This window comes from Ursus americanus, chromosome 16 (assembly GCF_024610735.1).
Source record: "Ursus americanus isolate L20-20 chromosome 16, mUrsAme1.1.p, whole genome shotgun sequence".
NCBI lineage: Eukaryota > Metazoa > Chordata > Mammalia > Carnivora > Ursidae > Ursus > Ursus americanus.
Genome location: NC_142142.1, coordinates 18,905,089 through 19,049,267, shown reverse-complemented (window position 1 = coordinate 19,049,267; position 144,179 = coordinate 18,905,089).

Genomic DNA, 144,179 nt, shown 5'->3' with positions numbered 1-144,179 from the left:
AGGACTTTCTATTATGACTCCGATTCTAGAAAGAATAAGAAGATTAATAAATATGGCTATATAAAAACGAAATACATATTACAACAAACAGCATAAGTTAAAAGACATCTGATGTATTGGGATAAAATATTCACAATCTGTACCACAGACAAAGGCTAATGGTCCTAAAATATAAGGAACTCTAATAAATTGAGGGACAAATGACTGAAATTCCAACAGAAAAATGAGGAAAAGACATGAACTGAAAATTCATTTAAAAAGATATAAATGTATCAAATATATGAACAAATGCTCAAATTCACTCATATTTAGAAAAATGCAAATTTATACAGTACTGAGATCCTATTTCTCTCCTAAGACTGGTAAACATTTAAAAAACATGACAACATATTCTGTTGGCAAATCTGTGTGGAAACAGGCACCTTGTTGGTGAGAATACAAATTGATAAAACACTTCTGGAGGGAAATTTGGCAATTCCTAACAAAATTACAGATACATATATCTTTCAATCCAGTAATCTCCTTGTAGGAATCTACCCTGAAGGTATACCTACAACGAAACAAAAATATATATTCAGAAGCTATTTGTCACAGAATAGTTTGTAATTATAAAATATTGGAAATAACTAAAATGTTCATACATAGGAGAGTGATTAAATAAGCTATGGTGCTTATACATGGAATATCATGTATCTATTCAAAAAAAGAACGAGGGAGATACTTATGAATTGATGTGATCTGATTTCTAGGACATGCTGTTTAGTTAAAAAAAAAGCATAGGTCAAAAGAGTATGCCTAATATTCTGTGCTTAATATATGAAAGAAGGGGATCCAAGAAAACACACAGTATGTTCTCATTTGTGCAAAAGAAATATAGGTAGGCTAAATCAGAAACATAAGAGATTGGTTTTTTAGAGGGTGAGTGGAAAAGGGTTCGAAAGATGTAGGGAATGAGATTCAGGTAGCAGGGATATGAAATACTACCTTGAGTACATCTTTTTGTGTAACTCTGACTCTTAGAACCATAGTAATAGTTCAGCTATCACTGACTTACCCCCAAATATACCATTAAAACCAACTAGAATATGATCAACCCCCCAAATGGAATAGAAATATCAACAAATTAACTTAACTGTATTACTAATGAACCTACTCACACTGAAATGAATGGGAAAGGAAACAACTAACTTTAGTAACTATGAAAACTATCTTGATAGGATATTGCAAGGCTGAAGACGAAAAGAATTGTACATAAATTCTGTTCCAAGTATCGAGGTCAAATGGATTCTCTTTTAATTTATGAGCTTCTTTTTCTCTTCTGCTGTTCTGTTGATACTTAGCTGCCACTTTTTCTTGTGTCTGTCATGCCTTTTCACATTCTCTCTCTTTTTTAGAATGAACTCTCAAATATAATTTTCATTTAAGATGCATTTGTGGAAAGCATTCTCTACCATTAACTCTTCAAATTGTGCCTCTTTTATTCTTGTTCTGTCCTTTAGGAGCTCCAATTTGATGTATCATTTTTTGTTTCTTAATCTCTCTTTTGTATATTGTAGTACTTTTTACTCTGTGTTTCATTCTGGGTGATTTTTTCAGCTCAATCTTCCATGTTACTAATTATTTCTGCAGCTATATTTGATTTGATGTTTAATTTGATGAGTTTTTGGTTTTAATGGTTATGTTTAATATTTCTAGATGTTCTACTTGGTTCTCTTGAAAATCTGTCTTGGAGCATTTGCTAGTCCTGTTGTTTTTCATTATACTTTCTACCCATCCTGTATTGTTTTAAGCATTTTATATTGTATATATTATAGTCCTGGTACCTGTATATATTTTAGAAGACTGTTAATGATGTCAGTGATGGTGGGGAGAAGGTATAATGCTAATATTAGGTCAAAGGCCTATAGGCAAAAGAGAGAAATTTTCCTGTAGCTACTGAAGAGCCCAATATGATATAGAATAAAGGGGATAGTGGCAGGTAAGGTAAAAGTAATAGATTACTGGGGGTTTTATAGGCCATAGTACAAATTTTCTACTTTATTTGAAATGCAATGGACAGTAATTAAAAGGTTAAATTAAAGTGGTGTCTGTCTGTGTGCCATGATCAAACTTACAATTTTGCAAGATCATTCTGGCTAGAGTGTAGGAGCAGAAGCCAAGGCTCTGGTAGTCATAGCAGATGCAAGATGTCGGTTTCTTGGATTTGGTTAGTGACAGTGGGAATGGAAAGAAATCTATAAATCAAGAGATATTTATTATATCAAATCTATAGATTTGATAATTGATTGGAATTCAGAAATAACAGAGAGGGAGGTGTCAAAGGATGACTCACCAGCATCTGACTATCCAACTGGGTGTTTGGTGGAGATATTTCCAGACATAGGAAACACTGGTGGAGGAAAAGAGGGCTTTTGTTTTTGTTTTTGGTGGTGGAACCGTTTACTATTTCAAGAGTAAGGAAGGGTAAGGAGTGGGGTTAAGTTGGGGCTTTGTTTTTTTGATTGCTTATTTGTTGTTAACAAATTGGAGAGTGGGCATTTTAAAAAATTTCCTTTGTAAAATGGGAACACAATCTGGATAGAGAAATATTACCAGCTAGTGTTGAGGGCCCACCTGAGCCAATTGCTAATCTATAGTAATGCAAATCTTTCCTGTTGTGTGATTTTACTTAAACTGTTCAGTAGCCAAGATGCTGGTATAGGTTAGGCAAATAATTTTTATCCAGTGTTGGAGATTTTCTGAACTTGATGGAATGATAATGTGGGAAAGATTTTATGATCTCATAGACAAGAGCGTGATTGAAGTGATGAACCAAGAAATAAAAGCTGGATGGAGAGGAAAGTTAATATAAAAAGGGGCTTAAGGGTGGCAGTGAAGTAGAGGAATCAATGCACTGCAGGTGCCCATGGAGTCAAAGTACAGATATATTGTGGCCAGAGGATAGAGTATATCTATTTTTGACACAATAGAGCAGTTTTTGGGGATGACAGGGTTTGGGGAATGAGTACAGAGCTGGAGTGGAGGAAGAATACTGTTGAATATAATGAAGTGCAATATAGTGGAAAATAGAGAACCGCTGCTATACTTGTTTCATTTTTACAATCTTGATATAATCTCTTCTTTTTTTAAAATAATATCTTCTTTAATCCCTTTTCTTCTCTCACTTCTTCAATCCTGGTTTTCTGCTTTCCTTCATTCAAAACTCATGAAAAGAATTATATACACTTACCGTCTACACTTCCTCTCCTACAATCCCTCTCTTGAGCTCAGTCTTCTTGCCTACCACTCCACCACAGCGGTCCTGCAGGATCCCATCTGTGTCACCAATGACCATGCATTGACCTAGTCCTAGACGTCACGGTACTTGACGTTTCAGCAGCCTTTGACATGGTGGATCCCTTCTTCCTCCTTGAAACACTTAACTTCACTTGGCTTCAAGGATGCCACAGCCTTTTGATTTGCCTCTCACCTCACTAGTTGTTCATTTTTAGTCATCTTAGCTAGATCTTTCTTTTTGTTTTCCCTCATATCTAAATATTGGGGTGTGTCAGTACTTAAGTCTCTAGTGTTGCTCATCCCATCCCTTCTGCACCTATTATTCTCGTCTTTTCTGTCTCTATATATTCCTTAGATTATTTTGTTCAGTCCTGTAGCTTAACATATATAATTCCAACTTCCAAATTTATATCTCTAGCCATGACTTTTCCTTTGAAATCTAGACTTACAAAACCGAATATTACCCAATATTTACCATAGGATATCTAAGAAACATCTCAAATTTACCACATTCCATACGGAATTCTTTATGCTGTGCTCCAAGTCTGCTTCTCCTGCAATCCTCTCCATTTTAATAAATAGCAACTCCATTTTTTCAATTGCTTAGGCTAAAAAACATCCCAATTTATTTTCCTCATAGCTTTCATTTAGTACGTCAGCAAAATCTCTTGCTTTCAAAATACATCCAACAATTTCTTATGACCTTGTCTATTATTACCTTAATTTAAGCCACTATCATCTCTTACCTCGACTGTTCAATAGTTTCCTGCTCTCCACACAGTGGCCAGAAGGACACTTTAAAATGGAGCTAAATCATGATATTTATCTACTCAAAACCTTCCAGTGTCTTCCCTCTCTCTAAAAAAAAGCCTAAGTCCTAAATAATTTACCCCACACTATGTTTTCAACATCATCCTCTATCAGAATTCACCTTTGTTCACTCCGCTCTGGCTTTTTTTGCTGATTCTTGAACACGTATAGCACATTCCTTCCTTAAGACGTTTTTTTTACTCTCTGTTCTCTTTTCCTGGAATACTTTATCCATGGATAAGTACGTGGCTTGCTCCATCCCTTTTTTCAGGTGTCTGCTTAAGTTTCGCCTCACTACTGATTACTTGATATGAAATAATGTCTTTCTTTACTCTTTATCCCTTTACCGTACTTAATTTTTCTCCATAGTACACCACCTGACATATATCATATATTTATTTTTTGTGTAATTTTTGTTTTTTCCCCGACACTTGAAGGTAAGGTCCATTAGAATAGAATAATATCTATTATTTTTCATTCACTGCTATAATCCCTGTGCTGCTCGATAAATTTTTGTTGCATGGATAAATGTCTCTTTTTATTGAGAGGCTAGGCTACATCATACCAAAGTAAAAATCCTGAACCCAAAGTAAGATGGGTCTGAATTCTCAGCCCAGCTCTGGTACTTATGGCTCTGGAAATTTAGGTAAGCCATTTAATTTCTCTGAGCTTCAGCTTTGTTATTTTAAAACATGGCAGCTAGACTATATGTGATTTTTAAGGACTTTTCTATGCCCAAACAATAGCCATGATCCTATAAATCTTTTCTTTGTGTTCTTTCTTAGATGTTTTGGTTATAGCATATGGTGAGATGTTTGCAGGATGAGGTTAAGGAGGCACTCTGTAAGGTGGCATGTGCTGGTAATACACAGCTTCTTTGTTCAAGCATCTGTAAAATACATGAGGAGCTCTCAGAACATGGTTTAAAAACATTTTGTACCTACATCAGTGTCATGGGCTTTTCCTGATATGAAGGAATGAAACATGATTGAATGTGCCAAAAACGATGCCTTTTTTTGTTTTACAACTAATATTGCCAAGCTATGCACTTTGACTTAGGAATGATTTAAAACCACAACTACTTATAAATAAACAAAATTGATAGTGTAAACTCTCTAGATTTCAAGTTGAGAAGGTCATCAAAGGCGTAAATTTTAAAACCCTAACACCTGAAGAGCTAGAGAGTGCAAGTAGTGTTAAACTGTGTTGAATATGTTGTTTAATCCACATTGGACTTTCTCCAAAGGTGCTTCAGTGAACTCTCCTGGCAGGCTGGTTGCTTCTTCTTTAACAATTTTCAAGCCACTTGGACACCGTGTTCCATTTCTCTTGTCTACAGCACTTTACAGATGATATCTTCTTATATGAGCTTCATAATTCAATATAAATTGCTGAAACTGCACCTCATTTTTATTATATTATGTTAGTCACCATACAGTACATATGGTACATCCCTAGTTTTTGATGTAAAGTTCCATTGAAACTGCACCTTAAAAGGCTTTTCTTTGAGATTCAGAGGATAGTGTTTAAATAGATTGTATCTTGTAGCCCTAATAAAAACATTTATATAGCAACAGTCCCAGAATTATTGAATAAATATTTGTACTTTTATAAAGCAGTGGAGAAAATCACAATGAAGGAAGCATTTATTAGAACATTTAATAGAATTAATTAATGGCCCATAAGAATATGCTTCAAGTTAACTATTGTTGAAACTTCAATATTAACAGTTTCAGGGTTTGGATGAGAAATTGCTATTTCTAACTTAATTTTGGTAAAAGGAAAGATTTTAAGACATTCTTGATTTTTTAAAATTACTCTTTAAGGTTATAAGCCTTTGTTGTTTGGGACTATTAAGAAATAACATATTATATGGTTTTATTTTGGGCTTAAAGGAATTGCTTAGCTGTGCATTATCCTGAAAGAAACAGATCATTAAGTTACAGATAGAATCATTTAAAAAAATAACATTTTTATTTAAAAATTAAATGTAATTAGTCATTTGAGATGTTCCTTGTTTAAAATAACTTGATACCCTCTACAGAATGGTGGAGATTAGCTTGTATTGCTTTTGTTCATGCTGGCTTTATTTGTGGGTAAAATAAACAGTGGTAAATGATTATGTAATCATTTGCATAATGTGATAAACCTTAATATCTTGAATCTGAAGTTGTCATGGGTTCTTAACCTCAACAATGTATTTAATTGGCAGAAGGATTTAGAGGGTTGCCAGATGAGGTGGTGGGAGGAGGAGAAAAGGGAGAAAGGAAAGAGGTGGAAGGTAAAGACATTGCAACAGTGTTCAACTTTGATGTTTTCTTATGGTCTCCCCTTACCTTCTGAATCCTGAAATTATTTTTCTTAGAAATTTTTCTTCCATTTGCTTTCTGCCAGACTTCCTCCTCTCTAATTTTTTCTAGTCCAGTTGACTTCATATTTATCCCCCTTTTCTTTGTTCTTGTATCTCAACCAAGAATAGGCTACAAAGCCTTTTAGGAAACATTTTATGAGCTCATAGATGATGAAAAGTGAAAACTTGGCCAAGGTAAGGCTGCCTAACTTCTGTGCTGTTATTCCAGTGTATCCAGAATGTACTTCCATTCTTTCCCTAGTTATTGGCATTGTGAGCTATTTATATCACAAGTCTATTGGGTTTCTGGTGCTTGATTATGTGTTGTTTCTTGTGTATGTGTTTGTTTTAAGCACTTGATAAATGTTGATCAGGAGCTTCTGGTTCTCACACTATAATTTTGGGGGATTTATTTGGCTCCCCTGGAAACCTGCATTAGCTTTAAGTCTACTAGGACTCCAGGTAGCATGGGAAGAATTAGTTTTATGATTCAGTGATAATTTAGGGATGCCAACATGCTGGCTTAGTTCATATGATCTTAAAACTATACATTTAAAAAACTGGAAAGTTATTGATAATCCATTTGAATTAAATCATGCTTCCACTATTGTTTATTTACTTGATTCTTTGTTGAGTCTCTAGAAGTACTGGGAAGTGAATGAGAGCTTCCCAAATGTAATCTTCCCCCTGCAAGAAGAAAAAGGAAGAAAAAGAAGAGACTGTATTTTCATAGGATCCACTACATACCACTATTTTTGCAATCCCAATATTTTCTTCAAATAAGAGCCTATCTTTACCACCAGGCCATGAAATCCTTGAGAGCAGATCCTTGAATTCTCCTTCACTCATTTTCTTCTTATCCAGGGCCTGCTACATTCTAAAGAAACAAATATTTTTAAAGCACAAAGCTATATCATCAGTCTTACTTCAATGCTATGATCCTTTCTACCTCCTGACACAGGGCTCCTATGATTTATTTTAGAAGTTTCGTGGATGGTGATCCTTGTCAGTTCTTTGTAGCACCTATAATTCAAAAGTGGAGAAAGTGGGATATTGTTTGCTCAGTGATTTTTAGTTAGAGTAAAGGATTAATACTGAACCCTTTCATTGGCTTTACATAATTTCACAATAAAGGCCAAAATGTGGCTCCTTCTACTTCTGCAGCTTTTATCTCCATGCTCTTCTAACTTGCTGTTAGGTCACTGGCCTTCTTTTTCGTCCTTAAATAAACTGTGTACCTTTTACCTTCACAGTCTTTGTCCTTGCTGTTGCCCCTGCCTGGAATATAATTCTTCTGTATTCACTCTCCCCATCCTGCTATCCTTTACCTTGGTAACTGACATTCATTGTTCAGATCTCATCTGGGAACAGGGAAGCCTTTCCTGATGGCCCAGAAGAGGTCCTGTTCCCTAGTTGTGCTGTTTTATCTTTTCTTCATTGCACTTACTATGGTTGTTATTTATTTACATATGTATTTGATTATTTTTGTTTCTCCCACAAGACTTTAAGTTCCAGGTAGGTGAGGACTATGCTTTATTTTATCACTGTATCCTCTGTGTCTTGCTTAGTCTCTGGCCCAGGAGAAACACTTACCAAAATTTGTTGAAAAAATAAAATCTGTTCTGGCCTACCTGTTTTGTCTTGTTTTTGTTTTTGTTTTGTTTTGTTTTTTTTTCCTGGAAAAGCAGATTTTATATTTTTCATATGAGTGGGGAAGCCCTCTCTAAAGACAGAGCTGATATCCAAGATCTATAAAGAACTTCTCAAACTCAATACCCAAAAAAACAATAATCCAGTCAAAAAATGGGCAGAAGACATGAACAGACATTTCTCCAAAGAAGGCATATGAAACAGACACATGAAAAAATGTTCAACATCATTATCATCAGGGAAATTCAAATCAAAACCACAATGAGATTCAACGTTACACCAGTTAGAATGGCAAAAATTAACAAGGCAGGAAACAACAAATGTTGGCGAGGATGTGGAGAAAGGGGAAATCTCTTACACTGTTGGTGGGAATGCAAGCTGATATAGCCACTCTGGAAAACAGTGTTGAGGTTCCTAAAAAAGTTGAAACAGAGCTACCCTGTGACCCAAAAATTGCATTACTGGGTATTTACCCCAAAGATACAGATGTAGCGAAAAGAAGGGGTACATGTACCCCAATGTTCATAGCAGCAATGTCCACAATAGCCAAACTGTGGAAGAAGCCCTTCAACAGATGAATGGATAAAGAAGATGTGGTCCATATATACAATGGAATATTGCTCAACCATTAGAGAGGATGAATACCCACCATTTGCATCGAAATGAATGGAACTGGAGGGGATTATGCTAAGTGAAATAAGTCAAGCAGAGAAAGACAATTATCATATGGTTTCACTTACATGTGGAACATAAGGAATAGCATGGAGGACATTAAGAGAAGGAAGGGAAAAATGAAGGGGAGGAAATCAAATGGGGAGATGAACCATGAAAGACTATGGACTCTGTGAAACAAACTGAGGGTTTCAGAGGGAAGGGGGTTGAGAGGATGGGTTATCCTGGTGATGAGTATGAAGAAGGGCACGTATTGCAATGAGCACTGGGTGTTACACACAATGAATCATGGAACACTGTATCAAAAACTAATGAACTACTGTATGGTGACTAACATAATATAATTTAAAAAATGTGAAAAAAAATAAAGACAGAGCTGAATTCATTCCAGCCACTCTTTCCAAATCCCTAGCTGTATCTGCTTTAATCTTTGCATGTCAGAGACCTTAGCTTCAAGCAGCAAATAGGCACAGGAAGAAGAAATATTTTTTCTTCCTTATTTATTGCATCATCTATAATTTTCACTTATTCCTCTTCTTTCCTGCTATCTACTGTCTACTATCTACTATCTATTCTGCTCCGTAATTATGCCACTTTGAGGCTTCAAGTTAATGTCCCAACTCCAATATTGCTCCCGCCTGGTGGGAGACATTACCAGATATTTTGATATTGAAGTCTTAACAATTCTGACCACTTCAAGTGCAAATAAATGAACATCAGGATAGCTCAAAATTTTTCTTAAGATTTTTTATTTATTTACTTGATAGAGAGAGCACAGGCAGGGGGAGTGTCAGGCAGAGGAAGAGGGAGAAGCGGGTTCCCTGCTGAGCAAGGAGGCTGACATGGGGCTTGATCCCAGGACCCTGGATCATGACCCGAGCTGAAGGCAGATGCTTAACTGACTGAGCCACCCAGGCATCCCAGGCTTTTCTGGACAAATAGCAGGAGTGAATGGATTGGATCCTGAGAGAAACCATTTACTAAATATCCCTGTGATAGATGAGAAATTGTCCAGTGATCAACATTTGGATTGCCAGCAACACATTATTACAGAATTTATGGGATGCAGCAAAAGCAGATGTTAGAGTGACATTTATGTTATAAATTCTTGTATTAAGAAAAAAAAGTTCAAATAAACAACATCACACCACAAGAAACCAGAAAAAGAAGAAACTCAGCTGAAATGTAGGTGAAATTTAGTAGAGGAAAGGAACAAAGAAAAATCAGAAATAAATAAAATAGAGACTAGAATCAACAGTAACATAACATTGAAAGTAGTGACCACTTTTTCTACAAATAATAAACAAAATTGGTAATGCTTTATCTACATTAACTAAGAAAAAAAAAAGAAGACTCAAAAACCAAAATGAGACATGGAAGAGAAAACAGATTAACAGATAACCATAGAAATACGTAGTGTCATAACAGATAACTATAAACAATTACATACTAACAAATCAGATAACTTAGGAAAAAATCCAGGTAATTCCTAAAAAATGCACAAGTTACCAAGAATGAATCATAAATCTTAAATCCAAGAGGTAGGAAATCTTAGACCAATAACAAGAATGAAAGCTGAATTAAGAATCTCCCAGCACAGAAAAGTCCAAGACCACAGGATTTCATGGCAAACCACACCAAACATTAAAAAAAAAATTATGACAATCTTTATCAAAATCTTACAAATAATGGAACAGAGGGTATGCATTCAAAATCATTCCATGAGACCAATACTACCTTGATATCAAAGCAGGACTAAAACAATATAAGAACAAAAAAGTCTAGCTTGTCCAATGTAAGTATTGCTACTCCTACTTTCTTTTGACATCCATTTTCATGATAAATGTTTCTCCACCCCCTCACTTGCAATCTGCAGGGGTCTTAAGGTCTAAAATGAGTCTTTTGTAGGCAGCATATAGATGGGTCTTCTTTTTTTTTTTTTTTAAATCCATTCTGACATCTGTCTTTTGATTGGAGCATTTAGTCCATTTACATTCAAAGTAATTATTGGTAGATACATATTTATTGCCATTTTATTACTTGTTTTGTCATTGTTTCTGGAGATTTCCTCTGATCCTTTCTTTGTCACTTTTGTTCTCTCCTTTGTACTCAAAGAGTCCCCTTTATTTCTTTCAGGGCTGGTTTAGTGGTCATGAACTCCTTTAGTTTTTGTTTATTTGGGAAACTTTTTATCTCTCCTTCTATTCTGAATGATAGCCTTGCTAGAGTATTCTTCACTGCAGATTTTTCCCATTCAGCATTTTGAATATATCATGCCACTCCCATCTGACTTGCCACGTTTCTGTTTTGAAATCTCCAGCTAGCCTTATGGGTTTTCCCTTGTAAGTTAAAGATTTCTTTTGTCTTGCTTCTTTTAAGACTTTTTCTTTATCACTGTATTTTGGAAATTTAATTATAATATGTCTTGGTGTTGGCCTGCTTTTGGTGATTTTGATGGGAATTCTCTGTGCCTCCTGGATCTGGATATTTGTTTCCTTCACCAGTTCAGGGGGTTTTCTGCTATTACTTTCTTGAAATAAGTTTTCTACCACCTTTTCTCTCTTTTTTTTTCTTCTAGGACTCTATAGTACAGATGTTATTACATTCAATGGAGTCACTGAATTCCCTAAGTCTATTTTAGTGCTGCATAATTCTTCTTCTTTCTTTTGTTGAGCATCATTGTTTTCCATTATTTTGTGTTCTCAATCACTAATTCTTTCCTCTGCTTTTTCCAGCTTGCTATCCATTGCATCAAGCCTGTTTCCAATATCATTTATTGTATTTTTCATCTCTGATTCTTTTTTAACTCCTTTATTGCTGTTTTGGGGTCTCCCTGATGTCTTCCATTCTTTTCTCAAGTGCAATGAGTATCCTTATGATTGTTGCTTTAAATTATCCATCAGGCATATTACTCTCATGTGTTTCACTTAGATCTCTTGTTGTGGCCTTATGTTGTTCCTTCATTTGGGAGAAATTCCACCATTGTAACATTTTTGTCTAATTCTGTGCCTTCTTCTCTGTGTTGGGAAAGCCTGTTATGTCTCCTGCTCCTGGAGGTAATGACCTTATGAAGAAGAGGTCATGTATTGGCCAGAGTCTGGCACTTCAGGAAGTGTCTCTGGTGTGTGCTGCATGTGCTCTGCTGTTGTGTATTGGCTGCTCTATCCCTTGGACCAGTCATCTGCAGAGACCTTTGCCTGCTATGAACAGTGTTTGGTCGCTAGCCTGTATGTCGTGACTTTTAACTAGGTGTGCTCTGGTCTGCTTGTGAAATGAGACCTGATATCCAACTCCACCTGAACTGAGGCCCTACAGAACTCTCTGGTTAGGAGACATGGTGTGGGCAGCAGTTTCTGCTGATCTTCTGGGGGAGGGTCTTGCTGCCTTAGGATTGAGGCAAGCTTGACTGAGAAGGGCAGCCCTGGCAGATCACAGTGGGGTGGGACTTGGTGTAAGCAAGTTAGATAACCAGTGTCTGCACTGAGCTGCTTCTCTCAGGTGGCTCTGTATTTATGCTGAGGGGTAGGGGAGTGTACTTAGATTTTAGAAGTCAACTCTTCTAGTTTATGAAGAACTATTTGTAAATAGTAGTGACATTGAATTAACTGTGCTAGTGAATTGAGAATAGCCATTTTAGAACAAAGATTCAACTAATAAAAAACAATTATCTGATAAATAATAGTTTTTTAAATCTATTTATAGGTGTATCTGACTGGATTCACAGAGTTTTTTTTTTTTATATGCCCTTTCTTATTGGACCTATTCATAGCTCTAGCCAAGCTAATAAGTGATGAATAGTAACTTGATTCTTTATTTAAAAGATTTTTCTTGTATTCATTGGGGCCAAATATTTCTTGGAGAGGGAAGGGACACTGGGAATTGACAGAAAAGTCAAGTGGGGTATAAGCTGAAGAGAAGCAGGAGAGCCTTCCACTCTGTGACTGGGAACATTTTATTAACCCGTATGTTTTTAAAAGTCTGGCACTGCTCTTCTGATTGTGGAAGGAGCAGTTTGCAAATATTCTGTGTAGCCTCCTGGAGGAAATAGGAAACAAAATGGCCTCACCCTTCTGTGGATTGAGGCTTAGAGAATTGGCACCCTAATAAGGTAGCTGTAGAGCAAGAAGCTCAGCTAGGCAATTTTGGCTTTAAAGAAACATGAGAGCTGCCTTAGTGAGGTGTCTGTCCCTATCTTGGGTTAAGATGCTGACATCTCCTTTGTGTGGCCTGATATATGGTGCTCCCTGTTGGTCCCTGTGTTGGAGGCTGAGCCTATATTAGTGTAGTGCACAAGAATATGAAGTGGTGGTGTATTGTAATCTTATCCCAGGTTATTAAGACTCCAGCGTCATGACACTACTGAGTCCTTTTACTGGCCCCATTCCTAATATTCAGCAGAGCAGAGACTTTTATGATGCTATCTCAGAATTGATTGTACCTTGGCAGTCATCACAGCTGTAGTGATTTACCAACCTGACCAAAGATGCTGTGAAACACAGCAGGATGATGTTAAGACAGGGTTGGATGAGGAAAGACTCAAAACATACTAAGACAGGAGAAGCTAGAAATTGGCAGAATCAGTAGTGCTGCTGGGGTTTTTCTGGCCTGTTCTTAGGTCTCAAACGTGTAGACTTTCTACTGGAACTTATGCCACTGACTCCCTTGGTACCCAGGCCTTCAACTCTGACTGAAATTACACCATTAGCTCTTCTTGGTTTCCAGCTTATTGGCCATTGATCTTGGGACTTCTCAGACATCATAATTAATGATTTAAAATGGTATTTGAGTGGGAGCTTGGGAAGATGGTAGAGAAGGAAGACCTGGAACTCACCCCATCCCCATCGTCCACATTTAAGCCAACAAATGGAGCGCAATCTGATGTCTGGCAGAAGAGACTCCACAACTAAATATAAAGAAGCTGCAATGTAAAGGTTAGGAAGGTCAGAAAGGCAGAGGGAGGCTGCCCACAGGAGGGATGGAGCTGTGTGCTCAGAGAAGGCAGAGAAATGGACCCTCACACCAGGGAGTTCACATGGGGAAAACTAATCCTCATAATGTTTGACTTTAAAAACCAGAGGGGCTTAATTCTGTAGTTTATGAAACCAGTGGTACTTAGAACCTGGAGCATTAAAAGTCTACTGAGACTCAGCATTGGGCTAGCCAGGGCGGGTGAGGGATAGCTGGGTCGCTGCCCTTAAAGAGACAGCAGCTGGTGTGGAGAAGCAAATTAACAATGACAGTTTGCACAATATTACTTTAAGAAATCAGTCAAGGAACTCACAAAAAAGGGATAAAAAAATAACATTTAAATAAAATCTAGAGAGGAGAGGAGAGAAGAATGGGTTCAAACTTTAACAACCATCAACTTAATATAGACTGCATTTTGCAGAAGAAGTTATATACAAACTTAATAGTAACCATATATCAAAAAACACCAATAAATATGCAAAGAATACAGAGCAAGAGATCCAAATATATCAGTAAAGAAAATCAGTAAAACATGAAAGAAAGAAAGTTGTGAAAGGATTAAAGAAAATTTTCAGAAACAACTGTAAATAAAATAATTAAATGGCAATAAACACATATCTGTCAATAATTACTCTGAATGTAAACAGACAATTCTTCAATCAAAAGACATGGGGTGTCAGACTGGATGAAAAAAAACCAAAACTGATCTATATGCTATCTACAAGGGACTCTTTTTAGGCCTAGAGATACCTGCTGATTGAAAGTGAAGGGGTGGAGAAACATTTAGTATGCAAATGGATGTCAAAATAAAGCTGAAGTAACAGTACTTATATCAGACAAAATAGACTTTAAAACAAAGACTGTAACAAGAAATGGAGAGGGTCACTATATCATAATAAGGGGGACAATCCAACAAGAAGATGAAACAATTGTAAATATTTATGCATCCAACATGGGAGCACCCAAATATATAAAACAATTAATAATAAACTTAAAGAGACTCGTTGATAATGATACAATAACAGTAGGGGGCTTTAACACTCACTAACATCAATGGACAGATCATCTAAACAGAAAATCAATGAGAAAACAATAGCTTTGAATGACACGCTGGCCCAGATGGACTTAAGAGATATATTCAGAACATTCCATCCTAAAACAGCAGAATACACATTCTTTTAACATGCACATGGAACATTCTCCAGAATAGATCACATATGAGGTCACAAATCAGGCCTCAGCAAATGCAAAAAGATTGAGATCGTACCATACATCTTTTCTGACTGTAATGCTATGAAGCTTGAAGTCAACCACAAGAAAAAAATCTGGAAAGACCACAACTACATGGAGGTTACACAACATGCTGCTAGGGAATGAATGGGTCAACCAGGAAATCAAAGAAGAAATAAAAAACAGTACATGGAAAGAAATGAAAATGAGTATACAATGGTCCCAAATCTTTGGGATGCAGCAAAAGTGATCCTAAGAGGTAGACTTATTGCAATACAGGCCTACCTCAAGAAGCCAGAAAAATCTCAAACAGCCTAATCTTACACCTAAAGGAGCTAGAAAAAGAGCAATGAACAAAGCCTAAAGCCAGCAGAAGGAAGGCCATAATAAAGATTAGAGCAGAAGTAAACTAGAAAACAATAGAACACATCATGAAATGGGGAGATGGTTCTTTGAAAAAATTAATAAAATTGATAAACTTCTAGCTAGAATTATCAAAAAGAAATGAGGACAGACCCAAGTAAATAAATAAAATCAGAAACGAGAGAGGAGAAATAACAACCAACACCACAGAAATACAATTATGAGTACATTATGAAAAACCATGTGCCAACAGGTTGGACAACCTGGAAGAAATGGGTAAATTTCTAGACACATATGAAGTATCAAAACTGAAATAAGAAGAAATAGAAAATTTGAACAGACCAATAACCAGCAAAGAAACTGCCTCAGAAATTTAAAAAAATCCCCACAAACAAAAATCCTGAGCCAAATGGCTTCACAGGAAAATTCTACCAAACATTTAAAGAAGAGTTAATACCTATTCTTCTCAAACTATTCCAAAAAGTAGAAGAGGAAGGAAATTTTCCAAATGTATTTTATGAGGACAGCACTTTCCTGATACCAAAACCAGACAAAGAATCCACTAAAAAAGAGAACTATAAGCCAATATCCCTGATGAACATGTATGCAGAAATTCTCAATAAAGTACTAGCAAATTGAATTCATCAATACATTAAAAGAATCATTCATTATGATGAGGTGGAATTTATTCCTGGGCTCCAAGGTGATTCAGTATTTGCAAATCAATCAACCACATTAATAAAAAAGGATAAGAACCATATGATCATTTCAAGATATTCAGAAAAAACATTTGACAAAATACAACATCCATTCATGATAAAAATCCTCAACAAAGTAGGTTTAGAGGGAACATATCTCAACATAATATAGTCCATATACAAAAACCCCACAGCTAATATCATTCTTAGTGGGGAAAATTGGAGCTTTTCTCCTACGATCAGGAACAAGAAAGGGATGTTCACTCTCACTGCTGTTGCTTGACATAGTAATGGAAATCTTAGCTGCAGCAATCAGACAACACAAAGAAATAAAAGACATCCTTCGTCCAAGGAAGAAGTCAGAACTTTCACTATTTGCAAATGACATGATACTCTATGTAGAAAACCCAAAAGACTCCCCCAAATAATTACTAGAACTGATACATTAATCCAGTAAAGTCATAAGACACAAAGTCAATGTACAGAAATCTGTTGCATTTCTATACACCAATAATGAAGCAGCAGAAAGAGAAAATAAAAAATCAATCCCATTTACAATTGCACCAAATACAATACAATACAATACCTAGGAATAAACTTAACCAAGAAGGCAAAAGACCTGTACTCTGAAAACTATAAAACACTGATGAAAGAAATTGAAGACTACATAAAGAAATGGAAAGACATCCCGTGTTCCTGTATTGGAGAAATAAATATTGTTAAAATGTCTATGCTATCCGAAGCAATATATGCATTTAACACATTCCTTATGAAAATACCAACAGCATTTTTCACAGATTTAGAACAAACAATCCAAAAATTTGTATGGAACCACAAAAGGCCCCAAATAGCCAAAGCAACCCTGAAAAAGAAAAGCACAGCTGGAGGCATCACAATTCTGGACTTCAAGTTTTATTACAAGGCTATTGTGATCAAAACAGTATGGTACCAGCATAAAAATAGACATATAGATCAATGGAACAGAATAGAAACCCAGAAATGGACACACAACTCTACAGCCAATTAATATTCAACAAAGCAAGAAAGAATATCCAATCGGAAAAAGATAGTCTCTTCAACCAATGATGTTGGGAAAACTGGATAGCAACATGCAAAAGAATGAAACCGTACCACTTCTTACACCTTATACAAAAATAAAATCAAAATGGATTAAAGACTTAAATGGGAGACTAGAAAACCTAGAAGAGAACACAGGTGGTAACCTCTTTGACATTGACCGTAGCAGCTTCTTTCTAGATATGTTTTCTGAGGTAAGGAAAACAAAAGCAAAAATAAATTATTGATACTACATCAAAATAAAAAGCTTCTGCACAGTGAAGGAAGCAATCAACAAAACTAAAAGTGGGAGTGGGAGAAGAAATTTGCAAAAGACGTAAACAATAAAGGGTTAGTATCCAAAATATATGAAGAACTTATACAACTCAACACCAAAAAACAAAAAATCCAATTAAAAAATGGGCTGGGGTGCTTTGGTGGCTCAGTCAGTTGAGTGTCTGATTCTTTGTTTCAGCTCAGGTCATGATCTCAGGGTGGTGAGATTGAGCCCTGAGTTGCAGGGTGGGGGTGGGGGGGATTCCACACTCAGCAGGGAGTCTACTTGAGATTCTCTCCCTCTTCCTCTGTCCCTCCCCCTCGTCACAGTCTCTCACTGTCAGATAAATAAATATATCTTTAAAAAAATTTTAAAAAATGAGTAGAAGCCATGAACAGATATTTCTCCAGAAAAGTCATACAGATGGCCAACAGACACATGAAAAGATACTCAGCATCACTCATCATCAGGGAAATGCGAATCAAAACTACAATCGGGGTCACCTGGGTGGCTCAGTCAGTTGATCTCAGTTCAGGTTTCCCTCTCAGGATCATGAGTTCAAGTTCCACAATGTGCTCCAACCTGGGTGTGGAGCCTACTTAAAAAACAAAAAAATACTACAATAAACTACCTTGTACCTGTCAGAATGGTGAAAATCAACGAAAGAAGAAACAACAGGTGTTGGTGAGGATGTAGAGAAAAAGGAACACTTGTGCAGTGTTGGTGGGAATGTAAATTTACATTCACTGTGGAAAACAGTATGGAATTTCCTCAAAAAGTTAAAAGTAGAACTACTTTATGATCTAGCAATCATATTCCTGGCTATTTCCGCAAGGATACAAGAACACTAATTCAAAGGGATACATGCACTTTTACGTATATAGCAACAGTATTTACAATAGCCGAGATATGGAAGCAGTCCAACTGTCCATCATTAGATGAATGGATAAAGATGATGAGATACACACACACACACACACACACACACACACACACACACACACACACTGGAATATTATTCAGCCATAAAGAAAGAATGAAATCTTGGTATGTGCAATGACATGATTGGAGTTAGAAGTATAATGCTCTGTGAAATAAATCAGTCAATGACAAATACCATATGATTTCATTTATATTTGGAAGTTAAGATACTAAACAAACAAGCAAAGGGAAAAAATAAGACAGAGAGACAAATCAAGGGGCAGACTCATAACTATATAGAACAAACTGATGATTACCAGAGGGGAGGTGTGTAGGGGGATGGGTGAAATAGGTGATGAGGATTAAAGAGTACAGTTGTTGTGATGAGCACAGCATGATGTATGGAAGTGTTGAATTACTGTATTGTATGCCTGAAACTAATATAACACTGTATTAAATAAATAATTAAATAAAAACTTAAGAAAAAATAGTGCTGCTGTGGGATATTTTGGAGTAGAAGAAAGCACTTTGAAAGGTGGTAGGTCAGTGATAGTGCTACCAGGGACTTGTTTTGTTGCCAGTGATAAATTACTCTAATTCCCCTGTCTTTTCCAGATTGGAAGTCTTATATTTTGCATGTTTTATCCATACCCTTTATATATGCTTCAAATCCTCACAACAACACTAAAAGAATGTAGCCCCAGACCTACACGTCTGTAAGCCTCATGTGCCAATCCCGAGTACCCTGAGTCATCTCTCACTTCCCAAGCCTAGATGAAATGATACACAGGGAGTGTGGGATATGGCTTCTGAAGTAACCACTAGGGACCAAAATACGGGGGAATTAGTTCCACATGGGAGTGAGATGGGAGATGGGGTTTTCCTTTTTCCCCTCCATGAACTGCTCCAGGTACAGTTTCTCCTTGCAAATCTTCCAAACAGTAGCCTGTGCTGAGAAACCTGCTGGAGCTCTTCATGGCTTTTCATGAAGCTAGTGTAATTATACATTGCACTGCATTGCTTAGCATATTTAATTAATAGACCAGGCAAAAGAACCTAGAATGACAGAGAAAAAAATTTTCTTCCCTATAGCTTCTATTTTCTAAAAAAAAGAAAAAAAAATGAGCACTTTAATTTTTCTCAAGCTTTGTTTTCTAGGGGATCTGAGCTAAGACATACCATTATTTGAAATTTGATAAAATTAAGATCTATATCTACATTATATAAAGAATTTATATATAATACATATTTTTAATGAAATATATAAAACATTTATATGTATAAAATCTAATGCCTTCTGTTGAATCTTTCCCTAGCTGACTTATTCTTTTCTCCTTCATATAACATCTATTCCTATCCACAATTTATATTTCAAAAAGGTGCTTTCTTAACAATGAACTTGGAGTTTGCTTTATTTTTCTATCATGTAATGCACAAATATTTTAGACTTCAGAATACTGAAAGAAAAACAGTTAATTGCTTTGTGTTTTTATTTTTTGTACAATCCTGGGAAAATCAGGATCCAGTTTTATAGCCCTCCTGGTGCTTGTCACACCTAACACATTATATGTTCTCAATAAATGTTTCTTGAATGAAGGGATGACAATAACATCAAACCAGCAAATACCATAAGTAACCTAGTTTTTCTTTATTTTTTTCCTCTTTGGGCCATTTCTTAAGTTTTCCACAAAGCAGCTCCTCATATTACAGCTTTTGCTGTTGAAATTTTTAACCCAGAGGGAGTTGATGGCATTATCTAAGTTTTTCAGGAACTCTATTGACTTCTTGTTATAGATCAGATTGATTTTTAAATTACTTTGGAGACGCGCAATGAGTTTTGCAATTGAGGTCATATATTCTGAGAAAGATATTAGCTCAGTAGGATCATGTTATTGCTCAAGATTTTCAGCTGTTAAACATTTTTTAAAAAGATGTATCAGCACACCTACAACAACCAAGAATTAAATTCTTTTAGCTTCAGTGATGCTATAGTTTGCAATGAGAAGTCAGTAGAGTTATTTACATTTAAATGTTGGCTATTTAATGGCTTTTGTAAAGATTACATTATATTTATCTCAGTGCAGCATCCTTGTTAGGATGCTTGCTTGGAAGACAATGTAAACACCCTGACTATTTGATATAGACTACTTTAGAGTTATTTTAGTCTCTCATTATACTTAAATGTCCATGAAGAAATAGGGAGTTCTTTTCATTTGCTGGGAAATTGTGTAAGTTGATCTGCCCTTATATTAGTTAATACCAGCTGCTATAGCAGACAAATCAAGGGCTTTCCACAATGATTATTTATTTATTATATACATCAAAGTCTAATGTTAATGTACATAGACAGTGGGTTTTCCCTCTAGTGGTGGCATGAGAACTTAGGCTACTTTCCTTTTGTGGTTCTGCTTTTTGCCATCTTCAAAAGGCAGTTGGGGGGAGGCTCTCAAGGTCATCTGTGGCATTGTTTACAGCAAAAAGGGTACATGGAGAAGGGGATCACCTGTGAGAAGTTTTTATTGGCCAGGCCTAGATGTGACATGCATTATTTCTGCCCCCATTCCACAAGCCAAAAATCAGTTATATGACCACATCTAAATGAAAGGGAAGCTGGGAATTACAGCCTGGCTGTGTGTCCAAAAGGTTTTTGGTGATGACTAGCAATCTCTGACATAGTTCCTAAATAGTGTTTTGATCATAAAGGATTTGAGGGTAGCTCAGCTAGCTCAGTTGGTAGAACATGAGATCTTAAAGGATCTGAGGATATTTTTAAAGATGAATCATTTCTCAACATTTTTCTAATGTTATTCTTTCCAAGTCACATCCATCAACTTAATGATAAAAGCTGCCTATTCTATAGAAAACAAAATGAGGTGAGTATCAGGCTGCATAGATAGAAAATAATTTTTAAAGGGTTCATGGGTCTTGAGTGATATTTTTTTCTTTTTGACTCTAAAATATTTGATTTTTCAGGCTCCTAAGTGAGTGAAAACATACTTTTATAAAGTAGGATGGAGGGGATGCCTCGGTGGCTCATTCAGGATAGTGTCCCTCATTGGGCTCCTTGCTCAGCAGGGAGTCTGCTTCTCCCTCTGCCTGCTGCTCCCCTGCTTGTGGGCTTGCTAGCACTCTCTCTCTGACAAATAAGTAAATAAAATCTTTAAAAAAAAGTGGATGGAGGCAAATCTGCCTTAGATTTTTCTTGGTCAGAATTCTGTTTCCAGAGTCAAACTGCAACTTTAGGAACTGGGGTCTTAGGAATTTGGAATTCTTTTCATGCTGTGGGCATGAGAAATTATATCTCAGTAAAAAAACTGAGCCTGGGTAGCTCAGTCTGTTAAGTGTCTGATTCCTGATTTCAACTTAGGTAAAGATCTCAGGGTTGTGAGATCAGGCTCCACACTCAGTGGGGAGTTTGGCTGGGATTCTTTCTCTCCCTCTCCCTCTGCCCCTCCCCTCCCTCATGCACCCTCTGTCTCTCTCATAAATAAATAAATAAATAAATAAATAAATAAATAAATAAATAAATAAATCTTAAGAAAAAACAATGACCAGTATTAAATGTAATATTTATATCACCTCAAAGAATATTACATAAGTTTATAAATTATAATGACAGGCTTTACAAAGCCAAAAAGTCTCATTTTTAAGGTTTCCTTATATAGGTTTAACTGTAGCTGCCTAAATAATATGGACGAACTTTAGATGGTTGTATCACAAGATAATGTATTATCCATTCTCTTGTATTCTTTGTTGAGGTGTAATTGGCAATAAAATTATAAGATATTTTAAAGTGTACAATGTTATGATTTGATATACATATATATTTTGAAAGAATTTCACCTATAAAATTAATGAACACCTTCATCACTAAGTTCTACTCTCTTATCAAATTTCAATTATACAATGCAGTGTTATCAGTCATAGTTAGCATGTTATACATTAGATCCTTAGACCTTTTTCATCTTGTAACTGGAAGTTTGTGATATTATCCATTCTTGATTCATATCCTCATTCATATAAAAATGAATAAGATGCAGTCTTTTCTCTTAAGAAGTCCTAATTTTGTATGTGAGGCAGACCATAAATATAATGTTGTGTGGCACATTTTGTTATAGAGTAATGAGAAGAATGTAGTAAAAATACAGAGACAATTGAGTTTTGAAGGATGCTTAGAAGTTTGGTCATAAGAAAAAGGGAAAGAAAATTTCTCCTAGAAAAATAGCATAAGCAAGGGTCATGAAAGAGAATGTGGTGTTTATTGAGTATCTAGAAGAGAATGGTGTTTAGTGAGTATCTAGAAAACATATATCCATGTATCTAGAAAACAATAGAGACACTTGATATCTTATAGTTCTCGGTATCCCTCATCACACACTATGCTGTAGCAATAACCAAGGAGTATGACTAGGGTGGTGAGAAAGCCTTGAAATTCCATTAAATGAAAAATGATGAAGAGTGCTTGAAGAGTTCTTGAGGGATGTGTAGGACAAAATTAAGCTTTGGAAAAATATAAGCTATCTTGAAATATTTGAAGGGCATGTAATAAAGATTGTAAGTTCTTTTGTGTGGTCCAGAGGAAACAGTTAAGACCAAGGTATGAGAGTTATCTTGTGGTTTCATCTTAAAGTGGGAGATTTCCAAATTTGGAGCTGTCCCATGAGTAAAGACTTCACCTCATGAGGGTAACTGGAGACCAGATAATCCTTTGTCAGATTATTTTGAAGGGTTTGATTGAGATGTTATGATTCTGTTGATTTGGGGAAGTATTGTAACATGGACTTTTTAAGTGGACTGTGGATTTGAATCCAGGCTTCAGAACTTACTAGAGGTGTGGATATTTAAACTTTCCACTTCTATAAAGATATTTAACTTTCCACTTCTATAATGAAGGTTGTAATAGGACTGGCTTCAAAAGGTATTTCAAGGTTAACTGAGATACTCTATGTAAAATGCTTAGCATAGTTCCTGGCACATGGTAAACATACTATAAATATTAATACTCATCCTCATCAGCATTGTCAAATACTAAATAAATTATCCTTCCTTATGATCTGAAATGGGTTACATTGATAGAGAGCAAAGGTCAATCATTTCCTGTAATGGGCCTGATAGTAAATATAGGCTGTGTAGGTGGTTGCATATTCTTCAAAATTTTTTTTGTATTTTTACAATGTTTTAGAAATGTTAAAACCATTCTCAGTTGGTATGCCATACAAAAACAGGATATGGGACAGATTTGGTCTATGGGCTGTAATTCACTGACCTCTGATATACATGAATAGAAAAATTAACCAAATAAATAAGCAGCATAGAATTAAGAGAAAGCAACTGTGTTAAGACAACAAAGCCAATATTTACAGAGCATATATATATGAATGGGACATTTCAGGTCCAGACTTGGAAGAGGAAAGAGCTCTGTGCTTGTATGTTGGAGCTACTTAGATGGAAGAGGAAGAAAGTAGAATCACAAAAATGCCTATTATAGCATCAGATATAAATGTTATGTAAGAGCCCCAGAATAGCACGATGGCTGTAAACATGTCAGATATAAAAGCCAAGAGCCTAATTACAGTTCCCATCTAGTCTAATCCTGTTACCATTAGCAACAGGGAGGACAGCATCTGGGTTTGCTATTCCACCAGTCTGATTTTTCTAGTTCCCTTTTTCGGCCCCTCTCCCCCGCCTTCCCCCCAGCAGTTCCTGCCACTGTAGAGTACTATAGGGAAAGAGGTATCCAAAGACATCTGCTGGTTGGTTTAAGCCAGGTTTCCTGGGTTGAAGGGATAGTCCCTTGGTGGACTTCTTATAGGTCAGGAATGGTCCTTTGCTTTGGAAATCCTGCAATAAATTTTTAGTTCATTCAAAAGATACTAACTTCTGGAAATAGACTCATGCTAACCTATTTCTATAAAGTTTGGTTGGCTCCAAAATAAGACATTGATTGTTTTCACTATTTTTTGTCACTCCAACCCTCATCCTGTTATTACTTCCACTCAAGAAACCAATTAGGCAGCAAAATGTTGTTTGGTTAGCAAAGAATTAGTCAAAAGAGGATTAGATATTTTTGAGGAGTATGTACCTGAAGCTAAGGCAGCCTGATTGCCTTTTTCTACTCTAGGAATATTTGTATCAAGAATCAGGAATCAAAGTATCGTTCCTTCTAGATAGTGCTAAATTAAGACTGACAAACTATTACTCCTCAATCCTTTTTCTTTTTTTTAAGATTTATTTATTTATTTATTTATTTATTTATTTATTTATTTATTTGACAGAGATAGAGACAGCCAGCAAGAGAGGGAACACAAGCAGGGGGAGTGGGAGAGGAAGAAGCAGGCTCATAGCGGAGGAGCCTAATGTGGGGCTCGATCCCATAACGCCGGGATCACCCCTGAGCCGAAGGCAGACGCTTAACCGCTGTGCCACCCAGGCGCCCCTCCTCAATCCTTTTTCTATTAGTCACCAAAGCATTATTTCCTCCAGTGCAACTGGATAGTTTATAGCTTTCTAAAATGATTGAACATTCCAGAGCCTACTATGTACTAGGTAGCATGCTATATCATGGGAATATGGTGATGAACAGAAAGGAAATTATTGGCCTTCAGATAACTCACAGTTAAAATACAGTACTACAATAGCTATGACAGAGGTAAGCATATGTAAGCACAGAACACAAAACAAGGGCACCAGACTTAGCCTGCAAGAATTAAGGTAAAGTGATGCTGGAGGTGTGTTAGGGTGTAAGAAGTGGAAGAACTTTTCAGGGAGAGGGAACAGTATGTGTAAAGGAATAGAAGTGAGAGCCTGTAGAGCATGCCTAGATAGCTGCAAATAATTTTGTGTAGCTCTAGTGATGGGCAACAGCAGGGAGAATGTCATTTGGGAGCATAAACCATAAGCAGGGGTCAGGTTATGAAGAGCCTTGTAGATTATGGTAATGAATTCATATTTCATCTAGATGACAATTGGACATCTTTTGGATTGTTACTACAGATTGACATTCTAATGGTTTATAACTTGGTTTTACTAGTGGTTGACTTTTATTGACCTTGTACTAAATTTCCTGAATAGAAAACCTCATTTTGAGCCAACAGTCATCTATATATGCAATTGGGATTATATCAGTTTGCTATTGCTAGAAAATTGCTGCATAACAAGCTATCCAAAAAAAATCAATGGCTTAAAATAACAATCTTTTGTTCTCATGGATCTCAGGGTCTGTGGGATCCATGGGTTCTCATGGATCTTGTGGATCTTAAGATTGTCTGATGTAGGCTTAGATTGACTAGGAGGTCTTTGCCGGGCTCATTCTATAGCTCTCTGGGGATGGGTTGATCAGTGTTATATTTGACTGAGGTGGCTCTGGCACATGTGTCTCTAAATCTCTTCCTGGGATTAAGGCTGGGCATGCCAGGCTCATGATGATGGTAGAGGTGTAGGTAGTTGGGACTTCTTAAGATTTAGGCTCAGAATTTTCATACCATTACATCCTTCCTATCTAGAGACCAAAGAAAATCACAGGACTAAGCCAAACATCAATGGAGTAAGTATATTTGTCCTGTGGAAGTGAGGAGGATGGAGTAAATACATCTGAACAATAATGTAATCTATCATAGAAGTATTAATAATAATAATAGTAATAATAATAATAACAATAATAGTATTTTTTGTGTGGGGACTAAATGAGAAAATGATCCATGTGGAGTAGGCAGCATAGAGTCCACATATAAAAAGCACTGAATAAATACTAGCTATTATTGTCACTAGTAGTAGTAGCAGCAGCAGCAGCAGTAGTAGTTACATAGCAAAGTTAAGTAATTTTGTATATTAGTCAGAGTCTGGCAGGAAGTAAATGGTGCTCCTAAAAGTTGGATTGAAGATAATTTATTGAAGGATTATTTACAGAGATAGGAATGGAAGCCATTACACCCCTTAGGCCTGAGAGACAAAAGGAGCTTCAGCCACAGGAGAGGTGCTTACTGATAGGAGCTATGGCCATTGAGAAAAGAACATAGCCATTGCCACAACCTTGCCCTGGCAGGGAGTGAGCTGGTGGAATAAATACCCTGAACTTTCTCTCCTCCCATTCTCTGGTCTTCTGCCAGCACCTCACATTAGCTGACTCAACCAAAAGCCAGTAGGCCAGGAGTCTTAATGACAGTCCATGGAAGTCAGCATCCCAGGGTGCAGAGCAAGGGAAAGAAAGATGGGGAATGGATATTAAGAGGTAAACAGGATATCCAGCATACTGTATAAGCCAGTGAGTTTTCAAATAAAATATTCTCTTCTTTCCCTTTAGTTTTTTTTTCTACTAGAATCTAGGTTTCCAAAAAGAGTTGTTGCTTTCTGTTCCTCTTTTCTTTTGATGTGAGCACATGTCACTACCAAAAACATTACAAGCCTAAAATGTCAGTGGTTTTATTATTCAATTAAATACAAATAAAACTGCCTCAATAAAGGGACCAAACTAGCTAGCACATGGATAAAGGATTGAACCAATGTCTTTAGTAGAGAATCTATTTTCACAGTTTTGAGATTGGACAGTGCTGTCACAGATTCAGAAAACACCTCTTTCCCCATTGCCTTTAGAAATTATTTTATGCTGTGGAGTGATTCAACTTTTCTGTGAAATTGAGTAGAGAGATCATCATAGTTTAGAGAAAAATGACCTCATCATGAATTTGGCCCATCTCTGCTGTCAGCTAGCCAAAGTCTGCTAAAAAATGCTAGAAAAAGTATTTCCATATAAAGTAGTTCTCTTCATAATTAAATTCTGTACTAACTAAAAGAGGATTTTTTTTTTCACATACTTAGAATCTGGGCAGAAAATTTGATTCTTTCTCTTTTTTTTTACCCCCTTCTACAGCCTGTCAAACCTTGTTACTTTTTTTTCTATAGCTCTAAGAATCTTTCTTTTATTACTTGTCTCAAGTCTTTTTTCAGTTTCTTAGATTTCTATTTTATGTACTTTTTGTTTCTCCTTTGGCTTTATTCTGTTCCTTTTGGGAGGGGCATGGTTATTATGACAGATCACGGTCATAGGCATTTATTCATTTGTTTAATAAATGTTTGTGGAGCGTATGATTTGTGCCCCAGAGGCCAGCATCTCCTTTCACTGTATTGTACGGATAGTCAACTTGTCTTAACCTACAATGGTTTATTCAGTTCCATTTTTGCTAATTTCTTATAGTATTTTTTTTTCACTCCCCGCTGTCCCCTGAAGTCTTTGTATTTCTTCTTGAGATTATTTTCATGAATTGCTAAATTAATGACTCTTAAGAGTATAACAGGGCTCATTTCTTTACTAATCAGATTTAGGGCTAGGGAACCTTTAGCTCTTCAGGTTGAAGGTAATGCTACATTAAAAAAAGGATCAGCTACTGGCCTGCATGTGGTCAAGTTTCCACTTACAGTTCCTAAAGGGTTGGAAGTCTTGTTCAGGCTCATTGACCTGGCAGCAAACAAGTAAATCCAGAAATTTTGTATTTAATCTCAAAGCCCAGAGCCTGAGACTAGCTGTATTTCATTAATACCAATCTCAGATGTTTATTTCATCTCTCATTTGGGCCAGGCATTTCATAGAATGTAAGCTCCATGAAAGCAGGGGCCTTGTTCTTTGCCATGTCCATAGTACATAGAGCACTGACAGGTACGCAGGAAGTGTTCAATAAATATTTGTGGAATAAATTTACTATGAATGGTGATGACATAGGAGAGATCTATGGAAGAGGATGGAATCAGGAGATGAGGAAGTAAACCTGTATTTAATGTGCCCAGCACTATACTATATATAATTTAATTTATTCTTACAAAAATCCTATGAAACCGGTATTATTTCCCTATTTTATGTGAGGAAATTGAAGCTCATAGGAGGTAAGTAACTTGTTCAAAGTCACACAACTAATTTGAGCTAGAACTCAAATTCAAGTCTGTCTGATTGAAATGGGTATGTTCTTCTGCCTTTATATTCTTTACTTGTGATTTAGCAACATATGAAAATAGAGGAACTAGGACCATGGGTGGTGGGGGACTTATATTTATACTAAGTGCTGTAAATTTTCTATAACATTTAAAACATTTTTGAGTTTCTCTTTCAATAATAGTATAAAATAAATCAGAGAGGGAGATGAATCATGAGAGACTATGGACCCCGGGAGGAAAACTGAGGGTTTCAGAGGGGAGGGGGGTGAAGGGAGGGGGTGACAGGATGATCGGTATTAAGGAGGGCACATGTTGTGGTGTGCACTGGTGTTATAGGTAACTGTTGAATCATTGAACACTACATCAAGAATTAACAATGTACTATAACAGTGGCTAACTGAACACTAAAAAAAAAAAAGAAAAGAAAAAAAAGGAAAAAGAAACAAATTTAAAGCCCAATTGGTATTGTCTGGATAACCACTTTATAACTGAGCCCTGTTGCATGATTTCCTGGAAGGCTTGTATTTGGGCTTGTGTTTACAGTTTTGAGGCAGACAAGTGGTACTCTTTAAATGTCGCAACCCATTATAAAGAGAACAAAGGTGGACTTAATCTGTAATCGCTGCTGTACACCACGTTAAAGCCAAGCGACATCAAGAGATGGTTAACACAAAAGAATTTGTACCATATTAGTCAGTGTCCTTTATGTTGGAAGTAGCAGCTTAGTTTCAGCAAAACATTATCATTCATCACATTAAATCAATGTTAATTTGAAGCTTATTAATTTTGTAGTTTTGATTTATTCAATCTTTAAATTTTAGTTTTTGTAGTTGTATTGGAGCTTAGGTAGTTTATACCTAGTTTTATGTTTGTACATTCTTAAATGATTCTATAATTAAATGTTTTGCCAACATGATAGTGTTTTATACTTCAATTCTTTTTTCTTATAACATGGATGCACACTTTATTCAAGTTTGAAAAACAATGCTATAGTTGGTTGTGAACTAGTGTATGTATGTCTCTCATTAGGTTGTAAATTCTCAAAGACAGAAACTGTACGGTACTCATTTTATAATCCCTATTTTATCTCCTGATTCCTAGCATAATATGTGGTCATTCAACTATTCAACAAATATTTACCAAGAATCTATAATTCCAGGCACTATGTAGACCCTGGTAATACAGATGTGAAGGTGACTGGCAAGTTCCTTGTCCTTATAGAGCTTACATTCTAATAGGGGTGAGACAGACAATAAATAAATAAACACATATGGAAAATAAAATGCTTACATATTGATAAATGCTATGGGGACGTAAACAAATCATTTTATCTTCAGTACTTCACTGATGCTGCTCTTGTTAAGATCAGCAATGACCTCCATGGTGCCAAATTCATTGACTGCTTTTCTGTTCTTATCTGTTTTGCTCAATAGGTGTTTTTTTTTAATAAAGATTTTATTTATTTATTTGACAGAGATAGAGACAGCCAGCGAGAGAGGGAACACAAGCAGGGGGAGTGGGAGAGGAAGAAGCAGGCTCCTAGCAGGTGAGCCTGATGTGGGGCTCGATCCCATAACGCCGGGATCACGCCCTGAGCCGAAGGCAGACGCTTAACCGCTGTGCCACCCAGGCGCCCCTGCTCAATAGGTGTTTTATACTAATTATTTTTTATACTGAGTTCTTTTAAATAACATTCTTGGACCCTGAATCATTCACTACTGTCTGTTTTCTCAGAACCTAGATTTACCTAGTTTGCCAAGATTTTTTTTCTTTGTGGTCTTCTTAAAATTATTTCCCAAATTTATGCCTAATCTCTTCATGGAGACTGCCAGCCACTTGAGAGCTTATCTACTTGTCTACACCTGTATATTGCTCTACACATAGTGGATGAACAGGAGTATTTACTTGACTAATTGGGCTCTGCTTTCTTGCTTGCCATAGTTTAAAAACTATGTTTACTGGAAATATAAGTTCCATAAATCTGACCCAGGCAGGATCTGATGGATCTGATGAATGGACTCCCTCCACCCTCTCTATAACAGAGATCCCTTCCTTCCTTCCTTCCTTCCTTCCTTCCTTCCTTCCTTCCTTCCTTCCTTCCTCCCTCCCTCCCTCCCTCCCTCCCTCCCTCCCTCCCTCCCCTCTCTTCCTTCTTACCTAGGATTTTGTTGAACAAACTTTTTTGAAAACCATAGTAAACTTGTTTGTATGCCATTTTATTAACCTCTAGAAACTAACTGGTGCATATTGGACATTATACCTGCTTCTATCTGGTAGAGGAGAGGCAATTAATTTTGCCCTTTTGTTACAAAAGTAAATGACTAAATAGCAGAACTTCATATTTAAATGTTTCTTGTGGGGGTGCCTGGGTGGCTCATTCGGTTGAGTGTCTGACTCCTGGTTTCACCTCAGGTCATGATCTCATGGGTCATAGGATTGAGCCCCACATCTGCCTCTGTGCTCAGCAGGGAGTCTGCTTAAAGATTCTCTCCCTCTGCTCCCCCCCCCACTCGAGCTCTCTCTCTCTCTCTCTACAATAAATAAATCTTTTAAAAAATGTTTCTTGTGTTTAGTCTTGTTCACTCACCCAATTTTACAGGTGAGGAAATGAGTCAGAGAGGTAATGTGATCTTTGTAAGGCTAGGTAGCTAGTCAATGGCAATTGGGACTAGAGCTCAGATCTCTCAGTCTTTTCATGACCTCATGCTGCATATATAAATGCACAATTTCTCATTTTTCTGTCAATTCTCATACATTGCAGTGTGCTGATAAGAAGTTACAGAGATTGAGAGACATGAATATAACATATAGTTATGCTGCACTGTGACTTTTTGTATCAACCTGGGTTATATGGAATAAGTAGGTAACTAGATGGGGAAATGCATATGGGCATTTATGTACATTTGCGTGCATATAGATAGCACTTAAATATTTGTCGAATTGCATAAACCAAGCTATTTACATATATGTTTCCAAAGTCTAATATTTTTCTTTCCTTCCTCTATTATCACCATTTCCGATAGCCTAATTTAATAAAGAACAATGATAAAACTGATATAGAGTAAGATGCCAGAGATGTGATTAAGATAAGTCTAAATGGTTAACAATTAAAACGTTGGAAAACATGACTCCAGGCCTTGGTACTCTAAAAATCAATCCTGAGCATGCTTTTTAGGTCCAGAGCTTCACCTTTCCTGTGTTCCATTTTCCTTAAGTAATGAGGGTTTGGTGTACCAATTAAAGTGCAAGTAAAGAAGGCAGGGATGTCAAACATTGTACAAAGCCTGAAATGTCATTTCAGACATAAAACAAGCTCTAACTCAGGATAGTAGTTAAGACCAGGGATCCCATAATCAAACAAATCTGGGTTAGAATCCTTACTAAGGGAGTGAGCTCTTGTACTGCCTTAATTTCTCTCTGCCTCATTTTTCTCTTCTGTGAAACAAAGATAATAAGAGAAACTTCTTCATAGGTAGTTGTAAGGTAGAGGTGGAATAATGAATGTAAATTTCTTACCATGTCTGGTTCATAGCGAGGGTTCAATAAATATAAGCCTTTATTATTGTTGTTTCGTTATTATTATTAATTACTAGTTTTGTTAGTGTTACTGCTGTTTTGTTATTATTATTAATTACTAGTTTATCTTGCTGTACCCTCAGAGACTGTGCTCCCAACTCTAGTCTTTACAACTATGCTAAATGAAATTCTCTGTTTTGGCTGCTGTTTCCCCTACCATTATTATAACTGACTTTTCCTGCCCCCCCTTTTTAATTAAACTTCTTAAGTGAAAGGACTGATTTAGACTATCACCACCTTTGTAAGGCAGAGTTGTTGTATCAGGCCATTTCATAGCCTTTGGCTAGACTAGCAATTGACCAATTTTGGGTCAGGTGCTCAGCACTCATCCGGCTGGCTGGGATAGTTTATATGTAGGAAATCCCTCAGAAGGGAATATAGGCCAGAATTAGGCATTCTGATGCTTCCTAAAAGAGAATGATGTGGCTTGTACCTACCATGTTGCTTGACCAATACAGGAAATTTAGAAAAAAAGAGCCAAATTGTTTTTTCATTTCCACATATGAGTGAAATCATATGGCATTTGTCTTTCTCCTTCTAACTTATTTCATTTAGCATAATACTCTCTAGATCCATCCATGTTGCTGCAAATGTCAAGATTTCATTCTTTTTCATGGATGAGTAATATTCTGTTACACACACACACACACACACACACACACACACACACACACACACACACCCCCCACATCTTAAACAGAGTCTTAAATACAGAGAAGAAGCTGGTGGTTGCTAGAGGGGATGTGGATGGGAGACTGAGAGAAATAGACAAAGGGAATTAAGAAGTATAAACTTCCAGCTTTAAAATAAATAAATCATGGGGCTGAAAAGTACAACACAGAGAATATAGTCAATAATACTGTAGTAACATTTTATGGTTACACTTGTCATGGTAAGCGTTGAGTAATGTATAGAATTGTAGAATCACTAAGAGGTGATATACCTGAAGTGAATATAACATTTGCATGTTAATTATACTTCAACTGAAAAAAAAAGCAATTCAGAAGGGAGCCAGGAAGTGAATAGGCATGGCAGCCAAGGTGGTAGGATCAAGAAGGAAGGATTGATTGCTAGAGTCAAATGCAATGGAAAAATCCATCCAATCTAATGAGAAAGGAAAATCATCCATTGTATGATAATCAGGAGTTCTCTGGTGACCTTAATGAACATAGTGGTGGCATATTCTGTCTGCAGTGAAGGATATCTAAAAAAGAATTTTATATCATTAAAAATGCAAGAATTAAAAAAAGAGAGCCAAATTGTAATACTTTGATTAATAACACATATGATGCTTGATTGAGTCAAATATATGCCATTTGTTTAGATAATAGTATTGTTAGTTAATTTGGGCAACAGAGAAAAAGAAGCTTAGAAATAATAGACTAAATGAAGGCAAAACCTATATTTGTGATATATGATTAGAGTCTATCCAAGTTTCTGACAAACAGTAGTTACCTAAGGAAGAACAGAATGTGCAGTCAGCCTTTCAGAATTCTATTGACTAACCTCCTATGAATTATAGGTAGTCATACAGCTGCTTGGAGAGATTTCTTCTCATGACAGTCTGACCTCAAGTACTCTCAAGATTATTTTGTGCTTTTTTTCACTGTACCATTTGTATTAATCCTATTAGGCTAAAGATAGACAAGGAATAGTTAACAGTGATTTTTAAAAAAAAAATTTTTTTTTAATGAATCCATTTGATGACAGGGAGGGATGGGTTTTTTCTTGGATCTCCAAACTATGTCCTAAAGCTCCAACTGGAAAACATTGTGGCAGCTGCTAACTATGCATTCTTTAGGAATAAGGTTCTCATGTCCTTGGCATCTGCCTGCATAGTGACTGTTAAAGGCTTGTTCTTATGCTTCTAGGTACAGAGCAAGCCATGAAAATAGTGGCAAGCTTTTTTGGAAATCAGGAGATTCAAGTCCTGGCTTAGTTATTACTAGCTCTGTGTTCTTGGAGAAGTCAGCTTTATTCACCAGCCCAGAGTTCTTCATCTGTACAGTGAAGAGTTAATAAGATGATTCTCGGCCCTTTCACAGGTCTGGCACTGTGTGATTCAGGCTCAGGCTTCTTTTCTTCATTATATTGGTCCATTCAGTGTTTTGTTTCCAGATCATGCCATGCAATTTTATGCCTTTGTCTTTTGTACCATATATATATATATATATATGGTACAAATATATATATATATATTCATTCATTCATTAATGCATGCATATATCCATTCATTTATATATCCTTTATTCTGCATTTATTGAGCATGTACTCTTTTTATGGCAATGATGATACAAAATTTATCGACATGATCTTTTTTTCAGGATCCTTAAAGTCAAATATGGAATACAACAGTGTCCCTGCCTGCCTTTCCAACCTCATCTCGTAGGACTCTTCTCTTCCCCCTCTGGATTTCTTTAAAGTCTTTGACATATTTTCTCATTCCTTAGGTTTCTGCACATTTTCCATCCCTTCCACTTCCCTGTACCCAAACTCCCATACCTGAAAATGCGTATGCATTCTTAGGTCTCAGTTGAAAGTTCTCCCTCCTTTGAGAAACGAGCTTCCTAAAATAGGCTTTCTATCATGTATTCTCATTACACCCTATACTTCTTCTAGACTGACATTCATGACACTGTAAGTAATAACCTGATTAAATGATTACGTATGTCCATAATATGTTCAGAAAGAAAACCTTACTTCTGGACAATATGAATATACATGGATTCCCAAGAATGTTGCAAAATCCTTGTTTTCCTTTCCCATATATCTGTTTATACAGAGTACATGCCTGTTGGGAATAAGGGATCTCTACTTTATGGTCTTCCTACCTCTTCCTGCTTTTATTTTGACTGTCTGTCTCCTTCAAATTTCATCTATTTTCCCCTGGGGAGCTGGAGGGACACTGTCATATTTTCAGGTCTATACATCTTTGGAGGTTAGTTTAGACCCTTAGGTACTTCACAGTGAAAACTTTATAAGACAGATAAATCTTTCTCTGTCTAACCTGTTATAGCATAACTTCAATATGTTACTGTGCTAATTCTTTGCTCCCCCAAAAATGAAATAGAAAGGAAATAAAGGTGGAGGTAGAGAAATTTGTTTTGCCTCACCTGTTTAGTGTCCTTTTTTTCCCTTTTTGTTAGACTGTTAGTTTTTATTAGGACAAAGACCAATCTGACTTATTCACTGCTGTATCTCCATACCAGGTACATAATACATGCATAATAAATATTTGTGAAATAAATAAGTGAATGAATGAATGAAAGATGGGAAAGACAGACTAACAAATTTATTGTTACCATATAATGTGAATTGTTGTGTAGCATAGACATAAATTCAAAGTTATATAATATTCAAAGAATATAATGTATGTATTATAGTTTTATAAATCCTAAAAAATATACAGCTACTTTGGTAAGACATGGGTAAGGGGTACACTGCAATGGCTCTTAAAATGTGGTCCCTGCAGCAGCAAAATCAGCACCACATGAAATTTATCAGAAAATACATTTTGAGGCCTACCCTAGACTTACTGAATCAGAAAGTCTGGTGATGTGGCTCAGTAATTTGTTTTTTAAAATCAATTCTTTAGGTGATTTTGGTACATGATAAAATTAGACAACCATTGCTTGTAAGGGATAAAAAGTGAAGTGTGACATGGCCTTTAACATTGCAAAGCTTATGTGTAGAGAGATGAAACATATATATCAGTGACATGGGGCTGTAAGAATCACAAAATAAATGCAAAGTGCAAAGGCATTAAAGGGGAGGAAGGGAGAAATGACTTTTGGTTGAAGAGGCTTCAGGGAGAAGGAACTTTTGAGGTGGAACTGCTGAGTCATGGTCCATAAAACATTCTAGGTGAAAAGAAAAACAAAATAAACAAACAAAATCCATGTAAACCTGGAGCAAAACAAAGAAAATCCAACAATTACTTTAGACATAAAAAGGCAGTTTGTAATAGTGAAGACCGTAGGCTTTGGAGTTAGTTATATGTGATTCCTATCCTGGCTCCAACAGTTATGAACTAAATAAACAAGGACAAACGTCCTACTTTCTCTCTTCCTGAACTTTCTGTTTTATAAAGTGGGTAAAATAATAGTGCCTATTGCATAGAATTGTTGGGAATAGTAAATGAGATAATGTATGTACAGTGCTTAACTTGCTATGGTAAAGGCTTGATGAATGGTACTTATTACTAACACAAAAGGAGGCTATTAAAGTTGAAAAGTTAGGTAAGGGGTCTTCATCTAGACAACCAGGAAGAATCTACATCTTCTACATCCTAGATATAACCTTTTTTCTTTAAAAAAATAATTTTTAATATTTATTTTTAAGGCATTAAAAAAACTTTGAAACAGTATTAAATTAGAAAGTAAGAACAAAATTTTTTATCTCTTGAACCATTTGAGAGTAAGTGGTCAACCTGTTGTTTCATCTCCTTCCAGGTACTTTAGTGCATATTTCCTGGGAAGAAGGACATTCCCCTACATAACTACAATGTGACCATCAAAATCAGGAAATTAACAAATGTCCCAATAAAATGTGCTTTATAGCAAATAATTCATTTTATAATCACACATCGCCTTTAGTTGTGTCTTTTTAGTCCCTAGATTCTGGGACATTTCCTCAGCCTTTACTTGTTTTTTATGACTGACACCTCCAAAGATAGGAACATCACAGAGGCAAGGCTGTGTACTTTTCATTCAACCTATCAGGTGGTACATGGTTATATTTGTTCCATTTACTGATGATGTTTACTTTGAATACTTGATTCAGGTTGTGTTCCAAGTCCTTGGTTTCTCCACTGTGAAGTTACTCTTTTCCCTTTTCACATACACACATTTATATCTGTGTCTATTGAAAACCATGAGATCACACTTATGCCTTCAATTCTAACCCAGTCTAACATAGTTCATTGCAGTTTTTTCCATTTCCATATTTTGAGTCCCTTTTCTGGTAGACTGTTATTATCCTAATTTTATTTACTTATCTGATCAATCTCCCTGTATGCAACCAATCTTCTGTTACCACTGCCACAGATACACCCCTCATCAAACTCAGGCTCTCACAAACTAGCCCTCTCGGGTACCCCTCTGCATAGATGATCTCCTCACCCTGCTTGGCTGTAACAAAGCACCCAGGCCCTTCCCACAGCATGGATGCCCTCCATGCTGTGGTCGGGTTTTGACTCCATGCTCTAACATAATCTAATCTGTTTGGCTGTTTTCAATCAGTTTTGGTTTCAGTTGCCCACATGAGGCAACCTCTCTGAGAGAACTCTTTCCTCAGTTTGTCAATCTCTGTGACTCTGCTCTGGGCCTCCTTTACTTGTGGATACCCTCCTCACCTTCCTTGAGTTCTAGCAGCCTGCTCTGGGCCACCAGAGTTCCTTTGCTCCACCTCCTCCACCACCAGAATAGACCTTGCTGTACTTTACCTAATGGTTTTCAGATTGAATTGTCCAGGAAGGGGATGGAAGGGAAGAGAAAAAGAGGAAGGGAATGGGAAGAAGAAAAGGAAAATAGGAAGAGGAGCTCATAAATGTATTTTTTAATAAAGCAAGAGCAAGTATTACTATTTTCCAGATTGTGAGTGAAACTATTAGCATGAAGTTTTCTATGACCAAGAATAGGCTGGATGGTCTTCTGGTTTGATTATGTGGTCTGCTATGGCTTTCCAGCTGTTTCAAGGTTATTGCACAACGTTAGGTAGTCTGAGAGAACAAGAGTTTCCTGTCACACTTGTGGACTGCAACAGATTGGATGGTTCTTGTACCATGAAAACCTGCCGTGTCTAGGCTGGCTTTCTGCTCTCACTTCAGAACAAAAGGCAGTATACTTTATTTAGCCAATATAAAAGTAAGCTAATAATAGCTTAAAAACATGGAGTAGCATATTTTCTAATCTGTACTTCTGTATTTGGGCATACAATTTTCCCTTTAGATATTGAGGAAGTTGGGAATAGAAGGTAGGACATGTTCAATAGCTCTAGACTGTAGTTTTAAAAATTTTACTTATGCAGTACATTTTAATAAGATTACTTAGCACAATGAATCATAAGCTTAATATAACATAATGGATATGATTATACCTGTGCTACAATGATATGCATATGATAACTAACTTTATATAATCAATATAATTTATAAACTATAAAAATTATAATATAATGTTATTTATGTATAACAATGTAATTATATGTAATGGAAATTATACCATAATTTAATAAAATATCATAAATTTTATAGGTGTATATTTTTGGTAACTTAACAGTCTAAAATTGATCTTTCAGATAAATTGGTACCCTGGTGCTGAAGAGCAGTATTCTTTTTGAAATTAACCATCAGCTGTCACTTCTTGGACCAATTCCAAATGAAGTGATTACAGACTGCCATGTGAATCAGTCTTTTTGGAGTAATAGAATGTGACACTTTTCTCAAGTTGATGTTAGGTGTTTAATTTGCCAGAAGAAGGACTAAGCTTTTGGTATTTATGAAGAAAGTTCTATCCAATCTTGTCTTAATATTCACAACTATATGTCCAAAACAGGAAAAAAGTAAAGAAGAAAACCAAAAATAATATTTTGGAAAATTGTAATAAGTTGTATAAGTGTCCCTCTATACCAGATTTAAAGAGATGAGAGGGACACTTTTTGCATATCAGAGACAGAATTTTATTTTCCTACTTAACACATGTCACTGTGGGTAACATCTCCCTGTAGACTGAATAGTATTCTGGCCTCATTTAGTTGGTTAATTGGATTGATTATAAAATTGCATAAAATCACCATTAAACAGAATATTAAGTAAATCTGTACTTATGTGCCTGACAGTAAAATTTCCCTCACAGTCTGGTTTCTTATTTCATACCTATCTTGCCATCTTCTTCTCTTCTGCTTCTTATTTTCTGTTTGCTCCAATTCCACAGGAAAAAGATTGCTGTGATATTATTGTATAACTAGTATTAATTAAGTACCCTGTATTTATGGCATGTGTAAAGCAAACTTGAGAAGCTTTTGATGCCAATAAAGTCATCTGTAGTAATCTCTTTTTAAGATTTAATTGTCTTCAAACTTAACTATGCTGACAATCTGTAGCTACCTCTATATAGAAGCATCCTTGCTTCCCTGTGGCATTCATCAGCTAGGAAGATATGGTCCCTGGAGCCCAAACTCTCATTCTGTTTGAGTTTTTGCTGATGGAGAGAGAAACGAAATAGCTTCTGCTAAGCACTGTGCAGTTGCGATTAGTTAAAGTATTCTTGGTAACAGGCCTTGGAAAGTTTTTGAAAGAGTTCCTTAGGTTTGATTTTCCTTCCATCTGGTGATCTGAAGAAGTTCTTAAATGATATTCTAGTCATGCATTTACAATGAGATATGCTTGTTTTAGCATTGATACTATTCAATTAACCCCCAGTGTTCCATTAGGCAGATTACTGCTGCATTTTGTAGCAAAAAGAATGTAGGCTTTTGTGTCAAATGTGAATTCCAATCCTAGCCTTGCTGCTGCTCAGCCTCATGATCTTGTGCAAGTCTCAGTTTTTCCGTCTCTAAAATAGGTGTAATAATAATGCCTCATAATATGGTGGTAAGCCATAGTGAAATAAATGATGTTTTCAATGTATGAATGCCTAACACATGGTGGGTAATGGGCAAAAGTTAATTGCTGATTTCTATTCTCCTTTCCTCCCTCAATGAGTGATATCATTGCCTAATCACAGACTGGAAGACATTTAGGGTTTTTGGGGGGTGTACAGAGGGTGTGCAGGAATATGTAATTTAAAACCCTATAGGATCATAGAAGATTACTTATAGTTATTTATCAGTCCTAGATTTATAGAGTTTACATAGTAAGTCTTTGTGAAAGAAGAAGATTTTTTAACATTCTTGGATCTTGGATGATTGATATGAAATTGAAGGTTAATTATCTCCTAGATATAGAATAAGACACACCTGGTGGTGGTTTGGGAATTTAAGTGCTGATAAAAGGTAGCTGATTTGCATTAACAATATCTTGAGTTTATTTAGTGCCTGCTTTTTGAGCAGCTTGAAGTATCACACTTATTCATCAAAGAGGTAGTATGAATTAAAATTTGTTTTGGGGTTTGTATTTTTAAAAACCTTTTTTGAGAAAAAAAATACTGTGTGTTGCTTCATTGCACATCGTACTGCATTTCTATTAAAATTTCTGTTTCAATTAGATACATTTTTTAAACTTACAAATAACAGTTTTCTGGATCCTTCTCAAGTATTGATTCTATTTCATTACTCCAAGTGTCTTCACTCTTGACTGTTTAGAAGAAATGACTCCTAGCTAGGCATATTCTGTGTTCAGGTTTCCAACATTTAATGAGACGTCCTGTGTACATGGCATTGTTGAAAGATGATACATTAATCAAAAGAATAATAGCTAGCATTTATTCAGTATGTTCTATGTAACTGTTCAACTCTTTGAAGTACATATATATGTAGATTTTTAGGTGAAGAAACTGAGGCTTAAAGGTGTTAAATTTAGTAGTAGCAGAGCCAGGACCTGTTTGTCTGAATTTAATGCTCATGCTTTAACTTTTAGATTATTGTATTACTTATGTTCTATTGATCTTCTGTCTCTTCCATCACGTTCTGTACTTTATACTTTGTTCCTCTTAGAAACTTTTTCCTCTACATATTTTTTTTTTACAAATGTTACTGGATATTTCTCAATTTTATGTTTATCCAAAGTATCTCTTACTTCCCTTACTGTTTTTAAAAACTTCCTATTTTGATATAGTTTCAAACCTACAGAAAAGTTAGTACAAAAAGCTCTCGTATACTTACTTTACCCAGATTTCACCAATTGATTACAATTTTACCTATTTATCATGTTCTGTATGTGTGTGTGTGTTTCTCTCTATATCTATCTGTACACATATACATACATACTTATATGTGCATATTATTAATGAGCCCTTTGAGAGTGAGTTGGGGATATTAGTTCCATCACTAAATACTTCCGTGTGTACTTCCTAAAAACAAGAATATTCCTTTACATAAATTAGTGCAGTCAAAATCAGGAAAGTTAGCATTGATGCAATGCTATTATCTTATGCAGAGTCCACATTCAATTTCATCACCTGCCTCCAAAATGCCTTGTATAGCTATATTTCCCCAGTCTAGGATCTATTCAAGATCACGTATATTCAGTTGCCATGCATCTTTAGATCCCTTTAATCTGCAATACTTCATCAGCCTTTCTTTTCTTTTTCTTTTATTATTAGTTTTTGGAGTAAAGTGATATAATCATAGATAATGCCTTAATAAAGCTTGTGAAGGAGGATGTTGTGAGCATTTTCTAATTGGAATAGAACCAGGAGTAACACCTGGAGAGGCAGCCAATGGAGAAATTGAGTGTGGCCTGGGAGGCTAGCAGGCTGTCCAGACATGTCCTACAAGGAGTCACTTTCCTGGTATGGGCACCAGTCTGTGAAGTCTAATCTTTAGTTTGGTAGGCTTAAAATTTGACTTTGCTAGAATAGCAAGGTGACTGGCCTTCTAGAAACTGACTCAATAATTATAGTCACAGAATACTCTAACCATCAGAATATAACTCTTAAGCTCATTAGTGGATTCTCTTCCTCTAGACTAGTCTAGACTAGAGACTTTCTTTTCTTGACCTTGACATTTTTTAAGATTACAGTCCAGGTATTTGTAAATGTCGTACAGTTTGGTTTTGTCTGATGTTTTTTCATGATTAAGTTCAGTTCATTAATTTCAGGAAGGAGTATCACAGAAATGATGCCATCTTGATCTTGGTGCATGATAATGGGAGGTGTTAGTTTAATTTGTGGGAAGATACTATTAGCCTATATAACATTATGTTCCTTGTCAATTTTTTACCCACTATATGCAGTGTCCATTGATGATTTTCTATCATTTCTCCTGTATTTATTAGTTGTAAGGAAGAGCTTTCCCTTCTCCATTTACTCATTTCTTATTTATTCCAGGATGTACTCATGGATTCTTATTTTGTTTTCCATAAGTTATAATCTTCTACTATTATTAAATTATTTTAATGCTCAGATTATTCCAGATTTAGTCAGTAGGAGCCCCTTCAACCTGATTTTGTGTCCTTTTGATGTGATCCCATAATTTTTCATCACTTCTTTACATTTGGGTGTAACAGAATGTCCCAGGTTCATTTTATAATTTCCCTGCTGTAGCCCTCAAGTGAACCTTTCTTGCTCCTTTTAATAAAGTATTTTGAAACTAAGATTGCCTCCCTCATCCATCCATCTATCCCTTCCTCCCTCCCTCCCTCCCTTCTTTCCTGTTTGTGCTTTGTCTAGGCATAGAAAAAACACAGTCGTATCAGAACATTGTGGAAATTTGATTGAACCTTTGTGTGTAAGCTTTTCCTCATTCTCTTGTCTTGCCTTTTCAGTATCTATTTTGTTTGATTATATGTTAGTCTTTGGACTCTGGGATTCACACTTCTCCCAGCTTTGGTTTAGCCTCTTTTGTTCCCTATCGTGGTACTTCATTTGTACCTACCACTGATCTTGCTTACACTCTCTGTTCTTGGCTGTAAAATTTAACTGATGTTTTCTTTTCACCCATATTTAACTTTAGCCTGCTTCTCATATTCAACCCCATTCTTCTAGTCCCAGAAGAAGAATCTTGTCTGGTTGTAAGCCTAAGTTTAAGACACTTGCTACACTGATAAGGCCTTTATTGGGGATTCTGTTTCTGTGTTTCATTGTGTAATAGTCCTGGACTCAAATGGATCAAGGCAAGGATAATTTTTTTCTTTGCAGAAGAGAAAGTAAGGTGTCTGGATGCAGCATAAAGAAATGGGATATGAGCATTTATCTGACTCTCCAAACAGAACCAAGGGTTCAGGAAGGGCTAATGGAACACCAAGACTGAACTTTGTAACATCCTTAAATATAGCAAGATCAACTGTGTTATACTCTTCAGCTGAATTCATTATCACATATGTGGTATGGGAAACCCTACAGAGAACAAGAGATGCTAGAAGAAGCATAAGCTATATGTATTAAAAGAAGGCATATCTTACAAAGATTACCATGTCTTTATTGAGGCTGGAAGGCAAGAATCCTCAGCTGATTTCAATGAATTCTTGGGATTAAACAGTTTTGGTGAGTTATATCCATGTGTGCCAATCATAAAAATTAAATAACTAACAATAACAAGCTCCAAGGAGGTGATTACAATTGTCTCTATCAATACTACACCTTACAGCATGAAGGCTGAAATGGGAGGAAGCAAAGAGCTTTTCTCTTGTCACTTTTATTCCAGCCTAAGAGTTAATAGATAAGAAAGTGTGTAAATATGTTAAACATTCTGCATTCTGGTTACTTTTTTGTTTTACTGTGTTAAGTAAATAATTGCAGAGCAATTTGTGAGTCATATAAGAAAAAGTCTCAGGACTTAAGAGTCATATTTTCTTAGATTAATTCAAGTCATGTACAAGGAAATCCATTTCTGCATTACTCACCATATTCACAATTTGTCCAATGAATTTTGGTCATTTCAAAAAAAACCAGATCTTCATTGTGTGAAAAAAGATTTGCCACTTCTGAGGATGATATTCAAAATAAATTCCTCAGATACTTGAAGGCACATCTCAAACAGGAACTCAAAGGATCTGAGAAAGAGCACCATCATTGAAATAAGTATGCCATGTTGGATGTCTTTGCTTGGAAGAAGACGAAATACCTTCAGTATATGAGCTTTTAAGGGTGTGTGTAAACAGACAATCCTATTTATTTTGAATTCCCTTGATCATGTTGTTTGACATTTGAAGAACTAATGTTCCAGAATCATCATCACAGAGGCCAGAACTCATCTTTATGGAGTATAGGTTGAACCAAAAGAGAGAGATTGGATGGAGTAGACTGTCTCAGATATCACCTAGAAGTTAATTTTGTTTGTTTGTTTTTAAAGTTTTTATTTATTTATTTATGTGACAGAGACAGCCAGCGAGAGAGGGAACACCGCAGGGGAGTGGGAGAGGAAGAAGCAGGCTCCCAGTGGAGGAGCATGATGTGGGACTCGATCCTGGTCCTGGAACACCGGGATCACGCCCTGAGCCGAAGGCAGACGCTTAACGACTGCTCTACCCAGGCGCCCCTTGTTTGTTTGTTTTAATGTGTCCTTAAGTCAAAGCACTGAAATATAGTTCCTTTTAATTGAGTTTCTAGGTAATTAAATCTGAATCAGTTTAGTCAATAATATTAACTAAGTAGTTATTATTGTTTTTCAATCAATGGCATTGAAGGAGAAGTAGGATTTCTTTGTGTGTTGAAAGGGCATCTGAGCCTAAGGAAGTGTGAGCAAGAGATGGCAAAGGCCTCAACTCTGATACTGGGAATGTATAGGAAGTGGTGGTGGTGGGTATATGAGAGGGTGTTGAAAAGAGATGCTTCAAAATGCCAAACAAATATAGATCAGGCATTAAAAAAATACACCTGAATAACCAGAAGTAAAATTTTGCATTGGTTGTAGAATTATCTTCAAATTTAAATAATCTTTGACTTAATTAAAGTTACCTTTTCCTCTCTAGTGGTTGATTAGGTAGGAATGGTAAGTAGACAAAAGAGTGAAATAGACTATGAGCATATTATCAGGTTTAGGGGTGATAAGTTAATTAATATTTTCAAATTTAATATTGAAGTATTGTCCATAGGGTTTTCCTAAATATGATTGAGTTACTGCTATCCATTATGTTTCAAAGTATAGCTTGTTAATATGTATCCTTAACATGAATATGATAAATATGCTTTCATTTCTGGATAATTAATACACCTAATATTTCAAAATTTGGCAACTTGCAAATGCTGCTTATAAAACAGTGTTTGCATCCTTAAAATTGATGCAAAGAAAAAGCATCTTGAAATTTGACTCTTTGCAAAAATTGTTTTACCCATTACAAGTCATTATTCTTTAGAGAATATGTAGCTGCAGAAATCTTTACAAGGATTCTTTTTTCTTATGTTTAATTAATACTTGATGCAGAGAATGTTTTTGGATTCCACTTTTTTTTTAAATTCCTTATTTCTGACTTTTGTTAACCTAATTAGCACCCTATCAACACTTACTGTATCAGATATCTGAGAAGGATTTATATATGTATGGTTTTTACTTTCTTTTTCTTTTTATTATTGAAATATGGTTGACATGTTCTTTTAATACATTACTCAGTGCTCATCACAATAAGTATAGTCACCATAGAATATTATTACACTATTATCCACTATATTCCCTATGTTGTACTTTTCATCTCTGAGACATTTATTATATAACTGGAAGTTCATACCTCTTAATCCCCTTCACCTAGTTAGTTCATCCCCCAACACCCTCCCTTCTGGCAAGCACCAGTTCTCTATATTTATCAGTTTGTTTCTGTTTTTGTTTGTTTTGTTTTTTAGATTCCACATATAAGTGAAATAATATGGTATATGTCTTTCTCTGACTTATTTCACTTAGCATAATACACTCTAGGTCTATCCATGTTGTCACAAATGGAATGACATCATTCTTTTTTATGGCTGAGCAATATCCCATTATGTATTATACCACATCTTCTTTATCCATTCATCTATTGATGGACATTTGGGTTGCTTTCATACCTTGGTTATTGTAAACAGTGTTACAGTGAACACAAGGATATTTTGGATATTAATCCCTTTTTGGATATATCATTTGCAAATATCTTCTGTCATTCAGTAGATTGCCTTTCCATTTTGTTGATGGTTTCTTTACTGTGCAAAAATTTTTACTTTGGTAGTCCCAATAGCTTATGTTGCTTTTGCTTCCTTTTCCTGATGAGACATGTCCATAGGTATGCTGCTAAGGCCAATGTCCAAGAGATTACTGCCTATGTTTTCTTTTAGGAGTTTCATGGTTTTATGTCTTACATTTAGCTCTTTAATCCATTTTGGGTGTATTTTTGTGTATGGTGTAAGAAAGTGGTCCAGTTTCATTCTTTTGCATGTAGCTGTCTAGTTTTCCCAACACCATTCTCTTTTCCCCATTGTATATTCTTGTTTCCTTTGTCATAGGTTAATTGACCAAAGATTTGGATTTGTTTCTAGGTTCTCTATCCTGTTCCATTAATCTATGTGTCTGTTTTTGTGCCAGTACTATACTGTTTTAATTAATATAGCTTTGTAATATGTCTTGAAATTTGAGATTGTGATACTCCCAGCTTTTGCTCTTCCTCAAGACATCTTTGGTTATTTTGGGTCTTTTGTGGTTCCATAAAATTTTTAGGATTATTTGTTCTTTTTGTCTTCTGTTCTTACACATTTTCCAAACATGACTTCACAGCCACCTTATTGCTAGTGGCAGAATAAAGTTGTAGCTGTGCATAAAATTTGAGGATTTGTAAGTTTTCTATGTAAATCTTACTATTTATAAAACAATTTTTTTATTTAAGAGTATATATAATACGGAGCGCCTGGGTAACGCAGTCATTAAGCGTCTGCCTTCGGCTCAGGGCGTGATCCCGGCGTTCCGGGATCGAGTCCCACATCGGGCTCCTCGGCTGGGAGCCTGCTTCTTCCTCTCCCACTCCCCCTGCTTGTGTTCCCTCTCTCGCTGACTGTCTCTCTGTCAAATAAATAAATAAAATCTTTAAAAAAAAAGAATATATATAATACATTCAAAAGAATATATGTAATTTATATATAACATATGTAGGATAATAGTACAATAAAAATTTCTGGAGTCGCCACCCAAATATAGAACTACACCATTGCTGTTTGCATCTACCTATGTATTCCTCCCTTACTTTTCTTGCCCATGCCTTCTGCTGAGGTAATTTACATCTTCCATGTACGTCTTTGCTTTGATCTAAATGTTTCTTCACATATGTATGTATGTATGCCTAAAAATATATAGTTTAGTTTTGTATGTTTGTTAACTTTACAAAAATATTTTTATGGTGAGACTTGCATTTTTCACTCAACGTTGTTTTCAGGATTTATTCATGTCATTTTATGACTGTAGTTTACTCATTTTCACTGCTGCATAAATTCCACTTTGAGAACATACCATTTATTCATTTTCCTTTGGGATGGACATTGGATTGTTTCTAATTTTTGCTATTATGATCTGTGCTACTCTGAACATTTTGGTTTGTTTCTTGGTGCATATGTGCAAGAGTTCATTTAAGATGTATATTGGGTAGTAGAAATGCTGGATTATATGAGAAACAAATGTTCAGTTTTACAAAATAAGACAAGATTGTTTTCTAAAGTGGTTATAGCACTGGGCGTTATACACAACTAATGAATTGTTGAACACTACATCAAAAACTAATGATGGATTATATGCTGGCTAACTGAACATCGTAAAAAAAAATAAAGTGGTTATAGCAATTCCCACTCATCAGGAACAAATAAAAGTTGCTACTGATCTATATCTTTTTCTTTTGTCAGTGATATACATTTCCTTTACTGTGAAATGACTGTCCATACTTTTCACCCATTTTTCCCTCTTCTGGCTTATATGTCTTTCATTTTTGCTTTGTTGGCCTTTGCATATCTAGATACTGTTCCTTTGTCTATGTGTTATGAAAATGTCTCCTCTAAATTCATATCTTGTCTTTTTCACTTTATTGAGGTATAATTGATACATAATAAACTACACATATGTGAAGTGCATGATTTAATATATTTTGAAGAATGTATATATTAGTGAAACTATTAGCACAATCAAGGTAGTAAACATATCCACTCCTCCTTAAAGTTTCCTTCTGTCTGTTGGTAATCCCTCCCACTCACCCCTTCCTGCAGTCCTTCCCCCTTCATTCCTCTGCAACCACTGATTTTTTTTTCCGTCAGTATAGAATTAATTTGCATTTTCTAGAATTTTTATAACTGGTATTATAAAACATGAACTCACTTTGTCTGATTTTTTTCACTTGATGTAATTATTTTGAGCTTCATCTATGTTGTGTGTATCAATAGTTTGTTTCCTTTTTTTGCTGAGTATTATTCTATTGTATGGATATGCCAAATGTGTTTATTCATTTATCTATTAATAGACATTTGGGTTGTTTCCAGACTTGACTTTTCATAGGGACATAACATTTTCTTTTCTCTTAGATAATACCTAGAACGTGAATTGTTGGATCATACGTTAGTTGTATGCTTAACCTTTTAAGAAACTGAAAAACTGTTTTTCAAAGTAGTTGTACCATTTTCATTTTCGGTATCAGAGTATGAGAGTTCCAGTTCCTTCACATCCCTGTCAGTGCTTGGTATGATCAGTGTTTTTAATTTTAGCCATTCTAATAAATATGTAGTGGTATCGCATTGTGGTTTTGATTTTTCATTTCCCTAATGACTAATGATGTTGAATATCTTTTCATGTGTTTATTTACCATCTATTATTTTCTTCAATGAAGTGCCTGGTCAAATCTTTTGGCTATTTTTCTATTGGGTTGTTTGGTTTCAAATTATCTTTTGAGAGTTCTGTATATATTCTAGATACCAGTTTTTAAAAATCATGTATATCATTTGCAAAGGAACAATTCTATGTTCGTAGTTACTTTCTCTCAGAATTTTGAAGTTGTTATTCTACTGTTGTCTGGCTTCCATTATTGCTTTTGAGAAGTCTGATTAGTCTTTTCACTGACTTCTTTCATGATCTTTGTTTTGTCTTTGGTTTTCTGCAGTTTTATTATAGTATGTGCAAAGCTTTTATTTATTCTCTTTCATATAAGCTGTTATTTTCAGTATCTGTGAATTCATATTTTCATAAGTTCTAAAAATTTTATATCCATTATCTCTTTAAATATCACTTGTTATTTATTCTATTTTCTCCTTGAAGACATCTACTAGAAATATATTGGACTTTCTTATCCATCCTGTACATAGTCAAATAATACTTTCATATATTCTATTTCATCTTCTCTTATGTTGAATTCTGGCTAATTTCTTTGGGAATATTTTCCAGTTCTGCTTTGTTTATTCTGCTGTTTAACCCATCCATTGAGTTTTAAACTTTAAATAATTACACATTTTTCTTTTTTTAATTTAATTTAATTTTTTATTATTATGTTCAATTAACCAACATATAGTACATCATTAGTTTTTGATGTAGTGTTCAATGATTCATTAGTTGTGTGTAACACAATTGCTTATTACCACATGTACCCTCCTTAGTACCCATCACCCAGTTACCTCATCCCCCCACCCCTCTCCCTTCTGTAACTCTCAGTTGGTTCCCAGAGTCCAGAGTCTCTCATGGTTTGTTTCCCTCTCTGATTTCTTCCCATTCAGTTTTCCCTCCCTTCCCCTGTGGTCTTCCGTGCTGTTCCTTATGTTCCACATATGAAACCATATGATAATTGTCTTTCTCTGTTTGACTTATTTAACTTAGCATAATCCCCTCCAGTTCCATCCATATCAATGCAAATGGTGGGTATTCATCCTTTCTGATGACTGAGTAATATTCCATTGTATATATGAATCACATCTTCTTTATCCATTCATCTGTTGAAGGGCATCTCAGCTCCTTTCACAGTTTGGCTTAAATAATTACACATTTTTCTAACATTTTATTATGAAAGTTTTCAAACAGCAAAGTTATAAGAATATTACAGTGAGTACCTGTACACCTACCACCCAGATTTTATCATTAGCATTTTATTATATTTGTTATATGTGATATCAATCCATCCCTCTAGCCATCCATTAATCTATTTTTAAAGAATTGCATTTTTAATTTTTAGAAGTTACATTTGTTTCTTCTCATTTTGCTCATTCTTTCTTACTAGGTCTTGTTATTTGCTCATCTTTACGAGTATGGCCATTATTTATTCAACACTTTACATAGCTTTTCTTTGTTCTATGTCAGAAAATTCCAAAACCAACAATAACCGGGCATGTAACCTATTGTTTGTTGTTGCTGCTGAATTTCATTTATATTGACATGCCTTTCTGTTGGTTCATGATCTTGATTTTGAGCTCTTTTCTTGATCTTCATCTATGAGAGTCCTGAAGCTTTAAGGGGGGTTCTATAGAAAATATCTTTTGCAGCTGCCAGTAGCAAATAGGGAGCCACTGACGTAGAATTACTTCAGTATCCCTTGAGGATCTTGGTTCAGTGAGGAAGTTCAGGGATAGCTTCCTTACCTCTACTTACTGATATGAGGGTCTGTATGCTAATAGTAATTCTTCCATAGGTATGTGTCCTCAGAACAACCCCATCCCTTTTGTCTGTCAACTACCATTAATCTAACCTCCTAGCTGATCTGATTTCAGCTCAGATTTTTTTTGTGTCTATGTATGAAAGATCATTCTTAGAGACCTACCCCATGTGCTCCAATATCAGTAACACTTCGAAGTGCCTAGTTAATCTGAAGAGCAGTTAATCAGCCATAGTGTCAGAAGCAGATGTCATCAAAAATGCTTTTTTCATATATTAAAAAGTTGCAAAATGTAACTTTGTGTGATAATTTTTAATCCCATTTACATCCTAAATCTGAAAATGGATTTATGAAAGCATTCATTTGGGGGTCCTTTGGGCAGGTTTCCAGCAGGGATTGGGTAATACCTTTTATTATTTATTTATTTATTAAAGATTTTATTTATTTTTTTGAGAGATAGAGTGCATGCACATGAACTGGGAGGAGAGGCAGAGGAGGAGGGAGAAGCAGACTCTCCACTGAGCGGGGAACCCAGTGTGTTGGGGGATCAATCCAGGGCCCTGAGATCATGACCTGAGGTGAAGTCTGACACTTAACTGACTGAGCTACCCAGAAGCCCGTGTGTAATGCCTTTTAAAAAGGCAATGAAAGGAACGCCTGGGTGGCTCAGTCAGTTAAGTGGCTGCCTATGGCTCAGGTCATGATCCCAGGATCCTGGGACTGAGTCCTGTATGGGGCTCCCTGCTTGTCAGGGAGCCTGCTTCTCTCTCTCCTTCTGCCTGCAGCTCCTTCTGCTTGTGCCTTCTCTTTCTCTCTCTCTGAAAATAAATCAATAAAATCTTTAAAAAATAAAAAGGCAATTAAAAATAAGTTTTTAAAAAAAATTTTGGAGTAGTTTTAATGTGTACAGAATAGTTACAAAGATAGTACAGAGAGTTCCAATGTATCCTAGACTGTTTTTCCTATTGTTGACATCTTATATTTACTGTGGCAACTAATAACAAATATTGATACATTATTATGAAATTAAGTCCATACTTTTTAGCTAATGTCCTTTTTCTGTTCCAGGATCCCATCTAGGTTATCATATTACATTTATTTATCATGTCTCCTTGGGCTCTTCTAGACTGACAATTTTTTGGACTTTCCTCATTTTTTTATTATCTTGACAGTTTGCAGAGTACTGGTCAAGTTTTTTTGTAGACTATCCCTCAACTAGGATTTTTCTGTCTTTCTCATGACTAGATTAGGGTTATGAGTTTTGGAGAGGAACACCACAGAGGTAAAGTACCATTCTCATTACTGCTATCGGCATAACTCTTCAATGATGATGTTGGTCTTGATCACTTGATTCACTTGTTTGTTGGGGTTCACCTCTGTAAAGTTACTCTTGCTTTCCCCCTTTTAATACTGTATTGTTTGGGAGGAAGTCAGTAGGCACAGCTCACACTTAAGGGGAGGAAAGTCATCCTTCATCTCCTTGAGGACAATAACTAAATAAATTATTTGGAACTCTTTAACAGGGGAGATTGTCTATTTGCCTATCTACATACATTTATTCCTTCATTTATTCATACATGTGTGCACAAACCAATATAGATTCATGGGTGTTTATTTTATAGTTTGGGTTCTAATCCAATACTACTGGCCATCTTTGGCTGCTACTTCTTATAACTCTTATATTGTTTTGACATGCCCCATTTAGCAGGATTTTTTTTGGGGGGGAGGTAGTGTTTTTTCATTTATGAGTATTCGAGATGCTTTAGGCTCATTCTTATTTTCTGTTATTCCTCTAGTAGTAGAGTCAACCATTTTCTCAAGAAGCCCTGATTCCTCTTATTCAAGCCATGATCTGGGCTCCAGATCATGCTTGTTGCTATTGGATTATTTTTCCTGCTAGGCCCTGTCAGCCTACAAATTATATCACAGAGCTAGGAAACATATACATACATCAGCATTTTTATTTCTATTCACAGTTTTCTATATCCATCTCACTCTTTTTCTCCCTTCCTCCTTTCCTCCTCTTTCTTCCTTCCTCTGTTCCTTTCTCCCTCCCTTTAAAAATTTTTGAATTCATGTAAATAGTCCCAATCCTAATCCAGTACCACTTTATTTATTCATTATTCTTTACCAGTTGTTGGAGAATGCTATATAGAGGCCAAAATCTGGCTATTAATTGTGTTCATTCTTACTGGGGTTTCATTAATTTGTTAATTCTTTCAGCATACCAAGTAAGAAAATATATGTGTGTATATAGATCTGTACACACAGATCTATAAATATTTCTATATGTATCCATTTATACTTGTATTAAGCTAAAAAGGAGTTTATAGTAATGTCTCCAAATATAATACAAAATCATAGGGATCATTCTAGCACCCTCCTCTCACCTGTCCCCACCTACTTTTTTGTAAACTCCTACTCCAATAGTGAGAAACCTGGTTCCCACCATCCACCATCCATTTAACTGTTCAATTCTAGCATATATATATATATATATATATATATATATATATATATATATATATATATATAGTGGTTCCAAAGTTGCTAACTTTCACTACACCATGGGAAACAAATTTATCAACTAGAGAATAGAGTAAGATTCTTTTGTAATAATTCCTTCGTCTTTGGTTTTACAATTTCTACTCATTTTCAGGACACCACCTTTTTCTCCTACTGCCTTTAGGGAGGTTATTTCACACATTTGTAATACAGTTAGATTCTTTTGTCACAGTCTGTGTTTAATCTTGGGATTCCCTGACCTCCTAAATGATTTTTTAAAATTTACATACATTAAGGTTCACTCTCTATGCTGTAGAGTTCTATGGGCTTTGACAAATGCTTCATGTTAGGTGTCCCCCAATGCAGTATCATTACAGAATATTTTCATCACCTCTGCTTTACCTATTTAATCCTCTTCCCCACCCCCAGAATCTCTAGTGATTACTGATCATTTTACTGTGTCTTTAGTTTTGCTTTTTCTAAAATATTATATACATGGAATCACATTATATATAGCCTTTTCAGACCAGATATTTAAACTTAGCATTTAAACTTCATCTGTTTTTACATGGCTTGATAGCTCATTCCTCCTTATTTCTGAATATGGACTTACTACAGTTTGTTTATCTATTCAATGATTGAAGGACATCTTGGTTGTTTCCAATTTTTGCAATTATAAATAAAGAATTCTCATGCAGGTGAAAATGCAATTTTCAGGATTTCCTTATTTTTGTTATTTTTCTTTGGGATCATGTGTATGTAGATCTTTAGTCAGCAAAATTTTCACATATACATACATGCAAAAGCTATTTATGTGATGGTACATGACATTTGATCCTTCCCTTACATTTTTTTTCACAGATATTCAAGAATTTTATGAGGTGACATTGCTAAATTCTCAAAAAAGTTGTGACCAGAAGATAGAAGAAGCCAACCAAGTTGCACAGAAATGGGAGAAGACATCCCTTCTTGCTCCATGCCATGATAACCTTCAAAGATCTGCAGAGGTATATATTGAAACATCTAAAAGAACTGAATAATATTATGACTTACTTACACCAGTAAAGTGGTCACAGCCATAGTAGTAGTAATCATTACCAACAGATGGCAACAATAATAATATAAATGTAGTTATACTATACTGTATGCAATATTTACATATAAAAATCCATATTTTGCCATGAGACAAAAAGGCATGAGAAGACATGATTCTTCACATTGTACAAGTGAATTCTGTTATGAATATTGTGATAGTTTGAGTTAACTCAAGTTTAAGGCATTCTGGAATTTCAGAACATGGTTCCAGATGCAATACAGGAAGGAGATAGGATTGGAAATTATGGTCTGTGGCTGTCATCTCCACAGTAGGGCCATATCTCTTGGGATGTTTTAAAATGGCCTGTTAGGATTTAGGAACAAAATAATAGAACTTCCATTTATATTTTTTTATCATGTTCTTTATATTTTTAAAAATTTTGCACAATTTGTATTATTTATGAATTTATATTATATAATTTATTAACAGTAATACACACATTATGTATGTATAAATAAATATAAAGCTAGTAGAGTTCTGTGTTCAGATGGTTTTTATATATAGGATATATGAGATCAAAAAGTTTGGAGACTACTGTTGGAATTAACAGCTACTGAAGAGTAAGGTAAGTTGAGGAATGTCTCAGGTTCATAACTAAGAATTAATATGGAGGCAGGGGCAGCTCAATGATATTTTTAAGTGACATTCAATACTTTGAAGGCAGGTAGTAGTACACACACACACACACACATACACACACACATCTGTCAAGATTGCGTAGTGAAGCTGACTTGGAAGCTACATGGAATCCTAGTGATAATCAATGGCACTTCACTGAATCTTTGGATTGTTAAGATTGAGGCCTGTGATATGCTTTCCATCTTGCTCAGAATTGATTTGAAAAACAAAAGAGACTAAGTCTGATGATTACCTTAGTTATTTGAAGAAAAAGTTTACAATAATGTGTTAATTGATACCACTATATAAAGTTTATAAAATACTAAAAGCATTAAAAGTCTTAATTTCAACACCTATAATTATTTTGACCTTTGTAGTCTTTTTTCTGTACAGATTATATGTACATAAAATTTGTACACCAGAATATATGGTGTTTTTATGACTTTTACATTTAATGCTATACTGATATTTTCCCATATCATGTCATTAGATGTTTTATGAAAATATTTTAATGGCTATATAATATTCCATCATTTGGAATTTACTTAAATAGTTCTCCATTCAATATTTAGACTATTTCCAGTTTTCAGCTATGAATAATTATTGGGTATTTATGTTTCTTTAAGTTTTTATTTAAATTCCAGTTAGTTAACACACAATATATAATATTATATGAAACTAATATGTTTCAGGTATGCAATATATAGTGACTCAATACTTTCATACAATACCCAGTGCTCAACAAGTGCACTCCTTAATCCCCATTCCCTATTTAACCTCCCACTCCCACAACCCTCTCCTCTGGTAGCCATCAGTTTATTCTCTATAGTTAAATTTATTTCTTGGTTTGCCCTCTTGTCTCTCTTTTTTCCCCTTTGCTCATTTGTTTTGTTTCTTAAATTCTGAACATGAGTGAAATCATATGTTATTTTTCTTTCTCTGACTCATTTATTTCACTCAGCACTCTCTAGTTCTATCCACATCATTATGAATGGCAAGATTTCATTTTTTTTATGGCTGAGTAATATCCCATGGTGTGTGTGTGTGTGTGTGTGTGTGTGTGTGTGTGTATACCACATCTTCCTAATCCATTCATCAGTTGATGGAAACTTGGGCTATTTCCATAATTTGGCTATTGTAGATAATGCTGCTACAAATATTGGGGGTGCATGTATCCCTTTGAATATGTATTTTTGTAGTCTTTGGGTAAATACTTAGTAGTACAACTGCTGGATCACAGGATAGTTCTATTTTTAACTTTCTGAGGAATCTCAGTATTGTTTTCCAGAGTGGCTGCACCAGTTTGCTATTTTGATGAAGTACAGTAGTGTATTTTTCTTTTGTTTTCCTTGCCTCCAGAGATATATCTAGAAAGAAGTTGCTACCACTGATGTCAAAGAGGTTATTGCCTGTGTTCTCCTCTAGGAATTTTTACAGTTTCAGGTCTCACATGTAGATCTTTAATCCATTTGGAATTTATTTTGTATATGGTGTAAGAAAGTGGTCCAGTTTCATGCTATTGCGTGTTGCTGTCCAGTTTTCCCAGCATCATTTCTTGAAGAGACTGTCTTTTTTTCCATAGATATTCTTTCCTACATTGTCAAAGATTAATTGACCATATAGTTTTGGGGTCGTTTCTCAGTTTTTTTTTTTTTTCTGTTCCATTGATCTTTGTGTCTATATTTGTGCTAGTACTATACTGTTTTGATCACTACAGCTTTGTAGTATAACTTGAAGTCTGGGATTGTGATGCTTCCAGCTTTGCTTTTCTTTTTCAAGGTTGCTTTGGCATTTGGAGTCTTCGTGGTTCCCCACAAATTTTAGGATTGTTTGTTCTAGCTCTGTGAAAAATGCTATTGATATTTTGATAGGGATTGCATTAAATGCATAGATTACTTTGAGTAGTATAGACATTTTAACAATATTTGTTCTTCCAATCCATGAACATGGGATGTCTTTCCATTTCTTTGTGTCATTTTCAGTTTCCTTCATCAGTGCTTTATAGTTTTCAGAGTACAGGTCTCTTACCTCTTTGGTTAGGTTTATTCCTAGGTATCTAATGGTTTTGGTGCAATTATAAATGGAATTGATTCCCTGATTTCTCTTTCTGCTGCATCATTTTTGGTGTATAGAAATGCAACAGAAAGTTCTGTATGTTGATTTTGTATGCTATGACTTTACTGAATTTGTGTATCAGTTCTAGCAATTTTTTTGGTTGAGGTTTTGGGTTTTCTATAATGAGTATCATGTCATCTGCAAATAGTGAAAGTTTGCTTCCTTGCTGATTTGGATGCCGTTTATTTCTTTCTATTGTCTGATTGTTGTGGCTAGGTCTTCTGGTACTATCATAAATAACAGTGGTGAGTGGATATCTCTGCATTGTTCCTGGCTTTAGGGGAAAGCACTCAGGTTTTCCCCATTGAGGATGATGTTAGCCGTGGGAATTTCATATAAGGCTTTTTTTTTTTTATGTTGAAGTATGTTCCCTCTAAACCTACTTTGTGGAGGGTTTTTATCATGAATGGATACTCTATTTTGTCATATGCTTTTTATGCATCTATCGAAATGATCATATGTTCTTATCCTTTCTTTTTTTAATATGGTGTATCACATTGATTGATTTACAAATATTGGACAACCCTTGGAGCCAAGGAATAAATTCCACCTCATCATAATGAATGATTCTTTTAATGTGTTGTTGGATTTGTTTGCCAATACTTTATTGAGAATTTCTGCATACATGTTCATCAGGGATATTGGCTTATAGTTCTCTTTTAGTGGATTCTTTGTCTGGTTTTGGTATCAGGAAAGTGCTGTCCTCATAAAATACATTTGGAAAATTTCCTTCCTCTTCTACTTTTTGGAATAGTTTGAGAAGAATAAGTATTAACTCTTCTTTAAATGTTTGGTAGAATTTTCCTGTGAAGCCATTTGGCCCAGGATTTTTGTTTGTGGGGATTTTTTAAAATTTCTGAGTCAGTTTCTTTGCTGGTTATTGGTCTGTTCAAATTTTCTATTTCTTCTTGTTTCAGTTTTGATACTTCATATGTGTCTAGAAATTTACCCATTTCTTCCAGGTTGTCCAACCTGTTGGCACATAGTTTTTCATAATGTACTCATAATTGTATTTCTGTGGTGTTGGTTGTTATTTCTCCTCTCTCGTTTCTGATTTTATTTATTTACTTGGGTCTGTCCTCATTTCTTTTTGATAATTCTAGCTAGAAGTTTATCAATTTTATTAATTTTTTCAAAGAACCATCTCCCCATTTCATGATGTGTTCTATTGTTTTCTAGTTTATTTCTGCTCTAATCTTTATTATGGCCTTCCTTCTGCTGGCTTTAGGCTTTGTTCATTGCTCTTTTTCTAGCTCCTTTAGGTGTAAGATTAGGCTGTTTGAGATTTTTCTGGCTTCTTGAGGTAGGCCTGTATTGCAATAAGTCTACCTCTTAGGATCACTTTTGCTGCATCCCAAAGATTTGGGACCATTGTATACTCATTTTCATTTCTTTCCTTGTACTGTTTTTTATTTCTTCTTTGATTTCCTGGTTGACCCATTCATTCCTTAGCAGCATGTTGTGTAACCTCCATGTAGTTGTGGTCTTTCCAGATTTTTTTCTTGTGGTTGACTTCAAGCTTCATAGCATTACAGTCAGAAAAGATGTATGGTACGATCTCAGTCTTTTTGCATTTGCTGAGGCCTGATTTGTGACCTCATATGTGATCTATTCTGGAGAATGTTCCATGTGCATGTTAAAAGAATGTGTATTCTGCTGTTTTAGGATGGAATGTTCTGAATATATCTCTTAAGTCCATCTGGGCCAGCGTGTCATTCAAAGCTATTGTTTCCTCATTGATTTTCTGTTTAGATGATCTGTCCATTGATGTTAGTGGGTGTTAAAGCCCCCTACTGTTATTGTATCATTATCAACGAGTCTCTTTATGTTTATTATTAATTGTTTTATATATTTGGGTGCTCCCATGTTGGATGCATAAATATTTACAATTGTTTCATCTTCTTGTTGGATTGTCCCCCTTATTATGATATAGTGACCCTCTCCATTTCTTGTTACAGTCTTTGTTTTAAAGTCTATTTTGTCTGATATAAGTACTGTTACTTCAGCTTTATTGACATCCATTTGCATAATAAATGTTTCTCTATTCCCTCACTTTCAATCTGCAGAGGTCTTTAGGTCTAAAATGAGTCCCTTGTAAGCAGCATATAGATAGGTCTTTTTTTTTTTTTAAATCCATTCTGATACCCTGTATCTTTTGATTGGAGCATTTAGTCCGTTTACATTCAAAGTGATTATTGATAGATACGTATTTATTGCCATTTTATTACTTGTTTTGTCATTGTTTCTGGAGATTTTCTCTGATCCTTTCTTGTCTTTGTCACTTTTGTTCTCTCCCCTGCATTCAAAGAGTCCCATTTGGTATTTTTTGCAAGGCTGGTGTAGTGGTCATGAACTCCTTTGCTTTTTATTTGTCTGGGAAACTCTTTATCTGTCCTTTACTCTCAATGATAGCCTTGCTGGATAGAGTATTCTTGGCTGTAGGTTTTTCCCAGTCAACACTTAGAATATATCATACACTGCCTTCTGGTTTGCCAAGTTTCTGTTGAGAAATCAGCTAGCCTTCTGGTTTTTCCCTTGTAAGTTAAGGTCTTCTTTTGTCTTGCTGCTTTTAAGACTTTTTTCTTGATCAATATATTTTGTAAATTTAATTACCATATGTCTTGGTTTTGTCCTGCTTTTGTTGGTACTGATGGAAGTTCTCTGTCTCCTGGATCTGAATGTCTGTTTCCTTCCCCATTTTCCAGACTTTCTGGTGATTATTTCCTGAAGTTAATTTTCTGCCCTCTTATCTCTCTCCTCTTCTTCTGGGTTTCCTATAATAGAAATGTTATTATGCTTGATGGAGTCAGTGCATTCCCTAAGTCTTTTCTAGTGCTGCACAATTCTTTCTTTTGTTCAGCTTCATTATTTTCCATTATTTTGTGTTCTAGATCACTAATTCATTCCTCGGCTTTTTCCAGCTTGCTATCCATTGCATCAAGCCTATTTCCAATATCCTTTATTGCATTCTTCATCTCTGATTGATTCTTTTTTAACTCTTTTATCTTTGTTGTAAGGGTCACTGATGTCTTCTGTTCTTTTCTCAAGTCATTGGGTATCCTTATAATTGTTGCTTTAAATTTTCCATCAAGCATGTTACTTTTATCTGTTTCACTTAGATCTCTAGTTGTAGGCTTATATTGTTCTTTCATTTGAGATAAATTCCTCCATCTTATTTTTTTGTCTAAGTCTCTGCCTTCTTCTCTGTGTTAGAAAAGCTGTTATGTCTCCTGCTCATGAAAGTAATGGCCTTATGAAGAAGAGGTCATGTAGTGGCCAGGGTCTGGCACTTCAGGGAGTGTCTCCAGTGTGTGCTGTATGCATTCTGCTATTAAATTTTGGCTTCTCTATCCCTCAGGCCAGTCATCTGCAAAGGCCCTTCTTCCCTGCTGTGGACAATGTTTGGTCCCTGGCTGGAATATGGTGACTTTTAACTAGGTGTGCTTTGGTCTGCTTGTGAAATGAGACCTGACATCCAACTCCACCAGAACTGAGGCCGTGCAGAACTCTCTGATTGGGAGATGTGGTGTGGGGAGAGAGGAGGAGAAGCCCACCATACTCAGACTGAGGCAAGCTTGACTGAGAAGGGTAGTTCTGGCAGAGCACAGGGTGTTGGGCTTTGGTGTAAGGAAGTTGGGAAGCATGTGTTGGCACTGTACTGCCTCCCACAGGTTGTTCTGTGTTTATGCTGAGGGGCAGTGGTGGCAAATGGTGGCAGCCAGCTCCCCCTTACTTGGGGAGGAGTCTCTGTGAATTCTCCCTCCCAGGGACGTTCTCCAAGAGGAGCCAATAATCTCTCCACTGTGTGTTCCAGGCATTCTTCAAATTGCTTTTTCCATGCTGTCTGCCCTCACGTTGTTTGCCTGCTTTTTTTTCATGAGCAGGGCAGTACTCTCAGGGCTCTATCCCAGTCAAGACTGCTGAACTTTAAAACCCCAGGCTTTAAGCCCCACTGGCTGCAAGAACTCATGAAATTCAGCCACTCTTATTTTCTAAGCCAATGGTTTTGGGAAAACATTCTCTTTGTTCATTCCCCTGTGTGCCCCTCTCTCTCTTGCCCTTCTCTGGGACCACAGCTCCCTCTCCTCTGCGGTGCTCACTATCTGTTTCTCCCTTAAAGCCCATCTCTGCACTTTCTACGTTCAGTGTGGCCTCTTCTCTCCTTTTAGTTGTGGAGTTTGTTCTGTCAGTCTTCAGGCTGATTTCTGGGGTATTTAGCTCTTTTATCTTATGATAAGATATCTTAGGTAAGATACCTTCTATTCTTTTCTTTAGCCCAGTGAGTATTCTAATGATTGTTGCTTTAAATTCTCAATCAGTCATGCTACTTATATTTGTTTTGCTTAGATCTCCGGCTGTGGCCTTATGTCATTCTTTCATTTGGGATAAATTCGTTTATCTTGGCCTTTTGTCTAAGTCTCTGCCTTCGTCTTCACTGTGGCCTCTTCTCTCCCTTTAGTTTTGGAGTTTGTCAGTTTTCAGGTCAATTTCAGGGGCATTTAGGATGATCTGATAGTTATCTAGTTGTGTCTGTGGGATGAGACAACCCTAGGGTTCTTCTACTCCACCACCATCTTCCTCTCTATTTATATTTCTTTGGTGATTCATTCAAGCTCTTTGTCCATTTTTGAAGTGTTGCTAAAATTCTTACTGTTTTGCAAGAGCATTTTATTTGTGAAATATGCCATCCTATTGCCATAATTATTGTAATATTTCTTGTTTCTTGATCACTATTATTTCTGCTTATAGTGCTTTTTGACATTCAAAATATTTTTAATTTTTAAGTGATGAAATTTACCATCATTTTTAAATTCTTTTTCATTCCAGTATTTGCTGTCTTCCTGTATTTTTTCTGGACTCTTGTTGCTCTTTATTTGGATCTCCTGAATTAAATTTTAGTCAATTTCTAGATGGATCATCCCATGCAGGTACTTAATTTTACATAAATGATTAAGTATATACTTTTTATTTTAAATTCAGTTCTTTTTCTTTTTTTAAATAATATTTTTTATTATATTATGTTAGTCACCATACAGTACATCCCTAGTGTTTGATGTAAAGTTCCATGATTCATTACTTGTGTATAACACCCAGTGTACCATGCAATACGTGCTCTTCTTAATACCCATCACCAGCCTATCCCATTCCCCCACCACCCTCCCCTCTGAAGACCTCAGTTTGTGTCCCAGAGTCCATAGTCTCTCATGGTTCATTCCCCCTTCTGTTTACCCCTCTTTCTTCTTCCCTTTCTTCTCCTACCGATCTTCCTACTTCTTATGTTCCACAAATGAGAGAAACCATATGATAATTGTCTTTCTCTGCTTGACTTATTTCACTTAGCATTATCTCCTCCAGTCCCATCCATGTTGCTGCAAATGTTGAGAAATTGTTCTTTTTGATGGCTGAGTAATATTCCATTGTATATATGGACCACATCTTCTTAATCCAGTCATCTGTTGAAGGACATCTCAGCTCCTTCCACGATTTAGCTATTGTGGACAATGCTGCTATGAACATTGGGGTGCATATGGCCCTTCTCTTCACTACATCTGTATCTTTGGGGTAAATACCCAGTAGTGCAATTGTTGGATCGTAGGGTAGTTCAATTTTTAACTTTTTAAGGGACCTCCACACTGTTTTCCAAAGTGGCTGTACCAACTTGCATTCCCACCAACAGTGTAAGAGGGTTCCCCTTTCTCCACATCCTCTCCAACATTTGTTGTTTCCTGCTTGTCAATTTTTGCCATTCTAACTGGCGTAAGGTGGTATCTTAGTGTGGTTTTGATTTGAATTTCCCTGATGGCTAATGATTTTGAACATTTTTTCATGTGTCTGTTAGCCATTTGTATGTCTTCATTGGAAAAGTGTCTGTTCATATCTTTTGCCCATTTTTTGATTTGTTTATCTGTTTCTTGTGTGTTAGTTTGAGAAGTTCTTTGTAGATCTTGGATACCAGTCTTTTATCTGTGGTGTCATTTGCAAATATCTTCTCCCATTCCGTGGGCTGCCTCTTAGTTTTTTGGACTGTTTCCTTGGCTGTGCAGAAGCTTTTAATCTTGATGAAGTCCCACAAGTTCATTTTATCTTTTGTTTCTCTTGCCTTTGGAGATGTGTCATGAAAAAGTTGCTGTGGCTGATGTCATAGAGGTTGCTGCCTATGTTCTCCTCTAGGATTTTGATGGATTCCTGTCTCACATCGAGGTCTTTCATGCATTTGGAGTTTATCTTTGTGTATGGTGTGAGAGAGTGGTCAAGTTTCATTCTTTTGCATGTAGCTGTCCAATTTTCTTAACTTTTTTTTTTTTACCTTTTAACTTTTCATGTTTTCGCTTTTACTCACTTTCTGTCTGTGCAGCATTAATTTCCCCCCTACATATAGGTAACATAGCTTAACGACTTAATGTGTTTATACCTTCTGCACTCATAAAATGTGTATTCATGTATAAATATAAACATGTATCTATATGTATACTTATATCTATATTTTATATATATCCATGCACACATATACACATATACACCAACACACCCCCACAGTATTATGGAAAGTAATTGTTTTTCAAAAATCTTCATTTTATATGAGTGTTTCTTCAGATTGTCTGGTATGCCTTTAATTCGTTTTTCTGATGGATGCATAATTTCATAGTGTGGATGTATCATAACTTATTCAGTGTTAACCCCTCAGTGTGAATTTATTGTTTTCAATTTTTCCCATGGTTATTAATGCTGCAATCTGATGATTGCATGTATTTCTGAACATATTGATACTTTTACTCTATAGGATAGATTCTCAGGGGTGGCATTATTGGCTCCAAGGGTGTGCATACTTTTGTCTTGAATAAGTGTTGCCAGACTGATTTTGCCTTTCATATTTTCACTAACAATGCAGGTTGATATAATTTTACCTCACATCCATTCCAGCAATAGGTGTTTTATTTTTTTTAATTTTTGCCAGTTTAATAGGCTTAGTGATACTTCATTTTTAACTTAATTTCCATTTCCCAGCCTATTAGTGAGTTTGAACATTGTTTTTTATGCTTGTTGGCTATATTAATCTGCTCTTTGTGAATTTATTCATGTTCTTTTCTCATTTTTCTGTTGTATGTCTCTTTGTGTCCATTTATATGGGTTTTTTGTATATTCAAATGAGTCAATTTATATAATATAGCTATATATAGATTTTCTTAGGGATAAAATCTTTACATGAATTGTTATACACAGGTAATGACTCTGGTTCATATTAATATCCATTCAACAAATACATCAGCTAGATAACTCATTTAAAAAGAAAAAGAGAACTTTAGGCTGTTTACTCGGTGGTTACCTAAGATTATCTGATTGAATACATATCAGTCAGGACTTTTAACTGGTTTTTGAACAGATGCTGGTGATGTAAAGATGAATGATGAGGAAAAAAAAACCCGCATGGGTATTAGACTTACTTTTTAATGTCAAAATGGTTAGGAAAGACAGAGTTAATATAGTGTGGGTTTTCCCACTGCAGTTTTAGGGTTTCTATTAGTTCTGCACTATTCATCTTAAAATCTCTTGTTTAGGAAGTCCTCATCCTTTAGTGATTTGAATATTGGCCAATTATATCCAAAACATCAGAACATGAATGCTCACTAACTCTAATTAGGGTACTTCTAAAGTGAATCTGATTGTTCTTTCTTAATGGGTAATATAAAGCAAAGAGACAGATCTGGCTGGTCTGTCTTCTTGAAGATAGAAGTGGACACAGTAGGAGAGTATATCTTATTTGGGGTGTCAGTGCACTGGGCAGGGCTACTTAGGATCTTGTTCTGTTGGGATTGGCTTTCCAAGGTCAAATTTTGGAGAGTGAGTCTAAATTAAATTGTTGCTAAAGTTGTTTAAATGAAGAACAGTAATTGAGAAGTGGGGCCAAAATGAATTTTATAACCAGAAAACCTTAAAATAAGGGACAGCATCCTGGGTAGATTCTGTTGATATAGTGTACAGACTTGTTATGTTTTTTAATTCTCAACTTGTATCCCTTCCTTTGAGCAGTTTATTTAAAGCATCAGGGAAGGACATATAAGTTCTTTAAGGACAGCAATCCTAAGTCTTCCTTATCCCTGATTCCTCTTATGCACGAGAGTGTTTATCATGTTAGGCTCAAGAAGTACATGTTGAACTAGAAAGAAGTCTCTCTAAGCACATTGTCCAGTTTCAGTCTGGCTATAGGGCTCCTTGCCTATTCAATTATGCTTCCCTCTTTCTGTTCTCTTAGCTGGGTCTCTGCAAGATGTAGGCTAGAATGGAGGAGAAACAGGTGTACTTTTGTTTATCAAACCTGTCATAGGAATTCATGGATAATATCCTCTGAAGCAATAAGAACGATATTCTTATGTGACAGGTACATTGGCTCTGGAAACAGAAGTTTCAAAAACACTTAAAGCAATGGATGCATCACTGGGATACTGACTTCAGTGGATTATATATGAGCTAGTACATAATTTAACAACAAAAAGGATTATTAAGACATCCATAGCCTTTAAAAATCTCTGATAATGCAGAAAAATAAAAAAGGAAGTATCCTCTGACAACTCCAGAAGTCAATATTAGTGGTTGAAATTATGACTTTATTTTATGGATTCAAGATTTACCTTCGTGTTCTGTGCTTTTTTTTTAGTAGAATCAAGTCAATCTTTTGAAGTATTTTGACAACATGAAGACAAAACCTGGTAGCATAAAAATGAGGATTTCAGGGCAAGTAACCATCAGATGGCTCTTGGCTGCAAGATGTCAGTGATACTTTCATGCCAAGGAAGTGTCTGCCACCCTCAGTAGAAGGCTCCACAAAGAGGGGCACTATTGTACACTTAGTGTCTAGCACAGTACCTGCACAGGAGGACTCTTAGTGGACTATAGTATTGCGTAGAATTTTTAAGTTTATTTTTCTGTAAATCCATATGATCTTAGTATTAAGCTTTGAATCTGCTGAGAGGCAGAAAACATAATCTTCTCAATTCTGGGTTTTCTCAAAGCATTTTTGCTTTACATTTAATCACTCCCACACTTTTCCTCCACCATCCTTTTTTTTCTCAGAAGGAACAATTCCTTGATGCAAATATTTTGTCAGAACATCTCGGTAAAAGTAGAGAGACTGTGTAATATTGTACATCACCATGCCGAGGACAGTGCCTCAATGATTACTGGTAGATTGAATGGTATTGGTGGGGGAGACAGTCAGGGAAGCATCATGATCATCAATCAACATCCACAATGAGATCATTCCTGTTGGGACATTTCCTTTCTAATCTTGAAGAATCCTCACTCCTTTATGTTGGCATATGCAGCTGAGATGCATGTTTCTACTTGGTCTTTAGCTATAAAGTGTGCTCTACCCTCTGCTCCTCTTCCTCATTTTAACCACAAAACTTCCTCACTTAATTATTTTTTAAATCTCCGTCAGTGTATCTCATGGCTACATGAGTAAAAACTGGCAGCAAAATGAGCATTTAGCTGTTTCCTACTCTTCTTGGGGTACAGTGGGATTTAGTGAAGCTGCTCAGGATCTTCTACTGGATATTCCTTTACCAGTGTTTTTATTTTATTCTCCTGTGCCCTATTGGTGCCAGGGAACTTCTTTAAAGACTTAGGGTTGAGAGAAGAATGCAAGTTGAAGTGATTTTTGGCAAAGTTTCCTTTTCTCTTCTTTTATTCTCTCTCTTGCTCTTTTAACATGAGTGTTTTGGACAGAGGTAGAGTGTGTAACTGGGAAGAAATATATTCCATTTGACTGCATCGTCCCGTAAATCTTTCCAGTCTTTCACCTGAATGATAGCTTTTGAATTTAAAAACAAGAATATGGTGTCTGTGCTCTCTGTTGTTATGTCCTCTGGAAGTTCTGGAAGCCTCTAATGCAACAATTCAAATGTAGGGTGATTAGGGTAAAAGGGATATGCAAGGAAAACCCATTATTAATAAGTCACTCTGTCCTTCTGCAATAGATGCAGAAAGATTTGCTGCTTTGATGGAAGATATCCTGTAACTTGCATTTTAATGTCTGGCTTGCTGCAGGAAAATTTGCTATGAGGAAAAGAGGATGGGTATAGAAATCTCTTAATCAGTTTTTAAAAAACAAGAGAGAACAAATAAAGCAAAGCCTGAATCTCAACCAAAGTTTTTCCCCCAGTTTTATTGACTTATAATTGACCTATAGCACTGTGTAAGTTTAAGGTTTATAGGATAATAACGACATATATATTGTGAAATGATTATTACAATAAGTTTAGTTAATGTCGTCATCTCATACAGTTACCAAAAAAAAAAAGAAGATGAAAAATGTTCTTTTTTCCTTGTGATGAGAACTATTAGAATTTACTCTCTTAACAACTTTTCAAATATGCCATACAGCATTGTTAGCTATAGTTATCACATTGTGCCTTATGTCCTCAGTCCTTTTTAAACATAACTGGAAGTTTGTACCTTGTGAAAAGTTTGCTTTTAAAATATACTTGTGGGGGCACCTGAGTGGCTCAGTCAGTTAAGTGGCTGCTTTCGGCTCAGGTCATGATCCCAGGGCCCTGGGATGGAGCCTCACAGTAGGCTCCTTGCTCAGTGGGGAGTCTGCTTCTTCCTCTCCTTTTGTCTCCTGGCTTGTGCTCTCACTCTGTCTGTCATATAAATAAATAAAATCTTAAAATACACACACACACACACACACACACACACACACACATATATATATATATATATTTGTGAAAAATTCTGCACATCTTACCTCTCAATCCAACTCAGTAGTCTGATATTTTTTATTGTGTGGTAATATTGCTATACTTTCAATTTCTGCCATAAAATAAGTTAGAGGTAATGGAAAACTGAGATTGGGATTTTATCACATGTACTATGACACCTCCATCATGTTTAACATAATTTTAAGAGATTTGTTTTCTACTGCCCTGTCTTCAAACAGTGTATTTGCAATCGAGATCACTTTGTAAAAGTAAGGTCTTTAGCATTTACTGTGAAACATAGACATATGGTGTCACTCCTTTGTCAAAACCTTCCAGTGTCTTCCCACACAAGCTAAGCTCCTTGTGATATCTTGTAGATCTCTACCAGTCATGACTTCAGTTACCTCTCTGATTTAACCCTACTACCCTACTCCTCACTGACTCCTGTCTGGCTTCCCTAGTTTCCTCACTATTCCTTAAACACATAGAGCCTTGATTTCTTTGCACTTGTTTTGTCCTTCAGGAATAGCCTGAATTGCTGTTTTTCTACATATCTGCATGGAAGGGGGTGAACTCTTTCAAGTTTTTAATGTTACCTTTTCAAGTGAGTCCTACCCCATTCTATTTAGAATAAACTACCCAGTACTCTCTGTTACCATTCTTTGCTTTGTTTTTGTTCAAGCACTTGTTATCATCTATCAGAGAAACATTATTGCCTAGTTGTTAAGGGAAAGCACTCTACAGTCAGACCCTTTGGCTTTGAATGCAGGCTCCACCACTTACTGGCTGGGCAACTTTGATAAATTATTTAATCCCTCTAGATCGTAGTTTCTTCCTCTAAAATGGTAATCTTAAAAGAATTAAATGTCTGTTTGCTCTCTCAATGAAATATAAGCTTCATAAGGGAAAGGATTTTTGTCTATTTTATGTCTTTTTCCTCAAAACCTAGAATATTCCCCCATTTTATCAATCATTTGTTGAGAAGTTTAATTCTGTTATTTTAGCTTAGAGCATTTTTCCCCCTAAGAACAAATATACTAAACTTAGCTCTACCTTCTTAGCTAGGGCCATCTGAATCTTCCATGAGAGCCTGCTGTATTTTTAGAATAAACGCATAGTACAAGTGACAGCTGATGGAATGACTCACTCATCCATTAATTCTTTCATTTAAATATTTATTGTTGAAGCTACTGTATTTTGTTAGGCTCTGTTCTAGATAAATTCATTGGGAGACACTAAAATTAAAATATGTTTTTCCATTAACCCTGAACTCAAGGAGTTTGTTTTTTAGTTGAGAGTCTGGACTTTTAAGGATGAATCTGTGAGGATGGTGACTGAAGCTCTGACTTTGTATTCAAACAAATGTGGGTTTTAAGTATTTGTGAACTATATGACCTTGAATAAATTATTCAATCATTCTAAACTGTAGATTCCTAATCAGTAAAGCAGGGATAATATTTGTATTTATTTCAGAGGGCTTTGAATTCATTAAGTGAGATTATCTAGATAATGTGCTTAATATAGTGCCTGACACATAGTAGGCACTCAATAATTCTTATCTGCTATCATTATTGTCTTAAAGGCTGCCTTGAAGGATGGATAGCATGCATAGAAGTAAGCAAAAAGGGCATTTCGGGCAGAAAGAACAGCTTGAGTTAAGTCAGAGAAGTGATGAGGCATGGAGTGCATGTGGGAAATTGCAACTAGTTCTGTTTGACTGGAGTATAGAACACATTAAAGTAGGTAGGGAAAGTAGGAAGATCAAAGTTCAGTCATGTAATTCTTCACCCTGAAGTAACCTCTGGTAACACTTTGACATATTTCCTTCTATCATCTTTTTTATACAGCATAAGTTTGTGTGAAAGATAGTTTATTATAGGATTGAGATTAGAAATGCAGATAATAGTGAACATCTATATGGGGCTACTATGTGCCAGACACTGTTCTAAATGTTTTTAATCCCTATTGCTTTCCTCCTGGGTCTTTCTAACAAATCTGTGATTGGTTTTAAGAAAGAAAAGAATAACAGCAATAACAATAAGAGTAACTTACTCTGAAGTATTCCCAAGATAGTATGTATCTCTCTATATAAAATAATCCTGATTTGATGCTCCATAGCTGATCATTTGGCAGTATTTCCCCAGTATTCTTCTTGTAACATGACTATGTTTGATTCAGTGTACTTCCATTTTTAAAATAGGAGTTATTTTTTGGAGTACAGATTTCTTTAGAACCTTTCTGTTATTAAAAGGGGGGAAAGGAGAAGTTGCCTAGAGTAGGTGTTATCCATTACAAAGATTTTTAAAATAAAGTTTATGTTCTTCTATATTGGTTGTTTGGTGGTATAGTCTTTCCATATCACCACTTTGTAAGAAGATGGAGGATAAAACCTCTTTTTCATCTCCCCAGCCCTGCCTCTCCTGATCCACCGCACACTTCCAGGGGAAGGCATGTATTGCATGGAGCACTGGGTGTTATATGCAAACAATGAATCACGGAACACTACATCAAAAACTAATGATGTACTGTGTGGTGACTAACATAACATTAAAAAAAAAAGGCAGAGGGAAATGACCAGCATTAGCTTCTCTGCTCAATCCTCTGTCCATAACATATCAGGAAAGAGACTACTCTGTTGATATTAGAATTCGCTGGTGTGGGTTGGGGATAATTATTCAACAGACAGGGCTTCATCCCTTTAGGTTGTTAGAAAGTCCTAGGGAAGAAAAGATTCCTGCTATCTTCAGCCCTATAAAGCTAAAGGTTCTAAGATCTCCAACTGAAGATCTTGTTATTTAAGCTCTCCTTGCTCATTGTCTGATTCCATTTTTTTATAGTCAGCTTATGAAAATTGTCATTTTCTGGTTGATTCACCAAACTTCAGTTCTTAGAACGAATAATAGCATTCATTCGTTAATTTATTCTATCAGTATTGTTGAGTATATATTATATGTCTGGTATTAGATGTCAACAATCAAAACAAACATTTCTGCCTTCCTGGTTCTTATATTCTAGGGGTGGGAACAAACAGTAAATAACTATCAAAATTAAATAAAGTATATAATGTATTAATACGTGATGACTTGTATGGGAAAAATAAATGTGGTTGAAAGGTGTTAGGAATGCTGGTTACAAGAGGTAGCAATTTTAATTGAATGGTCAGTGTAGGCCTCAATGACAAGGTGATACTTGAGCAAAAACTTGAAGGATGTAAAGGAATTATCCATGAGATTATCTGGGGGAAGACCATTCCAGGTGGAGGTACTAGCCAGTATAAAGGTCCTCTAGGGAGCTAGTATAGTCAAAGGATACTGGGGGCAATCTGTTTGGCTGTAGCCAAAAGAACAAATGAAAGAAGAATAGAAGAAAGGGATAAAGAAAGAGGGGGTAATCAGAAGGGGGAATGAAGCATGAGAGACTATGGACTCTAAGAAACAAACTGAGGGCTTCAGAGGGGAGGGGGTGGGGGAATGGGATAGACTGGTGATGGGTAGTAAGGAGGGCATGTATTGCATGGTGCCCTGGGTGTTATACGCAACTAATGAGTCATCAAACTTTACATCAAAAACCATGGATGTACTGTATGGTGACTAACATAATATAATAAAAAATATTATTATGAAGTTAAAAAAACAGAAGGTAAGTTCCAAGGGATGATAGGGGGCCAGATTATGTACAACCTTATAGGCTATTGGAAGGATTTTATTCTGAGATAAATGAGAAACCACTGGAAGGTTTTGAGCGTATGAATGACTTGTTCTGACCTTCCCAAAAGGCATGCAAAATCTCTTATTTTTAAAAATGAGAAATATTTTATTTTTACCTGGATTGGTTTGACTTGTCATTAGTTTTCATAGGCTTCTTTATTGTAGCTATATATTTAGTGTATATTGAAGTGGATAGCAAGGACAATGGGGTCATTTTTTTGGATCCTGTGAAGTCCTTATAGTGTGCCTCCCAATGATTGATTTCTCTCTTGAAACAAAATCAGATGAGTTCCCAAAGAAAAACGTTGACATTGTTTTAATAGTATGTAGTATTAAAAGACCTGTAGATCAAGGTTCAGACTTTTCTTGTCTTGAAAGAAAATGACATTTACCTGTTTGCATTCATCCTGGAATCATTTTAAATATAAACTTCACCTACTAGTTCCTGAAATTTCATTTCAGGTGCCTAGAGGGAGAGATCTCTCTTTTCACTTTATCAGCATATATGTGATAAAATTCTAACTGCTTAACTTAAATTCTGATTTATAGAAGATTTTTAGAAAATGTAAATCAAAAAGGTTTCTGTTGCTCCGTTATAGTATTTTTTACCAGTAATATGCTGTCGATATTACAAGGTGGCAGCAGCAAAGTCATAATAGAGTTATTCTGTGTTGTTGAGGTTTTGAAACAAATGGAAAATATTCACTCAGCCTTTATTTTGGGAACATAACAAAGACATTACTTGTTTGAAAACAGATAATCCAAGGTTTGATTTTTTGCTTGTTTCTAGGGTATATTTTCCTGAGCTATAAGTGATTTATTTCTCTCTTCTTTACTGTTCTATACTGAAGCATATATCACTCTTCTACTGGCTGCCAAAACTACATTAACTGATTTGTAGCTCCCAGTTATGGTGAGTTTTTTGCTTAAGTATCTTTTATTCTTTTGTGAAAGAAACGGACATAGAATCCTCCCCACTTCTGCTTTAAGAATTTATATTTATTAGTCATTTTTTTTCCACAGAGCTTGAGTTGCTGTGTTGAAACCTGCAGTTCTGACTTGGTAACAAAAGGAAAACATTCTTATAATACTGAACAATTATTGAACCGTGTTGCAGTAGCAGTACTGGGCCAGGAAAGAGGCAGCTTGGCATAATGTGAAAATGAAGAGTCATCTGAGAGCTCTGTGTTTGAATTTTGGTTTTTCCATACGCTAGTTATGTGGCCACAACCAAATTTCTTAACCTCTCTGGAACTTCAATTTCTTTATTTGTAAAATGTTAAAATAATAATAATATTTACCTCATAAAATTATTTTGAAGGATGACTAAAATGTAAGGTATGTAAAGTGCTTAGTACAGTAGTTCCTGAGCCTAGTAAATATACCATAAATAGCATATTTACCATATTGGTAATGATCTTGTGGAAAGTCCTTCCAAATCTCTGAGTCTTACTTCCATCACCAGTAAATGGAGAAAAAAACTACCTGTTGGGGAGAATCAGATGTAAAGATACACACACACACACACACACACACACACACACACACACATATGAAGGCTTTGAAAACTGAATTTTATCAAACTGCATTATATTAGAATGTATGGTAAAAATAGGATTTTCCCTATTTCATCATTCTTTCCTGGGAATTCAGATCAAATATCAGATGGGAAAGCAGTTTGCAAAGCAAAAGCATTATGTGAATGTAGATAATCTCATCATCATTACTCTACAGCACGCAAATACCTTCCCACATACCTGTTGCTGTTACTTGGAATTCTTTCCATGGATATTTTTGTGGGGCTGAAGAAGAGAAAGAGTAATAGTAGTCCCTGGTAGAATGTACATGCCTGCCATAAGGCAGTAGGGCAGTATCATTCGGCTGTCAGGTATGAATGAGCTTGTCAGAGCTCCTTATTGACATTTTAATAAGACCAGTGTCTTTTTTACTTTTGTGTTTTTTAATTTATGCTTATTTGAGCGAGAGGGAGGAAAAGAGTAATTAGGTGGCCTAGGGGACCTGAGTGATGGTGGGGGGAACTACCTGATGATAAATGAGAGTGAGTTGGGAGAGACGTGGAATAGAGAGAAGAGGCACAGTCATAGAGGAGAACCTTAAAGCACAAGTGAATGGTCTCAAAAAAGTTTTAACTACCACTTAATTTTTTAAAATTACTCCAGCCTGGCAAGAGGCACAAAAATTAGGTCTTATAAAGAATGATGAAACTGTCCTCCCTTCCATTCCCTTCCCTTTTCTCTCCTTTCTTTCCCCTCTGCTTTCTCACACTTTCCCTTTCCTTGTCACTTATAGAATATCGGCTATGTGTTGTCATCTTTGTGTGGTGTCTTTAAGCCGCTACCCATCTTTGCACATGTTGGCTGGTGCGTAGAAGTGAACCTCAGGAATGTGGTCTTCTTTCCTAGCCTCTGTTCTGCCCACCTGCCTTTGACCTGTTCCTTTCACTTGGTGCCTTTCTCCAATCTTCCTGACATGAACACTAGTCATTTTCTTTTCCTTGGACTTGATATCTATCTTTATATCAGTTGCCAAGTTGAGGAAGACCAAGGCTCTTTATTGGATCTTATACTTAGTAGGAGGAACAGTGTCTCATATATATAGACCATTATATAGTTTCAAAATATCACTTATCTTAGTTGATTCTCAAAATGGCTTGGTGATCCAGATAAAGTTGATGTCACTATCCATATTAGAAATGAGGAAGCTGGGATAAACAACTTGTCCAGGATTATATTGTTAGAAAGTGACAAGAGTCAGGGATTTGACTATAAGCCAGGAATTTCTCCACTACACTCTGGGAGGAAAAGGTTAATTTTCACAAGGATATTAGGGATGGTTTCATGGCCATGTGGCTCTAGCACTGGGCTTTGCATGATGCTTAAGACTTGGGTGGAGGAGACAGATATTCCAGGAAGAAGTAAATGCATGAGCAAAAACTTGGAAGAGTAATAAAACCTGCTACTTACAAATGAAGTCTGGGCTAGGCATTTTTAATGTATTACCTCCTAATCTCCATAGCAATCCAGCAAGGTAAATATTTTATTGATTGATTGCTCACCTTGTTTTAAATAGGATTTGTGATGGTACGAAGGCATTATTTTTAATTTGCCAAAGATGAAACTAAACCTCAGAAAAGTTGAGTAATTTGATCAAAGTCACAGAGTAAAATCCCCACAGTGTTATCGTGGGGATTAATAATTATGTGCCTGACATCCCATGGCCCTTCCCAGGATAAATGGGAATCTCTTTATGAATGGCGAGTAGTCAGTAGTCAGGTTTAGCAGACAGGGGAGCCAAGAGTTATAAGACTGATTAGGTGATATCAGCTGTCTGATTGAGAGCTTTAATTACAATATGATAGAGTTTAGACTCTGTTCTTTAGGCAGTTGTGAGCCATAGAAATTTTCTGTGCAGGAAAGTGGCATTACCAGTTCTGCTGAGGAAGATTAAGCTGGCAGCATCATGCATGATAGATCAGAGAAGGGAGAAACTGGTGGCAGGGAGACCAATTAGATGGCTGTCATACTAGGGAATATTCACGGGGTACCTGGAAAGCTATACATTATCCTTCTTGAGTGGATTTTTCTTTGCAAGTATCATTTCTCATAGAAAGTAACTTCATTTATAAAAAAAATTAGGTTAAATTTTAAAAATGCACCCAAACTAACTTTTAAAAGAAAATTCTGATTGCAAAATTAATTACCTAAAGAAGCCTGTGAGTAACTTACAGAGCTGGTGGTTACTTTGCTGAGGCTAAATGTTAGCTCAACATTTTTCTATGAATAATTTATAGTAATATTTTTCTTTGGAGTACTCTAGCTAACTTTCCAATAATATGATCCAAAATCGTAAGAATACATTAGTTTTCTACCTACTACTGCTCAAATGTAAGGAAATTGGATCACATTCTTGTTTACTAGAAGTATTGGACCTCAAAGGATTTAATATTGAGATGATGAAAAAAATTAACTGTAAAATTCCACTAATGCTAATCACTTTGAAATTTCTCTAAGTTTGACTTTCCTCTTCATTTGCAATGCCACTGGTCTAGTTCAAGCTTTCATAGAATCTTCCTGAGAGATGTGGCAACAGGCTAACTGACCTTCACAATCTATCTGAACTCTTTACCTCAACCTCCATAAGCCAACAGTTTAAAGAGTACCTATTGATCTTCATTGTTTATTGACTGTTGTTCCATTTCCTTAGCATAGCATTTACTTTAGCATAGCCTTTATAGTTTGGCCCAAACTTGAGTTAAGTCTTACTTAAGCCTTGTTCTTGTTGTTTCTTCTGTTATTTTTTCCTTAGTTTTCATCTGGAAATTTCCTACTTAATCTTTTGAAAGCCTACTTGTTTATCACCAATCCCCCAATGACCTAGAACAAATTCTTCCCTCCTGAGTGCTGCTCAAAGCCTCTGTTAGAGTGTTCATCGTATTCTAATAGAACTAGTTGCTCAAGTGCTTCACTTGTTAGACTGAGAGCTTTCTGATATCAAATATTATATTTATTCATGTAGCCATAATATGGTTCAGAGCTTGTTAGGCAGTAAGTATTCAATACATGTTTGTTGAGAGAGTGATTGACTATAGCTACCTTGATGTCAGAGAAAAATATACCATTTTGCTAAATATGTATGTATTGTATGGAAGCATGTCTTAAAAATCTCGTGGTTGACCCTGGGAAAAGGTTTCTAGTGCTAGGTAAGATTCCAAAGGAACTTGTTAGAAGTACAGAAATGAGTCATGGCTGTCCATAGCTCACTCTATCCTTTAACATACTTATTAGGTGGCAGAATATGGGACAATTATGGGCTAACTGATGTCATTTAGTTCTACATCCTTCACTGTGTATCAAACTTTATTAGCACATTGTATTACTATCAGAGTCAGAGATGCTATTGGGTCAATAGCAGCTTGGAGAGAATGGTTAGGTTGCAAAGATTATACTCTATCCTGCTGTAGATTTGATTTGGGTTGATTGCTTACCCATTTTGATAATTTTTCTCTTTTAAAAATTGACTTTTTGCCATTTTAGCAGTTATGCAATAGTACATTCCTATTCCTTATTTAACAGGCAGAGAGTATCCTGGCAAAAAAGATAGAGGAGACTTCACATTCCCTAAAGTTTTGCTTCCATAGGGAAAGGAGCTTACATTATATGGAAGTCAATGCAGTTCTCAAAATATTATGGTGAGGGGTGAGATTTGTTTATATGGTGGAACTATCAATAAATTGATAAAAATGTAACAGTGAAAATGTTTCAAAATATCCATACTTTACAAGCTTGATGTGATACTGCCTATATAGCAATATAATAGATCTAAGGAGGTCTACCTGCTTTAGACCCTGTCCATGGTGGTTTTATATGGAAACCTCAAAAGGACTTGGTATTCTCATCCAGAAATATACAGTGCCCCTCCCCTGGCCCACCTTTTCTGTAGGGAATTTGTTCTAGGGCTCCCAGGGGATCCCTGAAACCACAGATGGTACTGAACCCTAAATATACTATGTATTTTCCTGCACATATCTATGATAAAGTTTAGTTTACAATTAGACACAGTAAGAGATTATCAATAATAACTAATAATATAATCAAACAATTGTAATATTATACAATAATAAAAGTTATGTGAATATGGGCCCTCTCTCTCACATATACACAGTCTTAGAATATTTTTATTGTTCTGTACTCATCATTCTTCTCCTTGTGATTATGTAAAATGATAAAATGCCTACATGAGGAGATGAAGTGAATGACATAAGCATTGTGACATAGCTCTAAGCTACTACTGATCTTCTGAGGATGGATCAGAAGTAGGATTATCTGCTTCTGGGCCGTGATTGATCGTGGGTAATTGAACTACAAAAAGTGAAACCATGGGTAAGGAGGGACTATTGTACTCTTCTTGCTTTGAGTGGCTTAGTTTTTGTTTTTCCTTTAGGAAGTCTGGCACTTTTCACATTATGTCATAATTATTTGTGAGCAGGCTAGAATTTCCTGACAATGTTATAGAGCCAGGAAATGTGTCCTATATATATGGTTTACGTCCCTGTGGCACTAGTCCAGATTCCTGCATCTAGTAGCCAATAAGTAAACATTCATTGGATAAATAAATGGATTATATTACTGTCTTATCTAAAAGGACCATAGTTTTCACACTATACAGACATATGGAAACAGGAATAGTCGAAATTGGGAGTGTTCCAGAAATTCTCACATCTGTGATTATACAACTTGTAATGTCAAAGAACAGAATCAGATAGTAGTTCCAGGGTGTTTTGGGCCCTAGAAAATCCCTTAAAACACTATTAATTAAACATTTTTTGAAATGTTCACAGACATTACTATTCTCAGTTATAAATTCATTATTACTTAAGTAAATATGATTTATTTGTATGTATGCAGTCATGATTAAAAGTAAATAACGTAAGATCGTGGCTTCACATATGAATAACCCTGTGTTATTTATTTAAGGAGAGAAAGTTGCTTTATTTTGACATTTAGTGTTATCCTCCAAAACCTGATGAAAAATGAATCAATGAATATGATACCAGATATTATACTAGCAGGAAAACCTGAGTTCTTTTGTATAGAGTCTATAAGAGTGAGTCATAAACCCAAAGCCATTAATGCCTCAAGTCATTGAGGCATTTCTTAAAACTAATTTCTTAAAGAAATATATAATACAAAATCATCATGAGATTTCTTTTTTTTTCTTTTTAAAGATTTTATTCAGTTATTTGAGAGAGAGAGAATGAAAGAAAGAACACGAGAAGGTGGGGGAGTGCAGAGGGAGAGGGAGAAGCAGAGTCCCTGATGAGCAGGAAGCCCGATGATAATGTGGTGCTTGATCCTAGGACCCTGAGATCATGACCAGAGCCAAAGGCAGATGCTTAACCCACTGAGCCACCCAGGCGCCTGGGTGGCTTTATTTCTTTATAGTACTGGGATGTTAAGTTCTATATGTCCACTTGGCTCAGCTATAATACCCAGTTATTTAATTAAATACTAATCCAGATGTTTCTATGAAGGTATTCTGTACATGTGGTTCACATCTATTACCAGTTTGTTTTAAGTAAAGAAGATGATTCTCGAGAATGTTGGTAGGCCTCATGCAATTAGTTGAAGGCCTTAAGAACAAAAATTGATGTTTCCCAGAGAGGGAGTTTTGCATCAAGACTGCAGCACTGGGGAGCCTGGGTAGCTCAATCGGTTAAGTGTCTGCCTTTGGCTCAGGTCATGATCCCGGGGTCCTGGGATTGAGCCCCATGGTGGACTACCTGCTCGGCGGAGAACTTGCTTCTCCCTCTGCTGCTCCCTCTGCTTGTGTGCGTGCTCTCTCCTTCTGTCAAATAAATAAATAAAATCTTAAAAAAAAAATAAAGACTGCAACACCAGTCCTGCCTGATTTTCCAGCCTGCTGGTCTGCCCTATAGATTTTTAGACTTGCTCGCCTCTAGAGTTGCAAGAGTCAATTCCTTAAAATCAATCCCTTTGTCTCTGTCTCTCTTTCCTATTGGTTTTGTTTCTGTAGAGAATGCTGACTAATGTAAGCACTAACCCATTTTAATAATAGGTAACACTTATATAGTGCTTATTATATTCTAGGCAGTTATTAAGCATTTTACATATATTAAGTCATTTAATTCCCGTAACAGTTATACAGGAGGGGTATTACTATTACTCTCTTTTTACAGATGAATGAACAAAGATGCAGAAAGTTTAAATGATTTGCCCAAGGTCAAATAGCTAGTAAGTAGAAGATCTGGGATTCAATTGTAGGCAGTACATTTTCTAAACCACCCTGCTATATACTTTTCAAAATAATAGATTGTGTTCCCAGACACAAATCACAAAACAGAATAGATCAAGAGCAGAGCTTCATTTAATTCTTTTTCTTCTCTGTATGTGGTGGATTTGAGGTTCCAAGTGGTACCATTATACATGCTAGTGTCCTATCATTAGCACTGTCATGAGCCTTCAACATTTATTAAGACTATTAACGATACACTAAATTCTTACATGCACAATCTCATTTAATTCCCTCAATCCTGTGAAGTTGTTTCTACTCTATTTTGCAATGTAGTAGAGGTTTATGAACTCAAACTCAATTAACTTTGTCTCCACAATATGTGGTCTTGAATCTTTCTGTCTCTTGGAGTATCATGGAATCCTAAGAATTTGAGGACTCTTATTGTTCAAATAGTCCAAGGACTTTCCAAAGCAGGATCGTTACTGTTGAATTCCATCTGATATTCATCAGTCTTATGTGCAATCTCTCTAACATTGGAAAAGTCTGAGCAGGTCATCTAAATGTTAGCTAGTAGATTAAGGACCAGATTAGATGTATTTTTTGAGGCAGTCTGTTGCAGAGTGGCATAGGGCTGGAGTTTACAAGGGAGGAGTTGGAAATCGGGAGACTGAGTAACAAGATGCAAATACGATTGCAACAAAGAAGGAGTAGGCTTGTAAAAGAAAGGGTCTAGGTAAGAACTAGACTAGATTAAAGGAGATACTTGCTTGAGATGCTTTAACAGGGCAGCAGTCTCATGGCTGGAATGTCAGGTTATTTTAAAAGTGTAGTATCGAGATACAGAGTTTACTGTTTCCATTATGTGTATGTTCTGGCTGTTCGAAGTTTCTCCCATAGATGGAATAAAAGTAGGTTTTCCTAAAATTCTACCCATTAGTCGTAATTCTGAACACAGTGCAAAACACATTCTTTTCCATCAGTATGAAAGCCATCAATTATTCCCTTATTCTTCTCGTCGTCTTTCTTACCAAGTATTTATCTGATATGTAGGCATCACATGGAGCTTTTTGTGAGACACTGGCAGTTCCAGTTATGTGTTATTTAAAACATTAAATAAGAAAATAGGGTGATAAACAGTGAAGTATCTAGTCTCATTGTAATGGTGCTAACTGAAAATTATTGGGATAAAGCTCTCTGAAAAAAGGATGATAACAATTCAGTCATGTTTAGTGGTGGCCCAGATATCTAAAATAAACTATCCCACTTTACTCATGAGGAGCATGTCAGTAAAAACAGAAAAAGAGCTCTGAGGAGCCAGAACCAATTCTATACTCTCTTAGAAATTTGTCAGGATTAAGTAAAATAATGCAAATAAAGTACTTAGCACATTGCTTGTCAGTAAATATTCAAAAAAATGGAAGTTATTAAATATAGGGAACAATTGCTATTGGAAAACACATTCATAATCCTAAGGAATGAAACCTGACAGCTTAATAGTAAAAGATGGCAGGAAAAGAAAAATAAAATGTGAAAAACAACAGAAAAATACAAACAACACCATAGTCTGAGACCATTTTGTGTATGGTAAACTCACTGAAGCAATTACTCTATAAAGAAATAGCTAAGGTTCAAAGTAGTGTAAATTGCTTTAAGTGTGATTTCCTTAAGAGGAAAGGAATATGCATATTTTAGAAAGGCTTCCATACAAAATAAAAATTTTATCCTGAAGGATTAAGTTCTAACATATGTGGAAAACTCTTCTTTTTAAAATGACCTATTTCACATGGTTTCAGATAGCCAGGCATTTGTTTAGCTTGGGTTGGTTTGGTGTTACTGTTTCAGATTATTTGACAACATTCATTCAACATACATTGATTAAATGCTTTGTACCAGGATCAGTGTTGGTTGTTCTAGGGGATATAGAAATGAGTGAGACCATGAGGGCAGATCTTTGCCATTTAGAAGGAAGACCCATATCTTAAGCACCCATGTAGCTTGATATCAAGTGCTAACATAGAGATGGATACAAAATTTTATGGGAGCACAGAACAGGTTTATTAAATATGCATTATGTAACTGCTGCTAAAGGAAATCATGAAAAAATATTATCTAGAACTGAAATTTCTTGCTCTTTAGAACTTGTGGTACAACACTAAATGACTTTGTTTTCTTTTTTTTAATAATGATTTTTTATTATGTTATGTTAGTCACCATACAGTACATCCCTAGTTTTTGCTGTAATGTTCCAGGATTCATTACTTGCATATAACACCCAGTGCACCATGCAATACGTGCCCACCTTAATATTGTTTTCTAACATTTTGCTGTGACTGTGGTAAAATGACTCCCTATGAGGCAAATATTTCTTCATCAGCATTGATGGGCTCAGAGAGAAAGTTAATGTGCATAAGAAACACTTAAGTACTCATTTCTTCACTCTGTCAACACATTCTTCTTGAGTGCCTGGAGTTTCTACTCTGTGCCATATACTAGGGATACAGAGATGAGTGAGACTGCATCGCATGTACTGGGAGTCAGTGCTGCCATGGAAGGAACATAGGTGTTGGAGCCAAATAGGCTGGGTTAGGAATTCTGCTTCCCCTACTTATAGCAATGTGCTTTGAACATACCCTTCTTACCCAGTACAATGAGGATAGAAATATTTGTTTTGGTATTTGTCTGGATGGTGGAATTATATATGTGAAACACCTAATTTGTTTGGGTTTTCGCACATTGTATGCGCTCAATAAATGGAAGCTATGTAAATGACAGTGAAGTTCATAGTCCATTGGGGGCATGAAGATACACAGGCCGTAATATAACCTGATGTCACAAAATAGGAAGTGCCCAAATTTGCTGAGTAGGAAAGGGAAGGCTTCTCAGAACAGGCAACTTGAGAGAAGTCTTGAAGTAAAAGCAGTAAACAGAGTGGGAGTAGTTTTGAGAAGAGAGAGTAGCATTTGGAAAGTCATTGCATTTGAGAGAGAGCTTATCTTTTTTTATTTTTTTTCCCTAGGAACTGCAAGAATCTCAACATGGCTAGGGCATAGTAGAACATGGTGCAAGGTTAAGATTGGAGCATAGGATCAGACTGTTAAGAACCTTGCATCTATCTCTAAGGATTTAGGGAGTGGGAAAGCATGGGGAAATTTTAAGCACAAAATAAAGCAGAAATTCAGTGGCAGTAGTTTGGACTATTGGAAAACTATATCCATGAGCTGTAAAAGAAAGTACTTTCCTTGTGAAGAAGCGCTATGGCAAATACTGACTTTAAGAGGTAAAGATGCCTTGCACCATGTAGTGTAAGAAGGAGCTGCATTCTTGAAGTCCTTGGCAGATTCCATGTAGATAGAATGCTGCAATCTTGGCTTGCTTTTGGTCTTTTTAGCTAAAATGGAGCTCTATCAATAGCAGTGGCCATCAACAGTGATTATCTATGGCTTTAGTGAATATAGTACAGCAAAGCTGAGTGCTAATCACTTTCAGACAGAAATGTACCTAATGATAGACTATGACTGGCATCCCAAACACCTGTCTTGTTGATTAGTTACCTCTTGTGGCAGCTGGCATACCCTTGAAGTTGCTTTGAAAGGAGAGATTCACAAAAGACAAGAATAGACAAATAGACATGGAGTTACTAAAGGAGGTTTCATCCCTAGGATCTGGTTTGGTATCCTACCGAGGTCGGTAATAGTACGGCATTTGGAGCTCTTCAGCTTATGCTAAGCCTAAATTCTACATAAAAAAGCTGGCTGAACTACTTTTTTGGTATCTTTGTTTTAGGCCTTTATCCTTATCTCAGCCCTTGAGATGTTACTGCTTTGATGATGACAAGAAGCAGGATTCGATGAACCTAAGAGAAAAATTGCCAAAGAAAAGAAAGTATTTCTCCATAAGGCATATAACCTCAAGCTCAATTTGTACATTTTTACCTCCTCTGTCCTGAGACTTACCCCTGGCTTCTGCTTGGTTTCTAAGGGCCAAGGAAGGAAGAAGAAGGTCTTTCTCTCAAGAAGGTGGAGATTATAGGCTTTTTAACTGCACTGTATGTATGAGATGAGAGACTCCCCCAAAGGGAAAACCTCAAGAGAGACTTTATTTTTTTAAGAAGTATTCTTAAAAAAAAAAAAGATTTTCTTTATATATTTGAGACAGAGCGAGGGTATGCACAAGCAGGGGAAGTGAGAGAGAGAGAGAAACAGGCTCCCCACTGGACAGGGAGCCCAACATGGGCTCAATCCCAAGATCCTGGGATCATAACCCGAGCCAAAGTGGATGCTTAACCAACTGAGCCACCCAGGCACTCCAAGAGAGACTTTAAATAGAAAGGCACACAGCATTTGGATCTACTAGTATTTAACCCCTTCCTCTGCATCCCACCCCTACCATGGCCCATGTGGATTGGGGTGGGACTGTATCCAGTGTGAAGAGATTGATGCATCCCAGCCTCTGGTTCCCTCCCATCTAGAGATCAGCATAACAAAAAAGTGATGGTCCCTACTTTATTCAATGCTGGTCAGATGTTGTGGTCCTTTTTGGAACCCTTAAGAAGAATATAAACAAACTTGGGAGCATTTGAGAGAGAGAGACTAGGAGGGCCAGAAGACACAAAACCATGTCCATCTCTTGCACAAAAATGTGTATGTTGAGGGCAGAAATTGTATTTCATTCATCTCTATGTTCTATAGCAGAATGCCTGGCACAGTGTAGGAACTTAATGAGAGATGTTTTTTAATGAGTGAACGAGTGAGGCAATGAATGGATACGTATAAGGAATTTAGAATTTTAGTTATTAGGGATGCATAAACCAAAAAATAATGATGATAGGGACAAGAGAGTCTTGACTTTTCATGTGGAAGAAGATCGTCAAAGGATAGATCTAGAAGAAAGTGTTGAGGTTGTTTGGAGGCTGGCATAGGCCTGATGAAAGAAATAATCATCTAACAATCAATTCCATTACATTATAGTCATGGATATTCTATCCAAAAATATCCATTAAAAGAGAAGAAGTAGAACTCTATTATAGACAGTGGTGACAATTATACACAACATAAGGTAAAAGAGAGATGCACCTGAGTGCTTATATTGTGTCAAGCTTACTTAAGGGTGTCACACAAATTCACTCTCTTTAATCCTCACAACTACCTATGATGTGGGTTCTGTCATTATCCCCCTTTAAATAAATCAGGAATTTGAGGCAAAGAAATTAAATACCAGGCCAAAATTCATATAGCTCTTGGTGAAACGAGGGTTCACACCCAGATATACTTTTTCTAGGGCCTGTAGTCAGATTAAGGAAGCAGAAAAACCAGAGAATCAGTTTCAGTCACCTTAGCACGATGTTCATTGATCTATTCATTCATTTATTCATTCATTAGTTAAAAAAATATTTAAGGGCCTACCTGTACCAGATATTATGTTAGATACAGGGAATATATAAATGAATATAAAACATTTCCTACCCATAAGGGTTTATCTTCTCAATAGCTGTGAATATGTCAGATGTGCCTTAAAAAATAATGAGAGGGAAGGCTAATGTGAATTTATTAAATAGTCTACAATTGCTGGTCAGGAATCGTAGGAGAGGGTAAGACAGAGAGGGTTTGTGGTAAGAGGAGCCGAAGGGGAAGCTATATAGAAATCCCAGTGTGGACATCAGTCAGAGTCAAGCAAGAAGAGCTGGGACCAAAGCTGGCCACGGTTTTGGTAGCACCCCAAAACAAGCAGACGTGTTTGTGAAACCCACATTGGAATCCAGAGAATCTAAGGAAGGTTTTTTAGGAGGGTTGGCTGGACTGTCCATGGTTGACATGGTGGAACTAGGTGCAAACTGGGGGGGGGGGGGGCACGGAGCTGTGACAGAACCTTAAAGGAGGCAGAATGAACCAGCTGATTTTGAATTCCGGGTTTGCTATATGTCAGGTATATGATCTTTACTCTCTATGAACCTCCAGTTTCTTATATGTGAAATGGAGATTATAATACTTACATCAAAAGATGGGAGGATTAAATGAGATTAAATTCAGACAAAGCATAACATTTTGCCTGAACAAAGTAGGTACTCAATAAATGTTTGTTCCCTTCTTCAGTTCTCCTTCTTTGAGGGGGGCGGAGCTTGAGGCTCCCCTTTCCCCCATGGATCCTTGCTGATCCTCAAGAGCTTCTGCCCTTTTATTAACTCACATTTTATGTGGGTTCCATAAAAATTAGACCTTTGGACAGAATACAGTTGAAGGGCTGTGGGGAGAAAAATTATTGATCTTTTAATTATTTTCTCTTAGAGGACCTCTTTCAGAACTGTTACCTGGTACATGCCTATAAACATTAAAAATGTACAGCTGGGTGTCCACTTACCTTAAAAGTCAATTCAGTAAGGGTGTATTGAAATTCATTGTGGTGAGTCAAGATGCTCAGGGCTTTGCATTCTGACAATAAAATCACATTTTCTAAGAAATAACATTTCAGTTCTTTGAATTTTGTTCTTTAAGCAGAATACTAGATCTGATATATTGGCTTGCATATTTTCCTAAAAATGTATTTGAGATAGTGCCTCAACCATTCCTTGATTTACTGATCTCTGTCACTTAAACATTACTTACACAAATAGTAGGAAATACCCACAAGATTATGCTTTTTCAATTCCAGTTTTAAAAGGATAAGGATGGTAGAGAGGCACAGTTTGAATAGACGAGTCAAATAATCTGTATCCATTATTTCTATAGCAGGAAAAGATGTTAGGAAAATGCACTTGCCATGGAAGAAAGCAATGAAAGGCCACAAATTGCATATTACTCTAAATTTGTTCCTTTGATACGTGTTTTTCTAAAAGGAGGAAGATGCTCCTTTGGTAATGTGACAGAGGCAGGTGAAACTCGCTCTTACACTGTTTCTAAGACCACCGCAGTATCAGTTCCTGGGTCCTCAGATTAAAAGGGCATATTCGAGATTTTCTACAGAGCCAGGTTCTAGCTATTCAAAACCTCATTTGAATCCTGACTTCGTAATATATTATCTTGTGAACTTTGGTAAATTTCTTAATCTCTCCAAATCTCAATTTCCTCATTTGTAAAGCTCTTCAAATGATATTATATGTGAACACAGTTTATAAACAGTCCTCTACAATATTGTTTTTTTAATATTCTGGAAGTGTTCTTTTCCTGGGAAGGTAGTAAACCCAGCCAAAGCTTTGAAAGAGTCATTGTATAATATAAGATGGCATCAGTTCATCTACTACCTCATTGCTGTACAAAAGATTAAGGTCCTTATTGCCTAAAGATTTCCATGATAATCTCTCAGAAGTGCATATTACAAAATAGCAAGCTCCTTCATCCTTCTCATCTTTAGCCTTATAAAAAGACTTTACTGCATTATTTAGAAATTTTAATCACATTTTCGTCAATGGAAAGTGTGATGAATTGTAAATAACATTTCTCACAGATACATCTGTATTGCGTTTATCTGGTTTATCTGGTTGCAGAAATCCTCCAAATATAAAAATCTAACATTGATCCTCAAATATCTGCTATTTTGCTTTTTATAAATAGCTATATCATGTTTTCTTTCTCCATACCCTTCTATCTAGGAGCATGCATTTCTAAGTGTAACTCCCTTCACATTATTTTGAACAGATTTCATTTGACGAAGATATATTAGCCCTCTTAGGCTTGATGTGCACATTTGCATGCCAATAAAGGGGATGTGATTTTTACCTCATGGCCATTTTCATAGCAGTGATGATTTTTGGTTCCCAGAACTAAGTAAATGTGTCTAGATGGCCCAGGATCCACTTTTTGTATCATTAAGCATAATAAAATTACTCATTCACTTTATATAGCATGCATCAATCTTTATCTTACATCAATAAAGGCTGACATCATTCTTCCCTGTTTTGTTCTTTCATTTTCTAAATTTAGCCCACATGTACATTGTTTCCATTTTTTATTTCAGCCTGAGTAATTTATTGTCTTGCATTTTTTTTGTCTATTTGATCACCTGAAGAATTTTTAGTTAGGTTGCTATACTCATTCAGATAATTATAAATTATTTCACATTAGGTAGCTTATCTGAATACAGATTTTTATGGTCATCTCTTTCTTTCTTTCTTTCTTTCTTTCTTTCTTTCTTTCTTTCTTTCTTCTTTCTTTCTTTCCCTTTTTTCTTTCTTCTTTCTTTTTTGCATTTAACCAATATTTCCATTTAATAATATAAGGTGACATTCTTTCTATGTCAGTAAGAACATGATTGCATAATGTTCTGATGCTTCTAGTTTTTTGGTTATCATAGACAGTGCCACGGAGAGCATTCTTAGTGGCGTGCAGTTTTTAGACTTTATATACTATCACACTGATATATGCACCCCTATGTTTATTGCAGCCTTATTTACAATTCCACAAGACAGTAAGAACACATGCTGGAGTCCAGGGGCAAACCCAAAATCAAATCTTGAGAGGCTGAGCCAGGAAAAAAAGCAAAGAACTAGAACATTCTGCAGTAGTCCAGATGAATTGGCACATTTCTCCGCAGCAGGACTTTACTTCTTAAGCCACTGAGAACCTCTATTATTTTAGGCAGTGCTATGGACTAAATTATATCCCCTCCAAAATTCATATTTTAAAGCCATGACACTTGCCCTTACAGTGTGATGTTATTGGGAGATGGGGTCTTTGAGAGGTGATTAGGCTTGGTTCAGGTCATGAGAATGAGGCTTCACATTGGGATTAGGGTCCTTATAAGAGACACTGGAGAGCTCCCTCTGCCTCCTCTCTCTCTCCACCATGTTAGGAGATGATGAGAAGGTGGCCATCTGCCAAGAAGTAAGTTCTCTGTCCTGGAGAACTGAATCAGCCAGGAAGCACTCAATATGAAATTTCCCAGCCTCCAGAATTGTGAAAAATAAGTTCCTGCTCTTTGACTCAAAAAGATACATGCAACCCCCTGTTCAGTACAGCATTATTTACAATAGCCAAGATAGGAAATAATCCAAGTGTCCATCCACAGATGAATGGATAAAGAGGACATAGTACATACCTACAATGCATTATTACTCAGCCACAGGAAAAGAGTGAGATCTTGCTATTTGCAATGACACAGATGGAGCTAGAGAGTATAATGCTAAGGGAAGTAAGTCAGTCAGAGAAAGACAAATACCATATGATTTCACTCATATGTGGAATTTATGAAACCAAGCAAAGAAAAAAAAGACACAAACAAATAAAAACCCAGACTCAAATACAGAGAAGAAACTAGTGGTTGTCAGAGGGCAGGTGGGTAGGGGGATAGGTGAAGTAGATTAGATACAGGGGATTACGCATACACTTATCTTTCTGACTATCTCTTAATCCACCCAGGGCTATTGCAAATAATAGTATTGGGAGTATTAATGTCAATAATACACCAAACCCAAAAAAGAAAAAAAAATCAAAACCAAAACACACACATGCAGAAAAAGAAAAAGATAATACACTAGGTTTTTCAATTAAGGCTTTAATTTTTTTTAAAAAATGGCCAAAGGGTGTAAAGTATCTTCCTTATCTAGTCTTTTTTAGCTAAAGATGCTGATAATGTTCCTGAAAATTCTTTGCATCTCTTTTGATCACCACTGACTGTAGATGTAGAATAGCTGGATTAGATTTCCAGGTTACCTGGTTTTAAAGGGATAACAGTTTCTTTCTTTCTTTTGTTCTTTCTTTCTCTCTCCCTCTCCCTTCCTTTCTTTCTTTCTTCTTTCTTTCTTTCTTTCTTTCTTTCTTTCTTTCTTTCTTTCTTTCTTTCTTTCTTTCTTTCTTTTTCTTTCTTTCTTTCTCTTTCTTTCTTTCTTTCTCTTTCTTTCTTTCTTTCTTTCTTTCTTTCTTTCTTTCTTTCTTTTCTTTCTTCCTTCCTTCCATTTTCTTTCTTTCTTTCTTTCTTTCTTTCTTTCTTTCTTTCTTTCTTTCTTTCTCTTTCTTCTTTCTTTCTTTCTTTTTTCTCTTTCTTTCTTTCTTTCTTTCTTTCTTTCTTTCTTTCTTTCTTTCTTCCTTCCTTCCTTCCTTCCTTCCTTCCTTCCTTCCTTCCTTCCTTCCTTCTTTTTCCTGTTCTTCTTTCTTTCTTCTCTCTCTCTCTGTATTTCTTTCTCTCTACTTCAAGTAGTGAACAAATACAATTTTAAATTTGACCTATAATGCAAAGATCATATGGATGGTTAATTAGAACTCATTTTTAAATTTAGAAGTATAAGAGATACGTTTGTATCCTGAATTTTTATATTGCTCTTTAGGTGTACTTAGGATTCTATTAGTTTAGATTGCCCTCTGAAAATTGAATATATATAATTTTAAATACAATTTATTTAAATGTTTAAGCATTTTAAAGAATATATGGTATTCCCTAATGCAGCTTATACATAATTATCTACGTGTGTTGAATGTATGGGTGTGAATATCCACATGTGTGTTTGTGTGTGTGTCTATCATTTCCTTTGTAAGAATTCATTGTGGTGAACATCAAAGTAGAATTAAAACACTGGCAAACATTAGAAACTAAAATACTTAATGGTGTGATATCAATGGAGTTAAATAGGAATCCTTTTAATTATAAGCCCACAAAACTGTAAGTCAATTTTACTTTAAGTACTGTGAATCATTAAACACTACATCAAAAACTAATGATGTACTATACAGTGGCTAACTGAACAGAATAAAAAAATAAATAAATAAATAAGTACTATGTTATAGAAAATGTATTTCAGATATTTAAGGACTGTAGTGGATGACTTGTGCAAAAAACTTTAATATAATTTTAGGTTTTTTTTAAAATGATTTTTTATTATATTATGTTAGTCACCATACAGTACATCCCTGGTTTCCGACGTAAGGTTCGATGCTTCATTAGTTGCATATAACACCCAGTGCACCATGCAATATGTGCCCTCCTTACTACCCATCACCGGTCTATCCCATTCCCCCACCCCCTCCCCTCTGAGGCCCTCAGTTTGTTTCTCATAGTCCATAGTCTCTCATGTTTCATTCCCCCTTCTGATTACCCCCCCTTTCTTTATCCCTTTCTTCCCCTACTGATCTTCCTAGTTCTTATGTTCCATAGATGAGAGAAATCATATGATAGTTGTCTTTCTCTGCTTGACTTATTTCACTTAGCATTATCTCCTCCAGTGCCGTCCATGTTGCAGCAAATGTTGAGAACACGTTCTTTCTGATAGCTGAGTAATATTCAGTAATATTATAGTAATATTCACAACTTCTTAATCCAGTCATCTGTTGAAGGGCATCTCAGCTCCTTCCACGATTTAGCTATTGTGGACATTGCTGCTATGAACATTGGGGTGCATATGGCCCTTCTCTTCACTACGTCTGTATATTTGGGGTAAATACCCAGTAGTGCAATGGCTGGATCATAGGGTAGCTCAATTTTTAACTTTTTAAGGGACCTCCACGCTGTTTTCCAGAGTGGCTGTACCAACTTGCATTCCCACCAACAATGTAGGAGGGATCCCCTTTCTCCACATCCTCTCAAACAATTGTTGTTTCTTGCCTTGTCTATTTTTGCCATTCTAACTGGCGTAAGGTGGTGTCTCAGTGTGGTTTTGATTGAATTTCCCTGATGTCTAATGATTTTGAACATTTTTTCATGTGTCTGTTAGCCATTTGTATGTCTTCATTGGAAAAGTGTCTGTTCATATCTTCTGCCCATTTTTTGATTTGTTTATTTGTTTCTTGTGTATTGAGTTGAGAAGTTCTTTGTAGATCTTGGATACCAGTCCTTTATCTGTAGCATCATTTGCAAAGATATTCTCCCATTCCGTGAGCTTCCTCTTAGTTTTTTTTACTGTTTCCTTGGCTGTGCAGAAGCTTTTAATCTTGATGAAGTCCCATAAGTTCATTTTATCTTTTGTTTCTCTTGCCTTTGGGGATGTGTCATGAAAAAGGTTGCTTTGGCCGATGTCGTAGAGGTTGCTGCCTATGTTCTTCTCTAGAATTTTGATGGATTCCTGTCTCACATCGAGGTCTTTCATCCATTTGGAGTTTATTTTTGTGTATGGTGTGAGAGAGTGGTCAAGTTTCATTCTTTTGCATGTAGCTGTCCAATTTTCCCAGCACCATTTATTGAAGAGACTGTCTTTTTCCCACCGGATGTTTTTTCCTGCTTTATCAAATATTAGTTGCCTAAAGAGCTGAGGGTCCATTTCTGGGTTCTCTATTCTGTTCCATTGGTCTATGTGTCTGTTTTTGTGCCAGTACCATGCTGTCTTTGTGATCACAGCTTTGTAGTACAGCTCGAAATCCGGCATGGTGATGCCCCCAGCTTTGTTTTTCCTTTTCAACAGTTCCTTGGAGATTCAGGGCCTTTTCTGTTTCCATACAAATTTAAGGACTATTTGTTCCAGTTCTTTAAAAAAATGTCCTCGGTATTTTGATCAGGATAGCATTGAAAGTGTAGATTGCTCTGGGTAGCATGGACATTTTAACTATGTTAATTCTTCCAATCCATGAGCATGGAATATTTTTCCATCTTTTTATGTCTTCCTCAATGTCTTTCAAGAGTGATTTATAGTTTCTAGAATATAGGTCCTTTACGTCTCTGGTTAAGTTAATTCCAAGGTAACGTATGGTTTCTGGTGCTATTGTAAATGGGATGGATTCCCTAATTTCTCTTTCTTCGGTCTCGTTATTCGTGTATAGAAATGCAACTGATTTCTGAGCATTGATTTTGTATCCCGCCACATTACTGAATTGCTCTATAACTTCTAATAGTTTGGGAGTGGATTTTTTTGGGTTTTCCATATAGAGTATCATGTCATCTGCGAAGAGAGACATTTTGACTTCTTTGCCGATTGGATACCTTTGATCCCTTTTTGTCGTCTGATTGCTGTTGTAAGGACTTCTAGTACTATGTTGAATAATAGTGGCGAGAGTGGGCATCCTTGTCGTGTTCCTGATCTTAAGGGAAAGGCTTCCAGCTTTTCCCCATTGAGAATAATATTTGCAGTAGGCTTTTCATAGATGACTTTTATGAGATTGAGAAACGTACCCTCTATTCCTACACTCTGAAGGGTTTTAATCAGGAAAGAATGCTGTATTTTGTCAAATGCTTTTTGGCATCAACTGAGAGGATCATATGGTTCCTGAGTCTTTTCTTGTTGATATGATGTATCACACTGATTGATTTGCGAATGTTGAACCACACTTGCATCCCAGGTATGAATCCCACTTGATCATGATGGATAATCCTTTTAATGTACTGTTGGATTCTATTAGCAAGTATCTTGTTGAGGATTTTGGCGTCCATATTTATTAGGGAGATAGGTCTGTAATTCTTCTTTTTGAGGGGGTCTTTGCCTGGATTGGGGATCAAGGTAATATTGGCCTCATAGAATGAGTTTGGTAGTTTTCCTTCTGTTTCTATTTTTTGAAGCAGCTTCAGGAGAATAGGTATTATTTCTTCTTTGAATGTTTGGTAGAATTCCCTGGGAAATCTGTCAGGTCCTGGACTCTTGTTTTGGGGGAGGTTTTTGATCACTGCTTCAATCTCTTCATAATTAATCGGTCTGTTTAAATAATCAATTTCTTCCTGTTTCAGTCTTGGTAGTTTATAGGTTTCCATGAAGACATCCATTTCTCCCAGGTTGTCCAGCTTCTTGAGGTGAGAAAATAAAAACTGCATTTTAGATTTTTCTATTCTTTTGAGTGAGGCTTGGATGCCTATGTATTTTCCCCTTAGGACCACCTTTGTAGTGCCCACAGGTTTTGGACCATTGTTTTTTCATTCTCGTTGGTCTCCATAAATTGTTTAAATTGATTTTTAATTTCCGGGTTTACCCAATCATTCTTGAGCAGGATGGTTCTTAGTTTCCAAGTGTTTGAGTTTCTTCCAAATTTTTCCTTGTGATTGAGTTCCAGTTTCAAAGCTTTGTGGTCTGAGAACATGCAGGGAATAATTTCAGTCCTTTGGTGTCGGTTGAGACCTGTTTTGTGACCCAGTATATGGTCTATTCTGGAGAAAGTTCCATGTGCATTCGAAAAGAATGAGTATTCTGTTGTTCTGGGGTGTAGTGTTCTGTATATATCAATGAGGTCCATCTGGTCTAGTATGTCATTCAAAGCTCTTGTTTCTTTGTTGATTTTCTGCTTAGGTGATCTGTCTGTTGCTGAGAGTGGAGTGTTGAGGTCCCCTACTATTAATGTATTATCATCTATATGTCTCTTTATTCTGGTTAAGAGTTGACTTGTGTATCTAGCTGCTCCCCTGTTGGGGGCATAGATATTTATAATTGTCATATCCACTTGATGGATACATCCCTTAAGAATAATACAGTGTCCTTCTGTATCTCTAACTACAGTCTTTAGTTTAAAATCTAATCTGTCTGATATGAGAATTGCTACCCCAGCTTTCTTTTGAGGTCCATTGGCATGAAAAATGGTAGTCCATCCCTTCACTTTCAGTCTGGATGTATCTTTAGGTTCAAGATGAGTCTCTTGTAGACAGCAATTGGATGGGTCATGTCGTCTTATCCAGTCTGCAACCCTGTGGTGTTTTATGGGAGCATTTAGGCCATTCACATTGAGACTGATTATTGAGAGATATGATTTTAATGATGTCATGTTGCCTTGATTTCTTTGTTTCTATAGATTGTAAATTTCTGTTCTGTATCACTCTTGCAGCCTTTTTACTTTTATAGAACCCCCCTTAATATCTCCTGTAGGGCTGGTTTGGTGGTTATGAATTCAGTCAGTTTCTGCTGATCCTGGAAGTTTCTTATCGCTCCATCAATTCTGAATGACAGCCTTGTAAGGGATCCTTGGCTGCATGTTCTTCTTGGATAGAGCTTTAAAAATACCCTGCCAACCCTTCCTCTCTTGCCAGGTCTGTGTAGACAGGTCTGAGGTTATTCTGATATTTTTACCTCTGTATGTGAGAAATATCTTCGTCCTGGCCACTTTCAATACTGTATCCTTGGATCTAATATTTGCGAATTGCACTATGACGTGACGTGGTGTAGGTTTGCCATGGTTGACCTTGGGAGGGGTCCTCTCTGCCTCTTGGACACTAATGCTTGTTTCCTTTGCCAGATTAGGGAAATTTTCAGCTACAATTTGTTCAAATATCTCTTCTAAACCTCTCTCTTTCTCCACCCCCTTGGGGATGCTGATGATTCTGACATTGGAACATTTCATTGAGTCAGTAATCTCCTGTAATCTCCATTCTTGAGATTGGATTTTTTTTGAGCCAAGTTTCTGTTTTAACTTTCTCTTCTACCATCCCATCTTCCAATTCACTAATTCGTTCTTCTGCCTTATTTACCCTGGCCATCAGAGCGTCTAGTTTTGACTGCATTTGATTCATAGCATTTTTAATTTCTGCCAGATTTGCTCTCATTTCCTCCCTTAGAGATTCTATATTCTCATTAATATCTTTGTTAATGTTTTTTTCAGGTCTACACATCTTCTTGACCATTGTTACTCTGAACTCCATTTCTGACAATTTGGTTATATCCATATCCATCAGTTCTGTGGCAGAGGCCACAGACTCATTATCTTTTCTTTGCTGGGGGGGGATTTCTCCTCCTCATCAGAATGATGAGGAGAGGTTGCAGGGTTGCCCAGAGCCCAAATTATTGACCAGTACCCAGGCAGTATGCACTTGTTTTATAAGGACCTTAGGAATGTGGGCTGCTTGATTTTTCAGCCTGCCTTCTGGGGGAGGGGCCTGCCACGCCAATACTCAGGCAACCCTGTTTGGGTAGAGTCTCCATGTCCCCTGCGAGGGGGTATGGGGATAGGCACACTGTGAGCCGGTATTTCCGGGCTTTTGTTCTCCGGAGGCTTTCCCTGGTGGTTTTTTGTGATTCTTCTGAGAGTCAGAGCAGCAGTGGCTGTATCTTAGCCTCTGTCTCAGAACAGAGAGATCGCAGTCCAGTCTCCACTGAGCTCTCTTGGCCACTTTAACTCCGTTTCTGTCGGTGCTGCCAAAAACCCTGCAGCATCCCAGGTTGTGTGCCCCACAGCCAGTGTCCCAGCCCTCACTTCCAGGGCTGGAAGATCTCTGTCCTTTGTGCTTCTAACACCTCCAGCCACCCCTGGTACCCGCGCGCGCTCCCGAACTCCCTGTTTCAGTCTAGTTCGAGTATGTGCTCCGGAGCTCCGGTTGTCAGTTTGGACGCGCTCACGCTCCCGAGCTCCCGGTTTTAGTCTGGTTCCACTGAGTGTTCCGGAGCTCCATTTTTCAGTCTAGTTGCACGCGTTCTCAGGCTCACAGTCTCAGTCTGCTTTCTCATGGGTGCCGGTCCGTGAGTCCGGCCCGCTCCCCAGTTTAGGTGGCTACTGCTTCCCGGCGCCCGAGTGCGACGACTCCCTCCCCCTTCCGTTTATCTTCCGATATCTGTGCATGGATTCATGGCTCCCTGCTTTGTACCTCAATACTCAGCGCTGGAGGTGTTCATTTATAGAGACCCAGATGTATCTTCCTGTGTCTCAGGCTGATTCCGTGGGTTTTCAGGATGGTCTGGTACATATCCAGCTCGACTTGGGACCAGCTGAAAAATGGATCCCCTACTCCTCCTTTTTTCCTCCCTGGATGTATGTTCTCTATGTTGCCTAACTTTCTGTCTGTTTTGGTCAGCTCAGCCTGCAATAACAAAATATTCTAAACTGGGTGGCTTAAACAACAGGGTTTTGTTACTTAAAAATTTTTTGTTGTTGTTGAGGTATAATCGACATAGAGCATTGGTTCCAGGTATACAATATGATTCAATACTTGTATATATGCTTAAATGATCACTACACTAAGCCTCTTAACGTCTGTCACCATATATAATTACAAAATTTTTTTCTTGTGGTGAGAACTTCGAAGATCTAATCTCTTAACTTTCAAATATGCAATACAGTATTATTAACTATAGTCACTATGCTGTGTATCACTTATTTACTTTATAACTGGAAGTTTGATTCCTTTTACCCATCTCACCCACTGCCCCACTGCCCACCTCTGGCAATTGCCAATCTGTTCTCTGTATCTAGGAGCTCGTTTTGTTTTTGTTTTTAAGTTCCCACATATAAGTGAGATCATATGGTATTTGTTTTTCTCCTACTTATTTCACTTAGCATAATGCCCTCAAGATTCATCCATCATGTTGCAAATGGCAATAGTTCATTTATTTTTTATGGCTGAATAACATTCCATTATATATATGTGTTATATGTAATGTATATATATACACACACACACACCACATTTTCTTTATCCATTCATCCATCAGTGGACACTTAGGTTGTTTCCATAGCTTGGCTATTGTAAATAATGCTGTGCTGAACAGGGGGATGCATATATCTTTTTGAGTTAGTTAAAGGACAGGAATTTCTTTTTCACAATTCTGGAGGCTGGGAGGCCCAAGATTGAGGTACTGGCTGATTCAGTTTTCTAGGGTAGGCTTACATCTTGGCAGATGGCCACCTTCTCACTGTGTTTTAACATGTTGGAGACAGAGGGGAGAGAAGGAACTCTCCAGTGTCTCTTGTAAGGACACTAATATCATCATGAAGGCCCCACTTTCATGACCTCAACTAAGCCTAATTACCACTCCAAGACCCCATTTCCAAATATCCTCACATGGAGTAGGGAGGGGTCATGGCTTCAACATATGAATTTTGGGGGCATAATTCAGTCCACAGCACTGCCTAAAATAATAGAGGGTCTCAATTTGCTTAAGAAATGAGATGCTGCTACAAAGATTGTGCAAATTTATCTGAACTGCAGAATATTCTAGTTCTTTGCTTTGATTCCTGGCTTAGCCTCTCAAGATTTGATCTTGGATTTGTCCCTGGACTCCAGCTTGTGCTCTGTGTTGTAGATGTGGTGTCAAAGATAAATATAGCTGGGCATTAAAGTGGTGAAAACAGATTTTAATCAGAATCTACTGACAGTAGGGATGCAGAGAATGAGGAAGGGGGGAGAGCAGGGGGCTCAGTAGAGCCAGAGAAGTGAAAAGTTACAAAGAGTTGGTCATATAAATATAATTAGGCCAGCTCTATTTGCTAGCTGGCAGTTATTGGAATTAGCATTCTATCCTCCCACAAAGACTGAGGGATCAGAGGCCCTATGCTTACTGATGATTACATTTCAGAGTAATGATTCTCAGGTCCTTGAGAAAGACATTTATGACTTGTAAGGGATACATATTCACAACTATAAGTCCTTTTTAGCAATGCTCTAAGAAAGGGAGGTCAGAAACCTATGTCAGGTGTTGGCTAGAAGAAACTAAATTCTCCTGGCAGTGCTGTGCTTCTCAGGCAGATATTTTAATGGAGGATAGTGGTCAGTAGGGGGCTGGAGTCATCCTGGGTACATGGCCTTATGCTGCCAGGAGGCATGCTAGAGTTTGGTCAGATGTCTTAGTGCAATGTTTTGGATGGAGTTGTTATGTGCTGAGAGTTTTGCAGTTCCCATATATTTGATAAAAGACCTCAGTCCATCATTCGATGTGCTTTTGGCATCCACATTGCATTCTTTCAGGCCTCTGACCTCTGTCCGTTCCTTTCCAGTTGTACTACTTCTATCTCACCACTGTCAACTCACAAGGAACCTACTCCATTATATAAGTCAACATAGAATACTCATAAAGCAGATTTTAAGCTTACAAGAAAGGTATTCATTTTATAAGACAGTGTGTGTGTGTATATATATATATAGAGAGAGAGAGACATACATAACATATGTGTACATACACATACACACACAGACAGAGTGGAAGGTATAGAGAGATATCCTTTAATCCTCCTGCCCTCCCCAGACATAACCTTCCCCACTGTCAAATCCCTCACTACAGTGGAACATTAGTTACAATTAATGAATCTATACCGATATATCATAATCATCAAAAGTTCATAGTTTACACTAGGGTTTGATCTTGGTGTACATTTTATGGGTTTGGACAAATGTGTAATGACATCTATTATTATACGGGTATTTCCCATTATATGGAAAAATACAGGGTATTTTCACTGCCCTAAAAATCCTATGTGCTCTGCCTTTCATCTCCTCAAAATGTACAGACACTGGCAACCTCTGATCTTTTTACTGTCTCTATAGTTTTGCTTTTTTCAGAATGTCATACATTTGGAATCATACAGTATGTAGTCTTTACAGATTGGCTTCTTTCACTTAGTAATATTCACTTATGGTTCTTTTATGCCTGTTCATGGTGTGGCAGCTCATTTCTTCTTAGTGCTGAATAATATTCCATTGTCTGGATGTACCACAGTCCAACACAATTTCTTAAGCTGTGTCTATTATCACAAGTAAATATTTCTCAGCATCAAAGTAGTAGTTGGTTAATATGCAGTTGTAGTTTTCAATCTCATGGCACATGACCATCATATCTGGTATATCTGAAAAAGCTACACATGGTCCCAAATAAACATAAGACATTCAGAAATAAAGAAATAAAGGGGCATCTGGGTGACTAAGTCAGTTAATTGTCTGCTTTCAGCTCAGGTCATGTCTTCAGGGTCCTGGGATGGAGCACTGCATCTGGCTCCCTGCTCAGTGGAGAGTCTGCATTTCCCTCTCCTTCTGCTCCTCCAAACTGCTTATGCTCTCTCTCTCTCTCAAATAGATAAATAAAATCTTTAAAAAAAATGAAAAAAATAATAATTCCTAAAAGAATTAGTCAGACCTAAGTCATTCATAAAGCATAGTTTACTTTCAAAATCTATTGAAGGAATTGTTTTTTTTTAAATGTATAGTGGCCAAACTCTTTTAAAAATCCCTAGATTTATATTGACTCTCAAATTAATTTCACTGAACATACTTGGAATTTTGAAATATCCTCCAATATGATTGGTAAACCTGTGCACTACAAAGCATTCCTAGAATTTGTTCCCTAGTCCCAATCTTGGTACTTTGTCTTTGGTTACCAGACTACCCTTAAGCCTTCTTGGGAGACCATAGGAATGATGCAAAATGATGCTGTAACTGCAAATTTGGTAATTATTCTTTGCCTGACTTTCTGCCTTTCTCACATCTTAGCACATCTTCTTATCTTTCCCTGTTTGGACTTAGTAACCTTGCTCCTGACTGCCTGCCTACCTGCCTATAAAAGAATGGTCATCTGCACTGACCACTTTCACTAGAGATTTTTATCTCTTTCTTCTCACTCATACCACCACCTCCTGCCCGCATTTCAGTCCCCATCCCAGGCTGCATGTTCTATACTCTGTAGCTGTGGTTACAAGCTGCTACACCCTAACTTATATCTATGAGACATGGCTGGCCAGCAGAAGGGTCAGAAATTTTCTTTTAATTTTGAAGCATATCTTTAAATCTTCTGTTTTTTAAACTTAAAAAAAACCCTGCTTTACTGGATGTTATGTGCAACTAATGAATTACTGAACACTACATCTGAAACTAATGATGTACTATATGTTGGCTAATTGAATTTAAATTAAAAAAAAAAGCTTTAACTTAAAAAAATTCATCATGTTGAGAACTTTTAACTGAACCAAGTCAAGAATATAAGCATATTATAACTTTAAAATAATTAAAGTTTTAACACAGTTTCCAGGAGTGACCATAAGAAAAAGATGTGAAGATGCTGGCATCAGGACTAAATGATGAGGCAGTGAAAACACTATAAGAGGCTTTGTCATTACCTAAGTAAGTCAATGAGCAAATAGGCCTCAGTTCCCTTGGTTGTAAAATGGCATAATAACACTCTTCTTAGCCATCTTACACAATTCAGTAAGATACTGAGAATGAAAGTGCTTTTAAAAGCAAAATGTGATGCATAGATCTGAGGAATGATGACTATGCATCTGGTCTACCTTTCTAGGGTGGAATGACAGGGAGTACACTGGCAATAATATATAAAAGGTTGTCATCTGGGATCAGAGAACTGAAATAAAAAAGGTCCTAAGCTTCTTTAGGGTGGCATGTTGCAGAAAATGATGAATGTTGTCAAGACAATTGAATTTGGAAGGGGACCAAAGCAATGATTGAAAAATGTGGTTTGAGTTGCTGAGACATTGAAATACAAGGACCAACAGAAATATCTAATATAATATATAGTCCTGTGATTTAAAAAGATGATGAGCTAGTCTATATATTAATGTTCATGCTTAGGATTTCAAGCAAAGCCTTTGATCTCTTTGTTGAACTTGAAAATCAGACTTCTGGGGAGAGGGAAAGTATTTTGCTGTAAGTTCCTTGGCCATCCTTTGTCTCTGAAATAAGGGCAGCCTTTGGGTGTGGTAGGGAAAGATTGTACCCTCTTGGAAGGTTTAGAAAGCTACTTTATCACATAAAGTCTAACAATAAGAAAATTGAATAAGTAAAACAGTGATAAATGCTAAGGAAAAAAAATGAGGTGGGAAGGGCATAGGAAGTGTTTGGATAATTTTGGTTAGAATGGCCAGGAACTACCCCTATGAAGATGATATATGAATAAATATCTAAAGGGTGTTTTTTTTTGGTCAGTAAATGAATCATGCTTCATTCCTTCTCTGGTAGCTCCACTGACCTCAGGCTCTGGAGGAGGTGGGTGGATGCAACAGCAGTAGAATTACCATTTAGCCACATAGTATTGTAAAGAAATGAAAATAATTTTATTTCTATTCCTTAACTATCTCCTCTTCTAATATTTTCCCAGATGGTACTGCAATGAAAGGGCTACCATTATATTTAGGATGAATGGGATAAACTTGCACACAGTGATTTAAGAAAAGTATGTGATGAAAGCTGAACCTTTTTTTTTTGAAAGTTGAACTCATTATAAATTGAGATAGAAGAAAATAGAATAAACATTTTTTATTTGAATATTAAATTTCATTAGCATACAATGTGTTCTTTGTTATTTCAGTGATTGACACATGTTAAACATCAAGTTTCAGAATGCCATTCCAACTTACATATGTTTAGAATAGGTTCTGGAATACTGTTCTAGTGCGTTCCCTGTCAGAGGCAGAGTGCTCTTGTTATACTAAAAGTCTAGTTACTGCACACTATTGAGCAGATACATGTTAGTTATTGTTAGCTTTACTTCTGTCTTCAGAGTGGTTATAGACTCATGTTCACATCATTATATAACTATAGAAATATAAGTATATAATTAGACAACTACACCACAATTGTGCAACTATAATACAATATATGACTACTACCAAATACAACTGTTCTCATGAAGACACGTCATAAATTTAGTTAATGAGAATGATTCTCCATTGTACTCACTCAGAGCTCCATGTTTGCCTTATTTTTTCTGATAGATAAAACTAGATAATATATAGTGAGAAAGAGTGAGAGGAAGAGAAAGAGGGAGACACAGAGAGAGAGAAAAGGAGGGAAGCATTTATAAAATGTTAACATTTGGGAAATCTGCATGAAATGTATATGAAAATCTCTTATATTATTTTTTGTCATGTTTCAGTAAGTATGATATTTTAAAAAAAAATTAAAAAATGACTTTATTTTACCCTCACCTTCTATTGATAGATGGATGATTTTGGTATGGAATTCAAGGTTCATTTGCCTCAGAAATGAATGACTTTGCTGCACTATTTTCTCTTATACATTGAAGCTATTCTGTTGTTTGTTTCTGTCTGAGTAAACCTGGAATTCTATATCCATTTCATTATTTATCTCTTGGATATTTATTTGTATCTTTGTTACTTATTTACTACTTTTTTGTTGAGTTCTTAAACCTTTGTTGATACTCTTTTAGGCATTCAAAATGGATCCATTAGCAAAACAGATAAAGGTTCCTGCCATTCTGGAGTTCACATTCTAGCCAGGTGTGTGGTGGATAGGGGTACAGAAAATAAAAATAATAAATTAATTATATAGTTTGTTAGAAAAGGAAAGGTGCTATGGAAAAACAAAAAGTAGAGTAGGTAAGGGTGATCAAGATTGTACTGGAAGTGGTTTGCAGTTTTAAATATGATAGCTTAGGCATCATAGATAATATGAAAATTGAGCAATCCTGAAGCAGGTGAAGGAATTACCTGTGTGGGTATTTAGGGGAAGAACATTGCACAGAGGGAATGACCAGCCTTAAAGTCCTAAGGAATGTACCTTTGGTGTTTAGGAAAAGCAGTGAGGACAGTGAGGCTGGATTGAAGTAGATAGAGTCAGAGCAGTAGAGATAGAAGGTGAAGTCAGAGAGGGAATGGAGAGTCAGATCATCTGGGTTTGTTTCTATTGGTTATTTTCATAAATTTGGCTTTTGTTCTTAATGAATGGGTATTCATTACTAGGTGTTGCAAAGAGACGTGACATGATCTACCATATATTAAAAGGATTGCTCAGCTGCTGTGTGGAGAATAGTTCATAGAGGCAAGAGTAAATGCAGGAGACCAGGCAGAAGACCACTGCATAATCCAGGTAGGAAATGTTGTGGGACAGACCAGATTGGTAGCAATGGAAGCGATAAGGGTTGGGATCCTCAATATATTTTGAAGATAAAGCCTCAAACAGCTTAGGTGTGGCATATGAAAGAAAGCAAAACGTGAAGAATGTCTTCAGGGTTTCCATTAAGAGCAATGTAAAGAAAGAATGGACATCAGTTGATGTGGAGGAAGCTGTGAGCTGAGCAAGTTTGGAGGTGGGGAAGATCTAGCATTCAAGTGTTTACAAGCTGATCATGAAATTCCCATTAGATATCCAAGTGGAGATGTTAAAAATACAGTTGGATATACCCAAATGATTATGAGTTATTTTGAGGCCATTTTCACTCCTTCCTTGATGCCCTATTTTTATCTCTGGAATCTTGAATCTTGCCCTTATTATAGGCTTCTGATATCTCAAAATGATGGATGAATGAATACATTTATTAATTTACCATTTTGACAAGCAGAAGGAAATTTTGGGCACATAATCTTACCTGACTCAAAACCCCCAGACTTATTTATGATGCCATGCTGCAGGCTTTTTTTTTTTTTTAAAGATTTTATTTATTTATTTGACAGAGATAGAGACAGCCAGCGAAAGAGGGAACACAAGCAGGGGGAGTGGGAGAGGAAGAAGCAGGCTCACAGCAGAAGAGCCTGATGCGGGGCTCGATCCCATAATGCCAGGATCACGCCCTGAGCCGAAGGCAGACGCCTAACCACTGTGCCACCCAGGCGCCCCTGCAGGCTTTTTTATTTGATTATATTTTGTTTATTTGAGAGAGAGAGAGAAAAAATGCACAAGCAGGGGGAATGGCAGGCAGAGGGAGAAGCAGGCTCCCCACTGAGCAAGGAGCCCCACGTGGGACTTGATCCCAGGACCCTGGGATCATGACCCAAGCTGAAGGCAGATGCTTACCCAAGAGAGCCACCCAGGCGTCCCAGGCTTTTTAGGACAAATAGTTGGAGTGAATGGATTGGATCCTGTGGGAAACTGTTTACTACAGGTCCCTTGTGATAGATGAGAAATTGTCCAGTGATCAACATTTGGATTGCCAGCAAGAGTGCTGATTACTCTTATTCTAATGCAATACAACTACCATGATGCGGTGGTTAATTTCACAGAACCCACTGAACCATACCATTTATTTGATGGCTCTGTTACATAAACAGTTTAGCAGAAATTTCCTGGCATATACTCATTTATCTCTGATCGTTGGCCTATATAATAATTTAACTGGAGCTGTTTCTTTAGTACTATATCCAAACACATTTCATTTTAGTATAATTAATAGATATTTATTTTTGCTGTTAAAAACAAAGGCACCAGTAGCAATCTGACTATGATTATCATTTCCTTCCTCTGGCCATTGACACAAATTCATTACACCACCCCATTATGGCTGCCCATTCATTTCACAGCTATAAACTGTGACACGTACATTTTTTTTTTAAAAAACCACAGATGTTGATTTCCATATTGTTGCCCCAGTGCATAAACACTTCCCTTGTATATCATTGCTGGGTGAATATTTCACTGGAACAGTTGCTGATGCTTAAAATATAAATGATATATGCACATCACTTTGCTTTTCCTCTCCTTGCCTCACTACTTGCCAATGAGGACTGAATATTTAACATGTAGAAGCATTGAAGTATACCTACCTAACTTCTAAATCATTTATGACTAAAAGTTGACATCTAAAAGAAATGTTCAGCTCTCAGTAGAAATAATACAATGTGGAAACTTAGGTAGGCATCTCTCTTGGATTAGAGAAATAGACTCCATTTTTTGTAAATCTTCTAGATTCATAGCTATATAAAGCTGAAAGACACCTAAGAAAATGTGGAGGGGAAAGTAACCAACATTTTAGGAATATTCAGTATATAACTGATGCTATGCAAGGTACTTTACATATATTATTTAATTGAAATTCCATAGCAACTCTAAGAAAGAAGTAGTAATAACTTTATATTGAAGATAAGTAATACTTTATATTGAAGATAAGGACACTGAGGCTGAAATGGTTAAGAAATTGAGCTAAGTACCATAGAGTAAGAAAGTGAGAGACTGGGATTCTATTCCAGTTTGTCTTCCATATCACTCTGTCTCTTGATTCTCTCATTTTAGAAATGAGGAAAATATTTAGATATATTTAGTGAGTTATTCAAGGTCAGGCAGATGGTTTATGGCAGAGTTGGGATTAGAACCCAGAATCTCTTTGGGATCTTCTGTCTATTATTCTCTTTCCCTAGAAAGGGCAATAATTCACAATACTTAGAATTTAACTTTATTTTGAAATTATAGGAAGTTCACAATTTGACTTTTCCCTGGAAATAAATGGTTCTGGCTTTCAAAGAATAAATAAGTGAAATTATTAGACAACTTAGCACTATTAATACAATTTTTGGATGTTTCAGGCATGTGGCTCTTTTCTCTTAGGCTTTGAAGTAAGACTTGTCTTATGTGTTGGTAAGGCCTACTGCTGCACTGAGCCCTTTAGATAGGAAACTGAGGGCTAAAGAGGGTAAGTGACTTCCCCAAGGAGACATAGATGCTTAATAAGTGATGAGCTGCCATAAAAGAAGAGAACAATGGTAATGTGATCAGAGCAGAAGCTTTGTAGTGAAATATTTCTAACTTTAAGTAGAAATATTATTTATTCATTCAATCTAGAATTATCTACTAAATGTCAACTATATGCCACATACTATATAGGTCTGGGGATGTAAAATTGAAAGAAACAGAATTTTGAATTTAAGAAGCTCAATATCTAGTCATAAGAAAAAACATAGGCAAGTAAATAAGCAATAATAGTCCTGAATCCTGTTCCTGGCAAAATAAAAAATTAACATAGGCTTCTTGCTTCCTTCTCAAAGTCAACCATGGATGGAAACCCAAGAGGTAATGAAGAATTCTATGAAACCCATGAGGTGGACAGTTAGTTGTTTGAACTGTTGTTGGCAGAGAGTTGGCTGGAGCCTAGGCTGGAGATTGACCAGTGAGGCTGTGAGAGATTAAATGAGGGAAATAAAGCAGTTTGAATTCTACTCTTAATTCCCCTCTGTCTTTGTCTTGAGACACCCAATACCTGACTGGTCATCATGGGCATTGACAACTAGACTTTAGACTGCTGGTACCCACATCCTTGGAGTGGGACTTGTCTTGGGTAGTGCTTAGATACCCACAGCAGGGATAAAAACTCATAGGCCAAGATAATGAGACATCTGAGGAGCACAAGCACTTCAAAAAGAGAAAGACAATAAGTATAAATTATAGATACCATGTAAATCAGGGGTGTTAGAGCAGCAGGTAAGGATTTTATATAAGCATAAAAATCTGTCACAAAGAATAAACTACAGATGGCCAACAGATACATGAAAAGGTACTCAACATCACTAAGCATCGGGTGGTGGGAATAGCCAGCAATCCCTGTACCAATGGATGAAAGATTACTCCAAACTTTGCTTTGAAAGAGAGGAGAAGGCAAGGGGGTCAATGCTCAGAGATGAAGACTCTTTGCTCTTCTTTGCTCCCGCTTTTATTGGTCCTTCAGGATAATCACAAATCCTTATCACTCTTTCTCAAGCATGTGATGTGTGACAAGGAGTCTTACTGGAACTAGGAGGATCTATTTACTGGCAAGATATAATATGCTAATCTGTGTGTTCTATGGGTTCTGCTAAACATAGTCTAAGGGACAATGCATACATTTCTTAGATCACAGGGTGGCTGTTTGGGATACGAAAGCTTCAGGGAAGGCAATTTCCCACTCGGCATTCCTATGGCAGAGTGGTGCAGGTGCAGGCCTTGGCATTCCAAAGACCCATGCCCTTCTCAGAAGCTGTGCCTTTCTCTCAGCAGCCTCCGTGTTACATTTTAGCGAGCCAGGTATTATGGCTGATTTCATGCTCTACATTAACCCTAACAATTAGGGAAATGCAACTCAAGACTGCCATGAGATATCACCTCATTAGATGATTAAATTAAGATGGCTATTATCAAAAAGATAAGACATAACATGCATTGGTGAGGGTGTGCAGAAAAGGAACCCTTGTGCACTGTTTGTGGGAATGTAAATTAGTACAGCCACTATGGGAAACAGTATGGAGATTTCTTGAAAAACTAAAATTAGAACTACCATATGATCCAGCAATTCCTCTCCTGGGTCTTTATCTGAAGGAGTACAAACACTAACTTGTAAAGATATTTGTATCCCATGTTCACAGCAGCATTATTTATAATAGCCAAGAAATGGAAACAGCCTAAGTGTCCATTGATAGGTGAATGGATAAAAGGATGTAACACACACACACACACACACACACACACACACACACACGCATGCACGTGCACACACACACAGAGGAGTACTATTCAGCCATAAAAAGAAGGAAATTTTCCATGTACAACAACATGGATGGCCCTTGAGATTGTTATGCTAAGTGAAATAAGTCAGACAGAGAAAGACAAATACTGTATGATTTCCCTTACATGCAGAATTTGAAAAAACAAAACTAAAAAACCCCCAAACCCCACTACACTCACAGATATAGAGAACAGATGGGCGGTTGTCAGAGTTGGGGGTGGGTGTGGGTGAATGGGTGAAGGGAGTCAAAGGTACAAATGTCCAGTTATAAAGTAAGTCCTGGAGATGTAATGTAGAGCATGGTGACTATAGTTAATAATACTGTATTGCGTATTTGAAAGTTGCTAAGAAATAGAGCTACACTGTGACCCAGCAATTGCACTACTAAGGTTTTTACCCCAAAGATACAGATGTAGTGAAAAGAAGGGGCACATGCGCTCCAATGTTCATAGCAGCAGTGTCCACAATAGCCAAACTGTGGAAGGAGCCAAGATGCCCTTCAACAGATGAATGGATAAAGAAGATGTGGTCCATAAATATAATGGAATATTACTCAGCCATCAGAAAGGATGAATACCCACCATTTGCATCGACATGGATGGAGCTGCAGGGGATTATGCTGAGTGAAATAAGTCAAGCAGAGAAAGACAACTGTCATATGGTTTCACTCATATGTGGAACATAAGGAATAGTGCAGAGGACCACAGGGGAAGGGAGGGGAAAACTGAAGGGGAAGAAATCAGAGAGGGAGACAAACCATGATGACCCTGGACTCTGGGAAACAAAGTAAGGGTTACTGAAGGGAGGGGGGTGGGGGTAATGGAATAGCCAGGTGATGGGTATTAAGGAGGGCTCGTGTTGTGATGAGCACTGGGTGTTATATGCAACTAATGAATCGTTGAACACTACATCAAAAACTAATGATGTACTATATGTTGGCTACCTGAACACAATAAAAAAAATAAAATTAAAAATGATAAGAAAAAAATTTTGGTAACTATAAGTTTTAACAGATTTTTAACTAGACTTATTGTGGTGATCATTTTGTAATATATTGTATACCTGAAGCTAATATGTTATATGTCAATTATATCTCAATGAAAAAGAATAACCTAAGATATTAGAATTTTAAGAAAAGGAAATAATTATTAAAGAATCCATATAATTGGTATAATAAGTATAACATTTGAAATAAAAAACATAATAAATGGGATAAATACTGAAGTAAATATAGCTGAAAGATTAGGAAGCTGAAAACAAAGTGGAATTCTTTAAGGAAGAGCAAGGAAGGGTAAATACATAGACTATATAAATAAAAAGAGAAATAGAGTATAGAATTTGAAGTGCCAACATTTGGATGATAGGAGCAGGAAAGTGAAAATTAAAAATATAAAGATGATTTTGAGACTGTAGTGGAGGTAGATTCCACAGAACTAAGAATTAAGAAAAATGACTAACCTAAGGGTAATGGGTCCAAAACACCAGACTGAAAAGATAAAGACCCACATCAAGAAACATAATAGAAAAAATTAAGAATATAAGACACAAAAAGAAGTTTATAAAAAAATTCAAAGGAGAAAAAGCAGACCATATTTATAGGAACAAGAATCAAATTGATTTCAGAGTTGTCAGCAGCACTGGATGCAAGAAGATGATGGTTTAACATTTTTAATGTTCGGAAGGAAAACGATTTTGATCTGGGGATGAAGAAGATACTGGTCTATAATTCAGTTCTCTTCCTATTATGGAGGGGCAGTGGCATGATGTTTGGGCAGTGGCAAGTGGCCTAGTCTAATATATATATAAATCTGCTGATAACTGCCCTTCTGATAAATAGACATAAGAATATTTCTAGAAGAATCCTTATATATGGATTTTCAATATGTTTCTGGATTAGGGTTGCTTGTGATAAATAAACTTTTAATCTATGGATTAATAACAGATGGCTCCAAAGAAAATGGTCATATAATCTATACAACTGCCTAGGGTATAAGGCATGTTGTGTAACCTAAATATGTGTGAGGTAATTCACAAACCTTAGTCAGAGACCTCATCTGTTAAGCTGTACAGAGTGTCTAATGCAAGAAGGAAGGATTTGAAGAACCATGTGGGATGTTACAGATCTCTTCCTGATTTACTTGTGCCTCTTAATTGCTTCCGTTCTTAAAGTTATTAGCAGATCTTGATACCAGGTGAGTTCTTAGAGTCATGTGAGGCTGATTTGATAATCTGATTTTTTGTGTTAGCACAGAATTTAGAATTTTGTATCCAAGCAAATCATTGAAGGCATAGAAAGGAATGCCCATTTTTAAATCTGATAAAGTTCATCTTAAACACATACACACGGACACACACCCCATTAAACTAAATTGAAGAATGTAAGAAGTATTCTCTATAAGATTAGAATTGAGAATTGAGACAAGGATGGCTACTATCCTGAGTTCAAGTTAACAATGTAAGGAAGGCCCTACCTAATATTCTAAAACAATGAAAAGAAATTAAAGGCCTAAGGATTGAAAAACAGGAAGTAAAATGCAACATTTCTGATAGATTATATGATTGTATATTCTTAACCACTCCAAAAAAATTGATACACAAATAAATAGAAATAATGGAGTTTAGCAAGATGTTGGACATAAAATCATTAAACAAAAATCAATTATATATCTAAACATTAGTAAGAAATAACTATTCAATAAACTTGTCATACATATGGAAAAATAAAGTAAGATCCTTATCCATGATGCACAAAAATCAATTGCCCATGGAGAAAAGACTTAAATATATCAAAAACAAGCTTTTAAAACCTTAACTATATGTGTGTGTGTGTGTGTGTGTGTGTGTGTGTGTGTGTGTGTGTATGTGGTGTGTATACATATATATAGTTAAGTAACAATCAGATTATTCTACCAAGAGGAGCAATATCTATCTATCTATCTATCTATCTATCTATCTAATCTATCTATCTATCTATCTATCTATCTATCTATCTATCATCTATCTATCTATCTATCTATCATCTATCTATCTATCTATCTATCTATCTATCTATCTATCATCTTTCTCTCTATCTACTATTGGAGATAGGGAATCATTTCTTAAAATACAAAAAGAGCTAACCATATGGAAAAAGTGATAAATTTGACTTCAAATTTCAAAACAGAAAATATGAAAATTATTCATCAAGTCATTTTAAGAAGGTGAAAAACCAAGTTACAAATTGAGATGTCTGCAATATGCATAATCAACATAAGATTTATTTCATAAATATTTAATGAACAACATATCAATAAATGTCAACACAGATGAGGAAACACATGTGGCTAATAAGCCTATAAAGAAATATTTAACTCTATTGGAATCAGGGAAAAACAAATGAGACTAGGGTGAAATAGCATTTTATATCTATTTAGATGGGAGCAAATAGAAAGGCTGACAATACGAAGTAGAAAGGATGTGGTACAGCAGGATCTCATATATTGCTGGTGGGAGCATGACTTGGCATAGCAAATCAGTTTGGCATTTTTTCGTAAATTGAACATTTGCATATCCTATGAGCTATCAACTCTAGTTCTAGGTAAACACCCTAGGGAACTCTTGCAAAATTTGTACAGGAGACATGTAGAAGAATGTTTATAGCATGTTCACATTAATAAAAACCCAGAAATAATCTAAATGTCCATTTATAGAAGAATGGGTAGTGATATGTTCATGCAAGGATATATATTGTATTCAAAGTGAAGAAACCATAGCACAAGCAAAAATACAGATAAACTTTAACAATGTAATACTGAGTGGAAAAGGGAGTCCCAGAAGATTATGTAAATAGGATAGCTTTTTATAGAGTAAAAAACATGAAATCTCCAATATATACTTTTTCTCAGAATATTTTTGATATAAAAATATTATATATATATGCACACATGTATGTATACATATATAAATATAATGAATAAATACTTGGATAGCTATTCACATATAAATATACACTTATGCATGTAGAAAGCCAAGGAAACCCACCGTATAATTCAGGGTAGTGGTCAGGATAGTGGTATTCAGTGGTGTTCAGGGGATGGGATTATGAAAAACCCCAAAGATATATGGAAGTTACTGTCATTTTCTAGTATTTATTTCAAATGGTGGTTTTGCCGATACTATATTACTACATTAAAAGGAAAGAATAAGAGGGCTGTGAAAAGATCAGGGATGAGAGTGTGTCATGAACCAATGATTATAATCAATCTAATTTTGAGTTCTTGAATTACACACATATGCCTAAGTCTAAAATAATAGTGGTATCTGCTATGATTTGGGTTGTTATAAGGGTACAGCAAAGCAGCATTTAATCCCAAATGGATAAAAGGAAGGATCTGGAATTAACTTCCCAAAGAAGAGGATGGCTGGGCTACTGATAAATAACTTTTATTGTGCATGATCTCTGTGTCAGGTACTGTGCTAAGCCTTTGATGTGTATTGACTCATTTAATTGTCACAATAACAGGTAACATTATCACATTTATTTTAAAATGTACAGATAATTTAACAATGACACACAACTAACAGGTGGCAGTTATTCTCTGAGACAGTTATTTACTCCCACATGCATGGCACTATCACTGTGCTTATGAGACTCTATTTTAATTTCTGCCTTCCTCATCAAAATTTGAGGTCCTTGATGGTATGACCCATATCTTATTCATTGTTTATTTCCGACGTAGGACAAAGTATAGAACATGTTATTTGTTTATTAAGTCCTCATAGAATGAACTAATGAATGAATGAACATGGTCCTTGTCCCCAAAGATATTATAGTCTTTTGTCCAGTGGGCAAAGGGGGAGCAAGATACTATAATGCAAGATATTTACTTCCAGAGAAATATGCACAAAGGTCATGACCCATTGTGGAAAATCATGTAAAGTTTCTTAGAAGACTGGTATCTTAAGGAGCCATAATCAATATTCAGTCTGGACAAATCGTTTGTTTTTGAGAAAGGGTAAGAATGATGCCAAGTAGGTCAGCAATTCAAAATTAACCAGCCAAGGCTACTGATCTGACAGGTGCTTACATAGATGGGGCATCAGACAGATAAAAAAGAAAGGGTTCAAAGTAGAGTAATAGAATGCCATGAACTTTCTAATATATAATAGAGCAACACATTGGATTACCCAGGGTTAACTGCAGGAGGATGGTATTGAGGGAAAGAAAGCACAGTGGTGGCAAGGGCCTACGTAGCTTGAGACATGTGGTAGTGGGCATCAAAGCTTCTAGCCATCAAGACTGCTTGAGGTTCACAGGGTTGTGCAGGTCCAATTAAATCAAGACTCTGTGATAGCACAGAAGAATGATGAAGGTATTTCTCATCTTGTAGTCCCTGGCCATCATATCTCCCCTGGGTCAGATCATTGTGGACAGAACTCATCAATACCCAGCATAATGAGCAATTGTACATATAGATTAAATTTCCCTCTCCACTGGGTAATGAGAAAAAAAAATCAGTATAACATGGAGATTAAGACTGTGGATTCTAGAGTTAGACTGTTTAAATTCAAAATCCCATTTTGTCACTTATTAGTCATGTGACATTGTTACTTAAATTATCCATACATGTTAAGATAAATGTGATAATATTTCCTGTTGTTATGAGGATTAAGTGAGTCAATACACTTCAGAAGCTTGGAACAGTTCCTGACACATAGACTGTGTACAGTTAAAGTTTTCTGTCAATAGCCTGGACATCCTTTTCTTTAGGCAGTTAATTCCAGATCCTTCCCTTCATCCATTTAGGATTAAATGCTGCTTTGCTGGAAAAAAAAATGCTGCTTTATTGTACTCTTATAACAATTTATACCTACCCATAACATTTATAACTACTAAATATTTTTACCCATATCATTTATAACTGTTATAACTACTATAACTACCCATATCAAATAGTGACTACTATTACTTTAAATTTGTACATATCTGTGTGATTAAAGTACCTAAAATTATATTGATTATAATTATTGGTTCATGACATACTCTCATTTCTGTCTTTGCATGGCCCTTTTTTATTCCTTCCTTTCTCGTTAGTCTCAGAGAAGTGTTCCTAGAGGGAACAACTTTGCTTCTGTGGGTTTGGAACCTCAGTTTCTTATTTGTAAAATGCACATGGCCGTAAGAATCTTGTGTAGTTGAGGTTTAATTAAGAACATATATAACCCATTGGAAGCACAGTTGGTGTTATGGGCTGAATTGTTTCCCTCCAAATCTCTTATTTTGAAGTCCTAATCTCTGGTACCTCAGAATGTGAAGATAGGGTCTTTGTATTTGAAGATTGGGTCTTTAAAGGGATAGTTAAGTTAAAATGAGGATGTTAGGATGGGCCCTAATCCAATCTGACTGATGTCCTTATAACAAAAGGATATTAGGACGTACAGAGTGGCAAGAGGGCTGCATATTTACAGAAGAACAGCCATTTGAAGAGGCAGGAAGAGGGTGGCCATTTACAAGCCAAAGAAAAACTTCACAGGAAACCTACCTTGTTTCCACCCTGACCCTAGACTTCCAGCCTCCAGAACTGTGAGAAAATAAATTTCTGTTGTTTAAGTCTTCTACGCCATTGCATTTTGTTGTGGAAATTCTAGCAAACTAATGCAGTTGGCACTCAACGAATGGCAGCTTTTTTGTTTGTTTGTTTTCTTTTGTTTTGTTTTGTTTTTAAACTTTGAGTGTTGGATATCGTGCCAGTCAGCCTTGGTTGGGATTCTCTGTATTTCAGTTTATTCATGTGTAAAGTGCAGTGAATATTATCTGCCTTATATTTTGTTGTGAGGATTAAATGAGTTAATACATATAAAGATTTTAGAATAGGGAATTATAATTTTTTTGTAAGCTACCTCAGGTCTGCCTGATCCTTCCCTCATCCTGACTACAAAAGTGTTAAAAACACAAGTAATCAGTATATGTATAGTGCTTTCTTTTTCTCATTTTTTTAATTTTTTTTAAATATTTTATTTATTTATTCGACAGAGATAGAGACAGCCAGCGAGAGAGGGAACACAAGCAGGGGGAGTGGGAGAGAAAGAAGCAGGCTCACAGCAGAAGAGCCCGATGTGGGGCTCGATCCTACAACGCCGGGATCACGCCCTGAGCCAAAGGCCCACACTCAACCGCTGTGCCACCCAGGCGCCCCTAAGTTTTTAATTTTAATTCTATTATCATTAACATACAGTCTTTACACAGTGCTTTCATCTACTGAAAAAGCCTCCTGACTTTTGTCCCTACTGTCAGTGTCTCATACAATATATTCTACACATTGCTCTGGACTAGGTTTCTGGAAGTGCCTCTTCGATTATTGTATTGTTTAACAACTTTCAGTGGCTCACACTAACAATGAAATAATTTCTATATTGTCTATTTAGGCATTCAAACTTTTCAAAAATCTGGACCCTAACTGCCATTTGAGACTTATTTCCTGTAACTCTGTTCCCTCTTCCAAGTCCTCCTATTTATATTACTCATAAATACTTTTAAGTACTGATAAGTACCTATGTTAACCTATATTGTCTCATTTTCTCCTGAACATAGTTTTTCCTACTTCTGTGGTTTGGTCCATACTCTCCTTCTACCTGCAATTTTTTTCTATGTTTATCTACCTCTATTAAAATCCTAATCATTCATTAGGTCTCAGTTGGTCTTGTGAAGTTTTCCTCGTAATTTCAAACAAAAAAAATGAGTTTTGCTTGCACTTCTAAACTTTCATCACTGCAGTTATTAACTTTAAAGAGTTGTTCCATGGATGAATGCATGGATATATGAATGAATGGATGCATGAAAGGGGTAATGAAAGGACACACAGGCATACATTATAGGCATACCTGTATTTCTATCAACTTAGCAAGATCATTTTGATATGGTAGTTACATTTGAGTAGCACTTAAAAATATTGCTATGAAAAATTGCACACTTTTGAAATGAGTTATTAATTGCAATGAGTGACTTAATGACTTATTAAAATTTTTTTCTCTTTATTTCCATTTTCTACTTAAATATACTAGTCAAAATTCATTTAGAAACTATTGCATCTGCATTATTACATGCCCCAATGCATGAGTTGAAATTGAAAATTTATTTTAAAGATTGTCTTCATTAAACTACTGAGATGAACATGTTGTTAGCCTTCCCTAATATTTGTGAAACTGAATGAGTAGTTAGACAGATAGATGCTTGTATGGTAACATTATAATTTTCTTTTCTGACAGGGACATCAGTAAGGTTAATTAGCGCCTGTAATGATTTTTTTCCCCTTGATTAAAAGACACTATGCAAATACAGAGTGCAGAAAAAAGAATTCCAATAAAACCACAAAGGTTATATTGTTAGTGGCTATAGATGAATTTAGAAAGTTTGTTCCAGAAGAGAGAGAATCTAAAACTTTAGTTCCAGCCCTGAGGCATGGTTTCCAGCTGAACATCTTAACCCAAGGTATTATACTGAACATGTTTTCATTCAGATGAGACCACAATCATTTAGTAGATAGAATTATGAACCTAACACTCTAATGGCCAGACAGAAAGTATGGGGGACAAATATCTATTTCTCCCCCTCTGGTACCCACAGGTGCTCCATTTCATTGTTTATTAAAAATTGAACACGCGGTGCTTCTTATCCTACTGATATCATGTGCATTGCTAAATCTGCAAGTTAGACTATCTGACATAAGAAGGTCCCGTCCTTAAGCTGTATGATGTATATTTGGCTTTCAGAATTTCATTCTCATCAGCTTATACCAAGAGATAATAAATAATTTTGCTGTGCATGCTGTCTAATGGCTCCTTTCCAACAGCATTAGAATTAGACAGCATTGAATACCATTATGCTTTGCAGATGTTTGGAGGTTCAGGAGGAAGAGAATGTCTTATTTTGCTCAGACTGCTATAGCAGAATATCATCGATGGGGTGGTTTAAACAGCAAACATTTACTTCCCACAGCTCTGTAGGCCGGGAAGTCTAAGATCACAATTGGAAGACTTCTTCCTTGTTTGTAGACAGTCATCTTCTTGTTACTTAGTGGAGAACAGAGAAAGCGGAAAAAAAGCCCTATCCATATCTTTTTTTAAATAAGAGTGCTAATTCCATCATGAGGCCTCCATCCTCATGACCTAACCCCAAGAGCCCTGTCTGCGGATATCGTCACCTCGGAATTAGAGTTTCAACATATGAATTTTGGGAGTACCCATTGTTCAGTCCATTGCAGAAAGCTAACATTTTCTAAGCATCTGTTATAACACAGCACTCAACTTTGTATTTTATTAACTTGAAAAGCTCTCACTGACATACTAGGCATTTTTGTTATGAAGTGTAGTTTCCTCTATCATAACACTTATTTTACTGTATTATAATCAGTCATTTAATTGTCTATTTTCCCTACTAGTGGGTAAGATCTTGAGGGCAAGGATCATGCCTATCTTGTTAATTTCTGTATTCCCCAGCCCATTGTTTGGCACATAGTAGGAGCTCAATTAGTATTGTTAAAGAATGAAAAATTTATAATCCTATTTAATCTTCTCATTAACACTCCTAACCTCTCTGTACTTTACAATGGCAAAGCTAATAGCCTCAGGATTGTAATGAAAATCAAAGACACCTCTAGATTAACATGGCATATTTTAATAGCAGCACAGACTTTCCCTTTCCCAGTATTTAATTACAGGAGCAAAAAATAGTTAAAACTACTCAACACACACACACACACACACACACACACACACACACAGATGCGGACACACAGATATACCCCTCTTCCCCAAACCACTACCAAAGAAAGGATTGCGCTCTAAAGCATCAACCTTGAAAAACTAGTGGCCAAGGAAAGAAACTAAAGGTTTTAGAGTGGAATATAGGAGTGTGGCACAGTTTGGCTTCTAGTGGCGTCTAACCCTCTTCCCCATGCTCGTACCCGCGTTGTCCCCCCTATCTCTAGTAAACATCTAATTAATAAGCAAAGGCTGTTGGAAATAGCTGTTGGAGGAGAAATGGATAAAATGAAGTAAATCTTGACACTGGCTTTCTTTGTGGAATGTGAAGGCTTCTAGGGAGACCATTTAAAATATAACATTACAGCACCTTGCCGGTCAACATAAAGGGGCCCTTCCTTTTCCCACTAGCTCTGCCTGAGGGGTACAGGTATTTATTAAGCAATGACTCTCCATCTGGGTCTGAGGGGCAAGGATACTGATGTGCCAGGCTTGAAAGTCCAGACTTGTTTTGGGGGAAAAATAAAGCTTCATAAATGTTAAATAAATAAATAAGTGAATAAACGAATGAATGAATGAATGAATGAATGAATAAATAAATAAATAATAAATAAATAAATAAACAAATAAATAAATAAATAAATAAAATATAACATTACAATTAGGAAGGGTCAATCCTAGAACAGGATGTTTAACAAAATCTCAGAAGAGAGAGTAATCACTTTTAGTCCAAAGACTTTATGTCTGCTTAATTTTTCTCCTACTACTTTTATTTCCCCAAACAAGAAATATCCAGACCTGAAACTGTAGCTGGGGACAGAAATGGTAGGAAATAGCTCCAAGAAGTCACCCACATCATATCAGAGCAAAGAGAATGACCAAGCAGGATGCCCTTTTTTTCTTATGAGGAAAAGAAAAACAAAAATAAAAACAAAAACACATAGTAATCTCCCCCACTATTACAACAAAAAGAAATTAAAGTTATTAAAAGATAAAAAATCAACATAAAATTAAATCTAACTCATGGGTAGAAAGAAATTTATGTTGTATAGAATCAAAATCTTTCAACTGGAGTTTCTGTTTACCTTTCTTTTATCTAGAGACATTATGATACATTTCTCAGGTGTAAAATCATCTGGGGCTCTGAATAAAAGTACATTAGTATTTGGAAATACTAATGTCTGCTGTCTGCAAAGTATCATTAATTAAAGCCGCATAGGGGCACCTGGGTGGCACAATCGTTGGGCGTCTGCCTTAAGCTCAGGGCGTGATCCCGGCGTTCTCGGATCGAGCCCCACATCAGGCTCCTCTGCTATGAGCCTGCTTCTTCCTCTCCCACTCCCCCTGCCTGTGTTCCCTCTCTCGCTGGCTGTCTCTATCTCTGTTGAATAAATAAATAAAATCTTTAAAAAAAAAAAAGCCCCATAAATCTGTGATAGGGCTTCCTGTACTTCCATGTCTTAAACTTATTTCTACTATGGAAAAATCAAGGTAATTAGTTTTGCCTCATATTGCTGTATTCTGAATTCAGATATACGGTAGAGTTAGATGGTAAGCGTAATGTCAACTTCTGTTTAATGACCTCACTACTTCTATCCCTTTAGTGTTGTAAAAAATAAATTGCTACTGTAAGAGAAAAGCAAAGAAAAGATCCATAGGAAATATTGAAGGTATTAGTATTTAGTTTATCCAGGTAGCACACTGATGGAAATGCTCCATTTGTCTTTCTGCCTAGCTAGCTAGCTAGCTATCCATTTACTTTGAATGAAGAAGTGATATGTTGTCATGGAAAGGTGTATTAATACCTTTGTTTGAATTAAAAAATAAAGTCAGGGTTTTGATCTGGGAGAAAGTAAATATGATTTACTGATGGTTTGATAATAACTGGTTTTGTCAGTTAGGTTATTTTGTGACCATGTTTCATAAAGTAAGCTAATTTGACTCCAAGATTTTGATGAAAATATAAGTTCAAAAGATATATTGTTGAGAAGTGATGAAATAATGGGTATCAGACTTACTTTTGTGTTGTAAATAACTATAAAACTGGACAAAAGTCATAACGCAACTGTTTTGGGGGGCATTAGACCACAGATAATACAAGACTGTGATCTCTGCAGAAGTAAAATACACCAGGGTAGTTTTATCTGTATCATATCTTTCTGTCTGGCAGAGAGCGAAAATGTTAAAGAGTGGAGGAAAGTGATATTGGAAATTATTGCTGCTGAAGTGGCTAGAACTTACAGGGCAATATACTAGAAATAAGAGAACTGCCCAGAGAGGGAACTCAAATAAACTGCTTAGGAAATAGCACTGAGTCTTGTTGAAAACTAAGATGCACAAATGCATGATGAAACTTGGTGGGACCTGGCAGAGAACAGCTTTAAAGTGCATCTACACTTTAAGAAATATTAAACTTTCTTCAAAATGAAGGGAAATGATAATGATAGAAGCTCAGATATCTGTAAAGGAATGAAGAGCACCAAAAATAGTAAATACAAAATACTTTTTTCTTTCATTTCTTAATTTCTTAAAAAGACAACTCTTTATTTTATTAATTTTTTTCAGTAATCTCTCTGCCCAACGTGGTGCTTCAACTCATGATCCCGTCTGAGATCAAGAGTCAATGCTGTACTGACTGAGCCAACCAGGCACCCTGACGGTTGACTCTTTAAAGCAAAACTAATAACAACGTATTGTTGATTTATGAAACATGCAGAAAAATATATAAAAATGAAAGAAAGGAGGTAAATGGAAGTGTATTATTACAAGGTTCTTATATTCATATGCGAAGTGATATAATATCAATTCCATGTACATTGTGATAATTTTAGGAAGCATAATTACTAGAATAACAACTAAAATTTTTTAAAAGTCTATAGTAATGTAGCCAATAGAGAGATAAAATAAAATACCATATACATTATTTAAATGCAAGAAAGGAAGTTAAAAAAAAAAAGACACATGGATGGTACAGATAAAAGACAAATAGCAAAATGGTATTCTTACCTCAACCATATTAATAATTACATTAAGTATAAACAGGCTAAGGACTCCAATTAAAAGGCAGAGATTTTCACATTAGATTAAAAACAAGACCCACATATATGCTGTTTACAAGAGAAAAATTTAAGTATAAATATGCCAATAAGACAAACATAAGAAAATCAATAAAGATAAATAATGCAGACATCCATCAAAAGAAAAATGAAAGCTGAGTGGCTATATTACTGTTAGACAGAGTAGATATAAATATAAGAAATATTACTAGAGGAAATGAGGTACATTTCATGATAAAGAGAGATTAAATTACCTCAGGTATCTTGAACCCTTGGTGAAGGAGTCACTAAAAGAGACAAAAACCGCACCTTAAATGAGAAGCAGCCTTAAATGAGAAATGCTCTACTGGATTTAAACAATTTAAAAATATTTTATTGGGGTGCCTGGGTGGCTCAGTTGGTTAAGCATCTGTCTTCAGCTCAGGTCATGATCCCAGGGTTCTGGGATCAAGCCCTGCATTGGGCTCTCTGCTCAGCAGGAAGTTGCTTCTCCTTCTCCCTATGCCCCACCCCCCTCATTCCCTCTCTCTCAAATAAGTAAATGAGATCTTTAAAAAAATATTCTACCATGTTTGCTGCTCTATTATTCTCATGCATTTCTTTCATGTGAAATGCTGTTTCTCCTCTTTGAAACTCCTTTACTCACTGGCAACCTTCCTATTCCTCCTTCAGGGAATAACTCAGGTACAAAGCAAATCTCACAAGTCCCTCTTGGTGGTCTCCTCATATTTAACCCTTTACTAGTTAGTCATTCAATAAATGTTTATTGAGCTTTTACCATGTACTGGGCCCTGAGCTTTTACTATGTTCTAGGTCCTGAAGATATAACAATGAATTAAATTACTCCTGGGAGATAGGGGATAGAGAATAGAAAATAAACAAACAAATAAATACAGAGCATGTCAGGCAGTGATAAATGCAATATAAAAAAAAGTAAAAATAGGATTTGGGAAAGAAATGTCATTGAGAGGTGGTAAGTAAGGCATGTCTGTAATGATATCATTTTTGGAAGACTTGGAAAGAGTGAGGTAGCACTTTCAGGGAACTGGAAGAAGATCATTCAGGGTAGAACATGTAAAGGTGCTGAATGAATCGGGAGTATATCAGCTAAGTATGTGAAATAGATAAGGTAAGAGTGTGGTAGAGGAGCATGAGAGAGGGACAGAGTAGTAGCAGAGGAGGTCAGAGAAGTAGTGTGGAGCTACATTATGTAGGTTTGTGAATGCTTCTACATGGACTTGGATTTTTTTTAAGATTTTATTTATTTATTTGACAGAGAGAGACAACCAGTGAGAGAGGGAACACAAGCAGGGGGAGTGGGAAAGGAAGAAGCAGGCTCCCAGCGGAGAAGCCTGATGTGGGGCTCGATCCCAGAACGCCAGGATCACACCTTGAGCCCAAGGTAGACGCTTAACGACTGCGCCACCCAGGCGCCCCTTGGACTTGGATTTTTGTTTCCTGAATGAGATGGGAAGTGATTAGAGGGAGTTCTGAGCAGAGGAATAACATTATTTGACTAAGGAGATAACCATTGTATATTTTTACAATTAATAGAAAAACAAAACAAAAACAAATATCCATTAAACCTATAACAGGGATACTTATAATAATTTTTTTCTTCATTAAAATTTCTTTTGCTTAGCTTCAGATTAAAGACAGATGGTCTTTGTTTATAACTTAACTTTGTTGATATCTACTTATAGCTTAGCTTATCATTTCTCTTGGCTTCAGGATTTCTGGTAATATTCTCAACTGATTACCACTAGGATGACCCAGCAACCTTATTTCATAAGGTTTTCTGTTTTATTCCAGTTTCCAGCTTTGCCTTTGGTTCTCTGTGATAAGGCAGGCATTGGGAATGGTTTTTACTTGCAATCATTCCCCCTCTAACTCTCCTCCCTGACACCATTCTGTCTTTTTCAGCAGCTTCAGAAAGAAGCCAAAATGTCTAAATGTAATATTGTCTAAGAAGATTTAAGATCCACCAAAGAATTTTAACTCTGATGTACATGCTCCCTATTTTTTAACTATCACAGGCAAGTCCTCAGTTGATAACTCAACTCTGAAGAGTCTTCGATGTAAGTTTGTTTGTTTGTTTGTTTCAGTGGGGGAACAGGAATAGGTCACAACCTGGGTAGTTTTCAGAGTTTCATGTCATGAGATGAGGATTTTCAGGACTCCAGAAAAACAGTATTCTCTTTTTTCATTGTATTGAACTTGAAGTCACTTTAAAGGAATCATTCTTTCCTATACATCATGCCCCCTAGTTCGTTATATTACCAGTAATGTGTCTACCCCCTTTCCACTCTTATGAGTTCATTGTATATTTATTCACTTTCTGTTATTGTGTCTAAATGTTTTGTCCTAAATATTCAAATATGAAACTTAGGTGAATCACTGAATTTGTCATTAATACAATGTTAGTCTTCTTGCTGATTTATTTGTTGTGAATGATTATGCATGAAATGCTGGTTTGTCTTACAGCCTTCCTTTTATTTTTGGCATTTATTCATCCATTCAGCCTTCCATCCATCCATCCATCTAGCCAGTCAGCCAGCCACCTGTCTAACAAATGTGCTCTACAGTTTTACTAAAAGTCAAGCACTAGGCTATAAAATTTGATACAAAAATGAATAATAATTATAGATGTTCAATAAATATTTGTGTTTTGATTAGTGTTAAAGCAAAAATTTATTGAATCTATTGAAATTTAGTTTCAATAATATTTCTATCTTTATTTAGTCACATATGAATTAATTCAATCTAATCCTAGGTAATACTCCTAGGTATTACCTAGAAGTTTGTTGGAAATGCAGTTTCCCAAGACCCAGCCCACGCTTATGAAGCCAGAATTTGATTTTAACCAGATATTCAGGTAAATTGTAAGCATATTAAAATTTGAGAAACATGGATTTAGAGTAGGAATAACCTGGCAGTTGAAGAAAGTAGATCAATCATTTTAAACATAAGAATGACCACATGGAAAGGCACAGGACATGGAGACATATGGCCTATTTGTTCTTAAGGTGCACCAGAGAAGAGAAGGGATAGGAATTTGGTAACACACATGAGGACCAGGCTGTGAAGGACTTACAAGTAGCGTAAAGACTTTGAACTTTTTCTGAGCCACAGGGGGCAACTGGACATTTTTAAAAAGATCAAGGACATGATGCTTCAGAAGGACAACTCTAGAAGCCATCTGAAGAATGGATTAGACGTGGGTAAAGAAAGGTCTGTTGACTACCTCAAGAAGTTATTTTAGATGAGAGGACCTGAACTAACAAGAGTGGATTTGAAGACCAGGAGTTGAATTTAAGAAATATTTTAGAAATTGAAGTTGTGTGGGCAATTTTTTGACTGAATGAAGGAGATGAGGAACGAAGCAGGGATGACTCAGACGTTTCTACAATGTGTCTGGTTGGTGATAGCACTGAGGAGTTAGAATATACAGGAGAAGGAGCAAGTTCCATAGCGGAGAGAATAAGTCCAGTATTGGACATATTAACTCCAAGTATCTATGAAATATCCAGATGGAGAAATTTAGGAATATGGTTTGGAAGCTAAGAAATAGCTTTGAGATAGAGAAATAGAACCCAAATTTAAAGGTGGAAGTTGAAGAAGCTATAGGGATATTTTAAGATCACTTCTGTGGTAGCAGGATAATAATATCTGGCCCAAATCAATGTCAAACTGCTTTGGGTTACTAAACAGAAGAAAAGGAAAGAGGAGGCAGTAACGTGAGGAGGAGATAGATCTCAGACATTACATGGAGGGACGAAATCAGTGGCGGACAGCATGAAAGTAATAACCCAGAGGAGGTACAAGAAAATGGGACCAGGAGCATAAAAAGAAAGTTGACCTTGGAAAGAAGGAAGAATACCTACCTCTTTTTCCCTGAAAGGGGGGAGATAAGATATTGGGTTAAGATTTTAAGATATCAGTCAGCTTGCAACAGAAAATAGGAATTGGGAGATAAGGACCTTTGTGCTATATGACTGCTATTTTCTTAGTGAGGTAGGAAGCAAGGTCCTCTGTGGGGAGAGAGTAGGCTGGGAAGGGATCTTGAAGAGAGTGATGAAAGTTTATAATAGTCACTTTAGGGTGTGGGAGAAATAGCTGACTAGACAACTAAAAGGATTGCTGGGCAATGCTGAAAGCCTAGAAGAGTCTGAAAACTATAAATAACTTCATTTCTCACTCTATCATTGCATGACAGTCTCTCTTTCTTCTCTTGCCTACTTTCTTCTCATTTATAGTTTGAGCAGGAAATAAATTTCCAATAAATTTAAAGCCTAGTTCAGGTAAGAAGAAACACAGAGTCTTGAATTTCAAATACCTAAGATTAATCTGCTTGTAGTTTTATGTTTTAATTATAATTAATTGCTATACTTCCCTAATGAAAGTGCCACATGTTCATTATGAAAACTTGGAAGATAAAGAAAAATAAAAAAATAGGTTACTATTGTCCATTGAGAAAATAATTGTAGATACTTTTTTTCTTCCAGTACTTTCCAGAAACACAGTTTTATTTGCTTATTATATGATTGTGTTAATCATAAACTTTTCTGTATCTTTCTCTTTTCAACTCCTCAAGTTTTGTAACTGTTTTTTTTTTTTTACTCATCATAGGAGCAATTTATGTTCATTGTCAATTCTTGAAAACACAAAAAAATAAAAAGATGAAAATGTAAATCACTCATAATTTCATCACCCAGATATAATGATTCAGTTGTTAAGGTTTTTGATAAAAGCTTTTATGTCACATTTTAGAAAACGTTTTCTAGCAACATTTCCTGCTAATATTTGATCTTAGTTCTTCTTCATTAAATTTAAATAGCCTAGACCATAACAGAATTTTACCTGGAGAATCTCTCATCAGTGCGGCTACTACAAACAACCCAGTCAGTTTTACCTTTCCCTCACATCCTATGGGCAGAGGTAAGGACTCAAAAGCAGAATGTGGATAGAAGGAGAAAGCATTGTCAATTTGAACAACAATGTTCCTGTCTTTGAAAGAGTATAAAGTATAGTTAGAAACAACAAGAAGCCTGCTCTTGCTGTAAATGTGAAAGCTATTCTCCTTCCCTCCCCTGTTGCTTCCTACCCCACAGCTGACTCCTGTCAATTATTATGTTTTCAAGCAGTTGTGGCTCTAAAAACTCATATGGGATGGGGGGCTTCCAGGAGTATAATAATCTCAAACACTGATATAGCATTGTCTACGTGTCAGGCAGTATTCTAAGTTTTTTTTTTTACAGAGATTAATTTTATTTAAACTTCACAACAAAACTAACAGATAGATAATGTAATTTTTCCCACTTTGAAGATAATGAAAATAAGTTATGAAGAGAGTCAATAATTTGTCAAGGTCACATTCTTTAAGTGGTGGAACTGGGTCTCGAAACTATGTAGTGTGTCCTGGAATCCTGTTAATAACCTCTGTACGATATCTGGTTGTAAGGGTACTGAGTGATTTGTCTTGAGTTAGTGTTATAAGAATACATTTTACTTAGAATTTTTTTTCTTTTTGGTGTGGCTTGAGGGTGGTCAAAGTTCTCCCAACCTCCACCCCTATTCTGCTCTCAACATCCAACCTATTTCTAAATTTTTTGATGGTCTCCATGAAATAGTCCAGATGTTTTAGTAAAGCTTATAGTATAATTTCCTCTGTATTCTAGACTCCTATCATGGATTTTATTTATTTGTAATTTTTGTTTCTGCTATTATGTCATTCTTTTATCTTTTTATCTCCCAGGAAAAAACCAGCTTGATGCAGGTGCTTCCTGCTATTTCAAGCTTAAAAATTCTTATGGCATTGCTATTTAATCCTATATCCTTGAAAATTATAGTTATTCAGCTACTTCTAGTAGTTTGTAGTTTATAGATAATAGATGCTGATTTTATTCTTAAACTTAACAACAAAACTCCTTTCTTGCCATTAGATTTGTTCGATATACTGAATCCTGCCTTTCTTGCCTTCCTTGACTGCTTCTTCTTTAGTTTCCAGGCTTGGAATGTTGCTTATCTGTGCCAGCATTGAGAAGTCTGAAATGCCAACTGGTGCTGTATTCAGGGTTCTCACAAGCTGCTGGTTTGAGGAGAGTGGTAAAGATGGTGTCTGCTGATGATTATGTCACTTATGAGCTAGCTTGGCTCTCCTATTAGAGTTGACCGTTGGGTCTCCAGGGGTGTTGCCCATAGGACCAGCTAGAAAAAATATTAAAAAGCAGTATGGTGCAATGAAAAGAGCAGTAAATTCAGCATTGAATTCATATCACAACTTTAATTATATAATGCCTGTCTTCTTTTTTTCTTTCCTTTTCCCCCCTTCTTTCTTTCCTTCCTTCCTTCCTTCCTTCCTTCCTTCCTTCCTTCCTTCCTTCCTTCCTTCCTTCCTTCCTTTCTTTCTATTTTTAGAAGGAATATGACACTGTACATAAGAGCCCAGGCTCTGAAGTTAGATTGTGTTCAAAACTTGATTTCACCCTCTTACAAACTGGGGACCTTGGTCCAATTAACTTCTTTGGGGCTCATTTTCCTTATCTAAGAAGTCACCTCATAAGGCTGTTATGAATATTAAATGAGATAATACCAGTAAAATGCTTAGAATAGTGATGGCTCATAAGCATTTAATTAATGTTGGCTACCATTGTGAAACTCTTTAGACTAAGTTCCCAAAGAGTAGGTGTTTTCTTCACTATTTATGTCCAGTGCTTAGCAGAGTAGTTACATTATATATATTTGTTGAACAAATGAGTGAATAAATGAGTGGATGAATCTATCACTAAATAGCTATGTGACATAGGGCATATAATTTAACCTCTTTGAAGATGTGTGCTGGGTATTTGGGATATAATGTGAACTCATAGGGTTGTGGGGAGAATTGCATGAAATAAGAATATAAAAGAGGCTCAAGAGCGTGGAGTTTCAGAGCAAAGGCTTTGATGTCAGGCACAGATAGTCAAGACTTCTTCTGCCACTGGATATAACCTTGAATAGACCACTACTCCTCTTTGAGCCTCAGTTTCCTCACCTGCAAAACAGACATCATAATTTTTATCTCAGGGGATTGATGTAAGGATGAAATGAAACATGTATGTACTGAGAACATTGTTTTCTTAAATTAGTTTGTTATCATGAGAAAGGATTTTGTAAGCTTGAGATCACCATAAAAATAGATTTTGACTTTTTATTAAATAGACAGTTTTCTATTAAATTCTCCCATAAGGTGGCACCAGATAAGAATATAACTGTATCCTGAAAATTTAGACAAGACTGAAGAGAATCGGGAAATCAGCTTTTTGTTTAAGGAAGAGAATTTGATGGTCATTTTGACAAGACAAGTTGAGATAATTCAAGCCTCATAACTAGACTGATATGTGTCCTAGAAAGTAATTTTTTAAATGATAGAAAGGTGATTTACCTAAAAGTAAAAATTTGTTTATTATAGTCCAGATAGATACATTGTTTTGAATTTCCTAATGATAAGGCAGAGAGATGGACACTAAAAAAGTTTGAATCTTAATATTTAATGAGCATAGATTTTTCAGTCTTGTGAAATAAGATTATTTTCTCCTATTTGATGTGGTGAAATTTATTTTCTTAAGACCTCAAAATATTCCTTCTGTAGAAACTAGGAATGTGAGTGTTTTGCAATGAGCACTGAGTTGATATCGGGGAGAGGAAGAACATCGTTCTCTCCATTGCCCTCCATTACCCCTGAGACTTCATCTCTTACTGGTCTCCCCTCCCTCTGTACTCATCACCCAGGCCTTCTTGCTATATCTTCAACAGTCCAAGCATACTCCTACCCCAGGGGCTTTGCATTTGCTATTTCCACTACCTAGACTACATGCTCCAAATATCCTTAAAGCTACCTTTCTTACCCCCTTCAGATGCTTAAATATCACCTTCTTGGTGAAGCCTTGTTTAATCACCTTGTTGAACATTGCAGCATGTCACTCCACCCAACTTCCCTATCCCTACTACCTGCTTAGTATTCCTCCATTGCACTTACCAAAATTTGGCCCCACGAGCAGTTTTCTTATTTATTTTATTCACTGTCTCGTCTGACCTCTCAGCATAAATTTTATAATGGCAGAGATTTTTGTGTGCTTTGTTTGCTGCTGTATCCCTAGCATTTAGAATAGTGCTAGGATGTCGTAGGCACTCAGTAAGTATTTGATGAATGAGTGAATGAACTGTCCAAATTAAGACAAAAAACAGTTGTAATTTCCTGTGGTAAACTTCTGTTTCATAAATAAGGCTCTGACCCATATGTCAGCTCAAATGTGGTTGGGCAGGTTGCTTAGGTTCTGTGCTCCAGATGCAGAATTTCAGAAAATTTTTCTCTCTGCAGTTGTAATTTAGTAGACTAGGCTAAATACCATTCCCCCCCCAAATTCATATCCACCGAGAACTGTGAATATAATCTTATTTGGAAATAAGGTCTTTGCAGATGTAATCTTGTTAAGATGAGGTCATAGTGGATTAGGGTAGGCTCTAATCCAATAGCTGATGTCTTTATAAGAGGGAAATTTAGACACAGATGCACAGGGAGAATGTCATGTGATGACACAGAGGCAGAGATTACAATGACTTGTCTACAAGTCACAGAACACCAGAAGCTAGGAAAAGTCAAGGAAGGATCCTCCTCTACAACCTTTAAAGAGAGCATGGCCCTGCTGCCATACTGACTTTGGACTTCTAACCTCCAGAACTGTGAGAAATAAATTTCTGTGTGTGTGTGTGTGTGTGTGTGTGTGTGTGTGTGTGTGTGTGTGTGGTTGTTTTTTTTTTTTTTTTTTGCCACCAAATTTGCAGTAATTTGTTATGGCATCCCTAGGAAACTAATACACATAGGAATTGAGCTCATTCATTCAGCCATTGATTCATTGTGCAAACATATTTTGAGCATCAGACAGTGTGTTAGGTGATGATAAATGACCCAGTTCTTCCTGTCCTCTAGTTGTTCATAGCCTACTGGCAGAAACCAAGAAGTAAATAGAAAATTATTGTAATGAAAGTGTTATGGAAGAACTAAGCTCAAAGAGCACAGAAGAGGAGCATTTAATCAATCTAGCTTGGGGGAATGTAGGATCAGAAAATTTCTGATTTTCTGAAGTGGTGACTTCTGAATAAGTCAGATGGATGGAGAAGGGAATAGCTTTGTAGGCAGAGGAAAATATGTGCAAAGAAACAGAAGCAGGAGAGAATTTGGCATCATTTGGGAAGCTTCTGAAAGTTGAATTCTGCTGTAGTAGCTTGTGGTGGAGTGGTTGCAATTGAAGATTGTGGCAGTAGAAATAACCTGTAATAATCCAGGTGAGACATAAAGAGGATTCTAACTAAGATAGGATAGGATAATCTCCTGGAAATCAACTGGTAGTTTAGAGACCTGGGATTCTACAGATTTTGGTGTTTAGTTGTTCTGTATAAGGATAGGAAAGGAGGGAACCTTCCTTATTATATAAAGACATGTTCTTTTTTAAAATGTGCGTCATTATAAAGACTTACAATTCAGAATTTCACTTTTTAGTGAAATTAAAGTGAAATTTTCACCTGTTAGAGATTGAGTGTGTGTGTGTGTGTGTGTGTGTGTGTGTGTGTGTGTGTGAGGGGCGGGAAAGAGGGAGAGAGAGCTGCTGGGTGATGGGATCTGAAATATAACCATTTAAAAGGTATCACACCTAAGGGATTTTGTCGTAGTAGAACATGCACTGGACTGGAATCATGAGTCTGAGTTCGTATCACAGTCCTGTTTCTTTTTAAACCTTGCAATTTTACCTTTTGGAGTCTTAGTCTCCTCCTTTGTAAGTTAATATTCACTTGACTAATATCACATTATTGTTGGAATAATATGAAATAAAAGTATTTGAAAATTCTTACGAATTACTGTACAAATATGAATTATTATAACAGATATTTCAATCCTGAGAGGGCTTCTCAGCTAGGTGACTGACTCTAAGATTCTGCGGTTTACTTTTCTATTTAGCCATCCACCTAAATCAAATGAGCTTGGTTCCCGTTTTCCAAACATTCTAATGCCATGAACATCAACATGAAGTTGTATAAGATTTAAATAACTTGAGGTAGAGGGGCACCTTGACTCTTGATTTCAGCGCAGGTCATGATCTCAGGTTGTGGAATCAAGCTCAGCATTGCGAGGGAGTCCATTATAGATTTTCTCTCTCCCTTTCCCCCTGCTCCCAGTTCACCCCGGCATGTTTATGTGTGTGTGTGTGTGTGTGTGTGTGTGTCTCAAAAATAAATAAATCTTTAAAAATAAATAAATAAATAGGTAACTTGAGATAGAAAACCTGAATAAACTTACCTCTGAATCCTTCATAACTACCCACAAATCTCGCACAAAATTTCTGGCCAAAAACCTGTGTAGGAGACATAAATACATGAACAAAAACAAAAAAGATAAATTAATGACATTAAATATGTGTTCAGCCTCACTGTTGGATTTTAAATCTATTGAATTCTTTCAGGTCACCTACATTATTCTTTTCATGACTAGGAAGGGTTATTTTCTGCTGTTGCTAAAAATGATCAGGAATGTAAAGTCTGAAGGGACCAAGACTAGCTAGTTATATGATCCTGTTTTATCCCACTGCCTTTCTTTTTAAAAGAATTACATTGTGACTGACTTTTAAATTTACTTTCATTTTTTTAAACTTCCAAATTATTTTTATATTGTTGATCTGTTTAATTGTCCTTCTCTTTCACTAGCCTCTAGGATCCTTGAGGACAGACACTGTATTTTGTTTCTGTTTATATTTTAAGTCTTTGGCACCTAGAATGTGTTCTTTATATATGGTGGTTGAATGAATGAAATGAAAACATTTCAGAAAAAGATTTACACAGGATTCAACAAATGCTTATATTTTAAGTTTATTTTCATCAGTAACCATCAGTAAATAATAATTAGCCACCTATCCTATAATACCATTATAATGACTGAACTGGTCAATAATTTTCGTATATGCACAATGCACTTACAGCGTAAACATAGGCAAAAAAAGATTTTAAAAGTATGCACATATTTCAGCAGGCTTGTATCATGAACCTGTGTTTACGGAAAATAATGTTTGATTTATTCATTTTTCCTAATACCATTCTTGGGGTTTTATTTCATTTCCTTGCAAAAGCAATCATAGTCTTAACTCAGTCTCAACAATGAAAATAGGTCACTGTGATAGGTCCTTCAAAATACAAATACACATGGAATTGATATTTGCAGTTAGATCTGACTTAGATAAGATCTCATTATAAAAAATATTATAGAGCAATTTGTCTTACCTATAAACCTCTCTATTTTTGATAAGAGACTTACCATTCAGAACAGTTGGGCAAGGGGAATTGAAAAATGTTAGCTACAGATCTCTTAGTCACTGAATATTTATTATAGAGTATTTCTTAGTCTTGTTTAAAGAAGGAAATGAAGCAAGTTTCCTAATCTGTGAAGATATTTTCAATAAATTTTAAATGTTTTATTTATTTATTTACTTATTTGAGAGAGAGAGAGAGAGAGAGAGAGAGTGAGCACACATGAGCAAGGGGAGAGAGAGAGGGAGAGGGAGAGCCAGAGAATCTCAAGCAGACTCTGAGCCAAGTGTGGAGCCCAACATGGGGCTTGATCTCACAACCCTGAGATCATGATCTGAGCTGAAACCAAGAGTCAGACGCTTAACTGACTGAGCCATCCAGGTGCCCCTCAACAAATTTTAAAGGTACTTTTATGTGTTTCTCCAAAGTGCTGAGCCAACTTTGTCATCTCTAGCTAAGAAGTTTTAGATACTAGCACAGGAAATTTTTAGGGTCAAGGTAAAATTTCAGATGAGAGGGGAAACAGAGGTTACAAAGATGAGAAGTAAATAATTGGGGAGGGTATTCTAGGCTCAAGGAAAAGAGTAAGCATGGTGATAGGTGAGAAGATACGAGTCAGGTTTGTGATTCTGATAGGCCACAATGAAGTGTTCCCTAATGGGAGGCAGGGAGATGTAGGGAGAGATGGGTAGGGTAGGATTTTAACCTTATTTTTTATGTAGTTGGGAGATTTTGAGAGGATTTTGCAGAGTGTGATAGGGATTAGCTATGTACTTTAGGAATATGAATTTTGAAATAGTGTGAAGAAAGGATTTGAGGGACTGAGACTTAGGGAAATTAGAAGAGCCATAAGACTATTCCAATAGTAAAGGTCAGAGCTGAGCCAAAGAGGTAGTAGTGGGAGTGGAAGGAGTGGACAGTTGCCAGAAACTGGGAAGGTGGGGAATCTCCACATTTTTTTACGGGGGTCACAATGAGGCACAGGAGTGAGCATCATGGGCTGGGGTACTCTTTTTGTTCTACCCTGGAATTTAGCAGGGTCCTGAGCTAAGCTATGATAAGATGGATTTTCAGAATGGAACAAATGGGGTGCAGACCTCATATTCTCTTTTGCTGAGGGGCTTGAGCTAGACTTGGGAACTTAAAGAGGAAATATGACTTGAGGCCTGAAGTAGTGTGAATTGTCTTTGCCTTCCTTCCTTCTTCTTCCCTTGCACTCATCACCTTCTGCTCTGAGGATAGGCAGGACTCTACACACCCTCTTAGGGCAACTGCAGATGTATAAACAACTTCACTCTGAGAGACTTTTTGGAATTATTGTGCCAAATCCTAATATTTCTACATTTATTTACATTTTTTCTTTCCTTTTTTCTTCATTCCCTGCTAATGAGCTCATATAAAAAATTAGCAAATATCCAGACAACAATGAAATAAAGCAGGAAGTTAAATCAGGTATCTACTTTACATAATTACAGCAAAGCCTGCCTACTCACCTTTGGTAGAGAGGGCAGTAAACAATTTTCACCTTACTTTGTCCGGTTACTTGCTAATTTCTGGCCTTGAAGACACAAAGGCACAATTGAGGTAGTCTAGTGAGAGAAGTCTTCTATTTAATCAACTTTTCTCCCTGCTACTTAATAGAACATTGAGATGCAAGTTATCAATTAGCTTTACAACCTTGGCATTTAACTTCTCAATCCCTTAGATGCATAAAGGTTGTAATGAAGAAAATAAAGAGATCATAGGTATGAGAGCTTTGAAATTTTTTTGAGAGCAGATGCAGAAATGCAGAGCATTGTTTTTTGTTACTCTTGAAGGCCTGATGGCTAAAATTTTCAGGTTAGATTGATTTACTCAACCACAGACTTGTTTGTCCTCTACACTTTTTCTGACCTTAGTGGTTATTTTCCTGTAAGTCAGTACAGTTTGTTTTCAATGATCAGCAAGTCAGTTGTGATGAGATAGAAATGGGACTCAGACCCAGGCAAGATTTCTAACTTAAAATCCATTTTCTTTTCACCATGCTTCTGCCCTTATGGCATCTCATAAAGTGTATGTGTGTGTGTGTGTGTGTGCGCGCGCGCGTGCATGCGTGTGTGTGTGTGTGTATGAGAGACAAAGAGAGAATATATGTGTGTTTACAAAAATACAAGAATGCAAACACAGACTCAGGGCTTTATGAATTGAAATCTGTAGCTCTAGAATGCTGACTTACCTCTTTCCCTAGCATTTCTTCATTCCTTTCTCCATCTTTTATTCAATATTTCTCTTCCTCATCCTTTTTTTTTTTTTTGGTTTATTTTTCTGCTTTATATAAGATGGTGATAGTATTGATGGTGGTTGCTAATTACAGGGGTTGATAAGGTAGAAATGTATTGGGATTATTTTCTGTTTTCTTATTCACTTTGTTTAAGAGAAGCCTATTATTTGAAGGGTTTTCGATCTGCTTAAAACCATGCTTTCCTCTGGTGCTTGCAAGCCACTTCCCATGGTCTCAGGTCCAGCTAACCTATTTGCCAGGACTGTTTCCCCAGCAACCAGTATTACTTTTGGATATTGTATTCCTGGGCTTCTCAGGGCCTTACCTTCCCTCTCCAACTGCTTGAAGTTATACCTCTTTAGACCATTATGCAGCCACTTCTGCAGATATTATGATACCACTCTTCCTTTTGAGTCAGTCCATGGCATCAGCTGGTAATGAACACTGCCACTGCAGTGGTAGAGTGCAGCTCTGAGTTAGAGGAGAAGCTTGAGAAGCACAGACAGAATAAGGCCAAACTTGTCTTTTTGTAATGGATTTGGTTATACTGAAATAAGTGGGAAATTATCTGGAACTCGAATAAGACAATCCACTAATAAGTAACAATACATGATTCCTTACTTTGTCTAAGACACTCTTTTAGGTCTTGTGGGGGATACAGGCAAGAATTTTGTATTTTGGGACACTTAGAATTCAGCAAGAGAGATAAGGCATGTTCATTAATAACTACAATGCAAAATAGAATGTGTATCACATGTAATAATCTAGAAGAATGTAGCATAAAGAAGGTAGAAGTTGAATGACTGAATGGATAGAAGGGAATTTTAAAGGACTCTGGAGATAGACGTGACTGTGGCGAGATAGAGTTAAAAAAAAGAGGGAAGAGATATAAGAAAATTTTCAGTAAAAGAAGTTTAATTCATTTGTCCCCCAAGCAGGAGGCAGGCACTGGAAATATGGAAGGGAACTAAAAACACCAAAAATCCTCTGCCTTACAGAGTTTACATTCTACTGGGGAAGATAAGCAATCAACAATATACATAATTAATTAGATAGTGATCAGTGCTCAGGAGAAAGAACAAAGGAAGGATGGAGGATATGAAATGTAGAGTGGGTGGAGATGGTGGTGAGGACAGACCTTACTGAGATAGAGACTTTTGAATACAGACCTGAAGGAGGTGAGAGAGCAAACTAGGCAGCCATGGGGAAAGGGAGGGTGAAGAGAAAATTCAAAGAAGTCTGCTGAGTGTGATAGAAGCATAGCAAGGAGGGCGGGGTGGCTGAAGAGGAGTGGTAGGGGAGACAGGGGCTGGGGTAGGAAATAAAATCAGAGAGGTATTGGAAGGCCACATCCTGAAGGGCCTTTTAGATCACATAAATGAATTTCAGTTAAAGGAACAGTTTCTTTGTGCCATAAGTGAAGTACTGAAGACATTAAATCAAAATAATAAAAATAATTCTCTTCCTTGCTCTTTGATGCCTTCTTGTACAGCACCTTTGCCTAGTACAAGAAGGATCAATGCTGGGGTAGGTTGCCAACACTGATGTCAGTTTGAAAACAGTGGGGAAAATTGAACTTCACTTAGGAGGTATTTGTATTCAATGGTAATATAGGGCACCTGGATGGCTTAGAGAGTTAAGTGTCTGCCCTCAGCCAGGGTTGTGATCCCAGGGTCCTGGGATTGAGCCTCCTCATCAGGCTCCCTGCTCAGTGGGGAGACTGCTTCTCTGTCTCCTGTTCCCCCTCCTTGTACTCTCTCTCTCTTAAAATAAATGAATAAAATCTTTAAAAAATGATAATGCATTGCATTTTAGATTTAGAAGGATCTCAGATTGAGCTGGTGTAATCTTTTAATTTTATGGGCGAAGAGGTAGGGACTCAAGGAGAAGAATATTGACCAAGATCACAGAATCAGTTAGTGGCAGACTGAGGACTAGAATGCATGTTAGAACCCTGAACCACAGCTGCCTTTCGATATCCATGTATTAACACAGTGTACTTGCAGAAAGGTCATGTACATATTGTGGGTGGATAGTTGAGGGAGCGCTTTTGAGCCTGTTTTTCACATAAGCCTTTTTCATTAAGGACAAGAACAGTCAAAGGACTCCTCCTTCTTCTCGCGTCTCTCTTTCTATGCCTCCCTTGTTGGCAATTACCCATTTATGTTATAAACCCATTGAGCAGGGAGTGTGCTGATTTTGTGGTTCACCTCTTACTAAGACCTCCTTGGTCCTCTGGTAACTGATCTTATTTGACTGATGATTGCAAATCATCATATAATGTTAATAATATTAGTCTCTTAACTGAAATTCATTTAACCTGGCTCAGTAGACATTTTATGCATGTTTTAGTTCCCTGTTGGGACCACCGGGGCTGATAACCAAGGAAAATGTGATCGGAATGGGCTTAAATGGAAATAACATATAATGAGTCTGGCTTAACACTGGGGTTTTGAATTGGGAAACTGCACTGTAAAATGCTCAGTTGCAATAGGAAGTCTTTGTCATGATTCTGAGGGGATTACAATCAAATTGTAATGTGTTCTTTGCCACATGCCTTAGTTATCTTAACACAGGCATCTTAATGCACTCTAATATATCAAATATTGTAAAAGAGGATGTCAAAATTTGGAATTTACTTGGAATTTATCTTAGTCACTTGTGTGCTCATAAAAATATGCTATTCTTTGCCAAGGTCATCATTCATTCATTCATTTATTCAGAATCTGTGTGATACAGGGAAAATATACGCTTTTGAGTCAGAGAGTCTAGTTTGAATTCTTGTCTTGTGGATTACTACCTGTATGACCTTTGGTAGGTTACTTAATTCCTATGAGCCTCCACTTTTTTCAGAATGAAGTGAACATCTACTTCATATGGTTGTTACAAGAAAAAAATAGGTAAAATTTTAAATGTGTAATACAGTGCACACAGTAGGCACTTCATTACTAGTGGTAAAAAAGAGTACTGTGGAAATTCAGAAGAGGTAGTGAATGTCAGGTAATCAGAGATGGCTTTTTGGAGGAGGTTACTTTTGAGATGGGTTTTGAAGGGTAAGAAGAAGTTTATCAAACGTGGAGGGTATGGAAGGGCAATCAGATAGAGGGAAAAGTTTAGTTGGAGTCTTAGAGGTAAAGACGAAGCTGGAGAGATAGGTGAATGGGTAAAACAGTTCATTTACAGTTTGATATGATTTGAATAGTGTTAGGGAAATTCTACTCCCTACTCCATTTATAAATATATCCTTCATTTAGGTGCCAAGATATGTGTATGTGGAATATAAGTTTGCATTCTTTGCATGTTTCTTTCAAAATTCAAATGTTCTTTTAAAATATAAAATTGATTCATTTCAGTTTAATAAATTTAATATGTCTATGTGCCAAGCATTGTGCTAATCACTCAGAAAACTACAATTAAAAAAAGGACTTGAACTTACCTTCAAGTAACTAAAAAAATGAGAAGTTCAATCTATAAATCCGTAGCTTAGGTGCTACTATTGAGGAAATTAAAAACTGTACAAAGGAAAGAGTATTGCTTGAGCTAATGCTTAAAAGATGAATAGGTCTTCCTTTTTTTTTTTTTTAAATCATTAGGACTTTAGAGGGAATTTGTTGAACATTATTTGAATAGCTTGGGTATGGGAGGATTCTTGGGAGGTAGGCTGAGGAAGAAGGGCTTCTATTTCACAGTTGTGCCTTTGGCTAGCCCTGCCCTTAGAGAAAGAATGCAGTTGGGGCATCTGTTTGGCTCAGTCAGTTAAGCGTCTGACTCTTGGTTTTGGTTCAGGTCATGATCTTATGGGTCGTGAGATTGAGCCCCCAGTGGACTCTGTGCTCAGCATGGAGTGTGCTTGAGATTCTCTGTTTCTGCCTCTCCATCCACTCACGCATGTGTTCTCTCTCAAATAAATAAATAAAATCTTTAAAAAAAAAGAATGCAGTTGTTTGTAGGTTCTGAGAAGATATTTGAGAAACTAAACTCTATTTTCCATGCTCATTAGCACAATATATGTGTGGTTGATGTTTGACATATAAAATATGAATTATGCATGAGCAATAGGGATGAAATGTTGTCATGATAAAAATTTAATTACTATACACTATATTGCTGATGAGACAGCAAATTGAATACCACTGACAAGTTGTCTCAACAGTGAAATGTGTTTGAGGAAATGTCCAGTCAATGATGAGATAATGAATTACCCTACTAGAACTTTGATAACAGTAACTTTGAAAAAACACTGCCCAAAGGAAATTGAAATTACATAAGTGAATCCTTCATTTTTGTTTTTTTGATGACAAGGAATACATGTGATGCCACTGGACTTTAATAATGATAATAGACTAGAACTTTCTGACTTTTAAGAAGGAATAGAGTATAAATCTATCCCATTACAAACTGAGGTGATTTCCCATCTTATTTTGCTTTATAAAATCTGGAAGTCTCATTTCAATATTTTTGGTGATGAAATGAAGTGTTTATTGTTTATATACCTTGTATTGGTGCTTTCACATTCATTATATTAAAGCAATATCAATAACTCCATTTTTGCCAAAATGGAATCTGAAGCTCAAAGTAGATAAATGACTTGCCCAATGTCACATGATTTGAAATAGAACTAAAATTTCAACTCAGATCTACCTGGTTTTAAATCTTTAGGTCTTTCTACTCTAAAACATTGCCCCTACTGTTAAAGAATAAAAGAATGCAAATATTTTGTATTACATTTGGAAAAATTGAGAATAAAAAGACTGGGCCTTGAAAATCTTTTTGATATAAAGAGAAATACAGTTGATCAGTTAATTACATCACACTTTGATCTCTTCCTTAATGAGCACTTATTGTCTAGGTCAATCTCTCTTAGATTGGTTTGCTCATTGGAATCTCATGGAAGATCTTTTAAAAATATGGATTTCTGGGCTTACCACAAAAAGATTCTGCTTTCTTGTTTCAGTATGTTTCAGTATGGAACCTATTTGATAAGGTTTCCTCTGTGATTCTGAAGTGCACGCAGTTTTGGGATCTACAGTTTAGCCGATGTGATGAGTGGCTTATTCTCTCTAGTTATCTCTGCCTTGTTGTATATACAGCTGCCCAGGTCATGGTTAAAGCTCTATTTTGTTTGTTGTTGTTATGGTTTGTTTGTTTGTTATTGGGGGGAAGGTGTAATAGGAAAAGGACAAGTTTAATTCCCTCACAGTTAGTGCTTTTCAAAGAGAGGTCAATGAGCCACCTATGTAGGGAATCACATTTGGTTGTTAAAAAGTAGATCGATTACAAAAGTGGGAAAATTTTAGAATTAATGTTTAGAATACCAACTCAAGCAATAGCTGAGATATAATTTACAAACAATAAAATGTATAAATCTTAAGTGCTAGTTTCAGTAAATTTTGATAATTGCAAATACTCATGTAACCACCATCCAAAACTTCACCTTAGTCACCTGATGCTTCTTTCCAATCACCTCACACATAATCCTCAGGGTTTTTTTTTTTTTTTGTCACTCTAAGTTAGTTGTGCCTCTTCTAGAACTTCATGTGAATGGAATCATACAGAATATATGCATTTGTGTCTGGCTTCTCTTGCTCAACATAATGTTTTTGAGTTCATTGATGTTGCAAACATTAGTAGTTCATTCCTCTTCCTTGTATAGTTTTGCATTGTATTAATACAACACAACATTTTTGTCCATTTAATTATTTCTTGAGGGGTGCCTGGGTGGCTCAGTCAGGTAAGCACCTGACTCATGATCTCTGCTTAGGTCATGATCCCAGGGTTGTGGGATTGAGTCCCACATCGGGCTCTGCACTCAGTGTAGAGTCTGCTTGGGATTCAATATCTCACTCTCTCTTTCCCTCTGCCCCTCTCCCTGCTCACACTCTCAATCTCTCAAATAAATAAACACATACATACATACATACATAAAAATAAAATTTTTAAAAAACTATTGCTTAGTTATTTATGTATTTTTGCTATTATAAATAAAGCTACTGTGAACATGTTTGTACATAAGTACATTATGGATATAAGTTTTTAGTTCTCTTGGGTAGATGCCTGCGAATTGAATTGCTGGATCCTAGGATAGATATTTTTTAACTTTATAAGAAACTGCCAAATAATTCTTTAAAGTAATTGTACCATTTTATACTCCCACCAGCAATATATGAGAGTTCCAGTATCTCCACCTCCTCCACATTTGGGATAATCAATATTTTTTATTTTAGCCACTTTAGTATATTTGAAGTTTCTATCACCTTTTCAAAGTAAAAAAATTGAAAAGAAATTTTCCATTTTACTTGAGAGATCAATTTAATAAAAGAATACTCCATTAAAATGGTGGACAGTTAATAAATTCACTCTGATAAGTGCCAGAGAACAGGGAAAAGAAGAAAGTAGGCAAGAACTATACTTTGGGATAGCTATGTAATGAGAGAGAAAATTAGTTTCTATTTGGTAACAGATAACAGTGATTGAGTTGGTTACCTTAGATTTAGGGGCTTATATTACTTTTAACTCTTGATCTAATTTATGGCTTTATGCTCTAATATATGAAATAGATATTAGCTATCTCACATTTTACATAGCATTGGTTTAATGAAAATTGCTCTTTTTGAAGAAAAGGCATAGAAAAAAATCAGATTACTAAAGACCTACTTCTTGTAGATAGTATCCCATGTGTAAGAAGTGTCTAAAATACACATTTCTAATCAGCACTGGGGTTTACTTCATGATTCCTAAGTAAATTTCAGCCATAGTGTCTAATCCAGTTGTATGGGCATACCTTTCAACCCTGACACCTACTTTTAAACATCAGCATCAAATGTCCAGTTGAAGACCTTGACACAGATCAGCTTGTTAACATGTCGTGCCATGCTCATATATGTGGTCCTTTCACCAGATTAATGCCTGACAGACAGAGCTTCTATGTACCCTCAGAACAAAGCACAGATACTGCTTTGGGTATATACTTGAATGGATTGGTATTCATGTAATGAGATTTGATGCAGGTATCTTGAGACCAATCTTGCTTAATGAGCCACATGTATAATTTTAAGTTTTTTAATAACCACATTAACAACAGTAGAAAGAAATGTATAAAATTAATTTTAATAATATATTTTATTAACTCAGTACATGCATCCAATATATTATCATTTTAACATGTAATCAATATAAAAATTATCAGTGAGTATTTATATTACTTTTTTTCTCTAAATCTTCATAATCCAATATCTGTTTCTCACTTACAGTACAGTTCAATATAGTTTCTCAGCCACACTAACCACCTTTCAAGTGTTCAGTAACCACATGTGGCTAGCAGCTACTATATTGGACAACGTAGCTTAGATACTGACTTAGTAAAAACTACAAACTGACTTATAGAAGTTTATAGTCTGGTCTTTCTAACAAAAGTTCAAAAAGGATTATCTTCTTTCTACTGGGCCTTTAGATAATGTAATCAGAACCTTGCTACAGGAAATAGAATCCCCGCTAGCACCTGAGTAAGCTGTCATGATAACGTAGCTGTTTTAATTGTACACCTACTCTGTGGTAGTACTTTATCCATTATCTCATTTAAGTCTCAAAACAAACTTAAGAAATAGGCATTATTCACATTTTACAGATGAATTAACTATGGTCCGATTGGTTAAGTAATTTGCCAAAGGTTACATACCTGATAAGTACATGTAAGGAGCACAAGCAGGATTTGAATTCAGGTACTACTAATCTCTTCAAAGGTTCTTCCCTCTCCCAGTAAACTGCAGTCATTCCCTGCAATTCTTCTCATCCCTCCTTTTCTTCCTCTCTTCTTTGTATTCTTTCCATTGATATCCTGGGAATACAAACACAAGACATACTCTTTTCTCTTGAGAAATTCACAGTTTAATAGCAGAGAGGGACATGTAAAAATATAAATTACAATAGAGCAGCGTGGGTCCAATTATAGTAGTGTGAACATAAGGTTTTGTTCACTGGGAAGAGTGGCTGTATCTTCTGGTTGGGGTGTTCAAATGCAAGGAAGCAGTGGGGTGGGGGAGCGGTTCACAGTTGAGCCGATCTTGAAGTTAACCAGGTGAATGAGGGGGAAAGAAGTGTTCTTGGCAGAGGGATTACCAGGCACAAAGGCAGAGTCCCATTGTATGATCTACTGTGAGCTGTGAATCCAGCACAAAAATCCCAAAGGATCTACTGACTGGTGAGAATGTCATTGTGGCAAGAAACTTGAGGTAAGAGAAAGAAGGGGAGGGGAGTGTGGAAAAAGAGTAGTTACAGGATACTGAAAAGTTGGTTGAACCCAGATTAGAAATGCCAAAATAGGAAATTTGGATTTTATCATTTAGTCAGTGAAGGGTTATTAGATATTTTTAAATTAGAGGAGTGAAAGGATATTTTTTGTGGGGGCTGTGGAAACCAATATTGTAATTATCATTATTACTTAAAAAAGAATGTTTTCTACATAAAATGTGAATGGAAACTGGTCTTTAATTTTACTTTTCAAAATTGTATTATTCTATATATATGTACATGTACGGAATATTTCAAGTACATAAATTGACTTCGTCCTGGAAACACTGTATAATAATGTGGGGATTGCTATTATGCCTTTTTTGGAAACAATAACTAACCTTCTTTCAAAGAGGTGCCAAATATAATGTATCCTTTTTGTAGGGAAAAGTTTCATGATTTTCATCATGTTCTTGGAGGGATCTGGTTGTGACATGCAGTTTTTTAAGAATCTATGCTACACATAACACCTGATATCTAGGAGTCTGAAATGATTTGCCAATTTTACTAGTTAGTAGAGTTAGAACTAGAACCCAGATCTCTGAACTCCTAATCTAGTGCTCTTTCCCTATCCCACTTTGTAAGAGAAGTCTCTCCTGTGACCATTAATCCCAGTAACTTGGCATAAGCTTTTTCTTTATAAAAGACTTCATCTCAGGTGTTGGCTAAACCAGAATCTGATAGGGTTCGTTTGCACAAAGAATACATATGGTTCATCTGTCATTTATCATAATTACAATCTTTTTAAAAAATAAATTTATTCTTTTTAAAAGTTACATGACAGTCTATAGTAAGAACCTTAATTTATTCAGCTATTTTTTCTTTGAGGAATATTTTGATTATTTCGTTTTTCACTATTATAAACAGTGCTACAATGCATAACCTTAAACATGTATATTAGTTCAATATGTATTTTTACAGGATAAATAACCAGAAATGAAGCCAAAATTTTAGTAGAAATAGTCTTCCTATGAGATTGTATATATGACCGTATATCTAGAAATAGTCTTCCTATGAGATTGTATACATGACTGTATATCTTTGCCACCACTGAATATTATCGATCTTGTATTTTTTTAATTGATATATAATTGGCATATAACATTATATTGATGTTAGATATACAACATAATGACTATATATATATTATACTTATATATATATTTATGGAAATGATAAAATGATCACCATAGTAAGTACATCATCATACATAGTTATACATTTTTTTCTTATGATGAAAACTTTTAAGATCTACTCTTTTAAGTTTTCATCAGAAGAAAAGGAATTATAACCATACATGATGATGGACTTATTAGCTATAGTAATTATGCTATATATTATATCTCCAAGACTTATTGACCTTTGACCACCTTTATCCATTTTTACCCCTCTCCTCCATCTCTGGCAATCTCCAATCTGTTCTCTGTATTTATGAGTTTATTTTGTTGTTGTTTATTTTTTAAGATTCCACATATAAATGAGATCATACAGTATTTGTCTTTCTTTGTCTGACTTATTTCACTTAGCATAATGCCTTCAATGTCCATCCATGTTGCAAATGACAGGATTTTATTCCTTCTCATGGCTGAATGACATTCCTTTGTGTGTGTGTATGTAGACAGATGATAGATGATATATAAATAGATAGATAGATAAAGTAGATATCACATCTTCTTTATCCATTTATCCATTGATAGACACTTAAGTTTTTCTATATCTTGGTTATTGTAAATAATGCTGCAATGAACATGGAAGTGCAGATGTCTTGTTGATATCCTATTTTCATTTCTTTTGGATAAATACCCAGAAGTGGAATTGCTGGATCATATGGTAGTTCTATTTTTCAGTTTTTTGAGGAACCTTCATACTGTTTTTCATAGCTGCACCAAATTACATTTCTGTCAGCAGTGTACAAGGGTTCTCTTTTTTTCCACATTCTTGCCAACACTTGTTATTTCTTGTCTTTTTGATAATAACCATTCTAACACATGATTTCCATTTCCCCAATGATTAGTGATGTTTGAACACCTTTGTGGGTATCCGCTGGGCATCTGTATTGGAAAACACATAGAAAAATGTCTGTTCAGATCCTCTGCCCAATTTTTAATTAAGTTGTTTGGTTTTTTGCTATTGAATTGTATGAGTTTTTTTAATATACACATTTTGAAAAATATCAGATACATGATTTGCAAATATTTTCTCCCATTCCATAGCATAATTATGATCTTATTAACTTGTTATGTGACATTTTAATATTTACTGTTTTCACAAATATCATCTCATTTAATCATTTCAGCAACTTTGTAGTATAACTAAGCTTTTACCTGGGGAAATACCAGAGAGGCTAAATTATGGGCCAATACCATGTAGATCATAAATGTCAGGACTTGATTAGAATTCAGGGCTCTTGATAACCAGAGCTATATATCCATTACACAATGGCCTGGGGCTTCATAGTATTAGAGACTTTGTTCTAGTTGGTTCAGTGCTTGGAACGTCTATCTTCTCATTTGTAAAATAAAGGACTTGTGGTATTTGATCTATAGAGATCTCTTTAGCTTTTCATATCGGTGACTCTGTCCTTCAACTCAGTAAATAAAAGATTGGGGTGCATGAGTGGCTCAGATAGTTGAGTGTCTGACTCTTGGTTTTGGCTCAGGATGATCTTAGGGTCGTGAGATGGAATTCTGTTCTTCCCCTCTCCCTTTTCTTCCGCCCCTTCCCTGGCTTGCTCACACACTCTCTCTCTCTAAAATGATAAATGGGTCTAAAAAATAAATAAATAAAAGATTAATTAAAAAATGTAAACTAAGATGGTTGCTTTTTTTTTTTTAACAGATAATCATATTGCCTGTCTAAAGTAATCATCATGGGTTTTCTTTGAAGGTCAAGATTTCCTAATACCCTTAAAATATAGGTTCTTCATGTGGGTCCAGAAGCCCATGGTTGAGTTACAGAATGTATGTCAGTTCTTTAATATTTTATACAAAATTTTCTGCAAATACAATTATGTACATTTTCTGTAAAAAGTTTCGTAGTTTTCATTAGATTTCCAAAGATATCTAAGATCAAAAAGAAAAAATAGAACTATGGATTTAAAATGTAACTTGACTTTCACAGTGTAACGCACACACATTTTAGTAGTTTGTCAATTGTAAAAAGCAAGGTTCAATTATACCTGAAAAAGGCCCACCAAATTATATGGTTCTTTTACTACACAGAGGTCTAGCACTTTAGTACCTATATTCTTTTCACAAGACACTTTAAATCTATCCTCAGCTTTCTTTGATCTTTACAGGGTAGAGAGAAAGAGAGAAATATTCA